Source organism: Vipera ursinii (genome assembly GCF_947247035.1).
Source record: "Vipera ursinii genome assembly, chromosome: 1".
NCBI classification, from domain to species: Eukaryota; Metazoa; Chordata; class Lepidosauria; order Squamata; family Viperidae; genus Vipera; species Vipera ursinii.
In genome coordinates this window covers 29279050-29423228 of record NC_139512.1, presented here as the reverse complement: position 1 = coordinate 29423228, position 144179 = coordinate 29279050, and the positions used below count along the sequence as shown (strand labels likewise).

Below are 144179 nucleotides of genomic sequence, written 5' to 3'. Positions count from 1 at the left end.
ACTCCACAAACAAGAAGCCTCGGGGCAGACCTCTGCCCTCCTGTCAACACCGACTGCGAGCGGCCCAGGAGATAGGAGGAGAACCACTGTAGAACAGTGCCACCCACTCCCAACCCCCTGAGATGCTGCAGTAGGATACCATGGTCGATGGTTTCAAAAGTCGCTGAGAGGTCTAATAGGATTAGGACAGAGGAACAACCCCTGTCCCAAGCCTGCCAGAGATCAGTCACCAGCACGACGAATGCTGTCTCCGTGCTGTACCCGGGCCTAAAGCCCGATTGGTACGGGTCCAGATAATCAGCTTCCTCCAGGAACATAGGGAGCTGATGCGCCACCACGCTCTCAACAACCTTCACAAGAAAGCGAAGGTTGGAGACCAGACGATAGTTGTTCAAAATAGCCGGGTCCAGGGCAGGCTTCTTGAGGAGGGGCCTCACCACCGCCTCCTTCAAGGTGGCAGGGAAGGTACCCTCCCTCAAAGAAGCAGTTATTACTGCCTGGAACCAGCCTCGTGTCCTCTCCCGAGTTGCATACACAAGCCAGGAGGGGCACGGGTCCAATAAACATGTGGTGGAACTCAGTCTCCTCATGATCCTGTCCACCTCTTCTGGGGTTACTGTTATCCCTTTCGTTCATATGGTAGTAATTATTACAGAAAAATTATTACCACAAACAAATATATCCATTTTTAAATAGAGTGATCATATTGAGGCTGCAAACATCTAGACAACCACTAAATGGCTATAAAAGAATACATCCAATTTCCCTCTAGCACACATCACAATTTTGGCAACTCAGATTTGGTAACTATTCTCAATGTTCTTCACTGCTTCTTGTGTGGAAATGCAAGACTAGCTTAGCATCTGGAGACCCATCAGAGACAAGATGAACAATTATGGGGCAAGCCTTGCAGATTAATACACTGGAGGCTCTGGCAGCTATCGTCCTTGGAAATCTGGAGGAGGTAATTAGCGGAGGGCACCAGATTGAAGATGACGACTTCATTTAATAATCACCACCACTATTTTTTATGCCTCTGCCCTTGAAGCATATCTGGAAGCTCCAGCTGGTACAAAATGCAGTGGCGTGGGCAGTTATATGTCTATGAAGATCCAGGTCATGGTTGTCCCAAGGGTGTTTTTTTTCAAGAGGCATCTGGACTTTCTTGTTTTTCTTTGAAGACATTTCAAAGACATTTTGTTTTTCTTTGAAGACATTTTGCCTCTCATCAAAGAAGCAGAGCTGAAGAAGCTTCTTGGATTAGAAACTAAACGTCTTCAAAGAAAAACAAGAAAGTCCAGTTGCCTCTTGAAAAACCACCTTTGGGACATGGGCAGTTATATGTATGCTCCTAGAATGGCACATATTACACCTCTGCTAGCTGCAATGATTGCTCATTTGCTTCTGGGTGCAATTCAAGGAAAGGTGTTGCTACAATAAATTATTGTGTGCAATTATTTTCTATGATGTGATGTGTCCAATCTTTGGACACATCACATCATGTTTTCTAAATTAAAATAATAGCTATGGTCTTATTCACACCAGAAAGAAAATGAAATGGGATCAAGGGAATTTTAATAGCAAGGTGGTAGGCTGCTTAGATTTCTCCAGTGCATCCTAAAACAATGTTGAACCATTTCTTACAGATTGCAAAACAAGAATATCTGTGGGTAAAGGTTAAACAAACCTAATTTACAGTACCCTATTTCAATATTTTAAAATGTATATCCCATTGACTCCTATATTGCAGCTGTAGGCAATTTATTACTTTTAACACTCAGTAACATTTTAAAAGCCATTAAAATTGAGCAGCTTAAAAACAGTAGAGTTGGAGACTGGATATGGTTTTTAATTTGCTTCTACCTGTATAACGAGAGTGGGTTCAGCCTCAGGCCCGGATATAATGAACATGCCAGTGTATCTCTAGGGAGCCCACCAAAAAGATGCTCCAATAGTGAATTGTATGGGAATAGATAGCCTGGTAATTATTTAAACCCAAACCATGGACTTGGTAATCTCATTGTGCTAGCTAGTGAACTACAAAAGTGAAAAACTCGAGTAATGTTGCCCTTCACCATAGTGTTTCTGAGCTTTCCCCTTGACTCGACACCATATATTAAATGTATTTTATTCCTGTATATTCTTATTTTTAGTTTGCAAATTTCAGCAGGGGTGGGGGAGTGGGTGGGAGGCAGGATTGGTAACTTCTTTTTAATTTAATGAAGTAGAGGGAAGAGCTCCATTGTATTGAGGTTGGAAAGAAATGACTACACCCTCCCCACTCCTTCTCTTTATGCTGCAACCATGCCCCTGATTGTTTTCCATCCCACTGTAATAGCTTATTTATAGTAAGTGCGCACAAAAGCCAAATTATATAGTTTATGAAATGTGTACTTCACCCCTAGCTGGGCAAAACTATGCTTTTGTAATTTATCCTTTCTGCTGTGTTAAGCTTGCACATTTGCTGTGGCAATTGAAAAAGTATAACAAAGCTGTGACCATTAATTACTAAAGCACGAATAATCTATGACTATTAATTACCAAAACATCAAAAATGCTGCTATTGCATAGATAAATGAAGACAAATGCATTTTGAAGCCATTGGCTGATTGGAAGAAAACTTTAGAATGCATAGAATTGATTTTTTTTTAAATGACTGCTGGTATTTTAATGTGCTCTGAGCACTGCTTAAATTGTCCTGCTGGCAAGCCTTCAACAGCTTCTCTGTTTTAGACTTAGATTCAATGCAACATAAGAGCAGCTGCTTTGTTCAACTATCTGCCCTCACATAGTTTTTATGTGAAACAGTATTGGGATTTTGATCTATGCTGTTATACAGTGCTTCACTATTACATTACTAAATGTTATACAATGCCTCACTATTACATTACTAAACGGCAGATTAAGATATGAAGGAATCCAGAGGAGTTTGGGGAATTCAAGAATAATTTACTCCTAATAAAGACTAAAGCAGACTTCACTGTTAGGGTGCAAAGTTAGCTGAAACAGCATAAAATAGATAAGCAAATAGTGGCAATGCTTATGCAGTTACAGTGGTGCAGTTTGCATGTGATGGAACTATACACTGTGCTGAGAAACAGCTGCTCTAGATCAGAGGTCCCCAACCTTTTGGGCACCAGGAACCAGTTCCGTGAAGAGAGGTTTTTCCACGGACCAGAGGGGGTGTGGTTTTGTGTGCTGCCTGCATCCCGCGGATGGGGCTTTGCTTGTTTGTGCGGACCGGCTGCTGGCATGCCGTGGACCGGTACCGATCTATGGACCAGGGGTTGGGGACCCCTGCTCTAGATAATGAGACCAAGCCAATGCAGTCATTGGCCACAACTGAACCTGGAATTTTGGTTATAAGTCATTGCAATTATAAGGCAAGTTACCATGTGACAGGACTCAATTTTACAGCCATTTTTACGATGCTCATGAAGCAAGTCACCACATCATTAAGTAAATCACATAGTAGTAAGTCCAAATCCAGCTCATCCAATGGATTCATCATGTAAACTGTTGTTTATTGTTCATCTCTCTCTCCCTCCTGGTTTTTGTTTGCCTTTTGCTCCATTTTGCCAATTAACTGATTCTGATTCCTGTTGATTGTAATACATAACATCAAACCATATTTTTGCTAGCTGCACTGAATAGTGCATGTGTTCACTGCAATCTGGATATAGGAATTTACAGTGTGCGGAGTGCAGACCAAGCTGGAAATTACCCAGAGGAATTTTCCAAAAGTTACTTTAATAGCCAACAAAATGCATAACCTTGCATTTATGGTGCATATTCCTGTCACACTACAAACAACTCTAGGGTCAAGATAGAAATAGCTGCAGCCTTTTCCAGCTTCATGTACAGTAGAGCTGCCATATTTGTGCTGTAGTAATCCAATCATTAATAGATGGCAGCAAAGAATTAATAGTTTCCTGTATTTCTTTGATTTAAGTCAGTTTCTGCACTCACTGTCTGAAAATTGGCATGGTTGTGCCCACAATATAACAGTCCTATACAGAGGTGACCTATGCATCATGTGTCTATATACAAAACACTAATCTTTTATGTGGACTTATAGCCGGTTTATTTCTAAGCATTTTGTAATTTGTGGACCCAGTAATTCTTCTCAAGCACTCCTGTTTTTCCTTAGTAGAATGGGACCAGGGGACACAGTAGGTTATAAGCCACAGTAAATTTCCCTTGAAAGCCAGTTGCTTCTCTCATATGGCTTGGATGTGGATGTGAATATGTGTGCACGCCCCTTTAAGTTAGTATTGACTCTTGGCTACAGCCTGGACTAGTCCTAGCAGTTTTATCGGCAAGAAATGGTTTGCCATTGTCTACTTCCTAGGGATGAGAGGGAGTGATTGGCCCAATGTCATCCAGCTGGCTTTGTACTAAGGTGAGACTAGAATTCAGTTTCCCAGTGTCTAGCTTGATGCCATAACTGCTATGCCAAACTGGCTATCTCATCCAGCTTCAGACACACCTAATTCCTCAAAGATCTCAACCTTCCCTTCCTGATGATACCATGAGATGCCTTCTTCCAATTTATTGGGGTCCTTGGGTAATCAATACAACATGTGACATGTACAGAAAGCAAGTTTCATGTATAGCCCATTCAGGATGATCTAGATACTTTTTATTTTTAAAACTTATTAAAAAAACAACCACAAACTGGTACTTTTACAAAGTATGTTGATGTGGGAATGATGGAAATGCTATGAAATATCTGTCATGGAATGTCACCAAGTTCCTTCCCTGAATGTCTTCCATTACATGATAAACAATTAACTGGCTGCTCTGAAAAGCTTTGATTAATTGATTAAATGCTGTCAAACCAGTGTCAACTCTTAATAACCACACAGATAGAATTTCTTGGATGATCTGGAGATTTTGGGCATCATCATCAGTGGCCTTCTCTAATTCTACTAAGGTAATTTTGCTTGGAAAGTTGGAGTTTGGTTTTTTGTTCTTGCTTTTACTTTATTGTTGACAACTTTCATACTTCTCTTTCATGCATTGCATTTTATAAACTTGGTCTGATATTTCTTAATCTATATTCATGGAAGTTGGCTGCACTGAGTTTTCTTTCCACAATAAAGTGGGAATTAAGTTTCTGAAAACAACCTAGTTAATTCAGTGTACTCCAAATAACTCCCAATGGAGGATACAAAACCCTTGAATTTTGTAAACTAGAGTGGATTTTTGCTAAAATGGTTCCTTGATGTTTTCCTTATAAATTCTCAGCTTATTTCAGAGAAGTTGAGGAGGTGTCTCAGTTATAAATTGAAGAAAAATCAAGATTAGAACAAAAAACACCATAATCTCTTCTCTCTCTCTACTGTCCTTTTACTCACCTAACTTCTTTGCAATTCATTATTTACCATTCAGAGAAATACTTCAGACCTCATGCAAGGATACCAATCTCTACTATTTGAAAGGGCATGTATGTCTCTTAAGGCTGTCATGCAAGTCTGAAAAAAATGTATCTGCTTAAAGAATTGTATCAATCATTCCATTAACTAAAGGATCAGTTTCTTTCTTTAAGAATACAAGAAGATTGAAAAAAGGGGGCTGCTTTAACGGATTGCAGAGATGTGGTGCTTTTATAAGATCTAAAAGACTTTCAAATTATTTCAAAATGTGTACAACCTTAGTGGGGAAAACAGCCTTTTGCTAGAGCTCTGAACAAATCACTTGTCTTCTTCCATCAATCTGTCCATCTTCCATCTTCTAGGGCAAGAATTATTTTAAGGCTTTTGTAGTCCTGAGTTTCTCGGTAGATAGGAAGAGACTCACTGACCCAATTTGGGAAGGATCTCACGAGAGACAGAGAGTAAAGGAGGACAGAGCAGCCAACTCTCCAGTTACTGTCCCGAAGCAAAAGGAATTGAACAACTTACTGAATGTTCCTCAGGGTCTGGAATTAGAGCAGCCTCTGTAAGATTTAGGCTTAGTGTTCTCTTTTTCTCTTTCTCTTCATCTCCATCTCCCCTTCCCCCTCTCTCATTCTATCTTATTTGGATTGGATTTAGGGGAAGATAGTTCACACTGCAATATATCCACTGCTTCAGCCCCATTATCTCTTATTATTTCAATTACAAGTATTTGTGCTCATTGGAAAGCAGTTTTAGTGGCAAGGACTAAACTCTTAGTCATTATTTTAAAATTATATTAATAAAACCATTGTGGGCAGTAGTATCTTTTATGGCTCTAAAATATACCATAACAAATGTCTCTGAATAGTTGGTAAATTACTCTGAGTAAATGCTTGCTTCTCTCTTGATGGAGCTAAGATTCTTTAATAAAGTGATTAGTAGGATTTCAGAAACACTGAAGTCATCTACTCCAGTAGAAATGGGTAGCTTTTATATGGAAAAAATATGCTTTGGGTGCTCTGTTTTGGATGAGGGTATCACCAATTTCTGTTCCTTTCCTCAACTCTTTTTTGGGAACCTTTAACAGCTTGATTTAGATCAGGGGTCTTCAAACTTGGCCCTTTTATGACTTGTGGACTTCAACTTCCAGAATTCCTCAGCCAGACATACTGGCTGAGGACTTCTGGGAGTTGAAGTCCAGAAGTCATAAAAGGGCCAAGTTTGAAGACCCCTGATTTAGAGCCACTTATTTAATAAGTTGAGTTTCTCCTAGTCTGAACCAGATTTCTCCAACCTATTGACTTCCAGATGTGGAACCTCATTTCCTATAATTTCAGCTAAAAATTAAGGCCAAACTTATCTGAAAACAGTGGGTTAAAAAAACTGCTCAGTTATTAACAATAATACTTGAAATACTTGGCATTTGCAAATGAAATAAATGAATTGAGAAGAAAGGAAAGGGAGATAATGGGTGTCTTTTCTAGATCTACTATAGAGAGTAAACCATTAAGACATGTCACCATGCAGCAAAAGATCCTCTCATCTTGTTTTCACAAGCTGTTTATACAATACAATATGCATCCATTATACCAACATGCAGAATTAAGTTAATCACAGATATTGCAAATATCTCAGGAATTAAGACCATCCTTAATCTCTCATGCTAAGTTTAAATACTTCAGGACATCTGGAACATTTCCTCACAGCAGTAATACTGAACTGGTCATTGAAGATGGATAAAGCAGTGCTGGCAATGGACAAGGAAAATCCAAATAGTACTTTCTTTCCTAATACAGGCCAATTTGTCCAAATGCTTCCATTTGCCTCCCCATGCCTGATAGCAGGGCTGCCTCTAATTTACAAAGAGGCTCTTCTGATCATAAAAGACTGTTTTGTTTATTTTGCTCCAAAGCTATTTCATTGACAAGCTGCTCAACAGATGACTGAATGGCTGTCTTCACAAGTGAGGCAGCTGTTTCAATCAACAGCCTTTCATATTGCTCTGAAGTCCAGTGCTCCTCGCTGTTGGTACCAAAGGAAGAGGGGACCTGGGAGCATGCTTGGACTTCCTTTGTGTAGTTGCACCCTGCAGTAGAAGCTTGGTTTTTGCTAGTTTTTTTCTTCCCTTTTTGCTTGATGGCTTGAGGAAATGCAAACGTTTCACAAGTAGGAGCTGATTCTTCTTCATCATCCTGATCATCTTCAGCTTCAGTGATCATGATTACAATGCCAGCCCCAGGCATGGTAAACTGCTTTTCTTCACTTTTCTCTTCCTCATCAAAACAAACTGGTACGTCTGAAGCCTCATCTTCCATTACAGATGGGCTGCAATGCAACATCACTTTAATGGAATGACCTTCCTTAGCAGCAGTATCCTCACTCTTGGCCACAACATCAATGTCTGCCCCAAATGGCTGTGACTTGGTCTCTTTGGTTCCCCCTCTTTCTATAAGTTGTTGTTCACTTACAGGCAAATCCTGAGGAATGGGAGGACTGATCTCAGTATTAAAACTGAACTTCTGATTTTCCAACTCTTCAAGGTTTCCATAGAGGGTTCCATGATGTAACTGAAATATTTGCTTCTCTTCTTCAGTTACAAGTGCAGTTTCAGAATGGATTATTTCTGATTGAACTCCACAGTCAATATAACAATTGGGATCAGGAAATTTGTTCTCTCTATTGGAGAGTACCACATTTTCCATATTTAACATGGCTCCATTGTCATTTTCTCCTTCCTGTAGACTTTTGCTGGGGGATTTTTTTATATCTAGTGGAACTTCCATAGCCACAATCTCTGGCTCTTTGTTACTTTTGTTATTCAGGATACTTGCTGTATCACTTCCTTTTTTCTTGCAATCAGGCTGTTCTATTATTTCAGAGTGGCTGGTCCTTTTTTTGCTTCGGGAGAATCTTAGGCAGGGAATTTTAGAACCAGAACTGGCGTGCTCCTTAGAAAATCGTGTTCTGCCAGAATCTCCTATGTCCACATCTAGATGTACACGAGAACAAGCCTGTGTTTGTTTCTTCAGAGTGGATTTGGATCTTCTCCTTAATGTCACTAGTCGTTTGAAAGCCAGCCAGGCCCTTCCTGAAGTCCAAAATTGATTTGATACCTCTGTTTCATTGTGCCCCACGTCAGAAGGCTGGTTAGCAGGCCTTAAGCTAAGAAGTGAATTGGATTCATGGTTCTCATCCTTCTCTTCTACCTTCTCACAAGACTTTTTCCTTTTCTTAAAGCAAAAGACAGAAGCCCTTTTGTCTGGACTCTCAGAGACAGTAATTGGATCAGTTGTATTTGGAGTTTCCAATTGTTGCTCAGTGCCCATCTGAATTCCTTTTGCTAAATGTTCCATACTTTTGGCTTCCATTCTAGCTTCTAAAAAATTGGTTCCTTTGCTAATGTTTCATTGGAAAGACACAATTGGGGCTGATCTACAATAAAAGAATATCACTTGTAGACCAATTGAGCAGTTATGGTTTCTTTTTGGGAATTATATTTTGGAGATGATATGTCAAACCACTTATTTGGAAGCACATTTCCCAATAGTTATCAGAGAAAGAAAATCACTATTAATCCTGTTCAGATGTATGTCAGTAAGTTATTAATGAAGTCAATTTATTAACATTCAAAATTGATCTCAAGATGTTAGTTAAAGAAACAAAACAAGAGTTAGTTTTTTTAACAGCTAACTCTTAACAGTGCTTTTCTCTTCTCTTTACTCTTCCTGAAGGAGTTACACATGTATTTAATAGTCTTTTGATGAGGTGGTGGTGGTGATACTCCATTAAAAGTTCAACATTTTAAATGTTTTAAATAGGTTTAAAATCAACACACAAAATGCCTTCTGTTCCATTAGTGAGAGACACAAGAGGCAACAACCATTTGCAAATCTACATATGGCTTCCCTGTCAAAGATTTAGTTTGGAAACACATTCAAAACACAGCAGTGGAAAAGGCTTTTTTGCCGATTAATTATGGGATGAAATTTCCCCAGGACCTTGGATATTTGTTTTTTTACTGCCTTTCAATCCATTTTCCAGCTAGTGCTTCTTTGGTTGTAAATGTGACCATTTTCTTCCTCAGTGGGATAGCATTGCAGGCATCTGCAGGAGGGGAGGGAAAGGAAAGGAAAAAAATGAATAGCAGCATGCTAAATTCATCCACACAAACAAATCTTCCAAAGAATTAAGCTATTTTGTTAAGGAAGTGTTTACAATCTTGCCTAAATGGCTTCTCACACTGCATGATATCCACAAAGCAGGCACCTCCTTATAGGAATGTAAGTAAGTGGAATATAGGTAGATCCTGAATTTGAATGACCCTGTATAGCCAGGTTGATAAACTGAAGCTTCCAGATGTGCAAACAAGAAGAGAAAATAGTTGTAGCACTGTCACCAGCTTATGAACTTCAAGAGGGATAGATGATGTCTCTAGAATTTATATGTTGTTGAAATTGCCTCCAGAGTCAGGCAGATCAAGACACTGTGTACAATGGCAAGTGATAATGAGACTATCGGTCCAACAAAATTGATTTATTGATTTGTTTGTACAGGCAGTCCTTGACTTACGACCACAATAGAGCCCAAAGTTTATGTTGCTAAGTGAGAAATTTGAAAGTGATTTTAGCCCCATTTTACAACTTTTCTTGCCACATTTGTTAAGTGAATCACTGCAGTTGTTAAATTAGCAATACCATTTTTAAGTGAATCTGGCTTTCCCATTGACTTTGCTTGTCAGAAGGTCACAAAAGATGAACACATAACTGCAAGCATCATAAAAACGAAACAGTTGTCAAGCATCTGAATGTAAATCATGTGACCATGGGATGCTGCGACGGTCATAAGTATGAAAAATGGTCATAAGGTCCCTTTTTTCAATCCCATTGTAACTTCAAACAGTCACTAAATGAACTGTTGTAAGTTAAGGACTACCTGTATTTATTAAATGTATATGCCACCCATTTCATGATCTAAATCATCTCTATTTACAGTTACATATCATTGAGTACCAAGAGTCTAGGTAGCATACAGATTAGCATAAAAATACAATATAAAATACATTGGAAGGCCACATATTGCACATTACTTATTTGCACATTATACATATACAGCCTGTAAGTAAGTGAGGCTTTTTTTAAAAATAATATCCCCTATTACAATCTGCAATGGCAATCTAGAGACTCAGGCAAAGAATCCTTTGGATTGGAAATGCTTGGGATTACATCTGCAACCTTCTGCATGCAATGCACATCATTTACTACCCGTCATTCAGTTTTTACTTTTCTTACATTTAACTCCAAACTGATGTTCAGTTTTTATCCTGCAACGCTTTTCAGGGGCCTGTTACCCCAATGAAAATAAATGTCTGAGGTGGCATAGCTTTGGTTGATGAATCAACTTAGATTTTTTTTAGCCTATTTTTATTCCAGGAGCATAAGACAATCTGTACTAATTTATTACGGGCATTGCTGTTTAATTACTTTTTAATTTTTGTATCTTGTTTTTATTATGTATTGTCCTGTTCACTGCCCTGAGTCCTTCGGGAGAAGGGCGGTATACAAATTAAATTAATAAATAAATAATAAAAATAAATCTTAGCATTTCCCTTTGTTTTTTATCCCCATAATTTCCCTGTGAGATGGGTTAGGCTAAGAGAGCATTTGGCTCAAAGTCAGCCAACAAGTTTCTATGCATCAAGATGGATTTGGACATGTATCTCCTGAATTCTAGTCTAACACCTTAATTATTACAGTACATCACCTTGGATCTCGGTGCCTTATTTGGAAACTCCAAAATGAAATTGGGTGAATCTGATTTTAGCCATTCTCTATTTGAGGAATAAAATTTGAGGCAATGAACTAGCCCCAGGACAATGCATCTTATCCATCTCTGCACTAGTTTTCCCTTATTAAGCTCGATCCCCCCACCCCCTTGCAAATGCCAGATGTTGTATTCTATAGAAGGGTTTTTCAACCTTTTCACCCATTGTACCACTTTTAGGATACATCCAAGTACACCAGTCACCTAGCAAGGTGTCAAACACTTGATGACCAAAAAAAAGGGAAAAAAAGTGAAGTACAGGTAGTCCTCGACTTACAACAGTTCACTTAGTGACTGTTCGAAGTTACAATGGCACTGAAAAAAGTGGCCCTCAAGCCATAGCCGAGCAAGACACCTGCTTGCCTGCCCAGCAGCACTCTTCCTCCTGTCTGAGGTTTTCATTGTTTTTCTGTTGAGGATTGGCAGCAGGGGTGGGGATGGGGGGGTTGGTTTTTATTCCCTGTCTGGTGGGTGGTTGCAGCAGGTTTTGGTCACTTCACATGACCCTGGGACACTGTGACCATCATAAATATGAATCAGTTGACAAGCATCTGAATGTAAATCACAAGACCCTGGAGAGGCTGCAACGTTCCAGTTGATTGGCGCTTCTTCTGGACTGAGAAGCGCCAGGATCAGTGCTGAGCTTCAGCTGGAGCCTGGCACTGATCCTGGCACTTCCACTGAGCCCTGACAGCCCCGAAGAAGTGCTGATCCTGGTGCTTTCACTGAGTCCTGATAGCCCTGCAGCTCCAGCCACCTCTCGCTCAGGCTTGTGCAATGATGCCACTGGTTCAGCTCATTCCCCTCCCCCGCTACCACTTTTCTAGGATGGTCGCATACCACCTGCCAGGTGCCAATGTACCACAGGTGGTACCCATACCACTGGTTGAAAAGCTCTGTACTATAGCACACTGGAGAACAATTACTGGGTGATTTTAGCTCAATCTACTATGTGAGACAAACATTGGAAGAAAGGTGCCATGTGTACAGGCTTGAATTCTTGAAACAAAGGAGTGATATAAATTTAACAAAAGCAGAAATAAGTAAATACAGGTAGTCCTCAACTTACAACAGTTCATTTAACAACAGCAATATAACAACAACAACAACAGAGTTGGAAGGGACCTTGGAGGTCTTCTAGTCCAACCCCCTGCTCAGGCAGGAAACCCTATACCATTTCAGACAAATGAATGTCCAGTCCCTTTTTAAAAACTTCCAGTGCTGGAATATTCACAACTTTTGGAGGCTGGTTGTTCCACTGGTTAATTGTGACCATTCAAAGCTAGCTCACTGAAAAAAGTGACTGATGACGGTTTTTCAAACTTATAACTGTTCCAGCATCCCTGTGGTCATGTGATCAAAATTTGGATGCTTGGCAACTGATTCATATTTATGACGATTGCAGTGTCCTAGGATCATGTGATCATCTTCTGTGACCTTCTGACAAACAAAGTCAATGGGGAAGCCAGATTCACGTAACAACCATGCTACTAATTTAACAGCTGCAGTGATTCACTTAGCAATTGTGGCAAGAAAGGTAATAAAATGCGGCAAATTCACTTAACCACTGTCTCATTTAATAACATAAATTTGGGGGTCAATTGTGGCCCTAAGTTGACTACCTGTAAATAAATTAAATAAATAAACAATCCTGCTGCTGGCTTGAACTTTTGCTTTGTGCACTTATAGCATTCATCAAGGGCGCCTTGACCTTGCTGCTTACGCTTGATTGGAAAAAGAAGAAATGTTCTTACACCTGGCATAGCTCCTGAGTATCTCTGGTTCACTCATTCACAAATTATGGAGGTCTGAATTAGTGCATCAAGAAATTATTCTGTCCTAGATAGCGATTCTCTACTGCTAGCTCCATGCTGTAGCACTACCTCCGGTATAAAGCACATACGAAATAGCATGGAAGTACCTAATTTCTAAGAATATTCACTACATATCAAATTGTATTTAATCTGCCTTTCTGATTCATCATGGGGCTACCCAAGTCATGGCAAGTCAACAGTTTCCTAGGGTGCTTCCCTTAAAATCTCTTTACACCAAAACATTTTCACCCAATCTTCAACATAGAGGGTGCTACACTTTAGAAAAATTATATGAGGAATGCTTATTTATAGGCTCAGATGACTTTCCATAGCAACTGCAGCATGAATCATTAAGCCCCTGAAATACGCCCATTCAGTTCATCTTTAGGCAATACCTTTGCCTGAAACGCTTCATCCAGAGCTATCAAGAGCCTCAAGATTCAGTGGGAGGACACTTACCTGGCATTTAAAAAGGTCTTGGCTTCAATCCTCAGCATTTTGAGGTGCATCTGTTAGAAATGTAAAATAATTCTGTCAAGAATTTGAATTTTCTGCTCACAAGGGATTCATGGAGAGATGAATGTACATAGGAATGAACTCAGGATAGTATTTATATTTTTTCCAAAATACAACTGCTAATCTAGTTGAAAAATATGGCCAAGACTTTAAAGGTCCCCCCCCCTTTTGTAAATAAAAATGTCCCATAGGTTGACAGTAAGTGGGATTCTCTTCTGACACTTTTTCTATCTTGTGCACTTCATGGAAACTCCATGTGATCATTCAGCGTCAACGTCACAGGATAGTTTAAAGAAACATACTTCCCCCAAAAGTAAATACATTTTTGCCATTAAAGTCAAGAATCTAGTCACTAAGATGGGTGAATGTATTAATCAATTCACATCAATCCAATCCAATCCATCAGACAAAATTTAAAACTAAGCCAAACTTCACTCTGTCCTTTGCAGTGCTAGCAATTTTTTCTCCAGTATTTTTCTGTTAGGGACGGTGCAGTGGCTCAGCGGTTATAAATGCTGGGCTTGTCAGCTAAAAAGCTAACAGCCAGGGTTTGAGACCCAAGCACCATGGCATCTGGTGAGCTCCCGTCTTCGCCTCATCTCCTGCCAACCTAGCTGTTTGAAAACATGCAAATGCAAGTTGATAAATAGGTGCCACTTCGGTGGGAAGGTAACAGTTGAAATGTCTTTGGACAGCACTGGCTCAATGGCCTTGAAATGTAGGTGAGCACCGCCTTCTAGATTTGGAAATGACTAGTGGAATAAACTAGGTTGGCCTAGCAGTTCGAAAGCACGTAAAAAATGCAAGTAGAAAAATAGGGACCACTATGGTGGGAAAGTAACAGCGTTCCGTGCGCCTTTGGCGTCTAGTCATGCTGGCCACATGACCACAGAGACGTCCTTGGACAAGCGCTGGCTCTTCGGCTTTGAAACGGAGATGAGCACCGGCCCCTAGAGTTGGAAACGACTAGCACACATGTGCGGGGGAACCTTTACCTTTACCTTTACCTTTAGTGGAATAAAATCAGCAAGGACTCCTTTTCTTCTATATGAAAAAACTCAGCAGAAATGGAACTCATGGAAAAATGACCTGTAAATTGATTGTATCTACACTCACCCACACATCTTTAACCTCTTTTGGAAATCTAGAAGAACTGCTGCCAGTCAGCTGCTAACTCTAGGCTAAATGAATGACTAAAAGGGCTTCCAATGGTAAAGACCACATACAGATCCAATATTATAGCAAAAGTCACAGTTGGCTTTTAGATAGATGAAAACTTAAATTGCCAAATAGTCATGTGTTTCAAGCAGCATTTGCTGCTATTATGTGATATATTTAAAAATATGTCAAGGCAATTATAGCAATTATAAAGCACTTATTGTAAAAGGAAAAGTATTTGTCACTTGGTACGTATGCTCTGAATATCATCTTATCTATCATCTAATTATCTAACTGTGCAACCATCCAACCTTCCATCCCTCATGTTGCTCAGGTAACATCAGGAGTTTCTCTGGCTCAGTGATGGTACAAATGCAACACATGCAGAAGGGCCCAGATCTGAGTTTAGAGCCTCCATTACAAACCTCTGTAGTATTGTACTCATTTTGAAGGAGACTACTACTTAAGACCAAGAAGAATCATTGTTCCCAGATAAGATTTGATTATTAGATCTGCGATAGGTGGGTGAATTGGTGGCATCCTTCTCTGTGGGCTATGGCAGCTAGGTCAGCTGGAAACTATAGTTTAGCCTCATCTGGAGGGTCACCCTGCCCAAAAGGGCTTTCTCACCTGGAGTCCAGACAAGATCTGGTCTGATTCCCTTTGACCAGTTATTGTTACTAGTGAACCACATATACCTAGGTTATTATTGACATTATCTTTGCACTCACAAAGTTTATTGCATGGGATTAGGAAGGAAACAGAATCAGGAAAGACACTCTAACAGTATCAGGTAGTGAGAAAAGGTTATGCAAACATAAAGTAAATGTACCATACTGCAAATATACATCTGAATTAATGCTTCATTATTTCATGGTCCACACAAGCAGATCTACCCATTCCAACCGTTACTGTGCACTGGCTCCAATGAGGGAAGGTAGCAGCTTATAATCATATATTGTTATATCTATTAAGAGATCCAGTTTGGTATAGGCTAGAAACTAGTAGACACAAATCCAGCTGGGTGACCTTGGGCCAGTCAGTTTCTCTCATCCCTAAGACACAGGCAGTAGCAAGGGATTTGTCCAAGCAGTCACCAGGACTCAAAGGCACACATAGAAGTCTATTAACCAAGTATATGCCTTTTTCATAAGCCTTTTATTTCAGTTAGACTTCAGTAAGTACTAAAGACTAGCAGAAGATTGCGCAATGGCTTTCAAGAGTAGCTGTTAGCCACACTTACCAACTGTACTAAAGATTATCATTGGGATTCTGCTACTGATGTTCCATTTAAAAAATAGTTCACAACCTCAAAGTTTTCACTTTTAGCAAAAAGAAAAAAAAGATGGTCATCAAAGGAGCAATACAGAATTCAACACTCATTAAATTATTATCTGAAAGTTTTCAGTCTCTTTTGTACATTTTCAGATGTCACTGATGGATTATTTTTCTCACAGACAAACCTAGTTTTGGGTTTTTTTTGTGCACTACTAAGTAGAGAAATCTTTGTTCTGTGCTAAATTTTCCACTGTTCCATTAAACTGAAGAATCTACCACTAACAGGAAAAAAATGTTTATTTTTCTACTCCTATAACATCATGTATTATTTCATGTACTCCTATTATATCCCCTGTTTTTCCTTAATCTAAAAAGACACAAATAACATTATCTTTCTTCCTAGATTAGTTACTCCAGCCTTGGGCACCTTCGAAAGCCTTTTTGTCCTGCACCATAATGATTCTGGGGGTTCAGGGACCATTATACACCCAACCCAAATTGCAAATTGTAGATTTATGTAATTTTTAAAGTATCCACATGCTTTCCAATACAGAATTTGCTCTTTCCTCTCACACTATAACTATAAACCAGGGTCAGTAGATCCAAAAGCTTACTTGAAACTCCCCAATCAGGAAAGCAGCATAACAATGAAGGTGAGGAACCTGATGTGGATAATTTTACTCTTCAGTGTCCCCATGTTTGAACAGACCTTTTTGAACTTCTTCATCATTCCAACTTATTTTAAAAACTATGCAGGCACAATTTCAATTCAAGCCCAACCCTTTTTCAAAGTATCCAGTTCAATATTCAGTTGCATTAGAAAGAAAACAAGCAACATAAATAAAATACATACGTGAACACATTCAAGTAGTATATACTGTATATTTGGACTAACAGGAAAAAACAAAGACCCTTAAAGGCTGGGGAAATTGGGCATACTGAAATAGCATGGCCAAGAATTAAAAAAAATCCTTCTTAAAACATGGGGAATGCTTTATAACAAATCACATAATTTATTACCAGCCCAGAATTGTTGTCACTGACATAGATCACTTGTTACATTAAACTGGTGACTTTACATTTTGAGTTCACCTGGTAAATGAAGCCATCCATTATAAACCAAGCAAATATGAACCACGTAGCTAACGTGATTTTGAAAGTCCCAGCACCACTGACTGACCTATTAGAATTTGAGACAAGTACTTAGATATATTAATGTTTGAACTGCATTCAAGATTGTGCTTTACTGCATTTCTGATGAAGAAATCCTTAACAACCCTCATTTTGGAAATTAAAATTTTCCTATCATCAGCTCTTCTAATATTACTCATCAAAAGAATTATTATTACTAAAGATATACATACAGTGAACTTGAATGAATAGATCTGAAAGCTAAATCATACTCATTGACATAAATTTATGCTATGTAGTTCCAGTGTAAATTTGGAGTCCAGTATAACGGTACTATATACTTAAATCAATCTTCCTTATTGTCATAGGAGGTAGAATAAAAATTACTATAAATCTTATGTTTAAAAAAGTGAATATAAATGCACATTTTTCAGAGTTCACTAGGAAACAGCTGACATCCTGAAGAAACCTTAAGGATTCTTAAGCTTTTTTTTTCTCCTTGAGTATTTATTCACCCTGTTAAAATCCCACTGGCTATTTGATGTTTGTAAATGATCTTTCACGTTTAACTAATAATATTTTTATGTACTCCTTTTCAGTGCCTGTAGCTGATTTCTATTATATTGTTCAATGCATTATAGCTATCTTCTTACACAATTCAGCAAAAAAAATAGGAATCATTACAATTGCATATCAAGGCCTAGCATCGGGTTGTGAGTCACACTTGATCAACAGTTGAGTGTTATGATAGGTTAGTTATGGTAATTAATCAATGCTTACAACTAGTATGGATATATATGTATATATATATATGTTGTAAGGGTTAGATACGAGGATTGGTTCCCCTCTAGAATCTGATGGACCTTGAGATAACAATAAATTTATAAAGTTGAAGTAAGAGAAAATAAGGAGCAATCAACCATAAAATGTGGTTTCTGGGATGTATATCTGAAAACTCAGACCACTTTTAGTACAAAGCATGCCTTGATCTAATAATATGAATTAAGTCATATTTTTATAAATGTATGTATCTTATTACTTACACTGAAGGCTATTTTTGTGAACCTTTCCACTGAGTAGTTTTAAATAGGGACATCAGAGTATTAGATCAGTTAGATGTAAAACAAATATCCTAAGTAATTGGAGAGCAGTTTATGTTAAGACACAATTTTATGATAAATGCTTATATAATCTAAAGACAGAAAGCTCCATATGGAAGAGACATTCTCACTTTTCACACAAGTGGGAAGAACAGTTATACAATGCTCTCTGCTATGGCATACATTATCTATTACTTAATCATATTAAAAGTATACTCCGGGCTTCTTTATGGTAATTACTTTTACTCATTCATTTATATATGCTTTTAATAGGATTAATATTTTATCAGATTCAAGATGGATTCCATTTAATTTTATTAGGTTGCAGCCTTCCTGCGGTAGCCTTAACAGTGGGCACAAGTAGCACCCATGCAGAATATTTCTTCAGCCATTCGTTCTTAAGATGCATACCTGGTTTGCTTTCTTTCCCTTTACTTCTGAATAGACAAGGTTAATAACAGAGGCAAGGGCTTGTGCAGGGTACGGTTAAAAAAAGTCAAGATGGCAGCTGCAATCGAAGCTCCACCATTTATTTTCTATATAGGTAGTTCTCGACTTATGACCACAGTTGGGCCCAAAATTTATGTTGCTAAGAGAAACGTTTGTCAAGTAAGTTTTGCCCCATCTTACGACCTTTTTATCATGAGCAAAAACTCCTGCACTCAATGGCTTCCCCATTGACTTTGCTTGTCAAAAGGTCATAAAAGGTGATCGGTCACATGACCCCAGGACACTGCAACCATCATAAATATGAGTCAGTAGTCGAGCATCTGAATTTTGTTCACGTGACCAAGGGGATGCTGCAACGGTTGTAAGAGTGAAAAATGGCCATAAGTCACTTTTTTCAGTGCCCTTGTAACTTTGAACTGTCAGTAAATGAACTGCTGTAACTCGAGGACTATCTCTATCACATGAGCAATATATGTAATAAACAGGCAGAGAGCTACAATTGCTGGGCTGTGGCCACTCTTTTGATTATTATTATATTTATCATATTGATTAGAGCTGAGATTATATCTGAAGGCTGTGATCACTTTTTCACTTTTATAGGTGATCAGCAAATATTGAAAATCTATAATGTTGTGTGGATTTCCTTCTCATGCAGTGGACCATTGCATAAAAGCCAACATGGCTGCCTTTTCCCATTTCACTCATGCCCCTCCCCAGCGAAGGGGCTTTCACCACGTCAGTCCTGGGCTACGGACAAAAACTGTCTCTGCACTGAAGCCCATCCTAGGACTGGCTTCTCATTCACCTAAGGCAGGGGTCGGCAACCTCGGCTCTTTTATGACTCGTGGACTTCAACTCCCAGAATTCCTGAGCCAGCGTAGCTGGCTCAGGAATTCTGGGAGTTGAAGTCCACGAGTCATAAAAGAGCCGAGGTTGCCGACCCCTGACCTAAGGGCACCTTGCGTGGTACACGCTCACTCGTCATTAAGGCCTCTTCCTCCCAACACATGGATGGGTGTAACTCTGCTGCCCCCCTTCAGTAGTGTTCGCTATAGGACAAAAGGGGGCCAGACAGGGTCCACATGAGCCAACCCGTGCTCCCTGATGCATCACAGCAACTATTATTTAAAAAGAGCTTGAGCTTCTTGGACATCTCTTGGGAGTAGAGATACTTGGAAGCAGCAGCATCCTGAAAGATGAAGCTCTGCTCCAGACCTGCCGTGGAAAGAAGCTGCTTCTTCTTCCAACTTGGCAAATCCTTGGACTGAGCCGAGGGAATGGCAGCAGCAGCCAAAACTGTACTTCCTTTTTGTCAAAGGCAAACAGCAATTGACGACAGCTGATTTAAGTAGACTTGTAATACTTAACCAACAAAAATTGTACATTTTTGCCATCAAGAATTATTTCTAGAAGCTACATGAACCTTATAAGACCACAGTAAGACCACATCTGGAATACTGCAGCCAATTTTGGGTGCCATATCACAAAAAAAAGATGTTGAGAGTTTGGAAAAAATTCAGAGAAGAACAACTAAGATGATCAAAGGCCTGGAGACTAAAACATACAAAGAACGGCTGCAGGACTTGGGTTTGGCTAGTCTAAAGAAAAGAAGAAATAGGGGAGACATGATAACAGTATTCCAGTACCTGAGGGGCTGCCACAAGGCAGAGGGAGCCAGGTTGTTCACCAAAGCACCAGAGGGAAGGACAAGAAACAATGGTTGGAAACTGAACAAAGAGAGAAGCAAACTGGAATTAAGGAGAAACTTCCTGACAGTGAGGACAATTAACCAGTGGAACAGCTTGCCTCCAGAAATCATGGGCGCTCCATCACTGGAGATTTTTAAAAAGAGGCTAGACAGACACTTGTCTGAGATGGTATAGGTTCTCTTGCTTGAGCAGGGGGCTGGACTAGAAGACCTCCAAGGTCCTATTCTGTTCTGTTCTGTTCTGTTCTTAGAAAAGAGACCAGCATATTGTGTTTGTATGTATGTGTGCATGTGTGATGAGATGTGGGTTCACAAAACATCTAATTTTATATCAACAGTACTGTAAATTAAGCATTGCAGAAGGTGTCAGCTACATTATCTACACATTTCTTCTTTTTAAGCATCTAATCTGATCCACAATTCTGAATTATAATAGAGACACTACAGCTAATTTACATATCCCACTTGCCTTGGTGTGGTGCAGGGCAGCTTCCTTACAAATGCATGACATCATCCTCAACCTGCCCCTTGCCACCCATTTTTGCTTGTTTTTTGTCAAAAGTAATTTTCCAGTCTCTGCTGATTGAAGCAGTGCTGTGTGGTCAGTGCCAGCCCTGCTGTCAATTGGCTGTGCTGTGCATGCGTCATCCCTCCAATCATGGTCACTTTTGGCCATTTTTCCTGGCCTCTTGGACCTGTCTACAGGCGGACCATTCATGTTTGCTTTCTTTTGTTAACCCATGCACTGGAGAACAGGTGAGTCTTTCTTTTGGGGAGGGGGCGGTCCTATTTAACCAATCTGCTGATGGACCAGTGAAACTGTGGACCTTAACTCTCTCTCTGTCTCTCTCTCTCTGTTTGTGTGTGTGTGTGTGTGTGTGTGTGTGTGTGTGTGTGTGTCTCAGTGTATGTCTATGTGTGTGTTAATTAGTCCCATGGAAGCATCCTAAAAGCAATAAAATGGCAACAGAGGGACAGGATGCTGGGGTCCGAATGGTGTGGAGGAGAAGAGAAGGATCCATGTTGGAGAAAGGGAAGGACAGCAAAAGATTCTGTGAGCCAGAGAAAAAGAGAGTGTGGGCAAGCAAACAAACGAGTAAGAAAATACTAAAACTTTTTCCAAACACTCATAAGGAAGAGGCATGTGCTCACACACACCCCAAGCGTGTGCGTGCACGCACACACACACGCACACACACACCATTCCTTTCTCTTCTCTCTCAGTGCTGATGTGCCTCCCATTCTCCTGAACAGAGATCCAATAACGTTACTGGTCTGTTGAACCTTTCTTATTGGGGCTCTTTGCCAAGCCATCTCCTGGCAGAAAGCAAGAATTGGGTGAAATTGACAAGACTGTATCCTTCTAGCTCAAATGACAGCAAGAAGCTAAAACAGTGATGGCTCAGGTTATTTTTTCCACCAGTTCATTTGTGGAGTGCATCCATTTATCACGAGCAAGAACTCCTGCGCTCAATATTATACTTCAAAACTGTATTGGTCTATGACCAGGGATGTTGTTTGCTCATGTAAACGAATATCCTCAAAAGTCTGCCCGTTTGGTGCTTGTGTTCCAGGCATGGATGGAGAGATAAAGAAAGCAGGGGGACCCACCAATCAGAGCCCATGGTAGCTGCTGTCCAGACAGAACTCCTGGCCAGTATTTTTGCCAAAGCTCGAAATCCAGACAGCAGCTTCTTAAACCAGCTTCATTACTAGCTGGTTTCAGCACAGATAACCAGCTTAAGGTGGTTGTGTGGAGTTGTCCTACTCAAGCAAATAAACATTTGTTAGATCCTGTGGTTCAAAACCTAGCCCTCTGCACTAGGTCTTAAGAATGATAATGCACAATCTTAAAAGCAAAAAAAGAAAAGAAAAGAAAAGAGGGGGGGGGCTTACTTTTAGTCACAAAAGTGTGCAGCCCAGCTACCATCCTGTCCCTGCATGACTGTAGTCTTTGGTGACCGCAGTTAAAGGGAACAGTTGTCTGCTTGGGATCTTCATTGGTTTCAAGATGGTCCCAAGGCTCCCATTTCACAGACCAAACACTGAGGATGCCGAGCAGCAGTTCTGGTCTCTTCAAGGCACGATGCACATGCTCTGCTAGGACAGAGGTAGGCAACCTTGTCTCTTTTATGACTCGTGGACTTCAACTCCCAGAATTCCTGAGCCAGCGCAGCTGGCTCAGGAATTCTGGGAGTTGAGGTCCATGAGTCATAAAAGAGCCAAGGTTGCCTACCCCGGTGCTAGGAGGAGGCCCAGCACCAAGGAATCGTTTCTAACCCCCCACCCCCACCTCACCCGGGCACTAAAAAAGCGTCGGTGGCTGGTTCCCCTTGAAACCCCTTTGCCCACCCAACGCCTCCTCCGAAGCACGCTCAGCGAGGACTTTTCCCACTCCCTTAGAGAGAAAGGCTCCCTCAACTTCCCCGAGCGTGAAGCGTACTCGGGAGAGGGGAGGGGGATGCTGCTTCCAGTTTAGGGGGGAGAGAGCCGGGGACCGCCGCCTCTTCTACCCTGCACACACCCACACCGAGCAGCTGTCCTCGCGTGGCCCGCGCTTAAAATGTCCTTCTGCGCCGGGAAGATGGTGTGTGTGGGGTGTGTGTGTGGGGTGTGTGTGTGGGGGGGTGGGTGTGTGTGGGGGTGGGTGGGTGGGAGGGCATTTAGCAATACAGCCACGCGTTGCAAAAGATCGCCGCTCGGCGCCCGGCGCCCTCGCCCGATCTACCTGCCCGGAAAAAAGCGCGGGTCCCAAGGTCTGCAAGGAAAGATGGGATCGACCCTCCTTTGATGGGATCGATCCTCAGCCCCCCCACACCCCACCACCACCACCACCACCACCTTCCCGCTCTTCCTTCAAGGAGGCGACCTCCTTTTTTTTTTTCTTTCCCAGCGCTCTCGGGCTCTGCGTTTGCCCGCCTCGGCTCTGGCCAGGGCACCGCCACGGCTGGCTACCTCCCGGCCGGGCTCACCTGCTTGTTCTCCAGCCGTTCTCGGCTCCGAGCCGCCGCCGCCGCGCCTCCTGCCTCGGCGGTTGAAGTCAGCGCTCGCCTCCGAGCGGCTGCGGCTGCCGTCCCTTCTTTGCTTGCCGCGGCAGATCCTCCCACTTGACTGCCGGGGAGGGTGGAAGGAGCGGAGCCCGCCCGCCGCTGCGCTCTGGCGAAGCCAAAGGAGTCGCCCCGAGAAGGAAGGTCCTGGCGGAGCTCAGGCGCTGCAGCGACTCCCTTTGTCGCCCGTCGCCCCCGGCTGGCCCTCCGGGCTCTTCGCCCTGCGGCGCGGATGGACGCGGAGCTTTTCAGAAGGTGGAGGTGCAGGCTGTGCGGCGCCCGCGGCAGGCGCGCTTCTGCTGCCTGCCTGGCCCAGCTTTTTCTTCACACGTGCACCTGGGGTGTTTGTCGGCACAGCTGACTTGCCGTCTTTGCAGGTGATAATGGAATAAAAGCTGCCTGTCACGCTAGACGTGCCTGGTGTCCCAAAGGAACCCCTCCTGACCTGCACCAGTAGCGCTGGCCAGATTTTATCATCTTCTCCGTTAGACTGTACAGTACAGCCGGTTTTCCCTGCAGGAGCCTTGAGAGGCATCCAGAGCAACCCTGTTTCTTCTCTCAACCATCAGGGAGGGCCTTGTGTCTGGTCCAGAGCCATTTGCACCAGTTCTACTCCAGCATCTTAAACCTCTTTACCAGACTGGCCTTGATATGCAGGGAACACTAACTGAGGTTTGGGGAGTTGTAATCCCACCCGGCTGAGAAGCAGCAGGTGGCAAGAAGGCTGGATCTTTTTGGAAATGGCTTTGCTGAGTCACAAGCGCAAATGTCCTAGGAGGGGTGCCCAGTCTTAAACCTGGCATCTTGTATGTTCAAAATTAGGATTTGCCTATTGATACAAGAGTTTCTTAGCTAGCTGAGCATCATGCAAAATTAAAACAGGTAGTTCTTAACTTACGACTGGTTATTTAGCAGCCATTCAAAGTTACCACAGATCCTTTCAAAGGTACTTGTAACGAACCTGGTTCTGAAGTTCCGATGGCCAGCGTTTCCCCCACCCCCACCCCATGGTTACAACTGTGATTCCCATCGTTTCTGGGTTGGCAGCCCAATGCAGGGGGAGGGGGAAAGAGGGGATGGTTTTGTGTGAGAGGCAGCTGCGTACCCACACACAGCTTCATTTGCGAGTGGGGCTGCAAGTGCCGTGCCCACTGCTCAAGTGAGTTGGGCTGCGCACATGTGTGTGCAGGCTTGGTTGAAAATAGGCCACAGCCTGGTAGGAGTTGGGACCCCTGTGTTACATGACCTTGGAGGTCAAGGCTATCCTGTATATGAGAAACAATGATAACCATAACAATACTGCTCGGTTCTGTTAGCATATGATAAAGTCCATTGCTAATCAATGGGTTTTCACTGGTTATAAAGTTGTGAGGGCTATAATTGCAGCAAAGGCAGCTTTTCTTGTAAAATGGGTCCACTTTTTCAGACCTAAACTACAACTTTCTTTCCTGAAGCACAAAACTACGTGCATGGAATTCAAGTGGATCTTTGAATACAGAGTGATACAGCAAGATTCCCATTTTCTCGTTTTAATCTTTGAAATTTAAGAATTAGATACAATAGCAAAATAGACATCAGAAACACAAACCTAGGGTGTGAGTCTGATACTGGTCCTTAAGAAAAATAATGGAAGCAGTAGTTGAATACAAGTGACCTCTGTGAATGGTGTCCACCTTGTGGCTCATGTCAAGAAGAGCAACAAAGATGATTAGGGGACTGGAGGCTAAAACATATAAGGAACAGTTGCTGGAATTGGGTATGTCTAGTTTAATGAAGAGAAGGATGAGGGGGTTACATGATAGCAGTGTTCCAATATCTCAGGGGCCGGCCACAAAGAAGGGGGAATGAAGCTATTCTCCAAAGCACCTGAAGGCAGGCCAAGAAGCCATGGATGGAAACTAACCAAAGAGAGAAGCAACCTAGAATTAAGGAGAAACTTCCTGACAGAACAATTAACCAGTGGAACAACCTGCCTCCAGAAGCTGTAAATGTTCCAACACTGGAAATTTTTAAGAAGAGACTGGACAGCCATTTGTCTGAAATGATATAAGGCAGGGGTGTCAAACTGCCTGCCCGCGGGCTGGTTTCATCATACCAAAGCCACGCTCACCCCATTGCCAGCAATGCAAAGAGTCATGATATGTCACCACGTCATGTGACATGGTTTGACACCCGTGGTATAGGGTTTCCTGCCTGAGCAGGGGGTTGGACTAGATGACCTCTAAGATCCCTTCCAACTTTATTATTATAGTTTTTCAGCACCCGTATGCCTTGGCTAAGCAAATAAAATGTAGGTGGGATATGACTTTGTGAATGCATTTTTTTAAAAAAAACCCCTGTTTAGAACTTAACACCATTTTCCCCAGCATTTTCTATTCTTAATGCCATCCTTACTCCCCTGCCCCCAAGGACCTTTTACAGTGTGGAAGGATATCTTCTCACGGAAAATTCTAAAGAGGATAATTTATGTCAGATCATGTAGCAATTCTCTGGGGTAGGTTTTTCATAGCACCTGATTATCACATCCCTGACCGGTAAAATAGGATTCCCCAACTGACAATCTATGCAATTTCTGTTCTGTGACATTTATCCTGAAATAACCTGCAAGATAGCCAGGTTTTGTGTGGTAGTATGCAAAATCAGGCAACGGATAATTAAGAACAAATGATTTTATGCTACCATTTTAGCATTTATACAGTTCTGTTCTGACTATTAATTTTAATTTCATTCCTCTTTTCTCACACGTGTAGCTTCTTAGTATTCTCTGTTTTTAATACTCGTTTAGTTAACATTCTTTGTATATATATTTTACCTAGCTGTTCTGATCTGATTGAAGGCAAAAGGAGAAGGGGATGGCAGACAATGAGATGGTTAAATAATTCCATTGTTGCAAAGAACATGAAACTAGGCAAACCTCCGGAGACAGTGGAGGACAGAGGAGCCTGGTCTGCTATGGTCCGTGGGGTCACAAAGAGTCAGACACAACTTAGCAACTGAACAACAACAAATGCTGATCTTATCAATTCAGCTTTGCATACTCACATATAGATTTCCTTTGTGCTGATTAATGATTACAGTAAAGCCTTCCAGGTTCGTATCACCTGCTACAACATCTTAACTGGGAAAGACAAAATGCCTAACATCCTTCCCCAAGAGGAGCCTAGTTCCTTGTGTCTTCTTTAAAATGTAGCTGTCATGGTTCCAACAGATGAAACTCTTCAAAAGAACTTCCAGGCATTGTTTACCTTAAAGAATCTTTTATTCGAGAAACAAAGTATTGGTACTACATAGTTGAAACCAAAAACTAAATTCCCCTTCCCTGGATACAAAGTAACAAAGTACAATTCCCTCCTCCAAAAAATAGTCATAAATCACATTCCCCAATTAGCTTGAAGCATGGGCCTTCTCCCCAGCTCTCCAGCCCGCCAAAACACTATCAGCTCTGGGCCCAATGTCCTTGGGTTCCCACTTGGCTTAGTTATTATTGTTATAACATCCCTATTCCCCCTCCCAGCATCAACTAATTCTAAAAGCAATGGAGAAAATGGCCTCATTTCTATCTGATGTCAAAGCAAGAACATCCGATGTTAGCAGCATTGACATCAGCAGTGACTCATGCAGAAATAAAGTATGGCTAAAACCAAATGGAACAAAGTTCAGCCTAGACATCAAGAACTTTCTGACTGTAGCAACTGTGAGTTCTCCTTCCCTAGAGATCTTCAGACAATGCCTGGAAGATTATCTATCAAAGATGTGTGTGAATCCTGCCCCGAGGAAGGGTGTTGAACAGACGACCTCTAGGATATCATTAAACTGTGATTTTATACAGGCTTCTGTAAGGATAGAATTCAGCTTTAGTCTTTGTATAAGACATGACTAAATTATCTGGATCACAGCTGATGCAGGAATGTGAAAAAAATGGCATTGACTAGGCTTCAGTGAACAAGACTGTTTGCCTACTTCCAAAGGCAGAGCAATAAATCATGTAGACATAGAACAAGAAACTTGCTAGTGGCTGGGTGCCAAGGCCTTCCATGATTTATTCCTCATGGCACATGAGCCATTCTATTACAGGATGACGAATTACTATGTTAAGAAAACATCAAACTAGCTGGCTTCCTCACCTTGAATTCCTTACAAGCACCAACTATTTGAATATATTTTAAAAAATGCAAAGGGAACATACAACATTTTGGAGCTCTTTACACTTAGACAGTCAAATAATTGTTACAGGCATTTCTAACATCTCAACAGCTAGTTATATATAGTAAGCCTATCCTTCTCACAAGGACTCCTTCCTGTAACAGCCGACTTTTAAAATATATATTATTTTGTCATTGTTACAAAATTAAGTATGATAAAAAGCTTGGCCGCCAACTAGACATGATGCTGCAGACAGTCTTGTTTCTCCCAGGGTTGTTGAGGACACAAGCCCTCCAAATTCATGTACAGCTGTAATACGCAGCATGCAAAAAGATTCCCAGATCTGCTTCTTAAAATAGTTATATGGCTGCCACTCAATAAACAACTGTGTAGCTACTAGTCCATATGACTGTTTAAGATACCACGTGGAAGTGAGATAATATGTAACAAATAGTACTCTGCAAGCTATCAAAGAAAAACGGATGGTAATCAAAGGAAGCTTCCCACCTAAAATCAGATTCTAGATCAAACTATCAGAAAATTGTGTCAAAAGATGGGAGGACAAAAATGAGGGAAGAATGTTTTGAGTTCGGTACTGTATAAAACCCCCTTCATGGATTACTGCCTTGTTGTGGCGAAGGGGCTTGCATAATTCAATGAAGCTATGAGCTATGCCGTGCAGGGCCACCCAAGACGGACAGGTCATAGCCGAGAGTTCTGACAAAACGTGATCCACTGGAGAAGGAAATGGCAACCCACTCCAGTATCTTTGCCATGAAAACCCTATGGACAGTACCAAAAGGCAAAACGATATGACGCTGGAAGATGAGCCAGAAGACTCCTGCGAGTTCCTTGGACTGCAAGGCGATCAAACCGGTCAGTCCTAGAGGAGATCAATCCTGACTGCTCTTTAGAAGGCCAGATCCTGAAGCTAAAACTCAAATACTTTGGCCACCTAATGAGAAGGAAGGACTCATTGGAGAAGAGCCTAATGCTGGGAAAGATCGAGGGCAATAGAAGAAGGGGACGACAGAGAATGAGGTGGCTGGATGGAGTCACTGAAGCAGTAGGCGTGAGCTTAAATGGACTCCAGAAGATGGTAGAGGACAGGAAGGCCTGGAGGAATGTTGTCCATAGGGTCGCGATGGGTCGGACACGACTTCGCAGCTAACAACAACAACAACTGTATAAAACTATCTTAAACCTCATTAGCGTCTCTGTCTAAGCACTATTATTTGCTGTGTGAAGCAACAATTATCTGGAAAACCATGCAGAAATGTTTTTCTATAATGCATTATCTCAACTTTTAAATTGGTGATTTAAGCCAGCAGCTTAAATTATGCAAAATGGGCTTAACCTTATCTATCCACCTAGGCCTTGGGATACTTGTTAAACTTATCTAGGAAGCACTAAGCTGGGGAAAGAGGGGCTAAAGTATATAGAGCTGAGTTTTGAAAAGTTTAGAAATGAGAGAGAAGTGCAAGATCTCTTTAAATAAAGAGTGGTGCAGTAAATACTGAATCCAAACATACATCGAAATTGGGCTCTTTTGCTTTCTTTTCCATCAAGACTTCCTTCAAAACAGAGAATTTCACATTAAATCCAGCCATTGTGGTGCATTGCAGATAAAAACCTCTCCCCTTATCACTCCCTGCCTCAAATACCCGAAGCTCTGCCCAGAAAAGTAATGAAACTCACCAAGTTCCTCTACATTAATCACCAATGTGCTCAAGAGCTTTTCAAGGACGCCGGTTTATTTCTGTTAATTACAAATCTGGCAGCGAGTATATTTTAATTTACACATTTGAAAGTGATCTGTATGTACGCGGGGCATGTGGGTATGGCTATCCATATTTCAAAAAATGATTCAGAAGAATTGGTCTGGATCTTGCCTAGCCTAGCAGTGTTCTCCTATTTGTTAAAAGAATCCTACTTTCTTCAGGCTGCTGTCCAAGCTTGGAAGAGAAATACCCCAAATGATCTGTGGTGGTGTGAATGAAGCTGTTGATATTTGTGTACATTGAAAAAACGAGCAGCGATTCAACTGGACCACTGTGGCCACTATTTTGACTTTTTTGACCATGCTCTATGGACATCTCTTTTTCTTTTAAATGAACAGCAGAGAAGGATACACACTCGTGTAAGATCCCACACAGCCCTAATATATAGGAACTTGGCTATTTGACTTAGCCGGCCTGGACTGAGGGGTTTTAAGGTTTTAAATTTTAAATTTTAAACAGTTTTGGGGCTATTAATTTAATTTAATTTTAATTTGTACATTGCACTGTTTTAATTTGCCCTGTAAACTGCCCTGAGTCCTTCGGGAAAAGGGCGGTAAATAAATTGAAATAAATAAATAAATAAATAAATAAACAGGGAAGATTTTGCTACTGTACTTCATTTAGATAAATACATACAAAAACAGAATAAAATCACATTTTGAGAGGGCTATTGGGGGGTTATTCCAGAGGAATCTCCATCTTCAAGGTTTTTTGAGAGAATTCTCCTCTCCCCACAAACATAAACAGTGCCAACTCAGCATCAAATGCAAAGTTTTTGGATAGATAGCACAGTATTTTTTTTAAAGCCAGAGCTGTCCCTAAGTTGTCTACAGTAAGGTAAAGGTAAAGGTTACCCCACAAATGCGTGCTAGTCGTTTCCAACTCTAGGGGCCGGTGCTCATCTCCGTTTCAAAGCCGAAGAGCCAGCGCTTGTCCAAGGACATCTCCGTGGTCATGTGGCCAGCATGACTAGATGCCAAAGGCACACGGAATGCTGTTACCTTCCCACCGTAGTGGTCCCTATTTTTCTACTTGCATTTTTACGTGCTTTCGAACTGCTAGGTTGGCAGAAGCTGGGACGAGTAACAGGCACTCACTCTGCTACGCGGCACTCGGGATTCGACCCGCCAAACTGCCGACCTTCTGATCGACAAGCTCAGCGTCCTAACCCACTGAGCCACTGCGTCCCTATAGTAGGCCAACAAAAATAGCAAGACTATCAAATATGTGTACTATATCCAGCTATTTCCGTTGGACTATAGCTCTCACCATTGTCAGCTATTATTATTCTGGCTGGGTATGATCAGACCTTTTCCTCAACTCATCTAGAAGGCCAAAAATTCTCCAGGACCTTAAAAGCAAGGATTTTCCAGACCCACCATCAGAATCTATATAACTTGACAGGCCAGATGTAGACTTCTTTATCCAAAGTATCTATCTGCCTCTCTCCCATCATTTCTGCTATCTTGTAAGATCCAACAGAGCTAACATACTTTAGGTTGCATCCATTTGGCATCATCATCTGATGTCTGATCATACCCTTCTGTCCCTACCCCCTGGAATACCATCTGCATGGCAGTTAAAACTGTACTGACCCTGCAATTCCTTAAACAATCCTTGAAGACCTGTCTGTTTCCCCAAACTCTGGGATGGGTCAGGATGTATCCACTTGGAGCGTACTTTCTGTATTGGCTATGCTATGTGTTGTTCCCCTTGCTTTTTGTTTGGGTTTTATGTATTGTGCTTGATTGTTACTTTGTATGCTGCTCATAATCAGTGCTGAGATAACAGAATAATAGTCGGAAGAAACCTTGGAGGTCTTCTAGTCCAACCTCTTGCTCAAGCAGTAGAACCTATATCATTCCAGACAATGATTGTCCAATCTCTTCTTATAGACCTCCAGTGGTGGAGCATCCACAACTTCTCAAGGCAAGCCATTCCACTGACTAATTGTACTGTCAAGAAATTTTTTCTTAGTTCTAGGTTGGATAGCTCTTTGATAAGCTTTCATTCATTATTTCTGATCTTGCCTTCAGATGCTTTGGAGAATAGGTGGATCCCCCTCTTTGTAATTGCTCCTTAGATATTGAAAGACTGGTATCATGTCATCCCTAGTCTTGCTCTTTGTTAGACTAGGCATACTCAGTTCCAATAACTGTTTACCATATGTTTTAGCCTCCAGCCCTCTAATCATCCTTGTTACTCTTCTCTGCACTCTTTGTAGGGTTTATTTGTATCATAGTGACCAAAAATGGACACAGTACTCCAAGTATGGTCTTATCAAAACAGTATAAAGTGGTACCAATACTTCACATGATCTTGATACTATACCTCTGTTGTTATAGCCTAAGACTTCTTCATTGGCTTTTTTGGTAGCTGCAGGACACTGCTGGTTCATATTTAAGTGGTTGACCACTAGGACTCCTAAATCCCTCTCACAGTTACTGCTTCTGAGCCAGGTACTACTTATTCTATACTTGTACATTTGATTTTTCTTCCGTAAGTGTAAAGCCTTACTTTTCTCACCACTGAATTGCATTTTGTTGGATAGGGCCCTTCTGGATCTTGAGCCTATCTTCTAAAGTGTTGGCTATGCAAATTTCAATTATGAATAAATAGGAAAAATCTCAGGAAGGATGACAGAAGGATAAAAAGGGATTTTTTTTTGTAAATAGCAAAGAGAGGAGATATCTTCTCCTGAAAGGCTCATATAACACTACCCAAATTAAGCATTAAAATGGTCAAATTTGTTTGATTAACTTTTAAAAATAGAAATTGGTATGGAAGATAAACTAAAATAGAAAGATATACTGATTAATTACTTAACTTGAAATTCAAGTATTTGATCAGGAAAACTGCTTTCATTAACTGACTAGATTTTAAACAGAACAAAATATTTTTAAACAAAAATATATTGAAAACCTGAAGATAGTTTACTGTCTTTGTGAGAAATCCAGTCTTGGACCTACTTAGGTTAAAGCTATTAAAAATGATGGGACAAGTTTGCGTACTTCAGTGCATAGATTCAAAGGAGGATTAACTTTAGATTTTATCCTAATACAGCAAGATACATGAATATATATTCTGTGATAGTGCCTGTTGCATTACTTATGTAACATCTAAAATTAAGTTTTTGTTTTGTTTAGTCATTTACTCAAGTGTAAATATAATACACTTACTAAATGTTGCACAATTTATAATTAAAATTTATTTAATCAGGTTGGATCCGAAGTTAAAACATACATTTTTTTTAATAACAAATATAGGCCCGTGCTGTGAATATCTTTTAAAAAGTGTCAGTGTTAAAAATATAGACTTTCATTTGCCACAACTAAAAAGCATACCACCTTTTAAAATTACAATATTAAGATGTGTTTTTAAAAAATAAGAGTTTATATTGTTTCCAAAGACTTCTAGGAACCACGGAGATCTTATTCAACTTTTGTCAAAACAATATCTCCCCAATATCTGCAAAAGAAAACAAATTAAGTTATTTGTGCAACAAAACTGGAAGTCATAATAAATGAATCATACAAAATAAAGAGCCACCTTATAATATGTTATGCTATATAACTTAATGATAACATAATTTATTCAACATCTGGAAATAAAAAAGGAAAATATTTCCACATATGTTGTCCACAAATTATCTCATGTCTCCCTTAATATAAAACTTGGAGGATCCACATTGATTGATACCTCATATCTTAAAACAGTGAATATCAAAGAAAAGATTACCAACATATCATGATAATGGAGCTACACAAACTTTTAATAGCCAAAGCTCATATTTTTACTTCTATGGAATTGGTATGGCTGAAAGTTCCCATGTTTTTCCTCCAGTGTTTCATTGAAAGAAGCCAGATTGAAAAGTGGTTTTGAATGTGGTTAGATCTAAATGAAGACTGAATATTTAATTTTCTGTAACTTTCTCACTGAAAATAAAAAAGGGAAATCACATGCTTTTTCTTGAACAAGTGTCACCAAAGCTCAGTGATGTGTGATACTGCCCAAAATGCAATATAAATTTTCTTTTCCACGATAAAATAATAATTCTTCACATTGTTCAAGCTACTTTTACTGCTGAACTAACTTACCAGCTCTGCTTATCCTGACATACCGGTATGTTTAGAGATAAATTTTTGGCAAGCATAGTCCTTCCAGAAATTCCTGACATACTTTCTTTCAAAACTTGGGGGAATGCATGGGAGGATGAGCTAGTCTTGATTTGATACTGGCAAATAGAAAACCCTTAGCTGAGGAAATGGAAGAAGCAGGGATATTGGAAGGGTGACCCTGATGCTTGAACATCTAGTAGAAACAAAAATCGAGAGGAGATAAACATGTAGATAAACATGTAGATAAACATGTAGATAAACAAGCCTTGGTGGAGCAGTGGGCTAATAATGCCTCCTTAAGTAACACCAGCTGCCTGCAATTAGTGCAGGTTCGCATCCCACCAGGCTCAAGGTTGACTCAGCCTTCCATCCTTCCGAGGTAGGTAAAATGAGGACCCAGATTGTTGGGGGCAATTAAGCTGACTTTGTAATAATGCCGCTTGGGGTGTGTGTGAAAGCCCTAATAAGCAGGCATATACATAGAATGAAGGCTACTGCTAAGCTTGTAAGCCGCCCTGAGTCTTCGGAGAAGGGCGGGATATAAATGGAATTAAAATAAAATAAATAAATAAATGTACCCTGGACTTAAAAAAACTATTTTTAATAAATGCAGAACAATGTTAAGTAACATTCCACATCAGCAGAAGCTGATGAGAAAAAGAACTCAGGGGGGGGATGCAAATTCCTAAAAAAAGGGGATACTAACAGCAAATATTGCAAATGATTCTAATTAATGTGGCTACACAAAACAACTAATGAGGGCCTGAAAAAAAGAATACATAATAGGAAATGGAAAGAGGAACAAAATCACAAAGGAAGTACAGAAGTAGGCAGCCTGAGACCGCAGAAAGTAAAAACTCAAGAATTCACTGACATTAGTGGAGAATGGTAGGAATAATTGTAAAAGGTGTATTTGGATATATTCTAAGTAAAAGGAAAAGAAAAGAATCAATATATCAAACTGTTCAGGGAAGATAAGATGCTAAGAGATAACGAAGAAAAGGAAGAACTATTTTGGTTCAGTCGTTTTTGACCCCAAGTCCCCCCCACACACACACTGCCACCCTAGCAAAAATGTATTCCACTGAGAAACTGGGAAAATCTGAATGGCAGCACTGATGTTCATGTCTGACAGAAACATGATCTCCAGGGAAAAATAAAGTGCATCCTAGAACACGGAAAGAACAAAATCATGGTCTGAATGAAGCCTTTTCAGAAATCTTACTGATGGAGTGACAGATGACTGGAGCAGAACAAATGTCAGCCCGATGTTCAAAAAGAGAGGAAAAAAAGCGACAGTAAACTACAAACAAGTCCACCTACATCAATATTTAAACAGATTTTAGAGCAGATCATAAAAAGATGGATATGCAAACCCCATAAAAACATGGATTTGTCAAGAACACGTTTTGCAATATCAATGTGTATCTTTTTTTAAGAATTAACCTTAAGAAATTATAAGACTACCCTGGACATAGTACATCTGGATTGTCGTAAAGCAGTTAATGACCAGCAGGTTAGTTAAATGTGGGCTGGATGGCATAATAGTTTAATAGATACATATTTATATTTATATTCAGGCAGTGTTCACTATAACTCATACTCGGCCAGTTTGGCTTCATCAGATTGGAGACAAAGTTGGATGCCAAGAAAAAAATTCAGTCCTTAGAACAGGGGTCTTCAAACTTGGCCCTTTTATGACTTGAGGACTTCAACTCCCAGAATTCCTCAGCCAGGCACTCTGGCTGAGGAATTCTGGGAATTGAAGTCCACAAGTCATAAAAGGGCCAAGTTTGAAGACCCCTGCCTTAGAACATCTTCTTTTCAGTAGTAATGACTTGAATAAAATACTTAACTTAGAAGACAAAATTAAAACTATAGAAAGAGGATAAAATTTACAGAATGCTCAATTCTTAAGGAGTCAGAAAAAAACTGAAACTGAAGGGCAAGAAGGATGATAATCAAACTAGAAAACAAGGCTAGTGAAGAGAAACCGAAGGAACTTGGTATGAAATGTTAACTTCAAACTTAACAGTAATGTCCAGCAACCCTCTGGACCCCCACATTGACCTCATCGCCATCCTTGGAAACAAAATGAGGGAATAGCTAAAGGATCCAATTTAGCTCAATCACCGGGACCAGAGATTTAGTCTTCTGAGCTTTTAATACTTCTGTTGGAGACCATCCTCAGGGAACATTTCTCTTACCATAATGTGTTTGCCTTCATTTGTGGGATAGCTACAGCTTTGTATTTTGTTTGCGTATCCATCTGTCTGCACTCATCCCAAAAGACAATGTAGTACAGATCACTGATTCCTTTTTGATAAATGACTGTCTGATGATTAGCTGTGGCAGTTGTTTTATGAAAGCACCCATCAAGCCAAATCCTCTCAAAATCCTGGGAACTCACAGAGTAAAGCAGCATATACTGATGTTCTCAAATACTCACTTTGGGTTGTTGATTTGTCTTAGAACAGTCCATTTACTTCTCCAGTCACAGGATCCAGATCAATGTCATAGAAACAAGGCCTGGTAGGAAGTCCTGGCATTGTGCTCATCTGGAATGAAAAACAACTGGTCCGAAATACATATTCCAAAAGTACTTAGTCATGGGGCAAAGAATTGAAACATTTCCTTGCTGGCTTGTACCTTGAGCTCCCTGGAATCCTTGTTTTATTCTGAAAAGGTAGCCCATCTTTGATTTGGTATTCAAATGCATTTGGAAAATGTTATCCACACAAATGCACATCTATGTCCATGCAGTTATTTCATCATGACATCATAATTTGCTTTGGTGCACCAAAAAAAAGGTGTAAGTTTTATTAGCACCATCCACCAACTAGTGAGAAACTTTCCAGGGAAGGCTGGGTTCACTAGTCAAACTGCAATTGGGTTTGTTCTGAAAAGTTGCTACTGGTCGTCCTTTTCTCTTTCTTTCCACTTTTCCTAATGTTAGAGCCTTTTCTAGAGAGCTAGGTCTTTGCATAATGGGTACAAAATATGATAATTTGAGCCTGGTTATTTGTGCCTCAAGTGAGAAATCTGAATTGATTAGTTCTATTACTCCTGCTCATTACATCTTAAAAAAACTGTTCTTACTTCCTCTTACAACAGCATAAGAATTCATTTTAAATAATCTATGTTTAGTAATTTTGGCTTTTGGTCAAGTCCTCTGACTATGAAGACAAATGTGGTAAATGCAATCTAGGGGTATGTTGGGAATACCTTTTATTCCCACCCTGAGTTTTTTTGTGTCCACCAGAATCTAGATGTATCATTTCCAGAATTCCATTTACAGGACCACAAAAGCCAGGATTTTGAAACTCGAATTCTGAATGATACTTTTGCAGGCTGCCAACGTGCTAGTTAACAGAAGGTTGGGATGATCACTGCTGTGGACCTCAGCAGCAGCATGTGTCACTGAGAGGGCTATAAATCTATGAGAAGTTGCTGTAACATGCTCACAAACTAGGCAGACAAATGACCTAACTATTTATTGAAGATAATAAACAGGTATAAAAAGAAGCAAAACAAACAAAACCTCCACATAAATCTTTTTTTTTTTTGGATTTACAACTTCCAGACTATACTGAGAAGGATTACTTAATCCTTTCAACAAGAAAAAAACTTTTATCTTCAAGATACCTTTGCTCTATCTCAACTAAACATTTCATTAAACTTGTAACTTTGAACGATCGCTACGGAATGGTTTTTAAGTCGAGGACTACCTGTACAAAGACCTGATGGCTCTTAAAATCATGTTTACAAAACTGCTGCCTCAGTAAGTCAATAGTAATAATAATAATAATAATAATAATAATAATAATAATAATAATAATAATAATAATAGCAATAGTAGCAATAGCAATAACAACAACAAGAAGTTGGAAGGGACCTTGGAGGTCATCTAGTCCAACCCCCTGCTCAGGCAGGAAACCCTATATCATTTCAGACAAATGGCTGTCCAGTTTCTTCTTAAATACTTCCAGTGTTGGAGCATTCACTACTTCTGGAGGCAGGTTGTTCCACTGGTTAATTGTTCTAACTGTCAGGAAGTTTCTACTTAGTTCTAGGTTGCTTCTCTCCTTGACTAGTTTCCATCCATTGCTTCTTGTCCTGCCTTCAGGTGCTTTGGAGAATAGCTTGACTATTCTCTTTGTGGCAGCCCCTGAGATATTGGAACACTGCTATCATGTCACCCCTCACCCTTCTCTTCGTTAAACTACACATACCCAATTCCAGCAACTGTTCCCTATATGTTTTAGCCTCCAGTCCCCCAATCATCTTTGTTGCTCTTCTCTGTTCTCTTTCTAGAGTCTCAACATCTTTTTTGCATCATGGTGACCAAAACTGGATGCAGTATTCCAGGTGTGGCCTTATCAAGGCAGTGTAAAGTGGTATTAGTACATCACGTGATCTTGATTCTATCCTTCTGTTAATGCAGCCTAGCACTGTGTTGACTTTTTTGGCAGCTGCAGCACACTGCAGGCTCATATTGAAGTGGTTGTCCACTAGGACTCCGAGATCCCTCTCACAGTTACTACTATTGAGAAAGGTACCACCTATACTATACCTGTGCATTTGATTTTTCCTGCCTAAATGTAGAACCTTACTTTTTTCACCATTGAATTTCATTTTGTTAGACAGCGCCCAGTGTCTAAAATGTCTTTCTTGATCCAATGAAAAATGGAAATAAGTATCCCATCTTGGATTTCAAATAACTGGATAGGTTTCTAGAAAAAGTAATATAGGGTAAAAATACTGAATCTCCTTCCTAGTTTAGCTTTTTAAGAGAAAGAGCTGGGCATACAGTAGAAGGTGTCATCTTGCAAGCAAAAGATTTATGTAGGAAAACACACTAGGGCTCCTTGTATTATAATTGCACAGACCTTTAACATGTTCAGCAATCGTTCAAAGTTACAATGGCATTGAAAAAATTATCTTACAATTGGTCATAACATCCCTATGGTCAGATGTTCAATGTTCAGGCTGTGGCCAACTAGCCTGTATTTACGATGGTTGTAGAGTCTTGGTAACCTGTGGTCATCATTTGCAACCTTCCCAGTCAGCTTCCGAGAAGAAAACTCAATGGGGGAAAGCTGGATTTCCTTAATGACCACATGATTCACTTCACAATTGTTAAGTAATTCATTTAAACAACCGGAGCAAAAATGGTAATAAAGTCAGGCATGACTTGGTAAACAACTGCCTTGCTTAGCAATGGAAATTCTGGTCCCAGTTGTGGTCTGAGTTGAGAACTACCTACATCTTCCCCTGAATTTGGATCTTGGCAAGATTACAAACTCGTTCTATATCTTTTGGATGTGCTAGCATTCTTCTTTAACTGCCCCCAGGGACTTCCAAAGTGGAACCAACAACCTTCTATAGGGTATCATGGTGAGGGCCTGGGTACTTGGGTTCTTTTGTATCTAAGAGAAAGTAGCTGTTGTGATTCAGCGTCAGCCTGTGATACCGGCAGCTGAGTCTGATGATTTTGAAGAGGAGGAGGAGGAGGGGTTTGGAGAGTCTTTGGTGTCAGAGGGAGGCTCTGATGCACTGCAGGACTCTCAGCCTGGCCCCTCCCATCATGTTCCTCATCACACTCAGCCGTGTGAGCATGAGGTATTGGACGTAGATGATTCACAGCTGGATCTATTCAGGGACGCTAAGAGCAAGAGGCAATCCAGCAGAGTAGAACAGAGAAAGGCAATGAGGCAACTCGGTGAGAGGAGAAGAAGGCAATGAGAAGCCACGCCTTGGGACTGCTGATAAAAGGGGAAGGTGTGGGAAGTGCTGGTTGCTGAAGGCAACCGTTTGAAGATCTTCTGCTAGAGTCCTGGTCTGTTATTACTGTTTTAACTCTTGTTTGAACTTTGATTTCTTTGTAAATAAATTTGGTTGGGTTTTTCCAGCCTGTTGACTATAAAAAGGGGTTGTCCCTGACATTCAAACAGGGCCAGTCGTAGGCTGGAACAGAACAGTAGCGAGAGGAAACCCTTGTGTGGCATTTTTGAACTTTATAGGATCTCTGCCATTACTGTATGGTCCATTTTACTTCCAAAGGGCAGTAGGTTTCTGGATAGAAGGGGAGCAGTCCTTTGCTCCAGCACACATATTCTTTTCACCCAAAGACTCCTCTGAATATTGGCAGAAGATATGGTCAGTCTGGGGTAGTAGTTAAGGTAGCCGACTAGAAACTGACAGATTGTGACTTCTAGTGTTACACTAGTCACAAAACCAACTGGGCAGCCTTGGTCCAGTCATACTCTCTCAGCCCTAGGAATCAGGCAATGGCAAACCACTTCCAAAAAACCTTGACAAGAAAACTGCAGGGATTTGTCCAGGCAGATTCCAGGAGTCAACACTGACAAGAAGGCATCAAATAAATAAATACATTCTGATGAACTCTCAAGGCCACAAACGCACAAATACAAAAAGGGTTGAGGACTACATGTAGCCTGTAGATTAGTCACTTCTGCTTTAACTGCATATGGGACTTTGTATTACTGAGCTCCAGCTTATCTTTTCATTAGCATAAGCAGTATGATTTTGTCAAGTAATCTGCTTCTTAAATTCTTGACCTTGTTTATTATCATTTTGTCCCATAGGTAAGGTTAAAAAAAATCAGCTAGTACTATGGATTGACTTGTAAAGAAGACTCAAGGCTCAATTAAAACTCAAATCATTCAAATCTGAAGATGCATACACAAGGCAAAATGTTTTACTTCTCTAAACATTGCTACAATATGTGCTTTTCTATTAATATCATAGAACATTTTTGGGGGCTGAAAAATATAACTTGGAAAGAAAACATGTTTCTTTTTCCACTCCTTCCTTCCCTTCTTTTCTTGACCCTAAGCCAGTGATAGTCCCCATAACATATGAGAAGCTGATCTAGATTCAGAAATGTTACAGCAGAACTGTGCTTAGTAGAGATCTATTTTTAAAAATCATACAGAACATGCTGAAGGAAAGAAAGAGTTTCTTAATCATAAGGAACACACTCCAAAAGCAAGTCAATGTATAAAAAGTTAGCAAATAAATGCCCTTTATTTCAGAGGTGGTCAACATGGTTCCTACACGTACCAAACTGCCTATTGGACCTGAAATATTAGTTTATAATTAATATGAGTAATTGTATGGAATTGCATGCAGATTTTTTTTAATAGAGGGAGCTTGAAGCCAAATAACCCTATACTAACCCAATAGGATCCAACTTATATTAATTCAAGACTTCCAAACTGTGACACTTACTGTTCCTACTAAGGGATAAAGGAATCCTGCACCCACGCTGGCTCGGACATCTCTTATGGGTAAAATGAATCCAGTAGGCACGCCTTTCTGCTCTGGGTCATGAGACAATGATAAATGGGTTTTAGCCATGCAGATGGGCAGGTTTCCAAATCCCTAGATGGCAAACATAGAAAAGTCAATGATTGCAAAAGAAAGTACATCACTTGAAAAGTGTGCCAGAAGAAAGTTACCAAATTATACAAAGTCAAATTTATTTGGCTCTAACTTTTCTTTGTTTAAGCAGATCAACTGTATCACAAGTTGATTCATCTGAATCTGTTAGATTATCTCTGTCAATCACATGCATCTCTTTTCTAACGATCAAGAGTCTTTAGTTTTAACATTAAAGAAACAATATTGAGTAGACATTTTGAAGTTGTACTTCCAATTTATCTGAAGGGTAAAGGAAGTGACACAGATCTACTCTTAATCTTTCATTTCGGGATTGTTTGTCCCCATTTAATAGTATAGATCAGACATGTCAAACTCGCGATGTCACGTGACGTCGCGCGATGTATTGGAGCTTTTCCCCCATTGCCGGCAATGGAGTGGGCGCGGTTTCGTCGCGACACGTCTGGCCCGCGGGCCGGCAGTTTCACACCCCTGGTATAGATGTACCCATGGTACATTTTCTAGATAGATCAGAATTAAATATATATGGCAGCCAGGAAAAAAAATGTCATCATAGATGTCAATATAAGCAAGAAATGGGACCCTTCACACACTCTGGGATAGCCAGTAAACTAAATGTATAGTGAAACTGCCAAATTTGAAAAGTACAAAATGTATTTTAAATGGACCCATAAGAAATTGTATACACATAGAAAGAATGCTTTCCTATGAATTCACCTAAAATTGTTTGTGTGATATATGTAATACATAAATAATTAACCAAAAGAATTTCTCCCAGAATTTTGTATTAAGAAATGCTGTATTAAAAAAATAGGGCAAGAAAGTGTCATATTAAAGCCATGTCAAAATGCTGAAAGAAGTCTTCTCTTCCAAACAGAAAATTTGCTAAAGAATTTTACACTAGTTTTACTTCTTAAAAATGTAGTTATGCCCAATTCTGCCTGCATACTCAGATAAGATCAGAAGATACATTAAATTTAGCCCAGACATAGGATGCCTGCAGGTGTACCTGTTTGGTATATTGAATAATTTTCAGCTCAGCTTCTGGCAGCAGTTCAATGTCATTTGCCCCATAGATCTTCTGTGCAATAATTCTGATCTTCTCTAAAACTGGAAGCTAGGAACACAAAAAAAGAAGAAAACATGTCAGGCAGAGTTTTTCCTATTTTCACAACATACTGAATTAAGACACCTTTCACTGCAGTTTCATCAAGCATCTTTTTTTCATCAGAAAATGTACTGCAATATAATTGTAACAGGAAAATGGGAAGCTATCCATTTTTCAGCCTTTAGAAACAGACAGTCTTGGCCAGAATCCCCCATTCTGGTACTACCTGCATATGTTGGGTTTTGCAGTTCCCAAACTCCTAAATCAATGTGAAAATCTCAACACAACCAGGGGTCACTGGCTTGGGAAAATCATTTAGTCTAGTGCAAAGTATACCAGTCCAGAAACAGCTATTTCTAGGTATTTGTTCAGAGAAAATGTAATACAAATTACAAGGAAAACCTGATGCCACTTCACAAAATCTTTCTTTTAGCAGAGTGTATTCTGCATATACATAATATGGATGTTATAGAGGCTGAAGCCCATATGGCCACTCCTACAGTTGAACTCCACTCCGCTGAAGATGTTACCTAGTGTGGTAATGAAACATTCAGAAACTAACCCACAAACTCAGAGAATGAAACTTCAGCCTCATCCTACACCTAAGCTACAGATATTCACCACTATTGCATTCCCATATTTATTAGAAACTGCCTTTACCCCCGTAGCTATAGACAGACTAGGCTGAAATATCACACTCAACCAAAATCAAACAAACATTATGGCTTACTGGGAATAAGTAGCTATGACTTGGTTCAGACATCACACTCAATCACCATCAACTATGATTTAACATGATAGGTGAATTATATAGGCATAAGTTGTTGTAAGAGGAGTGACATGTTTGAAGCACACACAATGGAGTCCCCCAGCTTGCTTTGGTTTTTTCACTGCCCCACTCTTCCTGGAAGCCTGGCATTCAGACAAATTACCCATCAATAGGCACATAGAGATAAATATCTACATACCATTCAAAAAAGATAATAAAAAAGCAAGTTAACAGTAAACAATAGCCTAACAATAAACAACAATCTAATCAAGAACATTCCCACCTATACTGACTGGAAAAGCCACTAATATATACAGAGAGCAAACCCCACTTCCTTCTAGCACTGACAAAGTTATCTAGTTGGATAATAAAATGTCTACAAGAAAATAACCAAGCTCAGAGAGTACTAAGGACCCCACAGTTAACTCTGAGCTACAAATGTTCTCTGCTATCAGACTGTTTCCGCATCAATATATTTTGCATGGAGGAAGTGTTGCTACTTTAGCAGAGAAGGGTATCATTGCTGTATTACACTGATTCCTGCACAACCAATTGGCAGCATTACTGAGTGCTGACAATTACCACATTAAACCCATGAAAGCATGACACATGTATGTGCTTTCTCTTCCTGACTGAGCAAGAGTCAAAGCTCTAACATGATGTACTGGTTATGACTTAGTGTAGCTTATTCACAATCTGTAGTTTAAAAAAACATAGTTTAGTACAAAAGCGGAGCTAAGAATCACATAGACTCTGGGAGGAAAGATGAAATTAATATCTCCTCCCCAGGGCCTCTGTGATTGGTTTCTCTACATTTTAGCAAGCAGCTAAAATGGCGGTGCCTGGATCAGCTGTGGCTGCATTGGCTCTCGAAGATGAAAAGTTTTGGGAGGGATATAAGGGATATAGGCCACATAATTGGGAAGGTTTTAATTTTTTTGAGCAACGTGGTGGAACTAAGGTAACATACGACAAAACAATCTTTGCTGGTATGGTGAGTTTTTAGCTATTTTGTAACTGTTGGTGAGACCATTAAAAGTCACTTGCGCTGTTTGAAATTGTTCTGCCGGCAGCAAGATCTGACTGCTGATCCAGCGATGGATTCTATTGCAAATCAGGGCTGTTTCCAAAGGAGGCAGAGGAGGAGAGGTCCTGGGGCTTATGGAGCAAAGGAACTGGATGAGGCTGTCGCAGGCCCAGAGGAAGAGAGACAGAGGCTTTTGGAGGAGTTAGAGGTGGTGGCAGCGTGCTCCAGGGGCGAAAAGGAATGATTCCCATTTAAGGAAAAGGTGGAAGAGACAGGATCAGAAAAAGGAAAGGAGGTGAGGAGGTTGTCATGCAGGAATACAAGCTAATTTGAGGGCTAATCCACATGGAGCTCTGTTTCCATCTGTTTCCTGTTTGCCATCTGTCGCTCCCTAGAGACTAAAATGGATGATCTGAAACTTGAGCTGGCCATGAACTAGGAGTGTATATCAGAGGTGGTGACCCTTTGAGAGCTGTATGCAATGAAATTTCATTTTGATGTATGCCAATTGATGCACATTCAAAGTGACAATAAAGTTGTTGTTGTTGTTGTTATTATTATTATTATTATTATTATTATTAATTTGTTACTAAGTAATGGCAATTCTCCATACATATTGAGATCGCTTTTTTCCTGAAGGGTGGGAAATAATCAATGTATATTGTCAGATACATAAGTTTTATACACAGGTCATGTTGCATGCACATAGGAAAGGGAAAGAACTTTTGTCATTTTGATGAAACTTCTAAATCACACAGAAGACTACATGTAAAATGTAGCTTCATACAATTATAAGTCACAACAAGACATAGCATTTTAGAATTATAACTCTTTATGCTTTCCCATCAAATAGGACTCTTAAAATACTCCATAAAAGAAGAGGAAATATCAAGAAACTTGACAGGAATGACAAGAAAGTTTCAAATTTGTGCAGGATGCTAAAATTCAGTGCTGGTAAGAAAGAAAAAATGTGGGCAGAAACTTAATGAGAGTTAAAACAGCTCGGTTTCTAATGAATTTAACTATTCTTTCACGTCACCCATCATAAAGACACTAAGTTTTAAAACTATATTATTTTCTCTTGAACATAAAAATCAAGTTCTGGCTACTGAGAACAGCTGCAGAGGATGTTGGACAATAATTTGATTGTGCTGCTGAGTCAAAAATCACGAAACCTGAATTAGATTTAGTTGAAGAAAGCCATGATATTTGTCTGCATTTGTAAATCTGGTTCAGCTAATAATCCCCCTGGAAGCCAAGTCATATATTTCTGTAACCAGCTGCGATAATGCTGCATATCTGATTCTGTTGTCATAATCCCAATACTCTGCTCATTATCCAAGATTCTTCACTTTCTGAAATTATTTATTTAGAATACTGCATTTCTTTCCAGAGGAGCCCAGCAAATAGAAATAGGACACTGTACAACCTAGATAAGCAAAAAGACTTCCCCCCAGGGAGTCATCTTCATCCAAATTTTTCCCCAGCTAAATTTTTCCAGCATCTATTAACCTATTTCAATCTTTCAGTTTTTAAGCTATGATCCTCAAATTTCTTTTGCTATTCACAATCTTATTTTTAATAGGATTGTCACATTATCCTTAACCTTCATTATGATTTTGGACTCAAAGTTGACTCCAGCTGAAGGTCAAATCTTTTAGTGACGGTTACTGTAGAGCAGAATAATCTTAAGGCAAAAACACTGATTTCTGCCAACTGCTGTAATTCCTTGAAATGATACATTTAAAATGACATCCAGCCCTGAAGGTAGGAAAGAAAAAAAAGATCTCCTTCTATTACTGTATTGTCATTTTCTCCATATTGTAAACCATTGATAAAAAAGTGTCTTCCTTTGAAATGCTGAGTTGTGTATGCTTCTATGCATTAATACAATGAGCCAGTCAATCCATAACAACAACAACAACAACAACAACAACAACAACAATAATAATAATAATAATAATAATAAGTTGGAAGGGACCTTGGAGGTCATCTAGTCCAACCCCCTGCTCAGGCAGGAAACCTTATACCATTTCAGGCAAATGACTGTCCAGTCTCTTCTTAAAAACCTCCAGTGTTGGAGCATTCACCACCTCTGGAGGCAGGTTGTTCCACTGGTTAATTGTTCTAACTGTCAACCAGTGGAACAACCTGCCTCCAGAGGTGGTGAATCTCATAGCTTACCTATTCCTTTTTATACAAAGTTAGATAACAAGTTCTAGTTTCCATCTATTCGTTTTGCATTTCGTTCCTTAGCATTTCATTTCCCCTAAAAAGATATAACATTCAAAACAAAGCCTTACCTCCACATCATACAAGAACTGGAAATGGCTTGGGACCTGTGATGCCCTCTGCACTGCTTCTGCTAATGCCACAGCTCCTTTACCCCCATCAGCCCAGTGGGTGCATTTGACAGCATCAAAAGCACCAGCTTCCTTAGCCAACCGGATGACCAGCTGTAGTTCTGCCTCTGTATCTGATCTGCAAAGTCAAACATTACCAGGCTTTTTATTAGAGTGCCAATATACCAATACTTAACCTTCCAAATGTTTCATTAGCTACTGGAAAAGACCTGCCTCCTATGCTGTACAGAGCGAATCTCCAGTTTCAGCATTACTGAACTTCAGTAGCATATAAGGACTAAAGTTACTGCCAGCCATGGTTAGTTTTGAAATTATGATGATTATGGTTAAAGCTAACTATAGCTGATTCATCATTAACATTCAGCTGGCCTGTCACTGTTGTCCTTTAAGAAGACCCTGGTTCTTCCTCAGGCACCGAGCCCAAAAGATAGACGAGGTGGCTATACAGGAATTGTGTACTTCTGTAGAGAGCCGTGGAGATAATGTGGCAGAAGCCATTCAGACAATAACAAATGCAGCAGAAACATATGTTAAGCAGGAAAGTACAGCACAAGAAAGAGACTCAGACTTAGTAAAAAAAAAAAAGGGGGGGAAGCTACAGATAAATTTGCAAGATTTTATTGGAGCCTATCTTGATAAAGTAGGGACGCGGTGGCTCAGTGGGTTAGGATGCTGAGCTTGTCGATCAGAAGGTCGGCAGTTTGGCGGGTTGAATCCCGAGTGCCATGTAACAGAGTGAGCGCCTGTTACTCGTCCCAGCTTCTGCCAACCTAGCAGTTTGAAAGCACGTAAAAATTGAAGTAGAAAAATAGGGACCACTACGGTGGGAAGGTAACAGCGTTCCGTGCGCCTTTGGCATCTAGTCATGCCGGCCACATGACCATGGAGACGTCCTTGGACAAGCGCTGGCTCTTCGGCTTTGAAACGGAGATAAGCACCGGCCCCTAGAGTTGGAAATGACTAGCACGCATGTGCGGGGGAACCTTTACCTTACCTTATCTTGATAAAGTACAGTTGTAGTCTTTTTGTTATAGTTTCCAGATTTACCTCATTCATTTGTTCCAAAGAACCTATTTTATTTTATTGTACTTTATTATATTTAGGATTATTTATATTTTTATTTATTATCTATGATATATTACTTTTTATTTATATACACACTGAGAGCTCATGCACCAGAGACAAATTCCAAAATGAGAATATTACATTTGTATACAAAGAACACAAAAACACATGCAAGAAGAACCAACAGATGGCTTAGGAGGAGGTAGGGGAGATATTTTATTTATCCCTAGAAATGATCCAACATGTGAATATTTACCACATTTCAAATCAGCTCCCACTCAACCTATCTATATGTGTGAACCAGGTTTCTGAAGATCTGATCTGAGGGAAACACTTCAGTTTTGAGGTTTCCTGGCTCAATACTTAGAAAAGACTTGTAGTGTTTGCCCAAGACTAACATATGTTAATATTTTATCTGCATTAATTTTTAAAAAAATGAGGACGTGCAGGAAACTTGTTGTCTCTTGCAGTGGAGAGTGGTAACAGTCCAACTTTTCTATCTTAGCTTTATCACCCCATTTTCCTGTGTTGTTGAACTTCCGAGCGCATCTCCATAAGCTGCCAGTGAATTATACTTTTAATGTGAACAAAGGACAAAATCATCGAATAGATGAAGAATAATCATGTTAAATGTATTTGTTGTAATTTACATTTAAGTCAAACTTAATTAAATTTAATTAAACCAAATTTAATTTTCTAGCTTTATCCAATAATTTATGTCTTGAATCCTTTCTTGTTTGAGTATATTTCAAAGAGCATAGGTAGCTGGCATTCACCTGAAACTGTGGACTTTGAACTTTGTTGAACTATGGACTTTGTTGTACTTACTTGAATGCATTGACTGCCACCACTACCGGAACACCAAAAATTCTGGCATTTTCGATTTGCTTGCGTAGGTTACTACAACCTTTCTCCAGCAGTGGAATATTCTGCACATGACAAAGACAATCCAAGGGATTAGTTCAGAGAAGGAACAAATGCTAAGTGTCTCCTGGCAATCAACTGTTGAATGTTAAAGAAAGCTGGAATGAAAAAGGAATGGGGAGAGGTCTTGTTAATCTACATTATTTTACAAACTTCACTTTTTGATTCACAATAAAAAAAGGAAAAAAAGACAGGCTGAAGAGAAATAAACAGGCTAAGTTGGATCAATTTTAATGAAATAATGTTTGCATTCAACTGCAAAGTAGTTTTATTTAAGGAATTACAAGAAAAAAAAGAAAGCATATTTTAAGAAGAAGAATCGTACAAAGAGGGAAAAGGTGAAGGCCATTTTCCATGTTCAGCTAGAAGGCACCAAGTTTCTGTTGAAGAGACTTTGCTTTTCCAGGATGGAGATTTTACATGGATTGTTGAAGATGTTTCTTTTAAAATAACTAGAAGCATCTTCAGATGAGTACTGCTTATGTAATAAATGTTTAAAATCACATAAAAACTGTCCTGTACAAGCCTTCAGCAGTTTTAAAATTATTCTGTCTTATATTTATTTTATAAACAGATGTGGTAGAAGGCTGGTTTTGCAAAGATAAAACCGTATGGAGAGGCATAGTGAATGCTCTCAATATAAACAAGATTTAGCTGTATTCCATTCTCCTCTTTTCCTTTCCATCTTTAGTTTTTCTGACTTACCATTTCTTACCCTTTTCTGCCCTTGAATAATAACTTGGCTTCCTATGAAGAGAAACATCATAACAAGTACATTTCGACATAATTCTTAGGGGTTCTTTGCTTTTATTGAGGAAAATAGCAGAAAATTATGCCTCCAAGAAATCAGTGGGGAAAAATCAGGGGATTCTGGGGGCAGCTAGGAGCAGGATCCATATAGCCTGTACCATGAACTCCTTATAGTGCTTTGTAGAATAGCTATCCTACATGGCCTGCTATTTTCAACTGCTGTTTCCCACAGTCACTAAGTGCTTATACAAATGGTCCTCGACTTTCAATAGCTTACTTAGTGACTGTTTAAAGTTACAACAGAACTGAAAAAAGTGACCATTTTTCACACATATGATTGTTGTAGCATCTCCATGGTCACATGAGAAAAATTTGGACACTTGGCAATTGACTCTTCTTTGTGACAGTTGTGATGTCCCAGTGTTATGGGATCCCCTTTTGTGACTTTCTGACAAGCAAAATCAATGGGGAAGCCATGCTGGTAACTTAACAACTTAAGTGATTCACTTAACAACAGTGGCAAGAAAGGCCATAAAATGGGGCAAAATTCACTTAACAAAGGTCTCATAAAGCAACAGAAATTTTTGGCTCATTTGTGTTGGTAAGTCAAGGCCTACCTGTAGATACTAGCTAAGAAATTCTACATTGACAACAGTGGAAACTCCAGTTCAACTAACCTGGCAGATCTCTAATTGGAGAGGTTTATTCCTTACTGTGATACCCATGAGGCAAAGCTTGCAATGAAGGCCTTCTTTATTCAGGTATTCCCCCAGTTTCTCTGTCAAACTTCCCAGAGCCTCCTTACTTTTTTATGCTGCCACTGGCACAATTTTCAAAAAACCCTAGTTTGTGTGGCCTTTTTCCCTGCTCAAAATGTTATCCTTAGAGAGATAAAACTTTAGCCTTGCTCTCAGTCTGCTGTTTGAAATTCATTCCTCTCCAAATACTTTAAAGGCACAAATACAACAGTAAAGAGGTTACAAAAAACCCCAGATATTAGCATGAAAAACAAAACCTTGAACTGCTAGATGGAAGGAAAGTAGACTTAAATGCTGACCAAATCACAGAGTTATTATACAAATGAAGCTAATAATGAGTTCAAGCCAGGAAGCAAATCTACGTAGCTGAAAAGGCAGCAGATACCTATCAATCTGGAGTACTGATAGTGCTCCATAGTTTATAGTGGTATGAATTTTCATAGATAACTTGAATCCGGTTTCAGGAGAATGAGAAGAGAAAAGAAACAGTTTGTCAAAGTTACAAGCAGCTCCTGTGAAAATTTTTTGCTGTTGGATATTACCAGCGTAATTTAAGGATGATCTGGAAACTACAAAATAAGAGAATTCTGAACCATAATTTCATATCAGTAAACCATACCTTATTGAACCAATTAGTTGTTCAACTTTTTATACTACCACAACTGCACATCTCTAGATGCTTTAAAAATAAAATCAAAACAGTAAGTTTTTTTTAAAAAAAAAAACAAATAATTAAAGTAAATACCATGTTTCTCCTAAAATATGATCAGGTCTTATATTAATTTTTCCTCCAAAAGATGCATTAGGACTTATTTTCCGGTTAGGGCATATATTCAGGGAAATATGGTATTAAATGCATCCGTCAGGCTGATGATCTTAACTGGGGCTTAATCTTGGGGTGGGTCGTATACTATACATTTGAGTGTCCTAAAAATATCATGCTAGGGCTTATTTTCTGGTTGTGTCTTATTTTCAGGGAAACATGGTAATTGCCTGGAATTGATCAGATGGGAAGTAAAATATAGATGCTAGTCTCCAAAGGCCAGTCAGAAAAGCCATGCTATTTATATAATGAGTTCTGTGTTTGCACACTTAATTAATTTGCCATGATATGACTGGTACAAGGTCAGTCATCTGGCTTTATGTCTAATGCGGGACTAGAACTCATGGTCTCCTGGTTTCTAGCCTGATGGCCTAACTACTACACCAAACTGAATCTTTGTGTGTGTGTGTAAGAGAGAGAGAGAGAAAGAAAGAGAGAGAGAGAGAGAGACAGACAGACTGAGATACAGAGAGACAGAGACAGAGATAAAGAGAGAAAACAACAGGGACAGTGGCGAAATTGCTTTGGGTTTTATTTTTTGGCAAGGAGCTATGTAAAAGGTTGATTTGTTATGTTTATGGAAATAGTAACATAATGCCTGACAATGAAGGAATCTGAAGACAAGAATCTACAAAAATAAATTAAAAAATAAAATATACATTCAAAACACAATCAAAAGCACAATTATTACCTCCACAATATATTCTTTGGGCAAGGGGACTCCAGCTATAACCTGTAAAGAATAAGAGTAAGACAATCAAGGAACAAAAAGATATTCTTCTAATATCTCAATTTTATATTTTTGTATTTCATATTTATTAGTAGATTTCTTCATGAATGGTTTGGGAAAGAATTAAGAAATTCTTCTAGAGTGCATATCCATAATTCTAATAGAATATCTTCCCCATCTGAATATATATATATATATATATATATATATATATATATATATATATATATATATATATATATATATATATATATATATATATATATATATATATATATATATATATAATACACACACACACACAAATTACCTGTCAAAGCAAGAACATTTGATGTTCTTGCTTTGACATTACCATTGTTTCTTGTTTGAATTTATGTAACAATTTGAATTCAATATATGGCCAAGAAAAAATGTTTGAATACAGCAAAATCTCCTCCCCTCAAATTAAAAATCATCAGAGTATAATAGCATAAGAATACAATTAACTATCATCTTAGCCCTAGGGCCATCTGGTTTCCCTTTTCCTAAAATAGAATGTCATATCCACCTTCTAATTATAAACAAAAACATATTTTACAATTAAAGCAAATTACCATTCTCAGTCACCATAAATAAAACCAACAGAAACACTCTAACAATATTTCCACAATGGGCCAATGTGACAAGGCACAGTATTCTCCAATCCATTCAGATATTGTGGTGCAGTAATTCATTTTCCCTGATTCTCTGCTTTGAGGAAGAAACAGTCTGTTGTCTTTTGCTGCTCTAATGAATTTGAGGTAGATTCTCTGAGTCCTGTACACATCCAGCTTGAACCAAGTATGTTCCCTGGACTGATCTGGGACTAGGAAATAGCTGAGAAGTTGTGCTAAAAGAAATGACTATGGGCATGAAGCAGGGAACTAGCCTTAGAACCATCTTGACTTGGTAGAAAATATATAGATCCTTTCTGAGATCAACCCTCATTCCCAAACATCATATAAGAAGCTAGGATTATTAAAGGGCTGTTTTCAAGAGAAAAGGAGTAATGAAAATTTGTCTAATGGGCTTGAAGGAGTCAGTTATTAAAGTCTTAAGTGCTAATGACAAGGCCCATGCAGTGAAACAGTGAACTGCTGGATCCGAGAGGAAGTTTTCCAAAAGAAAGAACACTAATTAAAATTGTGCCACTTGTGTGTTCAGGCAAATGGAAATGAAGGAAGCTGCTTGTTTACCTGTCTCATTTACTGCTAGCCCTCACTTGAGTCTTGCTTGTTAGAAATCCAATAGTTCAGGAATCCCTATTGATGGTGCCACCTGTTTCTCTTTTTCCTTCAAACCAATTGAAATATTTTAATGTGGCAGGTTACCCTGGATCCAAGTTGGTCTCTACTGCCAAATCATATTCAAGAATTGCTCAGTTCAATTTCTAGGCCCATACTGATAGCAACTTTTGATTTTGTATGTATTGGACTTCAAGACAAGAATGTCAGGTGTTTTGGGAACTGGGTATTGCTCTCTTATATCACTTAGGCAGCAGAACATCAACTGTTCATTGTGTCCCTCTTGGTGTATTTTGGTGTACATAAACAGAAGGCTATAGTCTCTGAAGGCCATTCATTCTGAATCTGTTCTAATAATTTAAATGGGTTTTGTTGTAATGCCATCTCTTTGCAGAAGTTGGTGGGCTCTCTTGTAGGAGATGAGCACACTGAGCTAGAGGGTGGGGTTAAATGTGTCATTACTTTGGAATAATAGCCACAAGAAATCCAAATCCGGCCCCCTGTGAATTCTGCTGACTCTCATCTAGCACCAATTTAGCTTGGGTGTTAAGTTGCTCAGATTCCAGTGTATAGGTGACAGGATAAAATCTTAATGCTTTGAACTCAAATCCTGTTCCTGGTTATTTGTGCCTGACAGCCTACTTTTTTAGCGTGGTGTCTATGGCCATCTGGGTCCCTAGTGACTGAGAATAAAGACCAAAGCAAAACAACAGCTGCAACTCTAGTATTATTTATAGGAATGCATTTGGTCTACAAAAGGTCCCACTGGGACAGTAGAGAGCATCCTAGGAAGTTAATTTGCTTCTGGGTAAGTGGGTGTTTTGTGATTGTGGCAACCATTTTGTGAATAGGCAAATCTCCCATGGCAACCATTTTGTAAGCAAATCTACCACAGGATCTCAAAATTTAGCATTCATTACATGAAATCTTTCTGTCCTTTTTGCTACGAACTAGAAGAAACATGTCACTTTTTGCTTCCCTTAAAAATATTGTGTAGTATCTTCTGAACTGGAAATCATGATATGAAAAAGTTATACTGGTCAATTTTTTTAAAAAAAGGCTTATTTCATCTAACCATCACTAGTATTAAGTACAAGCTCTCCTTTATGCACAAAACAAACGACACTGGAAAAGCAGTAGGCAACTCTGAAGTTCTATCCTGTCTGGAGAAGAGCATGAATGCATCTCCTTGAGGAAGAGGAGGAAGCACATAACATCAAGTTTCATTATTGCTCATTTCTGTTTGTCTACTTTATACAAGGTAGATTTTTGGCCCCCAGAATGCAATTTACTCCAGGTATTAGGCTATAGAAATTATCCTACTTATAAAAGCATACAGATGTACATAGCCTTCCTTGTCACAGCAATAGAAGAGCATGGTTGTATCCTCTTTCATATCATGATATGCTCCCCTGCTGCAGTTTAATGGGGGTCAAAATATTCAGTCCCAGAGCAATTCTAAATGAAATTTGCCATTATCAGAATGCACTAGTGAAAGCTGCTTTTTAGTTTCACACACACATACACAAACCCAAATATTCAGTGAGAAGAAAAAGGGTGAAAATATGGGGCTTAAGAAATTACTGAGATGATCTAAGAGCATATCAAGCAATGATTATTGCTTCTAATCTTCCAAAATAACTAAAGTTCTCTGGAGTGAAGATAGCACTATTAAACCTTTATACGTTTCTAAACCCACTACAAAAAGATAACCAATAGGAGAATCACATAGCACAGAAAACATACAATTAAATATGCCAGTATAGAACTGGACTTAAATTCCAACTAAGTGCAGAATTATAACAATATCTGGAGAAGGCAATTTCCCCCCCGCCCAGTATTGGAAAACCACAAATCCAGAAGTGTCTCATTGGGGAAGATATTTCAATCCCTAAAACTGAGATTTTTCCCCACTCCAGCCACTTCATTTGGCAGGGATACTTGGCTGCCAAAGGGCCTTTGAAGATGATTGCAGAGCCCACTTAGGTTATCAAGTAATGGGACAAAGTGCTAAGAAATCTGGCAGTTATTATCTTCATTTATCAAAGAAATAATCAGGAGAAAGCTTTTCAAGGTTGCAGATGACAAATATAGCTAATAGAATTTGGGGGTATTAATTAAGCCCAGCATCAATCATGGCATACCTAAATTTCTAAGACCAGGATCAGCACTTACTGTAGGTCCTCCACCATGCATTTTCAGAGCTCGTATGGTGGCAACCAAGACTACCACATGAGGCTGCAAACCGGAATACCGACACTTGATGTCAAAGAATTTTTCCATGCCAATATCAGCTCCGAATCCAGCTTCAGTCACTGCATGCAGAATAATGAAATTCATTATTACATACAATCTGTTTTCTTTTTTTGCATAGCATTATTCTTACAAATTTGTCCCTGAAAACTTGGGGCATTTATATTAAAACCCTTCTGGAACTGAAAAATTAAATTGCATGTTGGAATTGCTTAAATGATTAAGATGACATGACTGGAGGTTTATAATTTAAAAACAAAGAGCAGCAGCAGATTAGCAAAATGCTCAGCGAACCAAAGAAAGTCTAGGAACAGGAATGTCTCTCCTTCCTCTTCCTCCTCCTGCAAATTGCTCAGCTCTAGAAGCAACCTATGCAAGCTAGGAGAGAGGACAGCTAAGGAAACAGCAGTGCTAACAGATAAGCTTACAGATCTCCTGTCTAGGCATCTCATGATTATAACTTCCTTTTGTCTGAATTGTATCTCTAAGGGCGACTAGTATAGCAAGAATCCTTCCAAGATGGTAACTGAACAAGTACCATGCTAAGTAATAATTGTGCAAAACAAAGAAATGGAGAGTTGGGAAAAATTGCAATTGTCTTTGTTGGGGCAAATCGCAGCAGTGAAAATGAATGTCCTGCCTAAATTTTTATTCTTATTTCAAATGATACCAGTTCTTAAGAAAGATTCTAATCTGGAGGAATGGCAGTGAGGTATCAATAAATTTGTTTGGGCAGGGAAAAGGCCACGAGTTAAACTTAAGATTATGCAGGATACTCGTGAAAGAGGTGGTCTTAAAATGCCCAATCTTAAATTATATTATGAAGCTGCTGCGTTAGCAGGAATAAGTGATTGGATTAATTTGACACAAGACAGATTATTAAATCTTGAGGGCCACGACTTGTTGTTTGGCTGGCATGCATATTTGTTGTATGATAAGAAGGTAGATAATGTGTTTAGAGTGCATATTTTAAGACAGGCATTGTTGAGAGTTTGGAAGAAGTATAGACATAAGTTAGACTGTAAGATACCATTGTGGGCAATCCCAAAACACGCAATAGAAAATATAAATGTTGGTTTTAAACATGATGTGACTATGTATAAGGAGATTTTAAGCTTGGAAAGAAATGTCTGGTGTCTGAAACCATACAGCCTCTTGCGAGATGAGAAGATTGTTCAAACTTGGTTTCAACATATTCAGCTATGGGCCAGGTGGAAAGAAGATCAGAAAACTGGTTTTACAATGACTGATGAAAATCTGATAAAGCAAATTAGAAATCAGGGTCCAGCACATATTAAACGGATATATCTTGCATTGATAGAAATTGACTCAGAAACAGAACTTGTTAAAGATTGTATGATAAAATGGGCCCAAAACATCCAAGAAGTTATTACAATGGACACGTGGGAAAAGATTTGGGTGAGGAACGTAAAATTTACACAAGCTCAAAACTTAAGAGAGAACTTTTATAAAATGTTTTATAGATGGCATCTAGATCCTAAAAAGCTTGCAAGTATGTACCCGAATTATCAGCCCAAATGCTGGAGGTGTGGCGATGAAGATGCAACATATTTTCACATATGGTGGACTTGTAAAAAGGTTAAGGCCTTTTGGATAAAAATTTGGTGGAATATGCAGAAGATTTTCAAGCAAAGGATAAAGTTTTGTCCGCAACTTTTTTTGTTGGGAATAATTACAGATGCTACGGTTGTGGACACTAAGTTGATGTTGAATTTAATTACCGCAGCAAGACTCTTAATAGGTCAGTATTGGAAGAAGGAGGAACTGCCGACTATAGAAGAATGGACTTTAAAGGTTTCTGACCTGGCAGAGATGGCAAAGATTTCGGCTTATTTGAAAGATCACTCGCAAGAACGTTATGTTATGGAGTGGAGAAAATGGATTGAGTATATCCAGAACAAATATGGGACTAAAAAGTTTCATGTAGCATTTGAATAAGTCTTCCTTTCCTTTTCCTTTTTTCCTTTTTTATATATATATTTAATATTAATAGTGTTTGTAGTTATCCTATATGAGCTAGAGAGTGATAGATTTTAGAGTTTATGGTTGTTAGCATATGGATGTTTATGATTGTTTTTTTTTTTGCTTTTATACCTTGTACTTAGCTCTGGGAAGTCGGGGGGGGGAGGGGGAGAGGGGCAGGGAGGGAGGGGGAGGGGAGGGGGAGGGGGGACTGTTAAAGACAAAATGTATGTTAAAACTTTTCAATAAAAAAAAATAATTGTGCAAAACAAATTGAGACTTTCTCCAGCTAAAAGAATTGAAAGGAATTAAAAAAAAAACTGGAGTTCCAGAAAATAATGTAAGACTGATTTCATGTCATTTTATTTCTCTCAGAAAATCTTTTGTTAACCTATAATTAACTATAATTAACTTATGACTGTTCTTTTACTTTTATTCCCAGTACCTACTGTAGTACATCTAATTTCTTTAGCTGAGGAAATCAATGCTCTTTATACTCTCTAATTCAGTTACTTTGCACATCCAACCACAGTTCTTTCTCTAAAAATAGGCAGTAAGCTTTTTATTTCGACCCCAAACCACCCCAGCGATGCCCTCGACGTGATGTCCCGTTGCCTGGAGGTGGTCCGGGTCTGGATGGGGAGGAACAGGCTTCGGCTCAACCCTGACAAGACTGAGTGGCTGTTCGTGCCAGCATCCCGGGAAATTCAGATTATTCCATCTCTTGCCATGGGGGGTGAGCTATTACCCCCCGTAGATAAGGCGCGCAACTTGGGGGTCCTTCTAGATTCACAGCTCTCTTTAGAAGAGCATATTGGAGCTGTGACTAGGGGGGCCTTTGCCCAGGTCCGCCTGGTGCGCCAGTTGCGGCCCTATCTGGACTGGGATGCCTTGCGTACAGTCACTCATGCGCTCGTGACCTCTCGTCTGGACTACTGTAATGCTCCCTACATGGGGCTGCCCTTGAAGACCACTCGGAGGCTCCAACTGGTGCAGAATGCAGCCGCGCGAGTTGTGCTGGGAGTTTCCCGATACTCCCATGTTACACCTTTGCTCTGCGAGCTGCATTGGCTGCCGGTTGTCCTCCGGGTGAGATTCAAGTTGTTGGTAATGACCTACAAAGCCCTAAATGGCATGGGTCCGGATTACCTACGGCAACACCTGCGGCCGGCGTCAACTTCCCTCCGTCCAGTGCGCTCCCACAGAGAGGGCCTCCTCAGGGTGCCTCCGATCAAAGAATGTCGATTGGTGGCCCCCAGGAGGAGGGCGTTCTCTGTGGGCACGCCAGACCTGTGGAACCACTTGCCGGTCGAGCTCCGTATGGCCCCCGACCTTCGCTCCTTCCGGCGCGATCTAAAAACTTATCTATTCGATCAATCTGACCTGGTTTGATGGGTTAGGGTTGGGGTTTTAATATGGCTTTTAATTATTGTTTATCTTCGGGCATAATATTTAATTGTCTTTTAACTTTTGTATTTCGCTTTTATATTTATTGCCCTGTACACCGCCCTGAGTCCTTCAGGAGAAGGGCGGTATAAAAATTGAATAAACTAAACTAAACTAAACTAAGAATATCAGAAGAGCCTGGCTGCTGGATTAAGTGACACCTTCTCCCTTAATGGTCACTTCTTAGAGACTCCACCAACAAGACATAATAGCAGTAGCAATTTCCTGCTGTGCCTCATAGACATGGTACTTCTGAACATGGATAACTCCCCTTGTGACTAATGGCTTTGAGAGAGTGGTCTCTGATGCTTTTGCCTTCCCAAACTTTAACAGCACTTAAACTTCACTACATCATATAGCAATGTATTTTATAAAGAACCCATGCCTGAAGATGAAAAGAGACTTACCAACAAACCCATCCTTGCCAACAAGCTTCAGGGCAATTTTGTCTGCCAGGACAGATGAGTTGCCATGAGCGATGTTAGCAAATGGACCAGCATGGACAAACACTGGATTACCCTGATAGATATGAACAGAAACAAAGGAAAGGAAAGGAAAGGAAAGGAAAGAAAAGAAAAAAAGAAGAAAGAGAAATAAATAAATAAATTAGCATCTTGTCATCTAGAACATGGCAAACCAACATACCCTTCCAGTATTTGGAAAGACATTTGGCTGCAGTCAGTAAGTTTTTCATATACGTAAGCATACATAGGACTGTAAAATTTTACAGCATCTGAAAGACAAAAAAATTCATCACAAGGAAAGTGACCTAACATCATGAGTACTGTAAGTGGACATTCTAGCAAAATACATTCAGTTTAGTGGAATCTTCCCAAGTTCTCAACATTTCTGGTCAAGCTCAAATACATCTGAGGGACAGGAGTCTTAAGGGACTCCCCAAATGGTATCTACTTTGCAAATCTATAAATGCCCTGCATTTATATGGTCTTACTTTTTTAAAAGAGACCAATGGCATCTGAAAGCAACTGTTGAAGCATATCTGAATTTTGCCTTTAGCTAAAACTCTGCAAGGCAAATCAGAACATATCATATAAAAAGAAATCACCCTATACATCGTAAGACCCAATCATATACACTAACACTGAGAAGGAATAGGCAGTTCTTGCTCACTCTTTTTAATATATGTCTCACTCACCTAAAATATTAAAAAGCCAACAGGAAAAAATACAGAGAGAGAGTAGGACAGAAGAAACAATAATACTATTTTTGTGATGAAAGAGGGATGAAATGGGGTTTTAGGGTTGGGCCATTAATAATTTTGGAGGGGTGGGTGAAAGAATGACGGCAAAAGCCTTATGAGGCACCCATGCATGGAACTGGTAGCAATTCATTCACAAATGAGATTAATAATAATAATAATAATAATAATAATAATAATAATAATGACGACGATGATGATGATGATGATGATGATGTTGGTGCATGCATGTACGTTTTTGGATTATTAGTGCAAGACACAGAAGATGCCGACATCTGAAATTAGGAGGAGACACAAAAAGCTGCAGAACCTCTAATGGAAGCGGGAAAAATCCCTGCCATGGAAAACAGAGTGGTCTTTTTGCATACAAAGACAATAACTTTGTGAAAGAACTTGTAAGTCAGAAAAAAACAAAGCTCTGCAAGGGAATGGTCTGTGAATTTTGTAGGCTTGATAATAACAGGCTGATTTTATGTAGAGGCCCTCAAATAAATGCTTCCCACGAAAGAAAGAAAACAGCTAAAAGACAAGAAAGATGGTGAGCAAGCAAAATGGAGTAATTTTGAGAGGAGCTAATATAGGAACATAAGAACAGTGCTGCAGGGTAAGAGTAACATCAATCCTAGTTCAGACTTTTGTTTCTCAAAATAGCAAATCAAATGCCTCAGGTGTGTTCAGAAGTAGAAGATGCAGGGAAATTTTTCATCTCATTTGCCTCCTGAAATTGGAATTTGGAGGCACGCAGGGACTAATCGAAAGATAATACTAAACTTCAAGATAAACAAGCTCTTTATCTAATCCCTTTTAAAGCCATTCAAGTAATCAATGATAATGAATTCCATGGTGGATGGCAATGTAGGAGGAGTAGAGAAGAAAAAATAGTACTGAGCAGCCAATTGTATGAGATATGGAAGATTTTGTAAAAAAAGAAAGGTCACATCCCAAAAAATATTGGCCAATACATAGATCTGTTTTACTTTTTAAAATTAATAGTATTCATAATAAATAATAACAATCATTCCCTTAAATTACAAAGAAAACTGCAAAAGGAAGGTGACAGACACAAATCATCATCCCATATGCTACATAGAATTCTAGAAGCTGATATAGATGGTACTATAAATAAACCAACAATTTAATCCAAAATTCTGACAAGCATTACAATAAATTTTGAAATTTCAAGAGAACATTGCATCTTATAAAGTTTTCATGTTCAAAAAAATGTGAGAAGTTGGCATCTGAGATTTGGAGGAATGATTATGTGAAATGTCACAATCTTACCAGTTGTCTTTATTTTAAATGCATTTTTTAAAAAAAGCTAAAAGCTTATTTAGTTTCTAAATAAATTATTTTACATTATTTTACTTTTGGGATCCTATGGATACTGCTGGGGAGGTCGTATGTGCATATTTCCTATGGATATCATATTGCTGATCTCCCTTTTATCTGATAATTGGCAGAAACATTTAATGACAATGGTGAGTAATCCACATAAACCACTGAAATAGATTTTATTTTTATGTATGTCCCTATTTTCAGTAAAAAGCATCTGCACAAACTATACTTACTTCCAAAGTCTGCATGAGATTGGGCTTAATAGCATCTTTCATCAAAACTGCCAGGGCACCACTCACTCCCTAAGGAAATAAGTAGGAAGAATTATTTAAGTAGTAGTTCTTGCACATTTTTAGTTATATGGCATTTCAAGCTAATAAACCTACTCTTTATAATCATGATGGCCCATTTTCTCAGTTTTTGTACACAAATAGGTCATAAAAAGGCAAATTCATCTGGCTATGTTTAAGCTTTACTTAGAATCCAGTTTGCTACATGCTTTTAAACTTTACTGCCAGAAATTTGGGGGAAGGTAAATTTTAATGTCTCAGTTTTCAAGATTAATATTTAAAATTATTTACTAGATACATGTAGAAATCTTGAGTTGTTATTCTACAAGTCTTGCCAAATTAGACAAGGACCATTGAACCTAGCTTTGCAGGAACCCCAGCGATCAAAATACTTTGCTTGATATGACTGAAGCTGGCTACTTCTGTCATAGTTAAAACACATATAATCTCAGAAATGAGTGAACTGAGTCTTCCAGAGTTACATTCTCTTCCAAGCAGAATCATATTCAATTACCAGATCTTCTGTGGTGATTGGAACTCCTTTCTTGCTGGAGGCGACCACCATTTTGCCCAGGCTTTCTCTCATATTCTCCAGGCTGTTTGTGAGTGCTAAAACTGCCATGATCTCACTAGCTACTGTAATGTCAAAGTGGGCCTGCAAGGAAGACAAAAAGCAAGGTCAAAAATAGACATAACTGAACACAGCTAGAGTATTTGATTTAAAAAGACATAGACAGGACATAATACCTATAATTATGGAGTCACAATAATCTAGAAAGAGAATCAGTTCTAAACATCTGTGGTAGCCTTTTCCAAATTTAGTGCTGTACTTCCGGTTGTTCAGAGGTACACTTCCCAGATCTCCTAATTAGCAGTCATTGATCATCTGGACAGCACCAGGTGGATGGTAGCTTTTTGAGCAATGACAGGTTAGGGCATGGCTGGCTCAGGAATTCTGGGAGTTGAAGTCCACGAGTCATAAAAGAGCCAAGGTTGCCTACCCCTGGGTTAGGGCATTCTAAGAAGGGTGTCATTCTGTACATGAAAGAGGGCAAAAACTCAAAGAAAACATCTCAGATATGCCAAGTTTCTTCACATAATCGCTATGAGTAGTAGTAACAGCCCTCAAAATGGAGGCAAAATGGGGATGGGTACATCAGAAAAACAGACAAAGATGCACAAAACCTTAGCTCAAAATCAGCCCTCAGTTGGGATAATAATGCCTGCTATACTAAAAGAATCTGAATCTAAAAGAATCTGAGTGAAAGAGAAAGGACACTTACTGTGCGTGTGTATCCCTTCTCAGATGGAGACTGCCCAATTGTAATGGTTCGCAGAAATCTATCATTTGTATCCAGTACTACATAAAAGAAGGTGAGAAGACAAAAGAATGAACATGGGGAACTTAGCAATTTTTTTTATAAATGTACATTTTAAACTATTAATGCCTTCAAAGTTATCTCACATAGAATAAAGGCTATGAGAAATAAATTGCTAACATGGCAACCCACAGGATTTTTTTTTTAAATGTACCTCTTTATTATATAGATGTTTGGCTGTTTCTCCAAGGGTTCAGGGTGACTTACATCTCCCTTGATTTTAATTCCCAAACAGCAACTTGTGAAGTTGGTTGGGCTAACCAACCAACTTCCTTGACTGAGGGTAGAATTTAACCCAGATCTCCCAATCGTAGATCAACACTTTGAGAAACAAGCCACACTATTAATCATATTTTAAATAGGCATGTGGTTTTATAGAATGTTATTTCAAGTTGCCCAGATACACAAGAAAATTTCAAAATAAGGCAATGGGAAACAGAATTTGCATAATATAAGGTAATCTTCACCAGCTTATGCCCTTCATGTATGCTGAATTTTAAATTCCGTCATCTCTTAATATCCAGGAGTGATGAAAACTGAAGTTCAGCATACACAAAAGGTGCACAATTGGAGAGGGATGATGTATATTTTCATTACCATTGAAAGATGCCTGAAAGATAAACTGACTGATCAATATGCTTCTGTAATTTGCTCTTTTCCATTTGCACTGATTGTTTTATTTGACAGCAGGAATTCCCCAGGAAGGAAGAAATACATAGCTACTTTTGCTTAAGCAATTTTGATACCAAGAAAATATGTACTGTGTAAAGTATCTTCTCTGTATAAACTTTATATGGAATACTAGTCATAGGATAAAACAAAGAAAATCCATGTAGGTATTAAGAGTCAGTCTTTTGAGATTATGTTTCATATCTCATTTACCAGGAAATTGTATGCAAATTAATTTCCCCTTGAAAATATTGGGAAAAAGTAAGCTAGCATAAAACAGAGCAAGTGTGGAAAGAACCATAATTTGTTCTCAGCATAATGCTGATTAATAGGCTACATTTGGAAAAAGTTTCATTGAATTGCAGAATGACATGCAGTTTTTGATGTATTGACATTACAAGGATTAAATTACAACCTTGCATCTTTGCCTCTTCATAGTTAACTTCTACACAGAACTGCTTAAGTTGTTTCTTCACAAACTATTCCTATATAAGAAAGCTTGAAAATGCTTTGGAAGAACAGCAGCCTGCTATTCATTAAAGAAGCGTGACCTTTTCAATATCCCAAAGCTTGAAAAAAAGATACCACTGGTTTGGAATCACACTGGGTTTAATGAGTAGATTCATTAAAGTAGTGTTTCTCAACCATGTCATCTTTAAGATGCATGGACTTCAACTTCCAGAATTCTTCAGGCAGCCATGAAACACTACCATAAGGCATCACCCTCATCATTACCACCCTCATCATTATTTTCCATGCTCACAGACCCCCCCCCCCCAAAAAAAACCCAAAACAAAAACAAAACTTGGGCTTCATTAATAAATAGCAGGCAAATATTTCACTCCCATGAGTGCAAATCTCTACTAGTTAAGGTTAAAAACAAACCAATAAGAGTCTAATTACAAGATTCATCAGGAGCTATAAATTTGGCATCAAAACTGCACAGGCTAAAACTGCACAGGCCAGTCTACCTTTAATCTGTTTCCTGACATTTTAGTCAGCTTTTAGCAGCAAAATTCAGGAAGACCTTGATTTTAATTTCTTATAATGTCTCTAACACATTGATCTGTGAAACAACAACCTACAGAGACTCAAAAGTGGAATCACTTACTGTGACCCAACAGGAAGCCGGCTTGCTAAAAGCCACCTCAAAACTATTTTCCAGTCCTTAAGCTCCCTCACAGGAACAGCAAGATTGAGGAACAAGTCCAAAGAAGGAGCTCATGTAAAGAGTCCGTAGCAGCCTCCTCTACTCTGCTGCAGAGGAAACTACTAATTGGATCAAATTTGCATAATTCCAATAGAAGAGAATATGTGTACTTCAGGATTGAATTGTGGAGTTCTTGGTACTCTCTGAGCTTGGCTTTTTGCTTGCAAATGTTTTATTACCCAACTAGGTAACATCATCAGTGCAGCACTGATGATATTACCTAGTTAGGTAATGAAACATCTGAAAGTAACAGCCAAGCTCAGAGAGCACCAAGTTTTCTATTTGCATAATTTTCTACCCCTTGTAGAATTGCACCACAGTACTGGAATTGTGGTGACAGCAAGGGAAGGTGAACTTAAGTGAAGATAATTTTATATTTCCAAAACAGCCCAATGAAGACTCAACATGTTCAGAGAACAAAGGTGCACACTATTTGGGGACCTGAACAGGAATATGCCAAATAGTACCATTCTGCTGTAATAGTTCAACTTATGAGAAAGTCTATAAATGAATTTTCTGATCAATAATAAGTTAAGGAATGACTTACGAATATTTTAATGTTTTAATCTATCTGATAATGAAAGTTGTCTGAGCAGATTATATATAAAACAACAAACCCTCTTAGTTATGTCCCTTGAGCAAGATGGTTGTCAAAAGGCAAAGGGAGAATCATTTTGACCACAAATCTAAATGGCCAACACATAATTCATACCAAGTAAAAATTTAGGGAACAACTCTAATAATAGAATAGATAACACAATGAACTCATGAATGCCTGAGAATAACAAAACATTTCCTACCCAAGACAGATAAATGGCATCGACAGATTGCTTATGGGGTAGGAAATAATGACCGAAATCAGGCCTGGAGAAAAAAATCCCTACTGCTGGCAATCCAGTTGCAAAAGCTTTCTCCAGGGCGAACACAATTTAATTATTAAATCGTCCAAAACTAAATGGATCTTAAAAATTAAGTGTGAAGGACTCAGCAGATATTTATTCCTTGCTTAGACTTTAATCTCTATCCCCATAGACAGAACCATCTTTCTTCCAAACAGCTTTTCTCCTTTTCTTCTGGAGGTTTCTTGTGCTGCAATACCTCGTTGCCATGTTATGCTATCTGGATCGATATCCAATCTCACAAATTTGTTTATTTCATCATCTGTCAAAGTTGCTGGGTCCATTTTCATAATATGTAATTTCTGAGGAGGAAAGAAATGTGTGTGTGTGTGTGAGAGCGAGAGAGAGAGAGAGGGAGGGAGAGAAAAAGACATCGCCAAGTTATAGGAAATTAGTCTTTAAGCAAAGTAATTAAAAACCTTTTTTAGAAGTATCATAAAGGGATGCAGCTGGAAGTCTTAAAAGTAGAATTCAGTCATTGTCTTTAGTGCAATTATTCACTAAAACCAGCAGCAATTTTAAGATTCCTTCATAGGGTCAATGAGCAGAATTCTCAATTTTTATTTTGCTCCCTCAATATCAGGCAGAAAAAAACCCACCCTCCCCTAAAATGCTTTCACTGAATGCAAGTGTCTTGCACTGTCCATAACGCAGGGCAAAGATGAAAGAAGAAAAGCTACAACAATGGAATACCTAACCTGAATACCCAAAAGGCTTGCATAGAACCTCCCAAATTCTTATCAAATTGTAGCTTTTAGTGAGAGAAAAGGGAAAAATGATAAAATAGGTGACTGAAGAGTAATTGCATTAACCATATTTATTTTAATGAAATGTGAACTAAATTAAAACAGTTTTAGTTTTTACTCCTGCCCACCAGTTACGCTTTATAGAACTATCCCCAGCATGCCATTTAAAGGCCAAATGCACCCTTAGCTCAGGAAAGGATGTGTATCCCTGGGCTAAGCATCCAGAAAAGGTCAGGGCTGTATCCATGCATCTATCACATCTGGTTTAGATCATGCCATTTTCAAGCCCAGAGTCATTGTTCATCATACTATGTGGGTACTGGTGGCAATCTTGGGCCGCTTATGATGGGTAACTGGAATGGGGAAGTCATCACAATCAATTTCTCAATTAGAACTTGGAGGAACATCATGATGAGAACTTGGTAGCACTGGGAAAAATAGCATTATAGTTTCCCAGGCAACTACAATATGAGCAAAACTGAAATAAACTCTCGGAAATACCTGATGGATAAAATATAGGGTCATCCTTGTAAAGTTTGGTTTCATATGAAATCAGTGTTACTCTCTGATATGAGTTATGATTGTTTAACATAGCTTTGCCTTTGCCTCATACTTTGGGAAGACCCTGTTCTGCCTCAAGGAAGACATAGTAAACTACTAGAACACATTTGTCTGTATGTAAAAAGATAAAAAAACTGAATTATTTCAACAGAGGCTTCGGTTTTCCTTTGAAGGAAACAATGTGAAAATATTGCTACGATTGTTCAAAAAGCATCTGGAAGTGACGCATATTCCTTTCTAATTTATTACATTTTTATATTAACTTGCCTATATTTTAAGAGAAAGTAATGTATTAAAATTCCGAATCTGCGCAATGAATGTCCTAAGCCCCTTTTTGACAAAGCTGGTAGCAATATAACGTCAGATTTAAAAAGGGTCACAGAGAAAAATACCTGTATACATATTCAAAAGTTGGTAGGGATCAGATTTAATTGGAAGGTAATGGGACAAACTACTGACATTTGCTCTATATATTAAATTCTACACTTGCGAGCATTGAGGATAGCTTGAGAAGTACAAACAAGATGGGGATTACAAGCAAGCTCACCTGTAGTCTCCGAATCTGGACATCAGAAAAATTCCTGATACCATCAACTGCAGGAACCAACCGTGAATAGAGTGCCTTAAAGAACAAAGCGTGTAATTAAGGAGATATCAGCATTGGCTACCAGTTGTCTTCCGGGTGAGGTTCAAGGTGTTGGTTATGACCTACAAAGCCCTTCATGGCATGGGTCCGGAATACCTTGGGGAGCACCTGCAGCCGGCGTCAACTTCCCTCCGCCCAGTACGCTCCCACAGAGAGGGCCTCCTCAGGGTGCCACCGGTCAAAGAATGCCGACTGGTGGCCCCCAGGGGGAGGGCGTTCTCTGTGGGTGCACCGGATTTATGGAACCATCTTCCGGTTGAGCTCCGGAAGGCACCCGATCTCCGTTCCTTCCGGCGCGATCTTAAAACCCATCTCTTTAAACAAGCTGGCCTGGCCTGATGGGACGGGGTGGGATTTTTAATTAATCAATTTTAATCTTAAATTTGTATTAATTTTATGGGCATTGTTTAATTATGTTTTAATAATCTTAATTTTTGTATCTAGTTTTTTATGTATTGCCCTGTTCACCACCCTGAGTCCCTAGGGAGAAGGGCGGTATATAAATTAAATTAATAATAAATAAATAAATAAATAAATAAATAAATCTTAGCTCAACAGACTAAGGACAAAGCACCCTAGAAGAGAAAGTCATTAATTGCATCACATTACCTGATCAGACTGTGTAGCCTCATGGAAGATGCGGGCATCAATAGCAGCAGCAACCAGGTTATTGGCAGCAGTAATAGCATGGATGTCACCCGTGAGATGGAGATTAAACTGCAGAGAAAAAGAAAGCATGGAAAATATCCCAACCGTTATCTCAAACCTTTGACTAAATCTAATTAAATCCCCGGATCAAGGCTACAAGATTCAGTGCCATTCTAGAGGCATGGCAGAGGGTGGTTCTCATATCACAGTAAATGCCTTCTCAGAGAAAAAGAGAGGCCCTCTCTTACGTTATTATTTTTTTTTGCAGAGCTTTCTGAAGGGAGAAAAATAAATTTCTCCCTTCCCACCCTAGCATGGTATCCCATCATCAGTTGCTTCTAAATTACTGAGAAGTATTCATTCATTCATTCATTCATTCATTCATTCCTTCCTTCCTTCCTTCATTCATTCCTTCATTCAATTTCTATAGCCATCCATCTCACTCAATGAATCCGAGCAGCTTACAATTCAAAAACTATTACTATTAAGACACTAAACATTTTAAAATTATAAAACACAGTGAAATTGTTGCCACCAAAAGTTATGCCATCCTCTCAAGAAACTGGCAGGAAATTCTTGTGGTTGTTATTGAAGACATTTGGAGTTTGATTAGTTATGAACAGAAAATGCATGAAGAGAATTTGTTATAAATTTGGCTTCTCCCCTAAACCAGCAGGCATGCCAAGATTTCTTTTTATTGTCATTGCTAGGAGGCAGACAGCTTTCTTTTACATCAATTTTCCCAGGGTTGTCCTCAAGGTACAGTCAAAGAAATTGAGAAGATGATTGTGATGGTGGTGTTGAAGCATCTCCCAATGTACATAAAAACAGGCAGAGAACTTCAATCACACCATGATGGCCACCCTCTTGACTTTTGAGACCACACCCTGCAGATGCTCCCTGAATCTGCCTAATTTTCTAAGTCAGGTGCCTTGTGACAGCCAATTCTATAAGTGTGTTTCAATGTACAAAGAATTACTTTCTCTTTGATGTGCCAAACCAGTTTACTTGGTTTTAATTTTTAATTGTTTAGTTAAGTTATTTTGGGGCTGTTTATTTAATTTCTTTTAACTTTTGTATTGTTGTTTTTATTGTTGTTTGCCGCCCTGAGTCCTTCAGGAGATAGGGCGGCATATAAGTCCCAAAAATAAATACATAAATACATAAATACTCGACTTGCCACACTTTAAGTGGCAAGTCTTACAAAACGTTAGTGCTTTATAAAGTGAGGATTACTGCAATTTCTTAACCTGTGGTCCAAGTGTTTAGGATAAAAAAATCTTCAATGTTATAATTTACAATACATCTAATATAAAAGGCATTTATCTAATAAGCCCCAAAATTATTCATCTACAGCAAGGCTGATATATGAGGAAAATTTAATTTGTTCCACATGTTTAAACAAACTAATTTAATTTCTAATATCTGAACACACACAGACACTGGAACAATTAACCAGATTGCACATTTATCTAAATTTTAAATCAGTTCAAAATGCATCGGTTCAAAAACGATGTTCATATTTGAATGGATTTACAATTAAATGCATGCAGAACTGACAAGGACTGGAAATAATATCTATTCCCAAGCTAAATGCCTATGACTATTGGGAATCATATGTCAGGATCAAACCACACAGGTTCTCTACATGTAATATGAGGGAAACGTACTCCCATCACTCTAAATTTCTGAACAAGTATGGTAGATCTTGACATCCTGGAACACATATATGAGAAATACACACCCAGTGTATTTATAAAGGAATAAATTTGAAGTTCACCTCTTCCATAGGAATAACCTGAGAATAGCCACCTCCAGCTGCACCACCTATATAATGGGGAATATGAAACATGATGACATGCATTAAATTGTGAATATTAAACAGTTTAACATCTATTCATTGGAAGAAAAAAACACTACTTATTTTAAAATTGATGCATTACCCTTAGCAAGGACCAAAGTTCAGTGATCGTACCCTCTTGCATTCTATTATGGTAACAGTAATGAAAATAGGTCAAGTACTTGTCTATAATCTACTTAATATCACCTGGGCTAAAACATTACACTTAATTGATGATAAGGGGACTGGAAGCTAAAACATATAAGGAACGGTTGCTGGAATTGAATATGTCTAGTTTAATGAAGAGAAGGATGAGGGGGGACATGATAGCAGTGCTCCAATATCTCAGGGGCTGCCACAAAGAAGAGGGAGTCAAGCTCTTCTCCAAAGCACCTGAAGGTAGGACAAGAAACAACGGATGGAAACTAACCAAAAGAGAGAAGCAACCTAGAACTAAGGAGAAACTTCCTGACAGAACAATTAATCAGTGGAATAACCTGCCTCCAGAAGCTGTGAATGCTCCAACACTGGAAATTTTTAAGAAGAGACAGGACAGCCATTTGTCTGAAATGGTATAGGGTTTCCTGCCTGAACAGGGGGTTGGACTACATGACCTCCAAGGTACCTTCCAACTCCATTATTATTATTATTATTATTATTATTATTATTATTATTATTATTATTATTATATTATTATTATTATTATTATTATTATTATTATTATTATTATTATTATTATTATTATTATTATTGTTGTTGTTGTTGTTGTTATATGGGTACTATCATGATGGTGAAAATTCTACAGATGTTTCTCCTGGTATCCTCTACTTGTGCATTCTAGCCAACTTTTTACAGGTAGTCCTCATTTAGCAATCACAATTGGGACTAGTAACTCAGTTAAGTTACTGTTAAGTGAAGTGGTCATTAAGTGAAACTGTGACTGCACCTATGATCTTACTCCAGCTTTCCTTTGCTTTACAGACCTGTGAAGGTCTTAAAAGTTGTAAGCTTATCTTTTTCTATCAGCATTGTAATTGAATGATTGTTAAAAGAGGCAGTCATTAAATGAGGATTATCAATATTTCTCTCTGAGCCTGCTGAAGTTTATACAACCAGCAGAATAAAAGTAAGCAAACTTTTTGCTTGGACTTTACCAAAGACTGGAGATTATTAGGACAAATGCTTCTCTGGGGGCGGGGGGGGGGGGAGGTAGTAAACAAACCAAATCTACTTATCTGTAGCAACACACGATATCAGAGAGACTAGGCTGAATACGTTTCCCATTTGCTTCTGAGCAGGACAACAACTTGATCTTTCTTTATCCTACCAATTAACCTCATAGCGCAATGCCATATTGCAATGACTATCCAGAAACACAGGTCAAGGTTTTCTTATCAAATGCTAGCTGCTTCAGATGAGATGGCTTGGACTGAATTTGGATCAACTGTGTACAACTGGCAAGCTACAGCTTTGCTTCTGGTAATGAAATGTACATGTAAATGTACCTTTAATTCCAAAAGTCGGCCCTTGAGAAGGTTGACGAACACATGCAAAGGCATTCTGACCAAGGTGCGCACCCAAAGCTTGAACCAGCCCTACGGTCGTAGTACTCTTCCCTTCCCCCAGTGGTGTGGGAGTTATGCTAGAAAAAAAAAAGAATAAGAACACTTCTAAAAAACAGATAAAGGCCCAGATCATCTCATTATAATATGTAGCAATATATTTAGGGAGAGCAACTTGGCCATTAAAAGGCTTTTTTGTACACACTCAGTTTAAAGGGACAGGACATTTTCTGTAATGGTATAATTATAAATGGGGATTCTCCTGGCTCCTTCTCAACATTTTGGGAAAACTTCTATTGATTTATCTTCAGATTGTATTGTGTGGTTGACAAATTGATAATTTTTATATTTGTCTCCTTGAGGCCCAGTTTCACCCTTGGAATATACTAGTGCTATGCTTTGGTGTATTTTAAAACTATGTTAGCCTTTTCAGACATTTTTCTTTGAATGCTAAACACTTTAAATGACTGTAAATGCTTTTACAGACTTTTCATGGGGAGCTGCTACTCTTTCCCAAAGTCAATTGAAACAAAAAACAAAACAAAAACCTTGCTAGCTTACCAGGGTGCAGAAACAACTTAAGGCAACTTACCCTGTTACTACAATGTATTTTCCATCTGGTTGATCTTTGAGTCGTTTCAGTGTCGACAGTGAGATTTTGGCTTTGCATTGACCATACAACTCTACTTCATCTGAAATCAGGCCAATTTCTCTGGCCAGCTCATCAATGGGCTTAGGATTACATGACCGTGAAACTTCGATGTCACTGAAAAACAACAGTTATATTGAGAAAGGAGAAGACAGCATTTCTAATCTCTTATTAAATATTAGGAATATACAACTCACACCTACATTTGGCCTTTCTTTTGGGACCTGGAAAGCGCAGGCTCTCTGAATCTTCTTCTATGTGAAAACTTTCCCAAACCTTGGCAACTAATATAGCAGGAAGAAGGATGGGCCAAAATCCTTCTCCGGGACATGCTTGCTTTCCTACGCATTTCAACAAATAAGTCCAGCTTTCTGCAGCCCACAACTACTCCTACTTTCCGCAGTCCTGCAGCCCACAACTACTCATCTTCCAAATCTCAGCAGCCATATAATCAGCAGTGGCAACTGAAGTACAAAAATGCATTTAGGAAAAACATGAGGCCACATACAAAACCCAAAACCAAAATCCAAAGACATCTGACATTCCTAGAACTTTCCAGTGTTTGAGAGTTTGTTGGATAAGAGATAAGAAAATAGGCACAGAATAGAGTGCTCTTAAGGAGGCATAAGAAAGGCATGATATAAAAAGAATCATTCCATGTTGTAACACTATTACAAGTCCACTTGAATGTGCTATTGCTTTTACTTTCCCTGCTGTCCATTTTCTCTATGCCAGCAGAAACGCCAATAGAGGCCAATAGAGGCTACAAAAATGTTTTCTCCTGGGACACAGCAAGTCACAAATACAGACTTCCATTCATCCCCTTTCTAGGCTAATTTTTATTACTTCTTTCTTACCTTGGAACAGGAGTTACAGGAGTGAGCAGGCTATAATGAATGTTCCACTTGCCAGGTTGGTACTTCTCAAGAAAACGTTGAGCACTTTCTACTGTACTCTGAATTGGTGTTTTAAAAAAGAAAACAAAAGTCAATTACTGTAACTAATAATCTATCTGTTTTGCCTTGGTTAGAAAATTTAGGTTATACAATATAATCTGTAAAGGGCAGGAAACAGCTCTATATCCTTTAAAGACAGAATTAGGTAAATATGTGTGTGCCTCATTTGCATGTTTGGTGCACAATTTATATTTACCCTTCAGAAACCTCCTTCTACATAACTTCCTAAACACTTTAATACACATCAAGATTCTATCCATGTTCCTTGTCCAGGGCTTTAATTTGCTGTGATACACACTGCAAAGTGGCCTTGTTGCCTTCTTTTTCTCAATTTAACCCAAACTTTCTCAGCTGGTGCCCTCTGGATGTGTTACAGTGGCAACTTTTAAGAAGACTGCTGGTGCCCTGTGCTAGGTGGGCATTATAGCAGGTTGGTATATATTTTACAGGGACGCGGTGGCTCAGTGGGTTAGGACGCTGAGCTTGTCGATCAGAAGGTCGGCAGTTTGGCGGGTCGAATCCCAAGTGCCGCGTAACAGAGTGAGCGCCTGTTACTCGTCCCAGCTTCTGCCAACCTAGCAGTTCGAAAGCACGTAAAAATGCAAGTAGAAAAATAGGGACCACTACGGTGGGAAGGTAACAGCGTTCCGTGCGCCTTTGGCATCTAGTCATGCCGGCCACATGACCACGGAGACGTCCTCGGACAAGCTTTGAAACGGAGATGAGCACCGGCCCCTAGACGTCCTCTTCGGCTTTGAAACGGAGATGAGCACCGGCCCCTAGAGTTGGAAAGGACTAGCACACATGTGCGGGGGAACCTTTACCTTTATATATTTTACATTTGAAAAATAAATACTGTATTTTCTGGCGTATAAGACTACTTTTTAACCCATAAAAATCTTCTCAAAAGTCAGGGGTCGTCTTATACGCCGGGTGCTGAAAATAGCCCAAACCCTATAATTTAACAGGAAATGTAGGGGGTCGTCTTATACGCCCAGTCGTCTTATACGCCGGAAAATACAGTAATCCTGGAAGGCACCAGTGCTTTTTATTGTATATCTGAGGTACAGTTGGCTATATTATTCACTGTTTCTATTTTCTTTTAATATTATTATTGCACTGAACCTGTGGATGCAAATTCTTATTTAGTCTCAAAACTCCCTGAGTAGCTTTAGGTCAATCAAACACACCCAAAAAACCAAACATATTCAAAAGATGGCTTGTAAATAAAATGAGCAGAGAAAATATTCTGCATTTTGCTTATAAGAGGTGTAATAATAATTATTAAAGCCTTATTGAGATGCCTTTAATTATTGTTTAAGAAAAGCATAAAATAGAGTATTTTTTCAATCGTTGCAACAAAAGTGCAGAAGAGTGGGGGGGGAAAGGTGAAAGTGGGAACAATTTTTAGCTTCCCCATTGATTTTGATTGTGGAAGCCAGCAAAGAATATCAGAATGTCAGAAAGCTGTAGCTTACTGTGATGTCATTATCACAAGCCAGACATCAGGTGCTTTATCCAATCATGTGGCATGAAACTGAATGCTTTATTGTAATCAATCAAGCTACATGCAAGCTGGTCTTCCTTCTCTTTCAATTTTCCAAAATCATCTTGGCTGTATACGTGAACAGTTTTGAGCAGCAATTCTATTTCAGATGTGTTTTTCCATACAGGTTCTCCACTTAAACACCATCACCATTGGCAAAATCACAATCAGTCAATCAGCTTTACTTGAACAGCTTACATCCTGAGATGATATCTTTAACACCACAAACGACCATATCTGCGTATCCCAAGACCCTGGGAGGGACTTAATAGGGGGACAAAAATGCAAAAACCAGCCTGAACATCTGGCTGATTGTGCAATGAACCACAATTTTCCTTCTTTCTAGGTGATATTGCTTGATCAGGTATTCTTCCATCCATTCTAGCTTGCTTGCATCTGATCTTTAGTATGTTGTCTTATTTTCCAGCCTGATCTTCATTTTGGTGATGCACCATTTGTGTTTTTTTCTTGTTTGTTGATTTTGCATCCAAGGTATTCAATTATAACTGCAGCAGCGCTGTACATTAATTGGTTTATTTCTGATTCTGGATGTTGTCCTTTCCAGAGCTTGTGCATTCTTTTCAAATACCTTTTCTCACTGGATTTGCTTTGTAATTTGTTGTTGTTAGCTGCGAAGTCGTGTCCGACCCATCGCGACCCCATGGACAATGTTCCTCCAGGCTTTCCTGTCCTCTACCATCTTCTGGAGTCCATTTAAGCTCACGGCTGTTGCTTCAGTGACTCCATCCAGCCACCTCATTCTCTGTCGTCCCCTTCTTCTATTGCCCTCAATCTTTCCCAGCATTAGGCTCTTCTCCAGTGTAATAGCAGATCATTATTTCTTTGTTTTCAGTGTTTGCATTTTGCAATGGGTAACAATTTTTTTTCAGTAGTCCTGCAGCTGCTGGCACTGAGTCCTATTGCCTATTTATCACCAGATGTCCAGAAAGTCCAACACCTACTGTCATCCTTGTTGACCTGGGTGACGACCCACCCAATAAGGGTTTTTATAAATTGTGTCTCACCATATCATTTATGGGAGAGATACTCTTCATCTAGCTCCTCTGAGACATGTGCAATATAGCCAAAACTGGCAAAGCTCTCATCCTCCTTGGAGTATGCAAGCCCTCCCCAACCATGTCAAGTTAATGGAGGATTATTATTATCCCTAATTACACTGCATGTAGAATCTTATGAGACAGATTGGCCATGATCTAAAGATATTTTGGAAAAACTAGAGGATTTAAAGCTGTATGGAATAAAACGGAGAGCACTGCTAGGCATCTGTACTACATAGAAACTCAGTGGAAAGTGAAAAAAAGGCTCTTCCCCAATGTGAGGTACTCACCTGCATCAGCATTGCAACTGTCATTGGTCCAACCCCACCGGGCACAGGGGTGATATAGGCTGCTCTCTCCTTTGCTGAAGCATAAGCGACATCTCCAACAACTCTTTTCCCACTGGACTTTGTGTTATCTGTGAAGGACAGATAAGAACACACTGGAGGAAAGACAATACTCTCAAAACATATCAATTCTATGAGAGGCAACAGGAAATAAAGCTCTAGGTTAGCTCACAGTGACAAAATATTCATGTACACCAATATTGGTCTTGGCATTGCTGTGTTAACACATTCTCAGCTAGTTCTCCTCTTTGAAATTTGTTTAAAAACTGCTTTGTTAGCATGCTGGTGAATAAACATGACTGATCCAGGCTTGAGGGAAGAAGAATTCTGGAAAAAAATAGCTTTCTTCAAGAAGCAAGATTTGCTCGCAATGTCATGCATGTGTCACAATTGCAAATGGTGATACTTAAGTATCTGCCAGAAAACCAAGTTTCCAGATTAGTGAAGGAAGGAAAATAATAGTAGCATTTAGACTTATATATATCACTTCACAGTGCTTTTAGAACCCTCTTTAAGCCGTTTACAGAGTCAGCCTATTGTCCCCAACAATCTGGGTCCTTCATTTTACCAACCTCAGAAGGATGGAAGGCTGAGGCAACTTTGAGCCGGTGAGACTCGAACTGCTGGCAGCTGGCAGTAGTGGCCTGCAGTACTGCCGTCTAACCACTGTGCCACCACAGGAGAGGAACAATAATCCTGCTCTAATATGGTGGAATTGGCATTTCAAAATAATGTTTAACTCAAGATTTCAGCACATTTACTAAAGGGACTTTTTCATCAGGTTTTCAAAAGGAACTTTTTAGTTTTGGCAATACAGTATAGAAAGTAACTTTTGCATTTTTTACAAACATCTTTACTGCTTCAGGCAACTGGAGGCAACTGCTTGGAGGATTAGCTGTTTTGTTATTAAACAAAGCTGGAAAGAGATACTGTTGACATTTTACTTGCTCCATCAGTTGCTCAAGAACAAAGGTGAGAATAGAAAAAAAAATATTGTGAATAAAGGCAAATATACGTGTCCCAGAATACGTTGCGGGATCCAATCTGGGTCAGTCACTGGGACCAGAGGTTTAGTCTTCTGAGTTTTCAGACTCATCCTGGAGCCCGTCTTCACACATTCCGGTAGACAAAAGGAGGGGCTCCAGATGAGTCCAAAAGCTCAGAAGACTAAATCTTTGGTCCCAACCCAGATTGGATCCTGCAAAAAATATTGCATAACAGAGAGCAACATTTCTTTACTGCACATTACAAAAACATATAATGAAATATCCTGGATTCCACAGGATTTTTGGATTTCATTTAAGGAAAGAAAAAGAATAAAAATTAAAAACAAGTTTCTAATGGCCAGGCAAATTAAAATGTTGGAGGCAGCATTCTTCTTTTTTAGAAACTAGTTAGCAGAAAACTAAAGCACGATACTCTTTAAAAAAAGACACAAATGCATACTGACTGTTGGATAAATAGATTTTAATATTATCATAATTTCATTCCAGATCTATGTAAATGACTTTATCCCAAAGCACTTTTTCTACTGTTTTTAATTATGGTTTTAATCCTGTTATGGGGTTCTCTTATATGGCTATCCATATCAAACAATAGGCTGTACATAATTATAGCTCCCCCTTGAAGCTTCACAAAAGTAGCCTGGGTCTCCATAGCAGCAGTTATCAAACTAATGACAGGATTTAATGGGAGTTTCAATTTTCTCACAACCAGGTAGCTAGCTGCTTGCCACATATTTAAGAATAATACCCTAATGACAGGCCATTCTGCCTGTCAGCATCACTCCCATCAAAACACTTTCCTTTGGCATCAAGTTATTGTCAGAACATTGAGAGCTGAAAGATACAGCAACTGTCCTTAGGAAATCTGAAGTAGACCTCAGGCAAATGCTTCGTGCCCCAGGGACTGAAGAGAGACTACATCTTTATTCATTCTGGGGCTTGAAGATGGTCTGAGGGACCAATGTGCACATTTTTAAAGAAAAAAAAGTCTACACATCTTAAAGCTGCCAAATTTGAAAAAGACTGACTAAAACTCACATCCTCCTCCTCCAAAATGGGTAAAACATTTTGGGCTTGCTGAGTTCCTGATGTTCCCGGAGCATTTTCTTTTTACAGATGTTTATTATCAGGCTGTGTATCACCACAGAGATACAAGTGTGGCCCATGAGCCTTAGCTTACGGCAAGCTCAAATTCAACATCTCTCTCTCCCCCCTTCCATGTGGGAATGAGCCAACTGGGGTGTTCTTGAGAAATGACTCAGCTACCTAGTGTTGTACCTTATGTGCTTTTTATTAATCTTCAAAAGCAGATGAAGAAGTGAGCCACAATTGCCAAGAAACATGAAGAAAATGAGCATCTTTATTTAACCCTTTGATTAGTTAAGTGCAATTAATGATAGATCACTTATAAAATCAACCTTTCTAGAAGTGCAGCAAGTAGGAGGATAGCAACTGTTTGACAGGTGTGACTAACCCTCTTAGTTTCTGGAGAGCAGATGGGTAGAGAAGCCCCACTTTACTAAAGAGGAAACTTATGCAACCAATCTCTGGTTTGTTAATTAATTTCTCAGTAAGGAAGTAATGGTTTCATCCAAAATCCTAGCGAGGCTGTCTATCCAACTGAACAAGTCCTAGGCTAAAAGTTATTTATGGTTTGTTTGGTTTAGGCTTACTACTGTGGACCATGATATATGGCTTGTTTAGTGCATTGTCTAAACCAGGGGTGTCAAACTGCTGGCCCACGGGCTAGACGCATCATCCCAAAACTGCACCCACCCCATGGCTGGCAATGGAGAAAAAGCTCTGATACGTTGCGCAATGTCACGTGATGTCGCGAGTTTGACATGTCTGGTCTAAACTTAGTCAAATCTGAATTTTTCAACAAACCATTTGTAAATAGAGTTGCAGAGTTCCTTGGAGAAAGGGCAGGGTGTAAAAATCACACATAAATATAAACAATACAAGAGGCTGTTTGTTCTTCCTTGGATTCCATTATGTGATGATACAGAAAAGATTAACATATACATTCATTCCTAGCATTGCCCTTCCCTCAGTTTCCTCCATGTCTGTCTGTCTATCTCCATCTACACACACACACTTTGAGCTATCTGAAGACAGATGGACAGACAGATAGACCAACAGGTTCTCTTCTGGAAGAGCTGTGCTGCAGTTTTTATCTTTATAAATAACTGTTATCAGTGCTTTTTTTGTAAAAGAAAAAGGTGCCGGAACTCAGACATGTCATACAAGCCGCCTTGCCTACCCTACAAGGTTCTATCCAAAAAAGGTGCCGAAACTCCGTTCTGAGCGTTCTATGAGAAAAAAAGCCCTGACTGTTATTTAGAAGCAGGGTGTCATGAAGCTGCTTATGTTGCTTGTATTGTTGCTATTACACTGATGTTGGAATTCCTTTAGGGATTATATTATGTATGTAAACTGCTTTATGTAGCCACAGAGATAGAGGGTCTGGCAACCTGGTATCTTCTGGATATTTCTGATTACTTCTTACATAAAAGCTGATCCATCTGGAGTTCAGAATACTTCCAAAATCTGGAAGGCACAACATTGCTATGCCTGACCTAGTATTTCTATATTTTACTGGGAAACAACAAATTGAACACTGCAGGGAAATTATCAGGACGAATTGCCAATATAGCAATCTCCACCTGTAAGAGATTAAATGGCTATATATTAAACATCACTGTCTCCAATTTCCTATAGCATAATTTTATTTCCTCTTCATTTTCTAATCCCTAATCTCTCCATACCTCCAAAAGACTTAGGGCAGTGGGATCTACTTCCAAATTAAGATCTTTAATTGGCTGACTGAACCCACTAATGAATTTTTCTTCCACCTATTTTCACATACACTTCTAGGCTAATTAACATATGTTTATTAACAGTTTTTCGAAGTCATTTTTCAACATTACCTGGAATGTGATTGATTCCACAGTCGATCACTACTGAACCTGGTTTTATCCATTCACCTTTTACCATCTCAGCTTTGCCAGCTGCAACCACCAAGATATCTGCTTTACTGACCTGCAAGCACAATTTGTATTAACCTAGTTCCATAAAGAAACTTGGTCATTAAATTTGGTTTTTCTTTCTTTCCTGCTGTGCCTCCCCCTCTTTAAAGGGATACATACATATATATATATATATATATATATATATATATATATATATATATATATATATATATATATATATATATATATGTATGTGTATATATATATATATATATATATATATATATATATATATATACACACACATATATATATATATATATATATATATATATATATATATATATATATACACACATACACACACACACACACACACACACACACACACACACACACACATATATATATATATATATATATATATATACACACATATATATACATATATATATATATTTGTACTGAGCAGCATTGTGGCCCCTTTCTAAGAAATAAACGTCAATGCAGAAATAATTTCCTCAACATTTTGCAATTATCAGATATTCCGCCTATCAGCAAGAGTTCATCTTTTTAGAACACATATGTAAATCAATGAAGTGCATTTCCTTCCTGTCTAAAAAATTATAGCATACCAGGGAAAACCCTTGAATATTGTTTTTGACAGGCTAACTTTCCATGAGCAAGGAACCATGACAGAAGGTTTATTTTGCAACTCCTCATATCCAGTTATGAGATGGTACCATTCTAAATTAAACCATTAGCAGATACTTAGACATATGACACATTCTATGACTATACATGGTTTCCCACACACACACACACACACAATTTCTGTAGTTCTTTGACTAGAGAGCTTAACAATTGTTCATATAAAACTGGCTTCTTGTGAATCTGCAAAGACCAACAAACATGGTTATATTTGTTTTTCGCAGACTCTTCCTGTTTCTATGTTGAGCCACAAAGTCACTATCCAAATATAAAGTACTAGTTTGGGTCAAGTACCTTCTTGAACATGGCCTTAAAGAAGCAATCCAATATTGCAAAGTGAAGTCTGCTACTTCCCAGTATTCTTTCCTTTCCAGGAGGAATTTACAGATTTTCCTGGGATTTTTTATATTCAGACATATACTTTACTGCGGAATTAAATCTACTTCCTATGATCACCTATCCCAGGCCTTTTCAACCTTTTCACCCATTGTACCACTTTTAGGATATGGCAACATCTGAGTACCACTAGTCGTCTAGGAAGGTGTCAAAAACTTGATGACCCCCCAAAAAAAAGCAACAAAGTGATGCTGGGTGGTTGCAGCAGGTTTTGGTCACTTCACATGATCCTGGGACACTGTGACCATCATAAATATGAATCAGTTGCCAAGCATCTGAATGTAAATCACAAGACCCTGGAGAGGCTGCAACATTCCAGCTGATTGGTGCTTCTTCTGGGCTCAGCAGAAGCACCAGGATCAGCGCCGAGCTCCAGCTGGAGCCTGGCGCTGATCCTGGCACTTCCACTGAGCCCTGACAGCCCTGCAGCTCCAGCCATCTCTTGCTCAGGTTTGTGCGGTGTTGCCAACGGTTCAGCTCATTCCCCTCCCCTGCTACCACTTTTCTAGGATGGTTGCGTACCACCTGCCAGGTACCCATACCACTGGTTGAAAAGCCCTGACTTATCCTATTATGTGCATTTGCTGAACTATAACCATCTGGAAAAAGGAACCTGTTGAGGAGAGAAGATCAGTGCATTCCCCGGCAAAAACACTCTTTGCATAGGCTAAACCCACAATCCTTATAGCCGCAGTTTCCCTGCCTTACTTCGTCGGCCAGCGATGCAGTCTTGGAATGGCAAGTGGTCACAGTTGCATGGTTCCAAAGCAGCAGGTCATGCATAGGAGCCCCAACGATCTTACTGCGCCCAATCACTACTGCTTTTTTGCCTGCTACTTGAACACCTGAAATGCAGAATCCAGAATTCACATTCACATTGCAAAAGCTGTGCTGCTCTGTTCAGTCTATGGTCCATCTCTGGCTTACAAAAAGCCCCCCCCCCCAAAGCCCCCAAATTATGCTTTTATTGAGGCATATATCTGTTCAGCTCCATGCAGTTGGGCAAGATCAAAAAAACAAGAACTACAGAGATTTCAGTAAGGTCTCTTTGATGCTAGTCTGGGGATAAATACAGAATCTTGAAAATTGCAATAGAGGTTTTCTAGCCCTATTTATAGGAATTAATTAAGGCAGTGTGTCTTTTAATGTTTTCACATATTTCTTCCAACATTTTATTTAATTTTCACATTTCTGAACTGCCTATCCCTCTCAAAGAGGGAATAATTCTCTTCACTTGGGCTAAGTTGCCACTTATGATAAGGCATCAACTGACTTGCCCACTCAAATGTTTATGTCTGTTTTTTTCTTTCATTCCTTTTCCAGCTTCCCCATAATCACTCATAGTACCTAAAGTGTATCCCTGGCTCTTGTGAAGCAAGACCCATCCTTTTATTGCTCACCTGTTTGCCTGATAAGTTCCATGCATCCTTTGGGTGTGCAAGGAATGAAGCAGTTGCTGAGGTCACCACGTGACAGCTTCCCTGCATTAATACTGCTCAAGCTAAAAAGTAAAAAGCAAAACAGCTGAATTAGCAGTCCCTGAAATTTTATCTTCCCATCTAAACCTTTGTAGATGGCTCTGAATTTTTTTTTCTTCCCCTCTAAATTTTTGTAGGGGCGAAATTACAAGAAACCTTGTGGCGTATTAAATAGTGTTATCACTGAATTAGAAAGACTGATGGTCTAACTTACTTTAATGCACTTTTTTGTGCTCTTGTGGAAACATATGTTCATAACAAAATATGGTGAATTTTTAAATTATCTTCCTTACAATTTAATAACGGTTAGTTTGCTGTAGGCTAAAAACTAGGAGACAAAGATTACTAGTCCCACCTTAGGCACAAAGCCAGCTATGTAATATTGGGCCAATCATTCTCTCTCAGCTGAAGGAAGAAAGCAACGGCAAACAGAAGTTATTAAAGCTAAACTTCTGACGATCTTCTGCCCGAATGTTTACTTATACTATTAAAGTTTTCTTCCTGTGAGAATAAAAGCAAAGTGGAAACCTAACATATATATTAGCGACTGGACACTTTTAACAGCAGCCAGAAAATTAATTTGGTTTTCTTTAATATAACGTTTTCCAGACTCGACAACTTTAAGATGTGTGGACTTCAACTCCCAGAATTTCCTAGCTGGCATTTGATGTTCAAATCCACAAATTTTAAAGCTGCCAAGTTTGAAAAACACTGCTTTAGTGTAGTCCTTCCCCAACTGGCCCTCCAGATGTTTTGGGACTATAACTCCCAACAAGAGAATGTTATCCCCAAGTAAATTAACATGCATATCATACCCATCGACATCTTTCTCAGGTGCCACAGCATTGGTTATTTTCTCTGTGTTGATGGGCTTGTTTGAATCCAGAGGCAATTGCACTATAAACCCGTGGATGGCAGGGTCTTCATTCAAATTGTTAATGCATTTGAGCACCTGCATGTTTATAGGAATGGTGAACAGAAGGGAGAAGCCAGTTGAGAGGTAATGCTAAACAAACCACAGAAGACTTCCTGATTTTTTTCAGCCACTCTTGCTAGCAAGAGGCATCAAGTATGAGTGATAGTGTTGGGGGCACAGGAACAGTTCTCAGCCCCAACAAACCAGAATTATTCTCAAAATTACCTCATAATTATGAATGGATCCAAATGAAGTGTTAGGACTATTCATATAACCTGCTAAACCACAAGTGTCCAAACGTTTTGCTTACCTGGGCTGCATTAGATGAAGAGGAATTGTCTTGGGCCTCTTATAAAATACATAATATATTTAATGTATATAAATCACACAATATTAAACATTTATGATTTGTGGGGTGAGCATACTACCTGTCCAGGATTGCATACAGGCTGTGAGCCATGGGTTGGATGTGCCTGCACTAAACCAAAGTCAAACAGCAACCTAGTAGGTTATGTCAATCCAGCTATGGTTTGTAAACATTTCACAGTTCATGGTACTGATCACAATCTTCCTGGTTCACATTTGGAATGTCTTGAAATATGGTTGTTATGGAGAACAGGACCATTTACTGTATGAGATTATAAATAAGTTATTCCTTGCCACTGGCTCTGGGCTATTAAGTACTCTATCATTTTAGCTTATCTTTGGGGTTTTTTTTCCTTTTCCCTAAAAAAGTGAGCATACTTCTGAACAATATCCAGGCTTGTAACCATCCACCTAATGATGGTTCTGGAATCATCATTAGTTGATTATTATTAGAGGTTCTTGGGGTTGGTATTGTATACTTTTCATTTATTATTTTTAATTAACTGAATCATTTCAAAATGAAGCAGTGTACACAAGGTTTATGACCGAGTTCAATGTGTCCACATAACCAACCATGGTTTATTCACGAGTACATAAGTAGGAACAATGATTTGACATGACAAGCTATTTTTAGCCATGGTTTCTGCCTAGTAATTTTTTTAAGAAGTTCCCAAATAAAAATGTTAAATTTAGACACTGAAGGTAGCTAATGTTAGAAAGAAAACAATCATTTCAACAAATAGTTCAGATTGTTTCAACAATACAGATTTCCAAGGGGCAACAGAAGACACATTACCAGGTGAGGCTGATGTGATAGCATACAGCTGATGCATACATGTCTTAAAACAGAGGTCTTCAAACTTGGCCCTTTTATGACTTGTGGACTTCAACTCCCAGAATTCCTCACCCAGTGTGCCTGGCTGAAGGACTCTGGGAATTGAAGTCCACAAGTCATAAAAGGGCCAAGTTTGAAGACTCCTGTCTTAAAATGAACTGGATTACCTCAGCTTCTGTAGCAGTGTTTGGCAGCTTGATGTGATTGGCATTGATCCCGATCTGAGAAAACAAAATGCCAAATAAATGACAGAGTTTATGAACTGAGACATGATCAGATGAAGGTTAAAGAGTCTCATTTTGCAAGCTTTATAATGTTCCTCATGCAGAGTTCAAAAAAGGTACATAGTAGGAGGTTAAAATGTTCATTGGGCAAAGGCAGGAAAATGTATTCCTCGGTTGTCTAGCAACCAGGCAACTTTCTTGTCACACTGCAAAGCACAGTTTCATCATCTGTCATTGTAGTACAGTGTGGGAAAATAAAAAATAATCATGCGTTCAATTCTGGCCTTGAATCAGAAATAAAAACAAATTATGTACATACTTGTATATATGTGTGTATACTCCTTTACAGTAGCTTTAGAGCAATTAGCAATTGCCCTTGTGCAAATTTGCAAATTATCCTTAGCTACCACAACAGTTCTCCACAACAGGCTACTTATCCTAACTTTGTACAGCTGAAGACCATTGTCACCAAGTCTTTCCACCAGGAGAAGGGAAGAACCTGCACAGCATGGTTCTTCAAACTTGGCCCTTTTATGACTTGTGGACTTCAACTCCCAGAATTCCTCACCCAGGCATGCTGGCTGAGGAATTCTAGGAGTTGGAAGTCCACAAATCATAAAAAGGCCAAGTTTGAAGACCCCTGCTCTGCAGACTTTCTACTACTACACAGTTTCCACATGTTGCTTTTCAAATGGAAGGAGCACCCCAACATTATTTCCTGGGTTACAGACTGCCTGTCTGTCTATCATCTGTCTATCATCTATCATCTATCCGTCCATCCATCTAAAATTTTTAATAAAGCAAAAGCCATAAAAGAAAATAATGAGAATAAAGAAAAATAGTGAATAATGAGAAAATAGAAAAACAAAGGAGAGTTTATAAAGAAATGGCTTCCAATTTCCTTAATAGTGGTTATAATTTATATTTTACCACCTATCTAAATTTACATACAATTTCCTTCTTTCCATAAACTTCCCTTTCTAATCTTCAAACCCATAGTTTTTCTCTTTTCAGCAAAAAATCTAAAAGAGGTTTGCAGTCACTAATAAATGTAGTTGTTGATCTTTCTCTAATCAAACAAGTTAATGTTGCCATTTTTGCTAGTTCTGTCATCTTCGCCAACCATCCCTCCACTGTGGGTATTTCATAATCTTTCCATTTTTGCACATATAGCAGCAATTATATATAAACATAATCTTCCACTGCTCTTTTGTAATTGACTATCCATTAATCCTAATAAGAAAAGTTATGGTTACAATTACAGATTACAGTTGGAAACTATATATCTCAATTTCTCTACTTGAAGCCAAATTCACAAATAGGAACAAAATGTTTCATTTAATCTAATGCTGTGAAAAGCAGAATTACCTCAGCGGCAGCCTTCAGCTTCATGCTAATGTAGAGATTTGAATCATCCCGGTCACCAACCTTTGGGGGAAATAAATCAAATTATTTTATAAGCCAGGGATCCCCTACCCCTGGGCCTCGGCTCACTACTGGGTCGTGGCTTGTTCAGAACTGGGCCGCATGACCAACTTGCTGGTGCATGCATGCAGCTCAACTTGCGTGAGCAGCGGGCTGGTACACACATGTGCAGCTTGACTTGCGCGAGCCGGTTCCCCTCTGCCCCCCCACTGGACCGCCAAGCCTCAAAGGTTGAGGACCACTGTTATAAGCCTTTCATCCTTTCATCCATTCTACCGAAGATTAAATGTATAGAAAGTGTTTCAAAGTTGAAGGGTTCTAATGATGACTTCAGAACATTTTGCACAATTCTAGGATATATTTCTTTATCCTAGATTATTGTTTACTCTTCCAAGAAATTGTTTTTTGCCAAAACAGAACAAAACGATACTAATAATATGTTATATTGCTCCAAAGTCCCTTTTCATCTTAATCTGTTACTTTAATGATAGCTGGAAAACAATTTTGCATACAGTACAATGTAAAGAGTAACATGTGTCATTAATCTCATAATAATGATAACGTTTCCACATAAGCAAATTTCTGGGTTATCTGTTTATTAAATTTTTATTCCACCTTTAATCCTTTATAAATAACTAGGCAGTGAGCATAGCTAATACTCCTTCTTCCTACTTTTCCCACAAAACAAGCATGTGAGGTGGGTTGGGCTGAGAGTGTGTGTGTGTGAGAGAGAGTGACTGGCCCAGTTGTCTTCATGCGTAAGGTGGGTCTAGAACTCACAATCTCTTGATTTCTAGGCCAGCACCTCAACCACGACACCTATGCCTAAAGTTTTCTCTCAATTGGATTTAATGGTCTTTTTGAGCAAAGCCACATTGTACCAATTATATTTTCACTGCTGCACTAGCTCAACTGGGATCTTGTATCTGCCTTAGAAGATACAAACTTTGTTCTTTCTTACAGGGGAATTCTTTAGTGTACTTAACTGGAATATGGCAGACTTTAAAACCTTCACTCTAAATATGAATATATTCATATTTTTTAAGCTAAAAAGCCATTTTACAAGGGTGTTAGTAATGTACAAGACAATGTCTTCCTCAAACTGAGCTCACTGTGACTTTACAGACACATGCAAGTAGCATAAATAGAAGATAAAAGAAATAAAATGTTTGGTATCATGAAAGGTTTCTTGGATACTTTCTCCTGTTTTAACTTGCATCTAAAATTATAAGATATGGCACTAAGGTTGTGCAGAACATTGAATTCAAAGGGGGGAAAGGCACTTTGGAGCATGCAGAAGCATTCATGTAGCATCTCTTGGCAAACCTTTAAAGTAGATGCATCTTTTTTTGGAGCAATGTAGCTGTTTTTCTGGCTACAGTGTAATCCCAGCAGTTTTAAGGACTTGCTGACAGATACTACATGAGCATCCCTGCATGCTCTGAAGTTCCCTTTTCTCCTTTGAATTCAGAGTTTGCACACTTCCAGAAAAATTCTCTCTCTGGATGCAGTTGCCATTCCCTATAAAGTTTTCATAATTCACAGACATATTAAATTGTGTTGTCAACAATTTGCTGTTATATAGACCCTTCATTGTACAAAGAAAGATTCATTTGAGTTGTTATTGATTGAAAAGGCTATGGAATAGCTCTAAGGTGCTATAAAACAACAGTGCACCAAAACTACTACAGATAGTCCTTGACTTAAAACTATTCATTTAGTGACCAAGTTACAATGGAGAAAAGTGTCTGGTCCTCACAGTTATGACTGTTGCATCGCCTCCAGTCACATGATCAAAATTCAGGCGCTTGTATTTATGATGGTTGCAGTATCCCGGGTTCACTTGATTCCCATTTGTGACTTTCCTAGTCGGGTTTTGGCAAACAAAGTCAACGGGAGAAACCAGACTCACCTAACAACCATATGGGTTGCTTAATGACCCTGGTAATTTGTTTAACAACTCCAACATAAAGATTGTAATACTGAGTGTGACTCACTTAACCACCTCACTTAGGGGGAGAAGTTCCACTCCCAACTGTGCCCATAAGTCAAAGACTACCTGTATATGCTTGGCTTGACTATATATATATATAGAGAGAGCCCTTACCTGCAGAATAGCAAGGCCTGGCCTGAAACCAGGAGCTTTTGCTTTCATTTCTGTAACTTGGTTCTTCAGCCGCTCCCTTACTTGGCTAGAAAGAAGAGGTGGGAAAGAGAAAGCAAACATTAGATTAAAAAATTGGAAGTGGGATCTAGTTCCAAAGACAAGCCCAAGATTTAAATTTGCACCATTTAGTTTTCCCATTTTTAGTTCCCAGTTCCACAAATATAAGACTGCGCTGTTGACCAGAATGAAGAAAGGGGAAGAAATGCATCAACTGCCGAAGTAAAAATGATTGGACAACTTTCATTTCTTTGCTCATAAAATGTCACAAAGTATCACTCATCAATGGTGCAAGTCAACAGTGCAATTGTGAAGGGATGCAGTTGCCTAAAATGAGGTGAAGTCTAACGAGGAACAATTATTAAAGGCAGTTTTAAAAACTGATGTGTTTACTGGCCAGCTGACATATTTATCAATAAAGGAGAATATTTGTAGCTCAGGGTTGAAATGAGAGGTCCTTCGTGCTCTGCGAGCTTGGCTATTTTCTTGCAGAGGTTTCATTACCTAAAATAGGTGACATCATCAGTGCTAATAAGCAGTGGGGTTTGTATGTATTTAACCATGCAAAAGAGACAGTTAAGCCAAAAAGAGAACAAAAAGACTTCCTCACCAGCAATCAGCACCCAGATGGCCATAGATCAGACATGTCAAACACAAGGCCTGGGGGCCGGATCCAGCCTGCGAAGTGGTTTCATGTAGCCCACAAAGCCATCCTGGAAACAGTGAGGGAACGGCCCCCGCTGCCTTGGCCCTGGCCCAGAGACCCTCCTTCTGCCAGAGACCCCCAGATTTGTCCCACTCCTGCCCAGGCCCCCATAGGCACCCTTGATGCCAATGAATCAGAGCTGGCTATGCCCACCCAGTAGGCCATACGCACTCCAGCCATGCCCACCCAGTAGGCTGCACCTACCCTGGCCACCCCCCCCCCGAGGGCAACCACAATGCTGATGTGGCCCTCAATGAAATTGAGTTTGACACCCCTGCCATAGATTAACTCCAAGATTAACAATACCCCCCAATAAAGGAACTGTCAAACAGCCCAAACAAAGAACCACCCCCACCAACACTGACAGGGCAAGCCACTACTAGAGTATAAACTGAGAGCAAAAGCTACTCCTTACTACACTGATGATGTTTGATGATAGTTTGGATAATGAAACCTCTGCAAAAAAACAACAACCAAGATCAGAGAGCACAAAGGATCCCACAGGACCATTGTATGACCTGGATCTGAGACAGTTTGAAAAGAAACATCAACAAAATGTTACTGTTGCTATTTATTATTTACAATATATGTCTGTTGATTTTACAAAGTTACATAATATCCTATGAGGAAGGTGACAGACCCAAAGGAGTTTTAACAATAACTGCAATTTGAGTCTATGTCTTACAGGCCTGGCTTCAAACTCCAGCCATCAATATTTTTCTTGTACAAAAAATATTACGCAACAGTATTTCTTATGTTTAATAATTAGGTGGAAAATATTTAGTTTAGAGCAGGGGTGACAATTGATTTGCCCAAGGAGGCACATGAGAAACTGGGATGGTGGAGGGCCAAACCAATTGGCTGAACTTAATTCTGCTCAATATTAATTTTATTGCTTTATAAAAAGTAGTAAATTATATGGTTTTGATTAACTGCTACTGGTAAGAATACATATTATGTCTTATTTACATTTGATTTCTAATTTCTGATTGCCCTCCCACAGGCTGGACAGGGATAGGAAAAGGGCTGGATTGGGCCCAGGGACTGTAAAATGCCCAGGTCTGGTTTATTTTTTATTTTTTAAATTCCATTTATATCCCGCCCTTCTCCGAAGACTCAGGGCGGCTTACAAGCTTAGCAGTAGCCTTCATTCTATGTATATGCCTGCTTATTAGGGCTTTCACACACCCGCCCCCAAGCGGCATTATTACAAAGTCAGCTTAATTGCCCCCAACAATCTGGGTCCTCATTAAATGAAGAAGAAAGTGAAACTGACCAGTTGCTACTGTACATCATTTACTACCATACACTCTCCTCTAATAAAATTAACAATCATCACTTTTCAGTGCCATCTGGTGAACCCAGAGCGCAACTGCAAATAACATTTTTCTTAACGTTGTTTGAAAGACCAGTAGAACTTAATAATTCTCTGCTACAGATGTTGCATTAAGCCAGGTTCTGCTTAATCATTTATTCCTGAGCTAGAATTTTTTTTTAAATTCCATTTATATCCTGCCCTTCTCCGAAGACTCAGGGCGGCTTACAAGCTTAGCAGTAGCCTTCATTCTATGTATATGCCTGCTTATTAGGGCTTTCACACACACCCCAAACGGCATTATTACAAAGTCAGCTTAATTGCCCCCAACAATCTGGGTCCTCATTTTACCTACCTCGGAAGGATGGAAGGCTGAGTCAACCTTGAGCCTGGTGGGATGCGAACCTGCACTAATTGCAGGCAGCTGGTGTTACTTAAGGAGGCATTAGCCCACTGCTCCACCAAGGCAGGTAACTGACTGACTTTATTTGTGATGGAAAATCATAACTCATGTTTTGGTAAAATACAAGCGCTGTAACATCTTATAATATCACACACACACACACACACACACACACACACACACACACCCTCCAATTTGAAGTAATGCAACACATGAAGCCAGTTATTATTTGCTTAAATAGTTGTCAAGATTTGAGAAGGCAACTTTCTATGCATCATAAAATGTTACTAACAGGGATTGGAGAAAGAGGTTTTAAATATTTGATGCTGCTTATGCAGGGCCTATGTCAGATTTTACACAGGTACAAAAATAAATCAACTCTGCATTCATAAAACTGCATCCTGAATCCAAAACTTCAGAGACTTGAAGCAATGAAGGAAGTGGCTTAATTGCAGACACAAAAGTAGACCCGTATTTACGAAGATCTGCTTGTTCTGGAACACAAATATTAAGTCCAATATGTATGCTAGCTTGGGCTTGAACCCCTAATATTTTTCCTGTCATCTTTTGGAGTCAATGGACTTTTGGCCATTCTTTCCTGAGGCAGTTCAGAACTTACACAGTAGATCTCCTTGATCTACTGATGTTTCCACATGATACTCTTTTAGTGATATTTTTTTCTTCAAAATTAAGTTTACCTAATTTCCTCCCCTGGTAGGACTTGATTTCTAGCTATCTTTGTCTTAATTTTCTTTCGACATTGGCATTTGAAATAATGCCAGTCATCCTTCTAATCTCCCATAATGCCTATAATGATGCTGTGGCATTTTCTCTTGCTTTTCATTAATGAAACTACAGATTAAGTCACAGGGTAAAAAAATACATAAGTAAATTAAATCGGGAACAGAGGTCAGAGGGGAAAAAAGCCATATCAACAAACAAAGGGGTTATTTTGGGTGAACCAAAATCCACGATCTCCATAAATTTTTCCTAATGTTCCAAATACTTGTTTTTCATGGTAACATTTGAGATAGCCCTGTGAGAAGTTAACATCTCTGTTAGCTTTAATTTCACAATATTTAGTTTATTGATTATGTGTCATCAAACCAGTTTCGACTTTTGCTGATCAAATAGATTTAGTAATTTCCACTGGATAACAGAGCTGAGTGCTATGGACATCTCTTCTAACAGTTAATATTTCACCAAATCCCTCTCCGAGAATTCCATTACATCCACTTCAGCTTGTTGAAAGTTAATTCCCAGCTTTTTCTAACACCGGTAATCCTTGACTTACAACACTTCATTTAGTGACTGTTCAAAGTTACAATGGCACTGAAAAAAGTGACTTATGACCATTTTTCACACTTAAGACCACTGCTGGATCCCTATAACCTTGTGATCAAAATTTGGATGCTTGGCAACTGGTTTATATTTATGACAGTTGCAGCATCCTGGGGTCATGTGATCATCTTCTGTGACCTTCTGACAAGCAAAGTCAATGGGGAAACCAGATTCACTTAACAACCATGTTACTAATTTAACAACTGCAGTGATTCACTTATCAGCAGTGGCAAGAAAGATTATAAAGGGGGGCAAAACTCACTTAACAAATGTCTTGCTTAGCAACTTCTGGTCATAAGTTGAGGACTACCTGTACTGCAGATCATGAAGTATTTTTTGTCATCCAAATGTGTTTTTTTCATATGTACTAACTAGCAAAATTTCTATTACTGCATTCTGCTTAATAAACGTAAAGTGATTTTAAAATGCACCTAAGCTGGGTATAAAGGGTCTGATGGAATTAATTTGCAAATCAAGCAAATTAATTTAGCACCTGTAATTTATGTTCCCAAATGAACGGAAAGGGATATGCGATGTTTGCACAGAATTCCTGTTAAGTGGCAAGTAAAATAACTGTTTTATTATTTAAATATGTAGACTTTAGTTTAAGAAACCCAGATTCAGAATGAAATAAATGTAGTTAAAGCCATTTTGCCCAATGGGTTTATTACATCTTAAACTCCTAATTTAAATAATTTAATTATTACACTGCAATTAGTCTTTTCATCTTACAAGAGTATTAAAGAGTTCAGTGATAGGATTCACACATCACAGTAAGTCACAATAGATTAATTTATTTTCAGTTTAGCAAATTGCTTAGAAACACAGCCAATATGATTAATGACAGGGAATCCCAAACTTTCTGACCGCTGGACAGTTTTAGATTTTTGATCCTCTTCCAAATAACTGCTGAGGATCTTGCAGGTACAAAAGATGGCTTTCCTGAGGCATCTAAGAAGTTAAAAGTGAGAAATCATCACAACTTTACGGGCCATACTCTCCAGATCCCCCTCCTGATTCTGCTTCCCTTTGTCTGTTTCCTGGGCAGATAGGCTCCCATCCAAACTAAGCAATGCTTACATCTACTTATCATTTTCATATCTCAAAAAACCCCTATGGTGCCTGTAAGAGTTCTTGAAAATAGAGGTTGGCTGGCACTAATAATTCCATATTCCCTTCTTAATGTAAAAAAGAAAGAAAGGAGCCTGGTGGGGACTGGGTTTAGGTTACTATACTGTCTTACAATCTATCTACTACTACTATTGTCCTGTTGGATTGTAATCTGCAATTGGACAAAATGGTGTATCACTGGGCAACATTTTTTGAATCAGCATAACTCAAATGGGGTAACTTACAGAAATGTGTCCCAAATTTGGGACCCACAGCACATTTGGGGCTGCTTCAAGTGTTGCTACATTGCTGCAATCACATGTTTGTAATTGCCAGAGCTTTCTGCCAGCTTCCTACAGTCAACATCACTGGAAAAGCTGGCAGGAAGTCAGAAGTCCTTCCCACTCTCACTGCTTTTTGCCCACCCGTGGTCATTCTGTTTCTCTATTTAGGTAAGGAAAAATCTCTCAAGACAAAGACCCAACAATCATTGGGTTGTCTAGTTTTCTATAATAAAGAACAACTTAGATACATTTTAATGTTAAAGTATGCAGGAATGCAGCCAAATGTGGCTTATTCAAAAAACAGTGGCTAAAAAAATCATGATTTAGCACAATCTGAGATTTAAGACAATGCTGCTTGTAGATCAGGACTTTTCAACCTTTTCACCCATTGTACCACTTTTAGGATGTGGCAACATCCAAGTACCACCAGTTGCCTAGCAAGGTGTCAAAAACTTGATGACAAAAAAAAGGAAAAAAATGATGTACAGGTAGTCCTCGACTTACAACAGTTCGCTTAGTGATTGTTTGAAGTTACAATGGCACTAAAAAAGTGCACCCCAAGCCACAGCCGAGCAAGACACCCTGCCTGCCTGCCTGGCGCTCTTCCTCCTGTCCAAGGTTTTCACTGTTGTGAGCATTTCTGTTGAGGATTAGTAGTGGGGGTGGGGTGGTGGGTGTTTGGTTTTTATTCCCCCCTCTGCTGGGTGGTTGCAGCAGCTTTTGATCACTTCACATGACCCTGTGACACTGTGACCATCATAAATATGAATCAGTTGCCAAGCATCTGACTGTAAATCACAAGACCCTGGAGATGCTGCAACATTCCAGCTGATCGGCGCTTCTTCTGGGCTCAGAAGCACCAGGATCAGCACCGAGCTCCAGCTGGAGCTGGAGAGCCCTGAAGAAGCGCTGATCCTGGAGCTTCCGCTGAGCCCTAACAGTCTTGCAGCTCCAGCCATCTCTCGCTCAGGCTTGTGCGGTGCTGTCACTGGTTCAGCTCATTCCCCTCCACTGCTACCACTTTTCTAGGATGGTAGCGTACCACCTGCCAGGTGCCAATGTACCACAGGTGGTACTTGTACAACTGGTTGAAAAGCCCTATTGTAGATTGCCTAGTGAGTTGTAGGGCTGAGAAAGGATTTGCTCTCCACTCATCCCAAGACCCAAGATTCACTATTCCACAATAGCTTTTGTTGGGCCATATTAAATGTTTGCAACAGCTTTCAATTCCAAAGGTCATTAAGAGAAGAGATTCATGTAGCTGCTTCATGTGCCAATTCAGCTAGAAAGGAAAATTCCACAGAATGTGTAAGAACAGAAACTTTTCCTTAAAACTTCATAGATAGCCTCGTCACACATAAGGGCTGTTTAATCAGTTGCACATGATCCTTATGAGTTCTAAATTCATGATATCCTCCTCTAAAAAGCTTGGGAAGGAGAGAGATATCTAGATCCCTCCCTTCATGAAATCTGTCTGAAACAATATCACACAGTAACAACTGTGGTACAGGTACAACTCCCAAATCAGTGAAAAGGCAAGTGCATTTCTAAACAGTTTTGAATGAACAAATGGATCTACAAAGGAGCCGGGTGGGGAAAAGGAAAGATCACTGAGCATGAATTATTTGTAAAAATAATAAAGATGGAAAACAAACAAATGTAAACAAACAAACAAATAAATGCACTGAAGAGCATCACATTGGAACCTAGATCTTACATTGTAAAGATGATTCCATTTTAGATTATACTGAAATAACTTTATAGATCTTTCCTACTCGTGAAAAATTGTAGACTTTTGTTCTGTACCAGCCTGCTACCGGCCCTGCACAAAAGGCAGAGACAACCCCTTTTTCAAGAAGGCAAGAGGCTGGAATTACGCCTGCCAAATTTATTGCAACAAAAACAAACGGAACAAGACAAACCAAGAAACAGGAGCTTTAAGAAACATGAACTATCCGAGCGGTTGCCTTCAGCAAACCAGCCCTCCCCACACATTCCCCTTATATAGAGTTCAGGGCGTGGCTTCTCTCTGCCTCCTTCCGAGAAGCCCCATTGCCTTCCTCTGTTTACTCCTAATTGACTGCCTCCTGCGTCGAGCATCCTTGAACAGGGCCAGCTGTGGGTCATCTTCATCCACGCTGTCGGGCTCACACAGCTGGGTCTCCGTGGTGACCAAGTGGGAGGGGCCTGGCTCAGCAAGATCTTCAACCCCCTCAGCAAGGTCTTCAACACCCCCCTCCTCCTCCTCTGAGTCGTCCGACCCAACTGCCGAACCCACAGGCTGACCCTGAATCACAACACTTTTATCCTTCTTCTGTAAGGTAAGAAACCCACCCACACCTGAAAACTCGGTAATCCTGGTGAAAATCTAAAGAAGCCCCAAAGTAGCAGAATCGGTTTTCTTATCATTATTTCTGTTTGTGTGCAGAAAATGTGCTGCCTGAAGTGATAAAGAAACTTCCCTTGATATGTTTCTTAGTGTGATTTATTCAAAACAAAACTGGGACCTTTGTCAACCAGACATCTATACAGATGATTTTAAAAGCAGAGTTCTGAAATTTGTAGCTTTCCTGATGCTGCTGGTCCAAATTCTCTTGGCCCAAGCCAACACAGACAATAAACCTGGAGTTCAACATCATATAAAGAACTAAAGATTCCCTACCTCTGCATTAAAACAATGAATGGATTTCAAAAGACAGCAAACATTTTGTGTCAGGTTCAGGATCAAGATATAAAATGTTAATCAATCATAGAACTCTGAGTTAATAAGCAATAAAGAAAGATAGCAAATCAAAGATATGCTTCAGAAAAAATACTCAATAGGTCCCTCCTTCCCAAAGTTTTAAAACTTAGTCCAAAGTTGGTGGGTGTTTCCTCAAAATGGCACCCATAAATATGATAGCACATATGGAGGCCTATCTTAATGACCATGATTAGATAACATCTAGAAATTAAGCACCATCTTTATGGGAATTGATCTGGGCTGGAAAGGCCTCCATTTACTTTTTTGGGGGGAAAATGTTACACTATTCTACAAAGCACCTGAAAGCAGGACAAGAAGCAATGGATGGAAACTAGTCAAGGAGAGAAGCAACCTAGAACTAAGGAGAAACTTCCTGACAGTTAGAACAATTAACCAGTGGAACAACCTGCCTCCAGAAGCTGTGAATGCTCCAACACTGGAAGTTTTTAAGAAGAGACCGGACAGCCATTTGCCTGAAATGGTATAGGGTTTCCTGCCTGAGCAGGGGGTTGGACTAGATGACCTCCAAGGTCCCTTCCAACTTTATATTATTATTATTATTATTATTATTATTATTATTATTATTATTATTATTATTATTATTATTATTATTATTTTACAATCCATAGCTTTATTTAGAAATGTGGTATTGAGACATTTTGACAGAGTACAGAATACAGATTCTTAAAAGTCCAATTTGTTTATATAGATATCTGAGAGCCAGTCTCTGTAGTAAATAACTTAGGTAGGAACCTGAACGAACTAGTCCTGCCTTAGTCATGAGGCCAGCTGGGTGACCTTGAGCCAGTCCCCTCTCTCAGCCCTAGGAAGGAGGCAATGGCAAACTATTTCTGAAAAATCTTGCCAGGAACACTGCATGGACTTGTTCAGGCAGTCATACAGGAATCAATACCGACTTGAAGGCACAAAAACAAAACAACATGCGTAGATATAGTATATACTCTACCCTGATTTCCATCATATGCCCCTGTTTCCAGGCAAGAAAGCAGGTTGCCACTACCTTCTTCCAGATGATTTTCCAACTTCCAGTCCTGGGATATGCTGGTGCTCTCCCACCTAAATACTAACTTGTTTAGTTTAGCATTTTTGGGATCAACTAAGAATTGCCATCTACAATGAGACATCTACTCCCAGGTATATTCATTTTGTTATTCCAAGGTCAAGTGTAGCACCCAGATGAAATAAGCTGTATATCCCTGACATTCAAATTGGGCAGCTTCAGTCTTTTTTTTTAAGGGTCTTGTTCTGCAAACAATATTTTTTGCAATTATGCTATAACATAATAGGAAAGCATCAAAATTCTGTGAACCTGGCAGTTTAGCACCATAGCAAAACCTGTACAGGTTAACTGCCAGAAGCTGCTTATGCAAGCAACCTCCCAACCTATGCAGTGTTACAGAACAAACTTGCACAATAATTAGAAGTTCTCTTCCAAGAAACAGAGGAGGGGCAGAATCACAATTTGGAGTCAGAGAGTAGGCAATGGCTAACTGCCCAACCATTAAAGGTACAGGATTGGTGAGGGGAAAAAAACAGGCCTGTTTCCACTACTTGTCAGGTCATCTGTCAATTCATATCTTCTGTGCAAATCTTTCTGGTTTTAGGGATAATTTAATACTAAAATATTGTGCTGTAATTTTCTATGGAAATTACACAACCAATCTTTTGCACAACCAATCACTGCCGATGACAGGTCCCACCTCCCTAGAAGAAGTCACCTCAGCTCCCAAATAGGAGGAAACAACTTTTCCAAGATGGCACGGACCACAATGCACACACACACACAAATAAAAAACATGCTTTCTTATTAGAGCTCTAATAAGTTATATGCATATCTACGCATGATTTATTACCAGTTTTTCCTTTAATCCCAATGACACTTTCACCCCACTCCTTTCTTATTAGAGATGGCGTGCCTTTTATACAAAGTGGATGCAGTTGTCCCAAATACCAAGATTCAAGTGCCTGTTGAAATCCTGTCTCCTTTGCTGTGGGTAGGAGGTATAGTTCTACCCTCAGGGGAGAAAGGAGTAGCAAATCACCTTGTGATTTCAATACTGCTTCGGTTATGCTTCTTTCTAGGGCATTTTTACAGAGGGAAAAAAGAAGGAATCCTTAGAGAAGTCACTTGTATAACGAAAGCTACATATTGTGATTTTGATAGCCCATGTTCTAGAGTAATGCATGACACCCCTTCCCCCCCACATTTTATAAAATGACAATACACTGAATCATTAACTCCAAACACACATCACTTAAATGTGGTTGCCTAGTCAGTGTTCGGTGAGAACACAGCCAACTATGAGCGATAACTACATCCCCTAACAAACTTCATAGATAAGTGGGCATGTGTATCTGCTCTACCACTCAGCCTTCTCAAATTTTGTGCATAAAAGATCCAGCATGATTCTGTTTGCAAAGAGCAAGTGAGAAAAAAGAGCTCTCTAAGGCATTCTAGAGTCCGAGAGTGAACAAATCAAATTTATCAAGGTGGAGAAGGTAATACTAGGCTAGAAATGATTAAGGTAGGAAAAACAACTTTTCATGTTCCTGTGCCATGTGTATATGCCTCAGTAGGAAGAGAAGCCAATCCTGATCCACACTTTCTCATAGGGGATGTTGGTTGGGTTCACTCATTATTGTAAGCCATAATGTGGTTTGGTTCTGGTGTAGAGCACTGTGACAACTCTAACAGTTATTCAGCAGGCCATAATTAAGCAAACAGTGGCATGATATGCACAAAAAGTCAATGTCACTAGTTGAGCTTCCTCACAACTAACTGTTCTTCCCAACTAACTTCAACTGTTCAAATGACTGCCCTTTGAGTCAATCATCCACAAAATAAAATTGTGAACAGGTCAGCTGATGGATGAGCAAAACACAAACCAACTTGTCTCTGATAAAGTGGAATTAATGCAGGGACTCCAAGCTAGTGCTGATCCCCACATCCTTTTTTTGAAAAACATCTACACGGAAGCTCATTTAATTCAATTTACCTCTAAGTAGAGATTAATAAGATCACACTGCGTTAGACTGGACTGTAAATTTAGGATTCTTAGATTTCGTTGTTCTCATAAGCCCATTCTTCTCCATCATACCTATATACAGGTACTAGATAACAACCCAAGTATACCATATGACATGTCTACGGTGTTGCCGCCCTGCCAAATCAGGAAAGTCCCCCGCTACCCCTTTGTTTGCAAAAAAAAAAAAAAAAAAGATACAGATATCAGCGTGAATCTTCAACCCCAAATCTGTGCACCGAGGGGATGGAAGGGACTTACGCGGAAACGGTTTTCCCACTGATGATCTCCGCGGAAGGCATGGCGATTCGCCTGACAACTGCAGTCCTTGCGCTAAAAGAGGCTCCGATGGTGTCAGGCAGGAGTTCAAAAACCCCCGGGACCCTCCTCCTTCCGCGCGCTACCCACGTGGCTGCAAACTTTGCACTCACTCCCGGGGCGCGAGTTCCCTCGGACAGCCAACCCGAGACGTCCTCCGCGCCCCCCCCCTTCCGCCGGGGGAGGGGAAAGAGGAGGAGATGGACCCAGCCTAAGCAGGAACTAACTTCTTCGGCGCGCGCGCATGAAGGTCCCGGACCACCCCTTTGCTGTGAGGCATCCAGGAGGGGCGTCGTCCTCCCCAGACGGTTCCGCGTCGTCTCCTGCTCCTCCTGAGTAGGTGGAGCGATCATTCCCCTAGTGCAGGGGTCGGCAACCTCGGCTCTTTTATGACTCGTGGACTTCAACTCCCAGAATTCCTGAGCCAGCTATGCTGGCTCAGGAATTCTGGGAGTTGAAGTCCACGAGTCATAAAAGAGCCGAGGTTGCCGACCCCCTGCCCTAGTGAAAAAGCGGACTGAGAAATGCAAAGCTTAGTGAGGAAAGCAGGGTCTGTTTGTCTCTTGGGCACCTTTTACCTAGAAGTAAACATGCTGTTTACAGATGCTTTTTGGGCATCATTTGAAAACTGACAGGCTTCAATTTTTCGGGAGCAGATTACGTAAAATTCCCCCACATGGGGAATCTGATTGCACAATTTGTTTTGCAGATACATCAGGAAATCTCTCTCTCTCTCTCTCTCTCTCTCTCTCTCTCACACACACACACAGAGAGAGAGAGAGAGAGAGAGAGAGAGAGAGAGAGAGAGAGAGAGAGAGAGAGAGAAACACACACACACACACCACACACACCCCTGAAAACACTAGGGTAAAGTTACTTTCACTTAAAAATAAAGTCCCCATTGAGAGTTTAATTGTTGGAGATTTCTATATAATTTTGTTTGGCAATATCCCAGAAGAAAGTACTGTAATGACAAACAGGTTTTGGTATTATAGTACCTTTTGCTATTACAGTACTACGGTACCTTTTTAAAAATTACCTAGTCTGGTGGTTTCCTAGTGGCTTCCCATTTTAAGCAGTAAGGAAAGCTCTTAAGACTTGTTGCACCAAGACAGGGGATGACCAGATATGAGTGCATTTAACTAAGGAATTCCACCCGCTGATTTTAAGCAGACACAATCTCAGCCTAACCTGTACCAGGACAGCAGTATCACTGGGCGTAAAATGAGCAAGGTGGAAGCCCCATTCCTTTCTACAGGTGTGCAACTGCACAAGTACCAAAGGAGCAAGCTTCCTTCCCGATCATTGTCATGATGTCTGTCAGACACACCCATCCCACCCTGCTGCTGACCACGTCTATTATGGGGATAAATGAAGACAGAATAGATCTCTTGTGTAAACCAATTTCAGTTTCTGGAGAATAAGGATATTAATTAATTAAACAGGTAGAAGCCTACTCAGATTTTTATGATCAGTCAGGTTACTTAGACCAGGGGTCCCCAACCCCCGGTCTGTGGACTGGTACTGGGCTGTGGCATGCTAGCAACCAGGCCGCACTAACAAGCAAAGCCCCATCCATGGGATGCAGGCAGCACACAAAACCACACACTCTCCGGTCCACGGAAAAACCTTTCTCCACGGAACCGGTCCCTGGTGCCCAAAAGGTTGGGGACTTCTGACTTAGACAGGCTTCTTTAAGCATTTACTTAGCATTTTCTTTTCTTCATAATACAAACAAGAGGAAAGCGCTGGGCATGAACCTGATTTGATAATGGCGCTCGTGGCAGGTGTCGAGTCTATGCATTTTAGGAAAAAACTGCTCACAGCCACACAATTTGATGTGGCCGTTATGTTTCTTCCTAAAAGCAATCAGGTTACAGTGGATCTGGAAACATACAGATAGTCTTCAACTTAGGACCACAACTAAGCCCAAATTGAGCTAAGCAAGACAGTTGCTAAGTGAGTTTTGTCCTATTGTATGACCACAGTTTTAAAGTGAATCACTGCAGTTGTTAATAACGTGGTTGTTAAGTGAATCTGGCTTCCCCATTGTTGCTTCTCAGAAGGTCACAGAAGGTGCCACATTGGCCTAGGACACTGCAACCATCATAATACATGCCAGTTGCCAAGTGTCCAAATTTTGCTTATGTGACCATGGGAATAAGGCAACAAACAAGTATGAAAAAGGGTTCATGGGTCACTTTTTTCAGTGCAGTTGTAACTTCAAATGGTCACTAAACAAATGTTTGTAAGTTGAGGACAACCTCTACATCAGGGGTCCTCAACCTTGGCAACTTGTGGATTTCAACTCCCAGAATTCCTCAGCCAGCAAAGCAAAGCTAGTTGAGGAATTCTGGGAGTTGAAGTCCACAAGTTGTAAAGTTGCCAAGGTAGAGGACCCCTGCTCTACATGTACTCCTGGCTGTTCAGTGGTTCCTACTGTCAATCCCTGGCTGGGGCTCATTGCTGTAACTGTTGCTGAAAGAAGCATCATGCTGGTTCTGCTTGTTTTACTATCTTCTATAAGCCCTGAGTGTCTTGCATCCGTTTCTATGTCTTTGTTTTCCCTTGTTGGGACTTATCATTGGGTCTGTGAGCAAGAAGCCTCTGCTTTAAGGAGCTCACAAATAGAAATTAACAACTAAATCTTTTGTGGTGACAAAATACAAGATGGGGAAGGCACCATCTTCATTTAGTTTGATGCTGAAACACCCTGAGTTGAACCTAATAAGGCAGGGTTTGTAAAATGTTCCCTCCACTGCAAACAAGTACAGGTAGTCCTTGACTTACAACAGTTCATTTAGTGACTGAAGGCTGAATAAAGTGACTTATGACCGTTTTTGACACTTGTGACAGTTGCAGCATCCCCATGGTCATGTGATCTAAATTCAGGCACTTGGCAACTGACTCATATTTATGATGGTGGCAGTCTCCCAGGGGTCATGGGGTCACCTTTTGGGATCTTCTGATAAGCAAAGTCAATGGGGAAGCCAGGTTCTCTTACTAACTTAAAAACTGCATTGATTCACTTAACAATTGTGACAAGAAATGTCATAAAACGAGGCAACATTCACTTAACAACTGTCTCACTTAGTAGTAGAAATTTTGGGCTCCGTTGTGGTCATATGTTGAGGACTGCCTGTATTTTGCGAATTCTAATATTGAAAGTTAAAATCTTTCTGGACCTTCCACAACACCATAATGACTCCACAGGAAGGTCCTCAAACAGGTTTTAACCAGATGTAAACATAAGTGGGGTTATTCTACCAAATGAGAATGACCCATTCTGAGGATGGCAGAATTGTATCTCCAGAGGTTCTTTGATCTGCAATTTGTTATTCAGCTTGTGAGCTTTCCCCTTAGAAACACAGTTCCTAAATGGCATTTTGGGCCTAGTATTTGAGGGGGGAAGTAATAAGACAAAATTTACTTGGTTGATATTTGATATGTCTTTTGCCTGTTTTTCTTTTTTTTTGCACTCTGATACATTGTTTTTGATTCTGCCAAATGACTGGAAGATTGTATCCTATCTCTGAATAAAGAAATAAGCCTAGCCCATAAATATGGAAAGCCATTGGTTTAACCAGGTTTATTAAATAAACCCCAGTGTATCCATACAAATGTTAATAAAACTTTACCAACCACTGTGGCTAGTATGATGCTACACATTAAAAACCCACAAGTCACCTAGTGGTTAACATAACATGTAAACCCTGGCATTAATAACTGATCTATATGGGAGGGAAAGACCATTTTCCTAGAGGTGTTACCTTACAACTCCTGTCCAGCCCAAGCAGAATGGCCATTGACCATGTGGTTGATGAAGATAGCACTTGTAGACCAGTAATCTGGGGAAAGCTCCTAGCCTAGACAACAATGATCATTGAAGAATTACACCTAAAACTCGTGTTTGCATATTGAAGTTAAGAATTCTGCTTTATTAAACTGGGATGAGGAAGAATTTGTTTTATTTATTTCTGCTCATTCAGATAAGCTAAAGAAATCAGGTTGGGTAGCCTGCATCAGAATATACTTAGAATCTTGTCTGTGGAGATTCTCAGTCAACCCAAGTCATAGTTGTCCCTAAGGTGCTTTTTCAAGAGGCAACTGGACTTTCAGTTCAGAACTGAAGAAGCTTCTTGAATGAGAAGCAAAACATCTTCAAGGAAAAACAAAGTAAGTCCACTTGAGTCTTGAAAAAGCACCTTTGGGACTTAGAATCTTGGTTTTCATATGCCTAAAAAGGTCTAAGCGAATAACTCATTCGAATATTGATTTAAAGTTTGATTATAACACCAGACTTCTTTGGGAAAGGACTAAAGCTTAAATATTACCATATGTTGAGTTATTCACATTTTATTTGCTCATCTATTTATCAAAGGGAGATAATCCAAAACTAAGCAGATGAACTATGTGCACATTACAGTCTAATGAGGCAGGATTCCAGACCTAACTATGGCAAAAATACTGAGCTGAAATGTTTGAATTTTGTGTAAAAGCCCCATATGAATATAGTATATTCAGTGTGTTATGAACAATGGATACAAATGCCATTCTTTGTCAAAAATCCATATCTGCCTCTCCCAGTTTGCACCCTCAGATGAACTTTACAATGACTAAGCATGCAATAAAGTATAATTATTTTACCGATGAGAATTGAGGATAGCTGAATGAACAAAAATATCTATTAATATCAAATGCATTTTAACAATTCAGGAGCCAATCTCAGAAGAGACTATGTTTGAGGTCATCTTGACTCTTTTAAAGGCCGGAAATGATTCAAAAAGAACAAGTAAGTTTACAGATTGACATTTCAACACAGAAGGAATATCAATAGTTGAGTACTAGAATGGCTGGTTACTTATATCTGCAATACAGTATTTTACAAGTTGATTTCTCAGAATGATGATTGGATAGATGAGGCACATTTAGACCAACCTTATCTATTTAAATGATTAAAGGACAGCTCTGAGTATTTGAATAATTAGAGGTTTTCAGTTGAAATGGAGGTTTGTGTGCAATTTAGTTCTCAATGAAGCTTTAGGCAATTTCAGTGTAACCTAAATTACTTGGCTGAAAAGTGTGGGAATATGGAAAGACAGTGATTATCTGTCACTGGATGGATATATAGGCAAATATTCACCAAATCAATTATCATGATGGACTATTCCAGGTGGAATGTTAAATCATAATTTATATTACAGATATTTGCTCAGGCAAAATTCTTCCTCCTTCACTGAAGATCCAATGACATTTACTTCAAAAGTTTTTTCCCCAATTCAGATTAACCATAGCAGGTTATATTTTCCAAAGACCCCAATTTCAGAAAAGATGTTCACTTGTTACCATCGTTGGATAGTACCACCTTCAAGGTCTGTATGGCCTTGATCCTCCTGGCCTTCAGGAAGGAACTTAAGACCTGACATCCAGTAAGCTTTCCTACTTCTTCTGTGCTCATGCAAAGAAAGTAGTGTGCTTGGTCAAAATTTCAGCCTGATTAGAGGGTGCTGATTGTCTGACTGCCCTAAATTCCTCAGCTATAAGTTGTTCTATTCATGAAAAAGTAAGTCCAAAGTCTACCATGATACTAGAATCTAATATTGTGTCATCAAGTAATGTCTTGATGCAACCATATTTTGTTTTGAATAGTTTCTATCAACGCACATCTTTGGGTCAATAGCCAACATTAACCAGGAGATTGTTGCAATCATTCGATTTAGGGATTAATCTCTAAATGTTTGTTTTGTTTTTGCATAACATAAAAAGAGAAGGGGGACACAGCCAAGAAAAACAGAGGCAGAGCTCAATGCCTTTTAAAGCATTGCTCGTTAATTGTTGGTTAACGTTTAGCTTCTTGCTTTAACATTAGGACTGTGTTTAGCCGATTAGTTGTGAACTAAAATTACTTTAATCAGAATTATTTTGATTATTGGAGTGAATTTTTCAAAATACAAGAATTTATAAAGTTGGGAGGCAGAGAAAGTTCTTGGTCAGATATTCATGTTACCTTCCCATAACATAGAAATGGGGCTTCTATAGTCACAGAAGAAATAAAAGCCTGTACAAGTAGTACTTGAATTACAACCACAACTGAGCCCAAAATTTCTGTTGCTAAGTGAGATATTTGTGAAGTAAATTTTGCTCCATTTTACAACCTTTCCTACCACAGTTGTTAAGTGAATCACTGCAGTTGTTTAGTTAGTCACATGGTTGATAAGTAAATCTGGCCTCCCCATTGATTTTGCTTGTTAGAAAGTCAGAAAAGGTGATCACGTGACCCCAGGACACTGCAACTGCTATAAATATGAGGCAGTGGCCAAGCCTCTGAATTTTGATCACGTGACCAGGGGGATGCTACAACGGTTGTAGGTGTGAAAAACGGTCATAAGTCACTTTTTTCAATGCCGTTGGAACTTTGAATGGTCACTAAATGAAGTCAAGGACTACCTGTAATGTAAAACAAGGAGAATGTGTTTAGTTCGCCAAGGACTGTTGCTTTTGTTGGTATATATTTTTTTATTCCAAGTCTTATAAAGTCAGATAATTACTCTGCTTAAAATGGGATGTGTAAACTTAGCATAAATTTAAGAAAGAAAAAAGATATTCTTGCTTGCCGTTTCACAGTTCCTTTTTCCTTTATATTTATTTAGTAAATTAGAAGGATAACCTATGCCTAGACTTTGATCATGATGATTATTGTTTAATAAGTAAAAACATACAGTATACATATACAAAAAAATCATAATAATTAAACCCACAGCAGCCAGGGAAAAATAGTAAAAAACATCCATTAATACAACTAGGAAACTGACTTAGTCGTGTTCTCAGGGCCCCAGGCTTGAGCACAGAACCACATTTGATGTCCTTATGGTTGGGGGCCATCTGATATCTGGAGGGATGATGTTCCAGAAACCTGACACCATGGCAGAAAAGACTCTCTTCTGGGCCCTGCCAGTTTATACTTCTTAGTTGATGACTCCCTTGTTGAAGGATATCAGTGATTCAGCAATGTGACACAGAGATAGAGAGAAGAAACCCAGAGTATGTCCCTACTCCTGAATCAGGTAAGATGGGAAGAAACCAGGGAGGACAGTCCCATCAGCATCTCAATCCTAAACCATGAAGGTCTTTAAAGGTGACTGCCAGCATCTTGAAGTGCACCTAGAAACACTGGTAGCTAATGCAGCCCATTAGTATAACTATTACTATTTTATAACTATTACTTTTTAACTGCCCACACTGCTGCATTCTGCACCAACTACAGCTTCTGCATGTGCTTCAAAGTCAGCCTCATGTACAGCGCATTGCAGTAGTCCATTTTTTATTATTATTATTATTATTATTATTATTATTATTATTATTATTATTATTATTATTATTATTTGGATTTATATACCGCCCCTCTCTCGAAGGACTCGGGGTGGTGTACAGGGCAATTAAAACACTATATACAACACATAATATATGAAAATTAAAACAGAATTAAACCAAGTAGCCCTAAACAATAAAACACATTCTAAAATTTAAAATTTAAAATCTAAAACCCCAATCCCTCAGTCCAGGCTGGCAAGTTCAAATAGCCAAGTCTTCAGGTCACAGCGAAAAGAGCGAAGGTCGGGAGCCATCCGGAGCTCAACCGGTAATTGATTCCAAAGGGCTGGTGCGCCCACAGAGAATGCTCTCCCCCTGGGGGCCGCCAGTCAACATTCCCTGACCGACAGCACCCTGAGGAGGCCCTCTCTGTGGGAGCGCACAGGGCGATGGGAAGTTAACGCCGGCAAAAGGTACTCCTGTAAATAATCCGGGCCCATGCCATTTAGGGCTTTATAGGTCATCACCAGCACCTTGAATGTCACCCGAAAGACAACTGGAAGCCAATGAAGCTCGCGGAGCAGCTGCATTTAGGAGATTATGTGGGCATAAGTAACCTTGACCAGGACTGGGCACAACTGGTGCACAACCAAAAGCTGTGCAAAGGCCTCTTTAGCCATGGCTGCCACCTGCTTTTCAAGCAGAAGCCAAGAGTCTAGAAGGACCCCCAAATTGCGCAGTGGTTCTGTCTGAGGCACTGCCTACCAACTCAGGACCAAAGATGGAAGGTTCTCAGAATCATGAAGACCAAAAACCTAAACCCACTCAGTCTTGCTTAGGTTGAATGGTAGCCTTTTGTGCACCATCCAGGCCCCCACAACATCCAGGCACTGAGACAGAGCTTCCATGATTTCACTCAGATGACTAGGACATATTATGTAAAGCTCCCATGAAAGGTGTATAATGTTTGGAAAGATAGAAGGAAAGAGAAGAAGATACCCAGTACAAGACGGATGGATTTAATTGCAGTAGTGATAGATGCACTGTTGAAAATGTGAAAGGCTGTTTTTGGGACAGATGATCATGAAGAACTATCTGTGATTGCTAAGAGAGAAAAAAAATCTATTGATTAAATCATTTAGAAAAAAGCCAAGAACATTCACTTGTAAAGTTGTCTAACATCAACTCCTAGCACAACAAGGAAATATCTCTAACATCATTGTCATTGTCTAACATCAACTCCTAGTGCAAGAAAGCAATATGATTTGATAGCTGTAAGGGAGACTTATGGGACGACTTCTTCAACTGGAATGTAGCAACTGAACAATACATTGCATTCAAAAGGAACAGATGCAACAGAAAGGAAATGATGTTGCACTATATGTTAAGAGTAGCCATCAAATAAGAATATATACAGATTACTGGAGCTATAAAGATGCTCAATGGAAATGACAGAATGCTAACAGATAATGAAACAGAAAAAAATGGTTGATTTTCAGAATGGAGGAAAATTGTGAATCCTTTCTTGTTCCCAGATCTTTTAGGAGTATCTCTGGCCTTTTATAGAGGGGAAAACTTTCATCTTGCCTCTTCAATGGTTCAATAACTAAGAATTGCTCTGGAATGTACTTAATCTTATCTTTTAAAAATATAGAAATCATGTTAGTTCTGTCAATGTGGTAACAGTAGAGGGAGCTCATGTAATAAGAAAGACAAGCACCGTCTTTGGATAAGTTCAGTGCTGAGCAAAAGAACCCATGGAACAGAAATCCAGGAACAGCTTGTGAGGCTGGGCTCCTGCCCTTGATCTTTAGAACATAAACTTGGTGATTAATTCAGCAAAAGAAATTGTTCCTTGGGAACAGCCTGTGATAAATCCCCAGCACCTGAAAATAGGTTGAAATACGAGCTGACACCTGGCCTTCTGTCTAATAGTGGAAGGGGCGGTGGTGGAAAGGACATGAAAACAAACTTCTTTTACTCCTGAAAACACCTACCTTCATTCATTCAGGAGCATTAAACACTGTTGGATTGAAATCCTTGCTTCATTGCACCTTAATACTGGGATGGAAGGAAAGGGCTATAAACACTGAGAAATCCTATTGAGTCTCATAATAGAATAACAGAATAAGAGAATTGGATGGGACCTTGGAGGTCTTGTAGTCCAGCCCCCTACTCAAGCAGGAGACTAGTATACTAGTTCAATCCCTTTTTAAAATCACCTTTCATTCAATCCTTGAACGTATATTAGTGAACAAGATTTCCACAACTATTAAGCCTCTCCAGATAAGTAGGGAGAACTAAAGGAGAAGGAAGCTACCATGGAACAGTCAGTGAGGACAAAGTATGCCAGTCAAGCGGGAAAGCAAGGAGGGTTGGCTTGAATGGAATTCTTAAGAAAAAATACAAACATTTTCTTGCAGGTTCCATTTCGTTATATATATATTTCTCTTCCTTGGAAAGTTCACTATTTATTAATTGCATTCAGAGTATAGATTTACTGATAACAACAACAACAACAACAAAAATAATGAAGAATTAAAAGAGCAAAAGAGCCACACACCTCAATGAGAAAGCCAGCAGCAAGGTACTCTTTTAATAGCCATGCTGGATCTTCCAGCACTACTTTAGAAAGAGCTCAAGGACTGAAGTGGACACATGCAAGCTCTCCAGGACTCGGAAAGTTTCCAGTTCTAAATGTAGCTCTAGAAGCACACTAGAAATGCAGTGTGAATGCACTCCCGTAATGGCTAGTACCTCACGAAATTTGCCTACACATGCCAGGGAAAAGTTAAATTACCCTTTCATGCCTAGCAGTTCCTCTGCATGACTGTGCATTGCCTCATGTAACATCTTCATATGCAGACCAAATACTCTGTAAATGTTAAGATCGGTATCCAGTCATAAGCAATTGATTACATGGGCTTTTAAAAATCACATTAAAAAAGTGCAACAATTCTCTGATTAGCTGTCTCTTGCTCAGTGGGGGGAGTTAATCATACCAGCATTGTAGCCTCCATGTACTTTTTTTTGTAACACCTGACTGTATTGAATGAATAAGCATAGATATACTAGTGTTTCACACTGCATGGCTAGGCACAATCATATAGGAACGAGTGTCACTGAAGACAATAGGGTTTATTCCAAAGGAAATGGGACAGAGAACAATGTTGAGATTTCATATCTCCAGGGGATTCACATAAAAGCTTAACCCCACCATCTCACAGTCTCCACAGGTGCTATCTGCAAATAACTCTTTACAGCTTTATAGTCAGGATTTCTAAAAGAACGCATGGAGAACATTCTGAACTTCCAGAAGTACTACGAACACTAATCTTTCCAGCCCAAAGAACACTGGAAAGCAATTATGTAAAACTATTCGTGATTGGGCCTGCAGGAAATCTCTCTGAACATTATTATTAGTATGTTAGGTTGTATAGTATACCAGATGTTTAGACTGGATTCAGAATTTTTGTCTACCCATCGACAAAAGGACTTATTACTATTGGTGTTATCTTTGCTTTCTTTTGCACAATCATTCTCTTCTATTTGCAAGTTCTCATATTTTGTGATTCTCTCCAGTCTATTCTGCTGTCTCCATTTACTGCAATGTCCAGTCCAGATCTTTTGTCTTTCTTATCAAGAGTTGTTAAGTCTGGGGTGTTGTATGGCAAGTGCTTGTCTGTTTGAATTCTAAAGTCCCAGAACACTTTAGCTTCTTCATTTTCTAATACTTTATCTATTTTGTGATCCCACCAATATTTGCTTGCAGGCAAATGATATTTCTTGCAGATATTCCAGTAGACCATTGTTGCTTCTTTGTCATGCCATTGTTTTTTTCCCCTTAATCCTAGCATTGCCTGGAATATATTATCATTTTTGGATCACAACAATATGAAGCCATAGCTGCCAGTTCTTTAGCTGCTGTTGGCCTTCATATCCATCAAGCTTTTCCCAAGAACCTATAATGTCTTGACTTAATATATCCCTGTAGTATATTTGAGTTTCCAATCAATGTGGCTCTTTGCAATTGATTGATAGAAAGTTTGCCAATGTGCAGATTTTCTCAGTGCCATTCAAGATTTTTGGCTATGGCACCCAGTATGCTGATAATCATTGGGACCATCAGGTCTAGTTTTTGCCATAATTTGTCAACTTCAATTTTCAGATATTAATACTTTATGGTTTTCTTCAATTCTTTGTCTTCTATTCTACTATCCCATGGAATTGCCACATCAATTATGAACACTTTTTCTTTTCAACTGAAGTTTAAATCTGGTATTTTCTGAGCCAAAACTTTATCAATTTGTATTTGGAAATCCCACAATATTTTAATCTGCTTGTTATTTTAATGCTTTTGCAACTATATATTCTCACTAATTATTATTATTTTAACCTGGAGCAGAACGAGACCATTTATATCTCTGTGTGTATGTGTGTGTTTTGTATGTATGCTTTGTGTCTGTGTATATATATCTATGTGTGTAATATGTATGTGTTATACATACATATATCTACGTGTGTATGTATGTGTGTGTATCTGTCCTGTGATAAGCCCTCCTTCTGATTACATGATACAGAGCATAAAGTACCGATATGCTTCCCAATGCATATGGTCACACATGTAGCATATTATTATACAGAAGCATTTTTTTGCAATTACCATTTCTTTACATATTTTAGAAAATTTAGCATTTATGGCCTCAAATTCCTCTGAGAGATAAGGGCCGTAGCACTCCATTTTCCAGTTCTAACTCTTCAACCACAATCTTGTGAGGTATGTTGGGTTGAGAGAGAGTAACAAGTCCCAAGTCACTAAGACAACCTCTGTGGCTAAAGATGAACTGGATTATTCCTATCCTTGTCTAACTCCTTAATCACTCCATCACTTTAAACAATCAATGGCTTAAGGGTAGTAGTAAATCTGTAGGAAGGAGAACAGCTTTCCTCAACTGGGGGCACTCTGAGTTTCTGATCTAGAGGATGATCATTTCCAGTTAACATGACTACAGTTTAATATACATGGGATTTGCCGGGAGACTGAACTGCACTATTTATTTTCTGCTCACCCACTTCTTTCATCAAAGTTTACATTACTAATTAAGAGGGCAAATAAATGAGAGCCAGGAAAACATCTGTCAGGGTTGGATTTCCAAGAAAAGATGACCAGTGCTAATGTCTAAATCATTTTTCTTTTCTTTTCTTTTCTTTTCTTTTTTTAAAATCTGCCTTTGGTTTGAACCCTATTGCTGAAAACTGTTTCCATGAGAACAGGAGCTGGGCCTAGATGCTAAATTGAAAGTTCCTGATGCAGAGAGATGAAATACTGTAATATGACAAAGGAAAGTGAATTGAATGGTTCATTGAAATCTCTATAGACCAGATTATATATTCTGCAAATCAAGTGACAATCCCTTTCCTGGATGTTATCAATTCAGGCTGAATATCGGTATATATTTTAATGTGAAAAGACACATGTAAACAAAGAGAAAACAAATATATATATATAAGAAAAGAAAGCATCAAGTGAAAGAAACTTTACTTTCTGGTGTGAGAAACTTTGTTTGGGGACTCATTTCAACATTTAATCTCCCTACTGTGGCCTAAATTAAGGCAATCCCCAGAAAGCTTCACCATTTGATTCTACTAAATACTACAGTGAAATAAATGTTTGAAAAGAGAAAAGTATGAATTTTACAGATACCTAAAAACCAATCAATTTATTGTTGCATAAACTTTCATGAATCACCCATAAAATGCTTGTGAAAACCTATGCAATAATGAATGACTAGCAATCCCCCCCACCTCCCACAGTAGGTCTTTCTTCCTTGAGTATTGTGGGGTGAGTTTACTTCTTAACTTATGACTGTCTGATTTGTCTGTTTAGCATTATTGCAGTTTTTAATGGTATTTTTGATTCTGTTCTCTGCCTCTTTGGTGGGGAGGGCAAATGAATGTCATGCTGATGCGGTCTACTTATGTTCTGGTGGCTGTTTTCTTATTCCAAAAACTGTGAAAGAAAACAAATGGTCTGGACAGAAAAGGAGAGCCAGTCCCAGTCCCAAAGATACATACCAAGGACCTATCCTCATGGCTTAGGTTCATCTTGATTCAATAGTAATTTCCTCCTTTTAAGAAATGTAGGAGTTGTGGTCTCTAAAGAAAAGCAAGCAAATGGTAGCTAAAATCTCGACAATCTTTTAGAAAACTCTACAATTAATGTACACTGTTCCGTGAATATAATAATATAACATAATAATATCACAATACAATACAGTACAGTACAATACTATATAAGATAATATATTGAGGGTTTCTTCTTTATATTTATATAATATAGTTTTATATTATGTCTTGGATACACCTTCTCTTAGCCATTGCAAGTTCTTTGACTTGGACTATACTTGCTACATAATGAAAAAGAGAAAAATGTTTCTCTTTCATTAGAGTTTTTTTAATTCTTAATTGTTTTTACCATTGATTTTTTTTGGACTCTATTTTTTAAAGTTTTGTTAGCCTTGAGTACTACCTAGGTTGGTGTGTATTAAAAGAATAAGTAGTTCTGAGATGGATTAGAACTTTCACCTCAGTGGTGGAGGACATGTGCTCAATATGCAGAAAATTCCAAGTTCAGTCTCTGGAATCTTTATGTTTTGGTAGGAGGTGATGGAACAATTTTTGTTTGTGATCACAGAGAACCAACATTTGTCAGACTAAATCCTACTGCAGTGCTCCTCAACTTTGGCAACCTGAAGATGGGTGGGCTTCAGCTCCCAGAATTCCCAAGCTGGCTTGAGTGGTGTGAGAATTCTGGGAGTTGCAATCCATATGCCTTCAAGTCACCAAGGTTGAGAAACACTGCTCTGATGAGGTAAACTTAATGGACAAAGGGACAGCTCTGCACAGTCTCCTATCCTCCCGAATTCTTGGGAAACTAAAAAGGCAAGTCTTTTCCCTGTACATTGGGGCATTGAAAAGCACATAATTAAAGCAATCTCAAGCAGCATTCAAAGACAGGTGAAAACAGTTCAAGTAAAAGGCCCCATACATTACACTCACCAAATATTATTGTCCTTCAATACGTATTGAAACCTACTGAAAAGCTTGCTGCTCCCATCTTCAAAAAGTCCCAGAAGCAAAAAAGAAAAAGAAGAGCCTAGTGATCTTCTGAGCACATGTCACATTTGCAGTTAGAGAATCTACAGCTTGTAATAGATGCAATTTCTTGCAATCACAAAATGTTCCTGACCTTTTGGTGGTCATAAAGCAAATGTGCCTTTACTTATGTCAAGTAACATCAAATTTTCTTTCCTGTTGGCTCAGAAGAATGAAGTTATATGCCATTCAGGCTAATAGGAAATTTGAACGAAGTTTCATTTAAGATTTTAATGATCAAAATCTCTGCCTCGGTGTTCTTTTCAATATGTCTATTCCCTTCCCCCCTTATAAACTTATATGAATGCAAAGAAAACTCAACAAGAAAGGCAACTTTTAGAATAGTGGTGGTTTTAAATAGGGTATTGTAAGAATTTATGCAAGAATGAAGCATGTATGAAGTATGGCTGTTCCATTTTAATTGTTCGTTGAAGTGATGAACCTCTAAATCAGTCTAAACTAATTCTTGGGTATAATTCTTTTATTTTCCTTTTTTTTACCTGTGTGGAAAGACAACTGAACATTCACATTGCAAGCATTTTCTTGTATATGTGGTATAGTACTGGATTTGCTTTAGTTAATAAGCAGGCGAGACAGCAAGTTAACAGTTTAACTTTTTATTCTGAACCAGGCAAAGAAACAAGAGAACAAGACATCTATTTATACTGACAGCTGCCGGCGGTTTGACCAATCCGGGGTGAGTCCGTTCCCGCGCCGTTTGTCTCCGCCAATCGGGGCCGTCCGGTTTTGACAGCTCGGAGCTGTCATCGGTAGCGCGTGTTGAGCTGTCAATCGCTGGCGCTTGCGCAGTTCCGCCCGGCAGCTTTTGACAGCTGTCAAAAGCTGCCGCGGTTTTACCTCAGCCCTGTTAACTTCTATTTAACTCAATGTGTGAATACATAACAATAACAATAAGTAAATACACAACACCCCTTACCCCTCCCTCTGATTGAGTTGATTCTTCCCCAACTGTTTCTTTTTCGGGTTTCCCCATTCGAAGTCTTTTAGGTAGGTGGGAGGTCTTTTTATTCTTTCGGAGCGCCGGGGGGTTGTCTCGGTTGGTTGTTCCTTTTCCCCTGGGGCTTCTCGGTTTGGCTCTGGGGGCAGGGGGTCTGGCTCCGCAGGTTCCGCGTCGCTTGGAGCGGGGTGTTGAAATGGTATATTCCGATCGGGGGAATTTTGGCGTGCAAGGCTTTGCGGCGGTGCTTCTGTCAGCATTTCGTCGTTACCCCTTCCCCCTATGTTTTGAGGACTGCGCCGCCGAAGTTGGTCTATGTGTCTGCGGATATGTATATTCTGTCCAATGTGTATAATGTATGACAGGGGGCCTGTTTGTTCGATGACTACCCCTTGTGTCCATTTGTTGCCCCCCCCGTAATTCCTTGCCCAGACAGCTTGCCCTGTGTTGAGAGTTCTATGTTGAAGGGGTGGTTCTGGGTCTGGAGGGGATCTGTCTGGGTGTAGACGGTCTAGTCTGGTAGTTAATCTTTTGCCCCAGCGAAGCTCTGCTGGGGACTTTCCAGTAGTTGTGCATGGTGTGGTGTGTTGTGATAAAAGAAATTGTGCCAGTCTTTGGTGCCAGTTGCCGGAGATGATTTTCTGCAGTGCCTCCTTGGTTGATTTCACCATCACCTCTGCCAAGCCGTTCGTCGATGGGTGAAAGGGAGCCGTGGTGGTGTGCCTAATAGAGTTTGCCGTTGTGAAACTCTGGAATTCGTAGGAGGTAAATTGGGGGCCATTATCGGAAACTATAACATCAGGAAGCCCATGTGTAGCGAATAATCCCCTTAAAACTTGTATTGTGGCTGATGAAGTTGTGCTAGCTACTGGCGCTACCTCTAGCCATTTCGAATAGCTGTCTACGACAATTAAGAATGATTGTCCTTGGAATGGACCTGCATAATCTATATGAATGCGAGACCAGGGTGTCTTTGTAGTTTCCCATCTGTGTATGGGAGCCTGTGGCTGGGCGGCTCTAACAAGTTGGCAGGAATAGCAGCCGGCTACGTGTGTTTCAATGTGTTTGTCTAATCCTGGCCACCAGACATAGCTTCTGGCCAGAGCCTTCATTTTGACGGTACCAGGGTGCCCTTCGTGGAGGCTCTCTAACACCTTGAGTCTGTGTTTGTCGGGTATGATTACCCTGCTGCCCCATAAAAGACATCCCTGATGGGTGGATAATTCCTTTTGCTTTAAAATATAAGGTTGGAATTCTGGGTCTGGGGGTGAGTATTGCCAGCCCGTCGTGACATAGCCTAAGACTCTGCCTAGGATTTTGTCTGCAGCGGTAGCTGCAGAGATATCTTTAACAGATAATGGGCATTCTGGCAGGTCTGAGATAGCCAGTATCCTTCCAGCTGGTGCTGGGTCTGGGTCAACTATTGGTTGGGGCAGTCTGCTCAGGCCATCAGCATGGCCCATGGCTTTCCCTGGCCTGTATTCTAACTTGTATGAATAGGCTGACAGAAAGGTAGACCATCTCAGGATGCGGGGAGATAATATTTGTGGTGTTAGCCTGTTTACTGTAAAAAGTCCTAACAGGGGCTTATGGTCTGTAAAAATGGTAAAGGGTCGGCCGTAAAGGTAATCAAGAAATTTTTTTATGCTAGCTACTATAGCTAAAGCCTCTTTGTCGATCTGAGCGTAATTACGCTCAGGTTTTGACAGCGTTCTGGAATAGAACGCTACAGGGGTCTGTATTCCTTCTTTAGTTAAATGGCTTAGGACCGCTCCGATGCCGTAGGGGGAGGCATCGCAAGCTAGACATAAGGGCAGCTGTTCGTTAAACAGGGCTACCGTTGTGTTGCTGGAGAGTAAGTTTTTTAATAGATTAAAACTTTTATCATGCTCAGAGGACCAAGTCCAGGGTTTGCCTTTGTCTAATAGCCTATGTAAGGGTTCAGCTATGGAGGCTTTATGAGGTAGGAAGGTGTGATAAAAGTTAACTAACCCTAGGAAGGCTTGAAGTTCTTGTTTATTTTTAGGGGTTGGTGCTGTTTTAATAGCTTTAATTTTTGTGTCAGTGGGGTGAATTCCCTTAGCGTCTATTTTAAAACCTAAGAACTCTGTTGAGGGCACCCCGATGGAGCATTTGTCTCTTTTTAATTTGAGACCAGCCTCCCTGAACCTTAGGAGCACCTTAGTTAATTTGTCAGCTAGGTCTTTTTCTGATTCCCCTGCAATTAGGACGTCGTCAAAATATGGGCAGACCCCGGGGATCCCTTTAAGTGTCTTTTCCATGATTTCCTGGAAGATCCCCGGGGCTGCAGAGATGCCGAATTGGAGGCGGTTAATTTTGAATGCTCCCTTGTGGGTGAGGATTGTTTGAGCCAAGGCGGTGTCAGGGGTGACAGGCAGCTGTAAATACGCCTGCGCCAAGTCTAACTTGGCAAATATGGCGCCTGACTTAATGGCTGCGAGGATGTCTTTGACAGCCGGGACCGGGTAGGCATGTGCATTTAATGCGAGGTTGAGGGTCGCTTTATAATCGGCGCATAATCTTATTTGGCCATTTGGCTTCACTGGGGTCACTATGGGTGTCTCCCACTCTGCCCCTTCTACTGGTTCGAGGACCCCTAAGTTTGTTAATCTGTCAAGCTCCGCTTCTATTTTTTCCCTCAAGGCGAAGGGAACCCTTCTTGCCTTGATTCTGACAGGCATTACATTCGGGTTCAGTTTAAGTGATACGGGCGGTCCCGTGTACTTCCCTAGCGAGCTGTCAAAGACGTCCGCGAATTGAAGGCAGACGGATTCCAAGTTTGACAGCTGAATGGCGTTGACACCTGTCAACGCTATCCCTAGTGCCTCAAACCAGTCTAATCCTAGCAGGCTGATTCTGTTTTCTTGGGTCACAAGAATAAGGAGGGATCCTTTAAATTTCTTGAACTCTACGGGGACGGAAGCTTTTCCCCGGAGTTTAATGGGCGTTTTCTGGAAGTCAGCTAGGCGGAGTTTGGTGGGTCGAAGGGCGGGCTGTTTCCTACTTCGGTTACAAATGTCCCTGTAAGTTTGCCATGAGATGAGTGAGACGGAGGACCCAGAGTCCACTTCCATCTCACAGGGAATTCCCTGAATCAGAACGTCCACCTTGACTTTGGGCTTAAGAGTGCTGTGGACTGTATGTTTCTCCGCCCTCCCCCTTACATTAAGCACTAGGGGTCTGGGACTGTGCCTGGCTCTGAGTGTGTGTGGGGTCATACCTTCGGCTGTCACCTCCAGATCATGCAGGTTTTCCCGGCTCCGGCTGCGGCACACGGCTTTGAGGTGACCTGTCTTTCCGCACCCATGGCATTTGGCACTGCGGAACCGGCACATCGCTCTCGGGTGGCTTCCGCCGCAGCTGGCACACTTTGCCCTGTTTGGCTGGAAGTTAGGGCCCCTCTGATTGTTGGCAGGCCCCCCTCTGTAGTTGCGTTGCAGCCTGAGTTTTTCGAACCGCCGCTGTACCGCATCTATGTCTGTGGGGCCGTCGTCATATTCGGAACCGCTGAACCCGCCGTCCTCCTGGTGCACGGACCCCCTGGGTCCGCTGTCAGGTGCACGTCGGTTGTCTCCGTGGCAGTCTTCGTATGCAATGACTTCTCTCGCCACATCGGTCATCGTCATTTCAGGCTTGGCGATCAGCTTCTTCCTCAGCCGTTCGTCTTTGAGCCCTATGACGATCTGGTCCCGGATTCGGTCTTCTAAGTCCGGGAACCGGCACCGACGTGCGGCGTGTCTGACCCGGGTTATGAAGTCATTTGCTGGCTCATCAGGAAGCTGAAGTTTCCGTGCGAAGTTCACTCTCCAGTAGAGTTCTGACTTGATGGGCATGAAGTATTTGCTCAGCCCCTCGGTAAGGTCGGCGTAGGAGATAGTGGCGATCGGCTCAGGGGTGAAGATCCCCACAGCGGCATCATAAACGGCGGGCCCGCTGAGCCAAAGGAGGGCGGCTGCCTTGGCCCGGTCGTCCGTAATCTTCTTGACTACCAGGTATCCTTCTACCTGGCCCAGATGAGATTCCCAGCCTTCTGGGTGGCGGGTATCGAATTCTCGAATGTGGCCGTGGTTCGTCATGCTGTCTGTAATTGTGGGTGCCGCTGCTTGCGTTGAGTGGAAGTTCGGCTTTCCAGTGACTTCAGCAAGTGACCAGCTCGGCTAAGGGGAAAAATCTCTTCTCCCCTTAGGTAGTGACTTCAGCTTAGGCAAGCAGGCATCCCACCTTCGTCGCCAGTGCTTTAGTTAATAAGCAGGCGAGACAGCAAGTTAACAGTTTAACTTTTTATTCTGAACCAGGCAAAGAAACAAGAGAACAAGATATCTATTTATACTGACAGCTGCCGGCGGTTTGACCAATCCGGGGTGAGTCCGTTCCCGCGCCGTTTGTCTCCGCCAATCGGGGCCGTCCGGTTTTGACAGCTCGGAGCTGTCATCGGTAGCGCGTGTTGAGCTGTCAATCGCTGGCGCTTGCGCAGTTCCGCCCGGCAGCTTTTGACAGCTGTCAAAAGCTGCCGCGGTTTTACCTCAGCCCTGTTAACTTCTATTTAACTCAATGTGTGAATACATAACAATAACAATAAGTAAATACACAACAGGATTGTTGATCCAATGGGTGGGGTTAACTTAAAAGCCCCTGAGCCAAAACCAAACTACACTTTGTTTTACTACTATAATTTGAGCATCTGTGGCTTTTCAGCCATTGTTTATGAATTAGCTCTCTGTGCGAACCCATCTGTGGTAGTTTATTCAACAAATCAAGGTTAAATAAATCATGGTTTAATTTAACAAAGAATTAAATTCAAAGTTGTAACTATTACTTGCTTCTAAAATATTTTTTCATTGTCATAATCATCAATTTGGCTTGGATTACACATTACTTAATTTTGTCTGTCCAAAATCCACCCCCTAAAATTAGTTTTCCCCCCAACATAGAGATAGAACATATGTCACCTGAGCAAAACAAAACAAAGCAAAATCTCTCCTGGAATGTACTCTTCTCATGGCTAAACATATCACTTCCTTTCCTCATTAGATTTGTTTCCATACCACTAAACATCCCCATTGCTCTCCTCCAAATCTATTTCAGTTTGTTTATAGATCTAAAAAAGTGCACTGCCCAGAACAGTACTAATGCAAGATCAAAGCATGGAGTTAGTTGGTTTACCAGCTATGGAATATAGTCCACCTGGGGAGTGCAGTGGTCCAAGAAAATACAGCATTCTGAAGCAGATGATGATTTTCCTCTCCCTTTAGCTAAGCCCCTATATTTGAAAGATTCTTCACTGATTGAAACAAGGCTCATTCTTATTGTCCTTGCTCTTCCCTATGGGTTGAAGAAGCGCCGTTCTATTTCCCCTTATAGTACTGGAACCAGTGATGTTCAGTGTTGGATCAGTGACTCAATTAACAGACTACATGCAGCCAACTGTGTCTGTCAATCCCTACACATTCAGCTGTGGAAGTCAAAGCTGGTACAAGATGAAATAGGTTTTAAAAACAAACTTTAATAATCTCAAATACACAGCTGTAGGTAGCTTCTCCAAAATTATGTGCTTCAGCAACAGCTCTCATAGTCTCCAACCAGCCTGTTCAAAGGCTAACAAATGAAACCAATGAACAAGATAGCATTGCTAACAAAAAAACCCCCACACCCTTATCAACGTTCTATTTTTGAAAATATAGGGTGGAAAAAATATATGGTAAATAATAGGGTGGCCTATGGACAAACCACATTTTGCTTCATTACGAATTGTTTAACCAAGTGTTCACTACAATTAATACAACATGGGTAGATTCACATGGGTAGATCTTCACAAATTTAATTCACATCTCTCCTTATAGGCAAAGGTAACATAAAAAACAGCAATAATATAATGAGTGTTCTTATGGCGGTAAATCAGAATGATGTGATTTAGTGATTTAGAACTGCTTTAAGCTGTTCTATTTCATTGGAAGTGCAGATTCTCTATCAGTTGAAATCCAGAAATGATAAGATATATCTCAAGCCTTTAAAACTAAAGCTATAGATTCAACTTTTCCATTCTATGTGTTGGAGTGAAGTTCCCATTATGGGGATTTTCCCATTGAGAAGCATCAGGCTGGAAAGCTGTTGTAAATAAATTGACTACTTGGAAAAATAAATAGAAAATGTAATATTCCAGACCCAAACATATGTATCTATTTAATCTCTGTTTATCAAATCTTAGAATCATCTTTCAATTATTATATGACTCAAATATAGCATTTTAAATAGTAGAAATATATTGCAATTGCAAGTAGGAGCTGAAAGTTATAAACAAGCAACAGCCAACATAACCAGGAGAAGGTTCCCTTACACATTTGAGACCTTCCCCAGCCATTAACATCTTAGTACATGTTTGTAGTCTATTTGACTATATTTTGTTTTTATTTCTGCTTTGTTTCATTTTAATTCTGTTTTTAATATACACTTTGTTGGGCATTTGTCTGTCTGTTTGATTAATCAATCTATATGCTGTCCAAATCTTATTTGCAACTCTGGACAGCTAACGTCAGATTTAAAAAAGTAAACAAAAGATCACCAAGACCACAAATAAAAAATGTGTCACAACAGAGGCAAGCCACAATTACTCTCTTAAGCTTCACAGGATGGGTCCATCCACACCTTGGGCCAGTGCCTGGGTGAAGAACCTGCTTTTCAAGGCCAGTAAGTTGGAGCTATCCAAAGTTCAGGGACGTGTCTTTCATACGACAAGCATAGCCGCCAAACACATATGCATCTAAAACATACAGAATCTTTTATTAACTGCTTCACAAATTTTAAAGTAAGAGGTGCCACATAAATATTTACAATAAACGGCAACATAATAAATCTAGGTTATGCTGATTTGAAAGTAAAACTTTTTTGAATATAGAGAAAAAAGTTCTACCAAATACTGCAGATGGAGACTAATAGGTTTTGCACACCGAAGAAGAAAATATCACTTCAAGAAGCAGGAAGAGTGCGAAGAAAAGAGACACTTCTTCCTTTCACATTTGCTCCTGTTTCTCTCCTCTGCCAAAGTATATCATTAGCTTCTTTTTTTAGCAGCTCTTAAAAACTAATTAAACATGCTCACAGAGGGACAGCTTGGGGAAGGGGTGGGGCACAGAAGGAGTGTGAACCACCAAGTGCTCCATAAAAACACTTCGTGAAATTGAGGACTGGCACCGTATTTAACAAACTGAAAAAAGCTATTCATACCCTAAAGATATCTGAGAACTGCCTAGGGAGCAAAGAAAAAAGAACAAAGGCAGACTCTTCAGAAGAAATACATGGTAAGAAGTACAGCTTCACTTATCTAGAGTTGACCAAAAAATGAAGAGAAAAAAAAAAGATGGATAAAAGCTAAAAAAAGGAATTTTTTTCCTGATCCTTCAGTTAAAATACAGACTTGATGTAATAACTATTTCTTCCTTATCCTATCACTTTCACTCCTTGATTACAGTTAGGAAGTTTCATCAATATAAGTGTCATTTTTACCACTACTGTTGCTTTTTTACGGATTGGTGACTTTAAACAAGCAGTATGGAAATAACAGGGGTTTTTTCATGGTTATAGCCATTATTTCAGATAAGGAGGTCCAGAAGTTAAATAAACTAGCTGCTACCAGCCTGGAAGTAAATTGTAATGGTGAACCAAAGCCTTCTTGCTGTTGTGGTAATTGGAGCTGAGACTTGGCAATATTTGGTATGGTTGTTTTGTCCCTTCAGGACAGACGGGCAAGAAAGAAAACTAAGTTTTCTTAGAAATTTGTCCCATAATCAACATGATCCCAAGGCTAATATATTCTGGGCCTGAGGAGTTCTAAGAGCAGTGATACAATATGGGCATGATTGCACTTCTTAAGGTCAGACATTTTTTTCAGGTTACTGTCTATGCACATGTAATAGAAAAAATAATTGAGAGAAATAATATCTGAATTACATTAGATTGCTTGGGTGTAGCTGTTGTGATTTCAGAGAATGTGCTAGGTGTGCATAAGAGAAATTGCATAACTTTTCCCCCTTAAAACTGAGCTCAAGAACCATGTATTAAAACAACAAATTAAGGGAGGGTGTGCCCATAGATAATCTGTGAAATCTGTGATTTTCTGACAATAAGGGGAAAGTAATAAACTCTTATCCTTCCTTATAAAGCTGGACCCAGCCTTTTTGCTTATTATCAATACTGCAGAAAATGAGACACTTGATTACTCATTCAAGCATAAAATAGGACACTTACTACTAAATCCAGAAGTTTCCCAAGTAACCGAATCACTTTATGCATCTTCCATTTCTGATGTTATTGAGCAGTTTAAAGCTGTTTTAGCCAAATCATTTTTTGACAAGATAAAATACCCTCATTACTGTTGAACATTTTCTAGACAGAAGAAATCATCCCATAAATTAGATTCCAAAATATGTTGGGTGGTCAACAATACAAGCCAAGCAACATGATTGGTCCAAGTAATATATAGTTAAAATATTTATAACATTTGTGATGCAAATGATTGAATTGCTTTAATTGTTGCTTCCCCAAATTCTTTGCAAAGTGTGCCCGGCACATTTTCTGCAAATATTTACAAGTAAAGTTTCAACTAAACATCAAATAATTACCTCCCATTTTCAGAAGAGGGAATCATAGCGCTAAGTCTGGGTTTGAGAGAAAGAACTATTATTCTGTGTGGAGATACTCAGGGGCTGTGAGGTCACGATCCTTTGCTCCATCACAAGAGTTTTAAATCCAGAGTGCAACCCATCCTAATTCTTGGAAGTCATGATCTCAAAAAGAGAGTCTCGTGCTTCTGTGTGCCACTAAGCTTCTAAATGTTTTTACAACAAAGACTGGGCTTTGCCATCATTTTTGCCACCTCAGAGAGTTTGATATATTTATAGCTAATTGTCAGAAATACTCAGCTTTAGCTGGATTCCAGTTAAAGTGTGTTTATGTGCATATCCATGAAAAGCAGTTAATGTTTTACCCATTTCTTCTCCCATGGTGGGATTCAGAGGATACCCAGATACCTGCTCTGTTTTCGTTCAGCAAGAAGTATCTTTTTCAGAAGTGAATGCCTGTTTTGGATTGAGAACCTTATTCAGTTTATAAGTAGCATGTTAAATATTATACTTAAGCACAATATTCAAGGCAAAGCCAGGGCAAAATTAAATTCAATTAATGGTTTATTCTTCTCTGTTTTACATATTTTCTTCTTTCTGTCATGGTAAAAATTACAATTTAGCAACAACTTTGAGCCTAGCTTTGGAGACTATACCCAATTGTATGAAATCCTGGAGTATTGAAGTAGTGGATATTGTAACATGATTATATCTATTTGCTAGTCATGTTTGTGACTAATTATTTCTTGGTTTTTTTCACAGATCAACTACACTCTTGTTTCCTCCCACTCCTCCAATTATTTATTTTTTATTAGAAATATGGCATAGCCTTGTGATTTGCAGGTGATCATATTCAGTAGTTTGTTACAGATGGATTATGTATAAACAATGTTATCTGTGAAAATGAGAATAAATCTGATTATGCAATTTTGCTTAAGCTTCTAATAAAAGGAAACGTTTGCTATAGAAAACTATTAAAGCAGTCCTTTGTAAGGTTTCCTACATGAGCATTTTTAAAAAGGGAATAATTCAAGCTTCTCCCTTTTGATTAGAACCAGATATTTAAAGGACATAGACAATTATATCATTCAACCACAAAAGGATCTGATGGGTGGGAGAACAATTCTTAATCTGCAATTTTGATTTCAGGTTTAATATTCTATTTCTACACTTGCCATAGGAGGTCAACCTATAAACAATATATTGTAATTGAAACCAGTTTAGGGCAAATAAAATATAAAGATGGATGATGATGATCTCATCAAAGCATGGGACACTCTTTATCAGATACATTTTGATTACATTATTTGCCTTCTGGTTTTGGAAGTTGGGATTATGGTGGTTATAAACACTGTTAAATAAATAAATAAATAAATAAATAAATAAATAAATAAATAAATAAATAAATAAATAAATAAATAAATAAGCAAGCAAGCAAGCAAGCAAGCAAGCAAGCAAGCAAGCAAGCAAGCAAAATACAGTCCAAAGAAATTTATAATCTGTAATCAGAAGAATGACCCAGTTTCCTATAGATGTTAATGTGAAAAAAAATTAAGGCCTATTCAGTGTAATGGGGTTTACTTCCAGAGAAGGAGCATGTGATTACTATCTGTCTGTCTGTCTGTCTGTCTGTCTGTCTGTCTGTCTCTCTCTCTCTCTCTCTCTCTCTCTCTCTAGCCACCCATCTCATCTAGAGGTAACTCTGGGCGGCTTACAAATATTAATATCAGCAAACAGTAAAAGGGATAAAACAATAAATAACAAAAAATAACAAAAACAACAATAATTTATCATTAAAAAATGGGGAGGAAAAGGGAGCACGAAGATCTAGGGGAGAGGTGTTGTCTTCTCCTAATCTAATAGCCACTTCCAGAGTGATACCTCCCCCATTAGTGCCCCAGGTCAACAGACAGAACTAGGTCATTAGAACCTTACAGAAGGTCAGGAGGGTGAATATGGATCTCACTTCAGGGAGGGATATGATATTCCAGAGGGCAGGACCATAACCAAAATGATTTTTTTCCTGGATCCCACCATGTGGAATTCTTGAAAGGGTCCACAGCATGCCCCTTCTGCTGGAATGGGTGGGGTGGGCCAATGTCATTGGGGTGAGATAGCCTAGATAGCCTAGACCCATGCCATGAAGGGCTTTAAAGGTGACAACCAACACCTTGAATTGAACCAGAAGCAAACCAGAAGCCAATGCAGTGGAACAGTGGTAGAACATGAGCCAACCTAGGGGCCCCAAAAACTGTCCATGCCACCATATTCTGCCTAGTTGGGTGACCCTTTACAGATGCAATAAGAATGGAGAAATAGTGATTTTGCTGCCATGATGTAGGCCTTAATAGTAGCTCTACGTTGTGTCTGGTTGGATCCTCCCTCATTTTCCTCCAGCAGCACTCTAGGCATCTCTTAACCCTTTTCAGAATCTGAAGCTCCTTCATGAACCACAGAAGTGATGGGTCAAGAGGGGCCCAAAAGGCGTGATCCTGTCCAAAGCCTTGGCCCCTTTGATTCCAGGACACTACAGATCTTTGGCAGGGCTATGTAGCAAAGTCCCCAGCATTTCCTTCAGTTCCCTCTGGAGGCAGACGACTCAAATGGGTCAAGCCTCCCTGCCAAAGAGGGTTGGTGGCATAAGAGAATCTGAAGGAAGCAGGGCATGATCAGACCATGAGAGGGGGAAAACCAAAGGTCCCCAACAGGTCATGTTGCCATTGCTCCAACAAGAAGATCATATCTGGTGTCTGACCACTGTTCTGAGTTGGATCTGTGATGATCAGAGATAGGGCCATGGCTGCCATGGTAGCTATGAACTTTCTGAGGCCAAGCCCAGGAATGGCAGATTGAAGTCCCCCAGGACCATAAGCCTGGAGGTTGCTATGCAGCAGGGAGGCTGGTGCAGTTGAAACACTACCAGATGATCTCATGAAACCAGTTTCAGAAACAGGGTGTCATGGTTGGAAACTTGGGGAGCAAGGCCTCTGAATGCCAGAAGAGATTCTAGGATGACTACTGCCATCCCACTTCCCCTGTCCCAGGGCTTGGTTTGTGCCAAACCTAAAACCTAGTAGGGCACATTTCTGACAAGGGACCCCTCCTCATTTGGAGTTAGTTATGTCAGATCTTGGATGAGGGGAGTCTTATTATCTGGTGTTCACAGCAGCAGCTGAACAACAGGACTTCGAAGGATACATAAGCTGTCCAGGGTCTGGAAGGGAGCTAAGTGGGCCAGAACACACCACTGGTCCTAAAAATCAGAGGCATCTTCCCCTTTAATGGCCTCCCCTCTGACTACCATAACAACCCTTGGTGGAGCAGTGGGCTAATGCCTCCCTAAGTAACACCAGCTGCCTGCAATTAGTGCAGGTTCGAGTCCCACCAGGCTCAAGGTTGACTCAGCCTTCCATCCTTCCGAGGTAGGTAAAATGAGGACCCAGATTGTTGGGGGCAATAAGCTGACTTTGTAATAATGCCGCTTGGGGGGGGCGGGGCGAAAGCCCTAATAAGCAGGCATATACATAGAATGAAGGCTATTGCTAAGCACATTGATTTGTGCTTTAGATTGTAAGCTGCCCTGAGTCTTCGGAGAAGGAAGGGATATAAATGGGATTAAAAACAAAACAAAACCCATGCCTATCACCCCTTATATGTGTTCTCTTCTCAAGAGCTCCCAAGGTGACTTCCCCCTCCCCCTAACTTTCCTCTTTTCAGAGCCATGGCAAGTGGGTGTGGAAGGGAGCAAGCAGGGCATTGTAGATATGGCTCTCAGTGCTAGCAGGTTCCCAGGCCTCCATTTTCCCCACATATGTACTCTCCCTCCTAAGCTGAACCCTATCACTGGACAGCTGGAGGGTGGGCAGATTCATTGAGCATTCCACCCGACTCTCCCTCCGGGTGGAAGATCCCTAGCATCCACCACTGGCACACTAGTTACACTTAGGCTCTCACTCAAGGAGCAGCCTCTCAACCACCTCAGGGTCAGCTGTCTTTGGGTTGCTATGTTGCTGCCAAGGCAACATATACTGGGAATATTTGCATTTTTACCAGTACTACCAAACACTCACTTCTACAAATTTTCTGGTACAGTTTTTAGATAAAAAAACTATGCATATTAAGAAACAGTAGAGTGTTCCGATTGGCATATAAAATGCATTATATAGGGAATATTGCTTGTAAGAAATTATACTGGACAAAATGCATGCAAGCATAAGGAGAAAATGCACAAAACATGTTTGAACAATATATTAAAAAAGCAACTGCAACTGGAGAGAGAAAGAAATTTTACTGGTATTTTATCATCTGTTGCTGTGCTCTACATGCTGTTGTGCACAATTTTGTCAAATAATAGCAGGCTGCCTGTCCACAGTTACATCAGTGAGAAACAATCTTGGTGGTTTCAAAACTTTAATAAAAGGAGCATAGAAAATCTGTTGTACTAATACATGTACATATTACCTCCAACAATCTAGGTCCTCATTTTATCAACCTCGGAAGGATGGAAGGCTGAATCAATCTTGAGCCAGGCAGGATCAAACTCCTAGCAATGGGCAGAGTCAGACTACAATACTGCATTCTAACCAGTGTGCCACTTACAGTATTTTATCATTCAGGATCCAGAATGTATCATTTAAGAAGAACTGGGCCTTTATCATAGCCTAGTGCTTAAGTATTTCTTAAAGTGTGGACCTAGGATCTTTGGGGCCCCCAAGACCAACTTGGGGGGGTCTCAAAATCAGAAGTATTTGCCAGTCTATGTTGAAAACTGATATAATATTAAAATCTCTTCAATCGTGAGAAGCAATTGAGTCAAATTAAAATTTGAATATGGTAAATATCTACTCTCAGATATTTCAAGCAATTAACTTACTCAGTGATATTGCGCCAGGGATTTTTGCAAATATAGTCCATACAAATAATTGTTCTTTTGAGGTCCTCAAAAGAAACATTGGCCTAGAAAACAACAACAGCAACTGAAGTGAGAATTCAGTCAGCAGTATTGAAATTCAACAGAAATTATTAGAGGAACTAGGTCCATGAAAGAGCAGATAAAGTTCAATCAAAAATGAAAGACGTTCTCAAGTCTCCCTTTTATATAAAGTGGCAAGGCAACTTTAGAGATGTGCCTGGAAATCTACCATTTGGATTGTGCGGCTTCTAGAGAAGAATTATTTGGATATGGATCAAATTATACTGCACCTAAGGGATGATTTAAAAAATAGCTTGAAACAGTTTAATGAAATAAGCAGGAAACTACCCGTAGCCCTTCCTTATGCTGTCTCCATGGCCTTTGTTGTGATTCAGGGTCAGCCTGTGGGTTCGGCAGCTGGGTCGGACAACTCAGAGGAGGAGGAGGGGGGTGTTGAAGACCTTGCTGAGGGGGTTGAAGATCTTGCTGATGAGAGCCCTCAGCCAGGCCCCTCCTACTTGGTCACCACGGAGACCCAGCTGTGTGAGCCTGACAGCGTGGATGAAGATGACCCAAAGCTGGCCCTGTTCAAGGACGCCCGACGCAGGAGGCAGTCAATTAGGAGTAAACACAGGAAGGCAATGGGGCTTCTCGGAAGGAGGCAGAGAGAAGCCACGCCCTGAACTCTATATAAGGGGAATGTCTGGGAGGGCTGGTTTGCTGAAGGCAACCGCTCGGATAGTTCATGTTTCTTAAAGCTCCTGTTTCTTGGTTTGTCTTGTTCCGTTTGTTTTTGTAGTAATAAATTTGGCAGGCGTAATTCCAGCCTCTTGCCTTCTTGTAAAAGGGGTTGTCCCTGCCTTTTCTGCAGGGCCGGTAGCAGGCTGGTACAGAACAGCCTTTTCAGCCTCCTTGCCTGAATCATGCATGCTACTCCCAGATATTTCAAGCTATTAACTTATTCAGTGATACTGCCCTAGGGACTTTTGCAAATATTACAGTCTTTTGTCTTTTGATAATTAATCAGAAGATTATTTTTAACACCACAGTACTCAATATTCTCCTGAGACCAATTGGTGACTGTAATAAGACTGTCCAGCATCGTCTGTGAAAAATAGCATTGATGCACTGTTTCCACTGTTTTAGAAGGTGAAGGGTGTAAATCATGCAAGGATGTGACTAAGCAGTTAATATAAAAGGTGAACAGTAAAAGCTCTTAAGAGAAGGGAATTAATACCATAATTGTACAGCCAAGTAATGTAGAAGAAAGGGGAGGTAATATTCAGGAGAGAAAGTGGTGAAGGAATTGAGAACTGAAAATGAAAAAAAGGGAGTAACTTTACCTTTTGAAGGCTTAGGGCTTCTCCAGCCAGTTTAACCTGGATTGATGATGGGTTTTTAAAAGTTTTAATTTTAACTGTGTAATTAATATTTGGGGCTGTTATTTAATTTTCTCTTAACTTTTGTACTGCTGGTTTTTTATTGTTGTTAGCTGCCCTGAGTCCTCTGGGAGATAGGGCGGCATATAAGTCCCATAATAAATAAATAAATAAAATGTTTTTTCTCCCATCTACCAGGCAACAAAGTAAGCCAGCTTACACCCAAAGGTGTTTTTTTCCAAAGGCAACTGGACTTTTTTTTTTTTTGCTTTTCCTTGAAGACATTTTGCTTCTCATCCAAGAAGCTTCTTCAGTTCTCTGAAAAAGAAGCTCCTTGAATGAGAAGCAAAACATCTTCAAAGAAAAGAAAAGCAAGTCCAGTTGGTTTTGGAAAAAGCACCTTTGGGGCAACCATGACCTGGATGACTGAGAATCTCCATAGACATTAAGCCAGCAGTGATTTGTTCAGCCCCCACAACAACCTTCAATTCTGTCTGAGTAACAAAATAGGGCTGACCTAACAATTTACTAGGGACGCGGTGGCTCAGTGGGTTAGGACGCTGAGCCTGTCGATCAGAAGGTCGGCAGTTTGGCAGGTCAAATCCCAAGTGCCGCGTAACAGAGTAAGTGCCTGTTACTCATCCCAGCTTCTGCCAACCTAGCAGTTTGAAAGCACGTAAAAATGCAAGTAGAAAAATAGGGACCACTACGGTGGGAAGGTAACAGCATTCCGTGTGCCGCATCTAGTCATGCCAGCCACATGACCACGGAGACATCCTCGGACAAACGCTGGCTCTTCGGCTTTGAAACGGAGATGAGCACCGGCCTCTAGAGTCGGAAACGACTAGCACGCATGTGCGGGGGAACCTTTACCTTTACCTTTTAACAGTTTACTGTTGGGCAAGATAAGACATAACAAGCAATGTGGGGTGAGTATGGGGGAGAAGGCAAGTTTTGACAGGTGGCTATAGCAGTGGGTTTATCCATCTCTCAAACCCGGTTCACAGCTAGTGGGGGATTTTGACTTCTGCTTTATCTTACCAACCACTACTCCCTACATCACAGTTATTGTCACTTCACTTTTGGGGATCAGGCTGACAGGCAGCACATGGGACAATGTTAAGTGAAAAAAAAAACCATGGGTAGTTCTCAACTTATGACCACAGTTGGGATCAGAATTTCCATTGTAAATTGAATAGGACCTGATTTTATGACAAATTATGTGGGCCATGAAACAAATCACACGGTTGTTAAAAAAAATCCAGTTTCCCCAACGGACGTTTTTGCTGGGGATTGGGAAAAAAGATAGCAAATCATGGTTCACGTGATCACAGGATGCTGCAACTGGTCATAAAAGTGAGCTTGGTTGCCAAGTGCATGAATTGTGATAATGTGGCTATGTTGGTGTGACAGTCATAAGTATGAGTATAGGTCATAAGTCACTTTTACGAGGCCATCACAACTTTGAACTGTTGTTAAATGGGTAAGCTGAGGATTAGCTGTACCTGTCAGCCAAGAATCACTCCTTCCTTCTGTTTTGGTGTTTGTATGTTTCTGCAGATGGAATGGCAGGTGGAATGATGCAGTAGCAACATGCAGGATTGAAGAACCAAGAAGGCATGTTTTGGAGTTATGACTGTTTAGCTCTCTTTTTTACCTTTGTTTTCTAAATGTGAGCCTTTACAACCAGCACATGTTATTTAAAGCGATAAATATGTGGCTGTTTCTCCTGTGCTTTTGGCAGAGGGGGATTCAGCCTTATGCTTCTCAGAATATGAGACAGCTTGCCCCTGGGCAGAATACACACAATGGACAGTATTTCCTTTATCAGGATGCAAATACATCATCACAGCATTGCCTTGTAAAGTAGCTTGCCTGTTAGCAGAGTCATTATTTTATATACGGCAAGCTGAAAGATCATCGGAGAGATCCCAGCCCCTGCTGTATCATCACCCTGATTGCCAGAAACATCATATATTGTATTTGCAGCAAGGCTTATAATGGGAGAAGATAAAAAAGACCAGAACACATCATCCCCAGCAACCAACACCAGATATGCAGGGATTAACACCAAGCAAACAACCAAGCAGAAAACTATAGCCTAATCAAGGAACTTTTGCCCCCAGTCCAAAAATTCCAAAGTTAGGTTGCCTCAGCTATGGGCTAGGAAGGAAGAAAGCTGTGCCATGAAGACTTCATCTTTAAAAATGGTTAGCAGGGGGCAACTTTGAGCAGATGTTGGGGAATGTGTGGATGTGCTTTTAATGAGATCCATAAGGAAACAATATAGAGGATGGCTGCCAGTCACATTTTTGGAAACAAGGAAGGTTCAAGCCTATTGTCCTTTCAGAATGTTGGAAGAGCTTCCAATGGTTGGTCGGGATATTCCCAGGCCATTCATTCATAACTCTGGTACAGGAAGATAGATGTATTTACTGTGAGAGGCAACCAGAATGATTCGATAGAAAAGAAATATTGTATTGATGTGATCATTATTTCTAGGAATATTGTGAAAAAATATATATGTAATTGTTATTTATGAAAATAATAACTATTAATTCAAGGTTTGCAAAGAAGACATTATGGGGAAAAGGGGAAATCAACTAAATGCATTGTGTGAATTATGGATTATAGAAACCAATAGTTGATGATTTTTTCTTTACAACTGTAAACCCAGCAAACACACTATTTACCAACTGTTGAGTGATTTATGTTTTTAAAAAATCAATAAAATATAAGCAAAAAGATGTATTTACTGTATTTATTTATTATTTGATTCATATAGCTGTACATTTTGCAATAACACACAAAAGTAATACAGTTATGAACAAGGAATAAAAACCTACAATGCTTGCTGAAGATACGCCCAAGCAAATCACTCAATAGAAACCTCTAAGCAGACCATCTAATTCACTGAACCTCAGGCCCAGGTAGGTCTTCAGTGCTTTATGAAAGGCTGAGAGAGTAGGGGCCAATCTAATCTTGGGAGTATGGCCTCTTAGAGAAAAGGCATGCTTTCTAGGTACGGACATGGTGGCTCAGTGGGTTAGCACGCTGAGCTTGTCGATCAGAAGATCGGCAGTTTGGCGGGTCGAATCCTGAGTGCCGTGTAGCAGAGTGAGTGCCTGTTACTCGTCCCAGCTTCTGCCAACCTAGCAGTTCGAAAGCACATAAAAATGCAAGTAGAGAAATAGGGACCACTACGGTGGGAAGGTAACAGAGTTCTGTGCGCCTTTGGCATCTAGTCATGCCGGCCACTTGACCACGGAGACGTCCTCGGACAAGCGCTGGCTCTTCGGCTTTGAAATGGAGATGAGCACCGGCCCCTAGAGTTGGAAACGACTAGCACGCATGTGTGGGGGAACCTTTACCTTTACCTATTCTTTAATTGAAAGGACCCTACTGTTAAGCCTTGCGGGATGTATAAAAATAACAGCAGAGAGACAGTCCTGCAAATAACCTAGCCTCCTGCCATAGGTAGTGGTTAGTATGGTGCCTTGAGTGAAGATGAAGGAAGGGAAGCAACAGAACCATAGTCACATAGTCTAAACACTAATGAAAAATCATTACAGTATTCACAATTGGAGAAGCAATGCAGTAATGAGTAAAATAGTCCCCAAACCAAACCAATCTGAACCTAAATCAGTTCCAGATGTGGCTGCTTCACCATTGACATTTTTAAGAAGAGACTGGACAGCCACTTGTCTGAAATGATATAGGGACTCCTGCTTGAGCAAGGGGGCTGGACTAGAAGACTTCCAAGGTCCCTTACAGCTCTACTCTGACTGATTGATTGAGAAGATGCTGGTTTTAACCTTATAAAGCCCTCTGTGATTCTCAAATATATTCAGGATTGCCTTCTCTGAGTGGGGTTGGCTTTCTTGATATTGATTTTTTTTTAAAATAGAAATTAGCAATCCTCCAATTTGAGGAGGTTAGCTGGACTGAGCTCATAAGCAATGTTTCTTGGTTGTGGCTTCTGTTTATGAAATAACCTCTGCCCAAGTCCACCCATCTGGTGAATATCAAATGATTTTAAAACTATTTGTGATGTTTTCTTATTTCAGTCAAGCACCAAGATAAGGTGAAATAAATAAGAAAGACAGTCAATCAATCAGAGAAGAAGGATCTCAAGCCAGGCAAAGAATAGAATAGAATATTTTTATTATCATTGTGTAACTCACAATGAAATTAAGTGCTGTCCACAGTGCACACTACACACAAGTAGAGTTAGTATGCAACAAAATTTGCCAGACAGCCAAATTTAATGGTGCAAAAGTAACAAGTTACTTAATTCACAACTGAAACCTCAACTCCCAATAGATATTACTGAAGGCTATGACTGCTTCACACTTTGTTGTTGTTGTAGTCGTTAGCTGCGAAGTTGTGTCCGACCCATCGCGACCCCATGGACAACGTTCCTCCAGGCCTTCCTGTCCTCTACCATCTTCTGGAGTCCACTTAAGCTCACGCCTACTACTGCATCCAGCCACCTCATTCTCTGTCGTCCCCTTCTTCTCTTGCCCTCAACCTTTCCCAGCATTAGGCTCTTCTCCAGTGAGTCCTTCCTTCTGATTAGGTGACCAAAGTATTTGAGTTTCAACTTCAGGATCTGGCCTTCTAAAGAGCAGTCTGGGTTGATCTCCTCTAGGACTGACCGGTTTGATCGCCTTGCAGTCCAAGGGGCTCGCAGGAGTCGCTTCACACTTAGATAGTACTAATTAACCGTGATTTGGCTGTAAAACTATCTAGGCATGAAAGATGACATTTCAGTAATCCTTAAGGGGAATCCCAGTTTTTCTTTTCAAAGTAAGATTTTTTTAATATTGTAACATAATTTATATTGTAATAATATATTATAAATGCATGTGGTAACTCTTTTCTGTTCTGGACAACCTCAAAGATCCGACAACATGGGAAGAAAAGATCAAACTGCTAGAAAGTTATAAATTCAGGACTGGCAACTGCAAAGTTGCACAGGTTATGAAGCTTATAAAGAGAAAAGAGTTATCACAGACAAGTAAGATCAGGTCTTTACATGTGTAATATTTGAAGAGGCCCTGAGCCGAATAATTAAGATTTCTGGCCCTGTTCGTGAAAGTTTTATGTCAGGAGAAAAAACATTTTCTGAAAGATGAAAAATGCCGAGATGTTGAAAGAAACAAAGTGGGCAAGTGTTCTTCTGAGCAACTCAAGTTCTTAGCAATCTAGGCAAAGAAAACATGTTGTAATCTCTCATCGGTCCTAAATTTTCTGAAAGCAAACCACTCCAATGCTAGGTTTATGCCAAGTATTCGCACTGAACAGCAAAGAAAGCTAAGTTTTCGATAGGTCTCGGTGCCTTAGAAGCACCTCATCCGCTTTATGTAATTCAGGTTTACTCCTTTATATACTCTTCAGAATCTCCCTTCTGAACATTTCTAGTCTGAATGACACAAAACTTATTATAGCCAAAGAATTTAGTCCTAAATAACTATCTAAACAGTGTATGAAGGAGGTCAATCAAGCTGGGGTGGATTGCTTTTTTTAAAAAAAAAATAGGCATTACCTCTTCATGCCTATCATATAGTTTTAATTCCAGGTTGGAGTTGAGGGAAAGAACTATTCAGTGTCTATCTTTTCTCAGTGGTACTCAGTGGTGAGCTGGGAGTTGACTTGAGGCAATTTGGAAGAAAAAAATGACTTCTCAAATTTTATTACTATATCTGAAGAGGACAAAACATACAGCAGCATATTGCTTAATTTGCTCTATGAAAATAAAGAATGTCCCAATAATTGGAAAGGGAAAAGAAACAGGGAGAAAATTATGTTTGGAAAATTTTTTTGACTTGGTCAATACTAAATGAAAATATATAGTTTCTGTACCGTATGTAACTTTATAGAAATTGTATGAAAGTTGATCAGTTCAGACCTTTTTGGAGCCTTCCTGTCTATACTGCCAACACTGACCGACAGAGGCTGTCCAACTTTAAAGTAAAGGTAAAGGTTCCCCCGCACATGCGTGCTAGTCATTTCCAACTCTCATCTCCGTTTCAAAGCCGAAGAGCTAGCGCTTGTCCAAGGACGTCTCCATGGTCATGTGGCCGGCATGACTAGATGCCAAAGGCTCACGGAACGCTGTTACCTTCCCACCGTAGTGGTCCCTATTTTTCTACTTGCATTTTTACGTGCTTTCAAACTGCTAGGTTGGCAGAAGCTGGGACGAGTAACAGGCGCTCACTCTGCTATGCGGCACTTGGGATTCGACCCGCCAAACTGCCGATCTTCTGATCGACAAGCTCAGCGTCCTAACCTACTGAGCCACCACGTCCCTATGTCCAACTTTACAGAACACCTTTTCCAATTCACAGGGGACTGTGAAGACTGGACCTCTGACCTAGATGAAAAGTTGTGCTCCCTAATTGAGCCTCAGCTTCAATTTCAGAAAGAATAGCTGCAACTGTAGGTTAAGGGAGGAGGAAGGAAAAGGAACCATGCCTATTGCATTATTGTGTAATATTAAAATATACTGAATTGGATCCAAAGCTTTATATAAAATTCTTCAGCCTGTTTTCAGGTTGTGAATTTCTCATCTGGGGCTGAACATTTTATTTTGTTTATTTATTTATTATTTATTTCAAACATTTATATAGCCACCCATCTTATAAATGTCTATGGAGATTCTCAGTTATCCAGGTCACGGTTGTCCCAAAGGTGTTTTTTCATGAGGCAACTGGACTTTCTTGTTTTTCTTTGAAGATGTTTTGCTTCTCATCCAAGTAGCTTCCTCAGCTCTGACTGGATGGTGGGTAATGGAAGGATTTATACTCCTTGCAGACAGCTCATTATTTGCATACTTTTAGAGAGTTGTTGAGGCCACTTGGAGGTTTATCTGTGTCCTCAAGGTCACCTGAGTAGTGCAAATGGGTGTGGAGCCTTCTTGGAGCTGCTGAAAGGACTGTGTTGTAGACTGGAGATAGATGATGTCGTATCCCTCCCCCTCTATTGAGAGAAGGCTGTTCAGTGTTGACATAGATGACCTCTTTGACCCCTCTTTCAAACCAGCAGTCCTCTCTGTCCAAAATGTGGACTTTGCTGTCTTCAAAAGAGTGGACTTTGTGTTTTAAATGCAGAAGGAATGCTGAATCTTGTCCTGATGGGTTTGTTCTCCTATGTTGTGCCACGTGTTTATCAAGTGGTTGTTATGTACAGACCTTGATTTTCTTCTCTATAATATTTTTTAATATATTAGAAGAGTACTTTCATATCCCACTTCTGCATTTAATTCTCAGAGTTAAAGATTCTCGGTTCCTTTGCTATCTCTTCATGTGATATTGGACTGTTTCAGGCTCTCTGAATCTTTCTTAAAGTATGGTGCTCAGAACAGGACATAGTACATAGTACTCTCTCTCTCTCTGTGGGTAGGTGTGCAGGTGTTGGGGAAGGTCTGACTGATTCAAGAAAAAAAGGTGGACATATTTAAAAAGGAATTTATCTAATTAAAAAAAACAATAGAGATAAGCCCAATTTGAGAAGCCTGGGGAACTACCAGAGGACTGGAAAAGAGCTGATGTAGTTCCCATCTTCAAAAAAGGGGAAAAAATGGATCCAGGAAATTACAGACCTATCAGCCTGACCTCAATACCTGGGAAGATTCTGGAAAAGATAATCAAGCAACGAATCAGCGAACACCTAGAGGCAAACAAAGTCATTACCAAAAGCCAACATATCAAAATAGATCATGCCAGACAAATCTTATTGCATTCTTTGACCAGGTGACAAAATTAGTGGACCAGAGGAATGCTGTGGATATAATTTACTTGGACTTCAGTAAGGCATTTGATAAAGTAGATCACAACCTACTACTCAATAAGATAGAAAAATGTGGGTTAGACAGCATCACCACCAGATGGATTCGTAGCTGGCTGACCAGCTGTACTCAGAATGTGGTTCTCAATGGCACCGCATCTACATGGAGGGAAGTGTGTAGTGGGGTGCCCCAGGGCTCTGTTCTGGGTCCAGTGCTCTTCAACATCTTCATCAACGATTTGGATGAGGGGATAGAGGGGGAACTCCTCAAATTTGCAGACGACACCAAGCTGGCAGGAATAGCCAATACTCCAGAAGATAGGCTTAAGATACAGGAGGATCTGGACAGACTTGAACACTGGGCGCTATCTAACAAAATGAAATTCAGTGGTGAAAAAAGCAAGGTTCTACATTTAGGCAAGAAAAAAACAAATGTACAGGTATAGTATAGGTGGTATCTTGCTCAACAGTAGTAAATGTGAGAGGGATCTCGGAGTCCTAGTGGACAATCACTTAAATATGAGCCAGCAGTGTGTTGCAGCTGCCAAAAAAGCCAACACAGTGCTAGGCTGCATTAACAGAGTGATAGAATCAAGATCACGTGAAGTATTAATACCACTTTACAATGCCTTGGTAAGGCCAGACTTGCTATACTGCATCCAGTTTTGGTCACCACGATGTAAAAAAGATGTTGAGACACTAGAAAGAGCACAGAGAAGAGCAACAAAGATGATTAGGGGACTGTAGGCTAAAACATATAAGGGATGGTTGCTGGAATTGGGTATATCTAGTTTAATGAAGAGAAGGGCGAGGGGTGACATGATAGCAGTGTCCCAACATCTCAGGGGCAGCCACAAAAAAGAAGGAGTCAAGCTATTCTCCACAGCGCCTGAAGGCAGGACAAGAAGCAACGGATGGAAACTAATCAAAGAGAGAAGCATCCTAGAACTAAGGAGAAACTTCCTGACAGTTAGAACAATTAACCAGTGGAACAACCTGCCTCCAGAAGTGGTGAATGCTCCATCACTGGAGGTTTTTAAGAAGAGACGTGACAGCCATTTGTCTGAAATGGTATAGGGTTTCCTGCCTGAGCAGGGGGTTGGACTAGATGACCTCCAAGGTCCCTTCCAACTTTATTATTATTATTATTATTATTATTATTATTATTATTATTATTATTATTATTATTATTATTATTATTATTATTATTCATCGCACAGTCAGCCAGATGTTCAGACTGGATTTGGCATTTTTGTCTACCTATCGAGTCCTTACCAAGTACCTGGGATAGGCAGATGTGGATGTTTGATGATATTATTATTATTATTATTATTATTATTATTATTATTATTATTATTATTATTATCATTATCATCATCATCATCATCATCATCATCATCATCATCATCTACTCTAGAATTTCTGTAAATGTCAGACTGATACATAGTCCTTAGGCTTTCCTTTCCTTGCTTTTGGAAGAACATTTGGCCCTCTCCAAGATTCTTCAACGATAATATATGAAGATTCAGTCAGCTCATCAGGTTTTTCCCCCGTAACATAGGATACATGTTATTCTAGAGCAGTGTTGGGGAATTATGGGAGTTGAAGTCCAAACATCTTCAAGTTGCCAAAATTGAGAAACACTGTTCCAGAGAGTTAAAAGTATGCAAAGTAAAAAGATACTTCTTTATGTTGACTACAGTATTCTCAAAATTCAGTCGTACCCTTTCATTTTGCTTTTCATAGTTACTTGGTGGAATATAGACTTTCTTGTTGAAGAAGATTGTATCAAAACAGGAGTTACATAACCCTTTTTTCCTTTGTTATCAGCTAAAATTTTACTATTTTCATCAAACAGCTGCTATAGTGATTCTTTGTTTTTTAACTAACCTCAAATTGTTTTGAGGCTTAGCTTCTCTAGACAGCAACTTATAATTCTTATCTGCCTGTTTATACATTTTCCTTGGTGACTTGACTCCTTTTCTATCCTATATATATCATCAGCAGGTTTTTGTGTAGCTATGAAGAGGAAATGAACTGAAGATGCCTCAACAAAAGTTGAGCTGACAGTTATAGTTAATGAAGACCTGGCAAATAAATGAGCTCTTTGTAATTTCCCAGGCCATGGGAAATAAGGGGCTGAGACATGAGAGAATAGCCATCTTGCTCAAACCAGTTGGTGCCTTCAGAAGGACCCTGGATTTGCATAGTATCCTTCCTTTTCTAATCACTTTCAGACATTGGTTGTTGATTGCTTTTCAGCTATTAGGCACCTTCGGATCAACAAGTCTAAAAACACAGGTGAGTTTCTTTTAATGCTTACTGAAAGAAGCTTTAAATACAATTTTAAGGACTTTTTTAAAAAAATAAATAACAAAAGGGTAATTAGAATTTTGATTTTGGAAAGTTTAAAAAAATGACGAAGGGTCCAAAGGGATTTAAAATAATGTTTTGGAATTAATTATAAGAATTCTTCCCATAAAAATGCTTTTATTTTGAATTATTTTAGAAATAATTCAATTATTTTAGCAAAACATCATAGGAAGGAACTTTGAAGATTGGACACTAGAGGGAACTAGAAGAAACTAAAGATTAAAATTAAAGGAGAAGAACATTTACTTTAGATTTCCTAATAAAGAATGAAGCAAAATATTTTAACAATGGGCATATTGAAGGTTATTTGTGAACATTGGGCTCATTATATAGTTCATAATATTTAGTTACTTTTAAGAGTGTCTGACTCTATAGAGAGTCTGTGTTTAAAAGATGTTATGGAAGAGGAACAAGTTTCACTAGAGAAGACGGAGACTGAGTTGAAAGAGAATTTAAAAATGACAGCCTATAAGAATGACATGGAAAAGATATTACATTGTATATATAAAAAGGAAAACAGCTTATATATTCATAATTACAATTAATTAAAAAATAACTAATAAATAATTAAACGGAAATACAAATCACAAACCAAGGGAGTTTGCTATTTTGTGCCAGTATTGGCACAAAACTCTTTCCTAGCTAAGACTATTTTACATTAGCCCAGGTCTTACCTGGACCAACAGCCCATAATGGAATGCTGTCTCTATTGCAGAGAGGGGGAAGCCAAGGGAAGCCATGTTTAGTCACCTAACCTTTTTAGACTTTTCATCTTTAAAACGTGCTGAAGCTTTTTACAGCCTTGCATTCCTGCCAGGCTGCACTGTTCGTTTTATTTCAGCAGCTGCTTGTTTTGCTAGGATTCACATTATTTTATCTTTATGAATGCTTGCTTTAGTGGTTGCTTTGCAAATAGAAGAACCTCACTAGTGTGGTAAATTTCTAAGAGTGAGGTGGATTGGGGTCCAACAAAATAGGGACAAACAAACAAAAATATAATCCAAAATCATCTGAGAATTTAGATCAAGAAGAACAAAATGCATAGGTACATTCACAGAGCAATACTGAATTCTTTTTTTCTGAAATTTATTCCTCAGTTAAAAAAATTGAATATATGAATTAGGTTCAGTATTGGGCTCAGCTTGTATTCAAGCCAAGGGGTCAGCAGAGCAAATATTTTTTTTATTTTTTTTTATTTTTAATTCCATTTATATCCCGCCCTTCTCCGAAGACTCAGGGCGGCTTACAAGCATAGTTAAGAGCTTAATAGGGTCCAATTTCAATTCTGAAAAGCAAGTAACTATTCCATAGGATGGCTTTATTCACTCCTTTTTTTTCCAGGTACAGGGACTGATCGTGCAGAGGAAATAAACCCAATCAACTGAGACAGTCACTAGACCAACTTTTATAAGGGCTGAATACAAACTTAAGACATGTTTTAAAAATACAGAGATGGATATCAGCAAAAAAAGAGGTTAACAAAACTAAAAAAAGTTCATTTATAAAAGGTACATATGCCAGTCATCCTGGAAATAAGATTATCAGTAGGTCTTAATCAAATAATCCAGCAAGATGGTATCTATCTTCTGTTTCCTCTTCATCCTAACATAGACAACTCCAAGATTTTGTTCAACCATCTTCTTGATTATCGGGATATGGGCCCAATGCTGTTAAGTAGACTTTGGGATTTGTCTTACTCTGCAATATATCAACTATGTAGAAACTTGAAAGGCCTAAATTTCTAGAGCTTCCCTTTACTGCATGCCTTGAAAGAGAACAAGATGAGGGATAACATGGACTAGGAATGGGGCTCTTCCTCATGACCTGTTACAGCATGCGAGAAAATCTTGAGAAATGGGTCAAAGAGATGCTGCCTGGGAATGACCAGATAAGAAAGGATGCAGCCTGCAACTCTACAACTGGTGGAGAAAAAGGTTCAGAGAGGACTCTCCCTAACTTTTCAGGTTCTAAAGGAAATGGTGGGAGATTTCTACTTTGAGATTTAAAAGATTCTGTTAATGTAGCTTTACAGTAAAATAGAAGTAACTCATTTAATCTGTTTCCTCTCTGGTATAACTGGGAAGGCTGACATATGCAAAGGCCATTGATGCTGCCACCTAAGAATACCCCCCATGTACCCCCCCTAGATATTTATTATGTTAATAATTGAAAAATATAATTATATTATATTGTATATTCAAATGTACTGTAGATTTCTATTGGCACCTATTTACTAAATAAACACTAATATGTATCTTGTATTTATGAAAAAGTGAGCATTTATTTATCACCACAATATTGATACAATGTATTAATATTGCACATATACAAACATGCAATATTATTAATATATTATATTTGGTTTTTTATTTATTTAATATAAATAATAAGCAAACACCACATACATACCAAGCCTGGGCAAACTGTCACCATGTTGATTTGTGAACACAGCTGCACACTTCATTCTCCTTGCTACTTTATTGTCATAAATTCTTTGCTGTAGGAGGGAGGACCATAGGCAGGTATTCAGAAGTTTCCTCTTGGGAGATTTTTTATAAGCTTTCAAGCCTTCTAGATGTTTGATGAAGATCTGAGAGTGTACTAGCAGAAAGACTATATAAAGCTGGGTCCATAGCCATGACCCTATCCCCATTCTGAAGGCCAAGGCAACAAGGTTCCTGTAGCTGGGGAAAGATTGAGGAAGGCTAGGGGGTGACTTGAGAGAGGTCAGGAGCCTTCAGGCTGATGCTAACCTCAACAATGATTAATGCTAAGCCAAAGAGGCAAAAGGTAGATAAAAAGGTAAAGGTAAAGGTTCCCCTGCACATGCATGCTAGTTGTTTCCGACTCTAGGGGCCGGTGCTCATCTCCGTTTCAAAGCCGAAGAGCCAGCACTTGTCTGAGGACGTCTCCGTGGTCATGTGGCCGGCATGACTAGATGCCAAAGGCGCACGGAACACTGTTACCTTCCCACCATAGTGGTCCCTATTTTTCTACTTGCATTTTTACGTGCTTTCGAACTGCTAGGTTGGCACTGCTGGGACGAGTAACAGGCGCTCACTCTGTTATGCAGCACTCGGGATTCGACCCGCCAAACTGCCGATCTTCTGATCGACAAGCTCAGTGTCCTAACCCACTGAGCCACCGCGTCCCTTAAAAGGTAGATAGCTCTTCCTTTTCGAATGAGCTTTATCTGAGAGTCTAATTTCTTCTCATTAGGCCCCTATTATTTTCTTTATTATTTTTACAATTTCTGAGTGTTAGTAAATTGCTGCTAAGGGGATTGTTGATTTATCAATGGCAGACAGAGCTGAGCTTTAAAAAGCTGCATGGTATTAGGTCAGATGAATGAAAAAAGTGTGCACAGTAGGAGATGATTATGATTTTTCTTTCTGGTGCTTTGTCCTCATGTCTGTACAGTGGCATTTATTTTCTGTATTTAAGCAAGAATCTGCATTAATATTGATTTTGTACACTCACATGATTTAGTAGGCTTAATTATCTTACTTCTTGTAATTGATTATGGCAAATTAATGCCTTTCAAACTAGTGTGAATGTGTATTCATACATATATACATTGTTCAAATTATTTAGACGTCTTGTCTTGAAGCATTGCCCAGTCTAGACAGGAAGAAACTTCCTGCTTTTGAAGAGTTGAAAACAAACAAACTCCTCCACATGTTGGTAGTTCTTATGGTTATACATAAGCTTATGCTTCATTTAGACATCTAAACAATCCAGATTCAGTATAGAAAGTTTTAGGATAATGCATAAACGACTTATGCAACTTTCTGCTTAGATTGATGACCTCCAGGACCTTTGGGGACAGAAGCATAGGAAGTCCCTTCAATCCCAAACTCAGATTAAGAATTCTGGTCTTTTACTGGTATGGAGAAACCAGAATCAGAATCAGAATAACAGAGTTGGAAGGAACCTTGTAGGCCATCTGTTCCAACCCCCCCCCGACCCAAACAGGAGATCTTACACCATTTCTGACAGTTGGTAGTCCAGTCTCTTCTTGAAAGCTTCCAGTGATGAAGGTCTCATAATATCTGAAAGCAAACTGTTCCATTGGTTAATTGTTCTTACTGTCAGAAAATTTCTCCTTATTTCTAGGTTGAATCCCTCCTTGATCAGTTTCCATCCGTCATTCCTTGTCTGGCCTTCAGGTGCTATGGAAAACAGACTGATCCCTTCCTCTCTGTGACAGCCCCTCAGATA

General features: G+C 39.7%; 2 protein-coding genes across 2 annotated transcripts; both read right to left on the bottom strand.

The window, feature by feature from the left end:
• Positions 1-7258: 7258 nt before the first annotated feature.
• AKAP5 (A-kinase anchoring protein 5) lies at positions 7259-8996 on the bottom strand (the record flags this gene model as incomplete). The annotated part of the gene is made up of 1 exon (XM_083349247.1): positions 7259-8996. Exon 1 carries the CDS (start codon positions 8747-8749, stop codon positions 7259-7261), a length of 1491 nt encoding a protein of 496 aa, XP_083205373.1. The 5' UTR covers positions 8750-8996.
• A 23290-nt stretch (positions 8997-32286) lies between these two features.
• On the bottom strand, positions 32287-99637 carry MTHFD1 (methylenetetrahydrofolate dehydrogenase, cyclohydrolase and formyltetrahydrofolate synthetase 1). Its single transcript, XM_083351047.1, has 28 exons — positions 99390-99637; positions 88126-88210; positions 85962-86021; positions 84537-84590; positions 83068-83204; positions 82175-82275; positions 81483-81619; positions 79626-79737; positions 75635-75762; positions 72642-72739; positions 71728-71901; positions 71079-71215; positions 69514-69560; positions 67695-67802; positions 66987-67061; positions 65332-65434; positions 62259-62335; positions 61490-61630; positions 60919-60987; positions 58539-58650; positions 54625-54764; positions 51149-51190; positions 48031-48131; positions 46078-46255; positions 41880-41987; positions 40700-40852; positions 35895-36003; positions 32287-32795 (listed from the first exon to the last, which is right to left on the bottom strand). The coding sequence occupies exons 1-27, from the start codon at positions 99428-99430 to the stop codon at positions 35914-35916; spliced, it is 2808 nt and encodes a 935-aa protein (XP_083207173.1). The 5' UTR covers positions 99431-99637; the 3' UTR covers positions 32287-32795; positions 35895-35913.
• Between the last annotated feature and the right edge of the window lie 44542 nt (positions 99638-144179).

Bases quoted from the DNA above. Each gene is read 5' to 3' on its own strand.
- MTHFD1 (XM_083351047.1), bottom strand. From the start codon at position 99,430: ATGCCTTCCGCGGAGATCATCAGTGGGAAAACCGTTTCCGC. The intron at 67,062-67,694 runs GTAATGTGATGC...TTGTTCTTTAAG, and splicing joins AGGCTACACAGTCTGATCAG to GCACTCTATTCACGGTTGGT. The intron at 60,988-61,489 runs GTAATTGAATAT...TTATTTCCTTAG, and splicing joins CAATCACCACAGAAGATCTG to GGAGTGAGTGGTGCCCTGGC.